Here is a 121,896-nt window from a genome sequence, read left to right on the forward strand (position 1 = left end):
ATTTTGAGACAGACCACAAAAACAAAAAATAATCACTGTTCCCCATACGCCTTCGTTCCACAGTTACCCAATGGGTCTATTCATGAAAATTGTGAAATTACACAGAACCATGAGAAGTTACCAAAAAACTTTGTTCGCGGCATATGTTGAGCATAAAATTTGCTATAAATACCAATAGACTAAACATTTATTCAATGAATGGTAACTCATAAAGATGGAATAATGTTTTTCATTGCAAATTTACTCTGGCTATCACAAAACAAACAAATATCCATTAAAAGAGATACAGTTATCAGATCTCTTCCAAAATATAGCAACACGTGTAAGGAATTAGAAATCGTGAAATATGAGAGTAAAGCCATGTCAAGTGATCCTCAAATTTTTCGCAAAATCACCGATTTTCATGAGATATGTTTTATTGTATAGGGATTATGGTAAATAGCTTTTGGTATAAATATTTCGTTAAAACTCCTTTTTTCCTTTGAGATATTAACCCTTAAACTTTATTGCATGATAAAATTGTAAATTTTATATCTCAATACCTACTGAAGATAATTGAATGAATTTTTGTACACTTATGGAATGATATTTACACTATCTCATAAAAATAATTTTACAATATAATTATGTGAATAACGGTACTTTTCATCTACTTAAAAATTTCAATTGTATTTTTTCTTGTGTTCTTCACGCTAAAAAAATTCAAAAGGTATGTCAAATTACGCGTCAATCTCTCACCTTCAATAATCTGTATTAATAATTTTTCATTTTTGTTTCTATCGAGAGTTATGGATGATTTTGTAACGGTGCGTACCTTCAACGCACGGCCCACTTTGATGCAGCCCGCGAGAACTTACATATTGGCAACGCCGCATGTAGCAACGTCCTACTGCGTATCGCTTTGGCAGAGCATACCTTATGCCCAAAATGGCCATCTTCGATATTAGAGCAAAAAGATAAGCTTTTCTGTGCGGATGTTTAAAGGTGAACATATTCCGAGTAATTTGCATGGTTTTTAGTGTTATATTTTTCAGGAATTATTTAATTTTCTGTCATTCAAACTCTCAAACCGGCGCGCTCGGATGTTGGCAGTTACTGTGCAAACTTGAGCAATGGGCATGTTTGAATCTGCATGTATATGACTTTTTTTTGCAAATTGACATATTTTACCACTTTTTATCGTCAGTTGGTTCTGTCTAGGTGTTAGCACAGTATATTTGCTCACAAAACATTCGTTTGTTTTTATGTTATATATATGGTTCGACCAACCGATAACTGTATTTCGTTAAAAAAGTAATGAAGATTTTGAATTATAAATCGTTGATGATTTACTGAAATTTGATGAAGTAAATAATATCTTACTAGAACTTGGAGAACCACTAATTAACAGAATTGACAGAAGCAATAGCGATAAAGAAAACACGCCAATGCGATTGAAAACAGATTCAAAGTAATTTTTTTTCGCAAGACACTTCGTTGTTTATAAGTAAGATCACTCAGTGGACTTAAACAAGCGAAGTAAAATGCTGTTTTCATAAAATGTTCCATTTTCCTGCATAATGTTGTAGACTAGTAATGAATTTGGATGAAACATCGACTAATAACGTTTTCGTTTTTAACCTGGTATACACCGGTATAGTGAAAAAAAGAGATAGACTGAAGTTTGAATGAGTATAGCCCCGACAATACTGGTGTACACTGTCAAAAACGAAAATGCCATAACAAAAGTGTCTTCGAAGATGGCAATAACATAAGCGTATTATATGAGTTATGTTTCGGTTCTTTGCGATACAGTTTAATTCCTAGTAACGTTAAATTATAATAAAAAAGTATTCATTAAACAAAATTGTTTTTGTTGTGCACCTCGGTCAAAAAAAATCTAAAAGTATCTCAAAATATCCAGAAAACCTTACCCTTTGATAATCCGTATATAAAAGTTTGGTCTTTTGCACCAATCTAGAGATGTGGTTTCATTTACTCATGCGATGCACGTTTCCTACGCGATGCGCAGTAGGACGTTGGGACATGCGGCGTTGCCAATGTGTAAGTTCCACCGGGCTGCATCAAAGTGGGCCGTGCGTTGATGGTACGCATCGTTACAAAATCATCCATAACTCTCGATAGAAACAAAAGTGAAAAATTATCAATACAGATTATTGAAGGTGAGAGATTGACGCGTAATTTGACATACCTTTTGAAATTTTTTAGCGTGAAGAACGCAAGAAAAAACACAAATAAAATTTTTAAGTAGATGCAAAGTACCGTTATTCACATAACTATATTATAAAATTATTTTTATGAGATAGTGTAAATAGCATTCCATAAGTGTACAAAAATTCATTCAATTATCTTCAGTAGGTTTTGAGATATAAATTTTACAATTTTATCATGCAATAAAGTTTAAGGGTTAATATCTCAAAGGAAAAAAGGAGTTTTAACGAAATATTTATACCAAAAGCTATTTACCATAATCCCTATACAATAAAACATATCTCATGAAAATCGGTGATTTTGCGAAAAAATCGAGGATCACTTGACATGGCTTTACTCATGAGAGAATGAGACGATTCTGATCATGCATTATGATTTTATTGCGAATGTTTCATAGTTCCTGCTGATCCACTGTTACCCTCTCTCCCCTACTTGTCAGTTGTGTGGTAAGTGTCAAGTGTGACTGTTTGATCACATGTGTTGGCATTGTTCTCTGTGGTGGGTCGTAAATTTGAATGCAGCGAATTACTGCTCTGAGCGAGTGTTTGTGTAGAGTTTTGTATGTACTGAATGGTCGTAAGAACTTTGTGGCTTTGATTGAGGTGGTAGTGTATGTGATGCGTTCGCATTATGAGGCCGTGGCTGCACACCTAGAAAAAATAGTGTAAATTTACGTCTCCTGACCTTGACATATACGAGCATCAAAAATGGCTTAGTTTTACGTTTGGTTTGAATTTTACATGACTTTTAATTTCGTAAATCATGTAATTTTACTCCACATACAGCGATTGTTCTGAATGGTGGGAAGTGTAATTTTATGTCATTGCGCATGTAAAGTATATGTTTCATGTAAAATTAAACGGAACACAGTAATGTTCCGTCATTTCGTAAATTACGGTTTGTTGAATTGTGTCATGTTTACAATTACGTCAACGATAAAATTCAGAATTTTTTGGTTTGTGTAGTTAGGAATCGGAGGGTAAATTAATACTGAACAATTCTCATGCGGTAGCGTGTGATATTTCCTTTTACAGATTGCACAAAATCCGCTTGCGCTTGCTGCAGCCATATGACCAGGTGTTAAACAGTTGAAACATTACATGTTTTTCTTCACGCACAGCTCATCTCACGAATGGCCATACACGGAGACACTTTATGTATGCCGATAGATTGAATAACAGCGCTGTGTCCTCTTAAGAAGTTTGTCATATCCGCGTTTCTTACGAACTCCCTTGAGTTGAAATGAGTCTCCCAACATCAAAGTGTAACTGGGTCGAGCTACGAACTCAATATATACTCCAGCAGAGTCGACCAATCGCGTGTTCTTACTCCGAGTTTTTCAATCATATGCAAATTTTTTTCGGTAGTGCTCAGCAGATGGTTCAAAGATTCAAAACATTTCTTCCTCACCGGCTCAACTGAAAATAGGGCATTTAAGTGTGTTTTCAAATCAACTTTTTGTTCTCGTATCGTTTTTCCAGGGAGCTACAGGCAACACCATAATTTGGTTCAATGAGTTCGACGGACTGAATTTCTTCCAGTGTTTCTCCAGTTACCGATGCACGAAGATAGGTAAACTTGTCGATGACTGAGAGGGTTTGGTTATCGTGAATCAGCGACAGAAAGCTGTTCCTGAACGTAATCCACTGCTTCATCTGTCCGCCAAATGTGGGTAATTTGATATCAGGAAGCTTTACTTTAGACACAATAGCTGAGACGGGAACGAAGGAGTCTGACACTGATATACTTGCTGCCTTCTTAGGTTGCAGCTGCAAGAACTTGGCCTTCACCCCACAGTAGAAATTTTCAAGCTTTACACGAACTTTGTGCTCAAAGAGGTGCTGCTCAAGCCTTGAATCCTTTGATGCTGCAATTGGATCACTCAAATCTGCGTTGTCGGATAGCACATCAATTTTTCTTCTTACCTCATACAACTTATGCAGTACGTCATCTACACCCAACCTCGGCTCTGATCGTATGAAGGTTAATTCGGTCGATTTCTATGATAGTATTAGTATCGAGTCATACCAACCGGATTGCTGCCCAAATTAGGGCTGAAATCAACCAATATAGACAACCAGCCAACATTTTTTTTGCTGGGTGGGTTGGATAGCAAAATAAAAAATTTAGGCGATTTCCAGATCCGGTCTAGATACCGGATCCGGGACGATACCCGATCCGGACCAGTTCCCAAATACGGACCAGTTCCCGGATCTGGATCAGCACCCGGATCCTGGCAAGTCCATGGATCTAGCCCATCCCCATACCAGGTCCGGACCTAAACCAGGCCCAGATTTGGTGCGTATATTTTTTCATCTGATCTTTAAGGAGGTTTGACAACATCGGTTTTTTATAAAAGAGATGTAACTGGAAAAATCAATTTCAAGTGATTAGCACTATTGAGCACTCGAATTATTGTGATATTTTTTGTTCGTGACATTTACGAAAGTTACATGCACTGTCGTAGAAATTTTGTTTGTTGATATTGTGGGTATTCTTTAACAAAAACCGTATCTAGCTCCAAACAAATTTATTGAGTTGATTACGAATCTAATTCGCCAATAGCAACAATTTGCTATGAATGTCTTCCGTAGCGATGAGCTTTTTGAAAAAAAAAACAATGTTTGTGCCAGATCGATCTCTTTATTATAAAAAAATTCAATAGTCGGTAAACGAAAATGAAATCGTGCAACTAACGAAACATTTGTGATTCATAGAAACATTTGGTAAAATAACGAAATATTTCGTTTCAATCACGAAAAACAGTTTCGTTTTCCATGATGAATTTCGTGCAATGTACACTAAATCTTTAAAAATCACGAAAATGTTTTTATTCTCGATATGAAAGCATTTGGTCCATTTTTAGCAGATTTACGAATAAATCGTTTTCAGGGGTATAAATTGTTTGTGCATAATTCACGGTGTCTCTGGTAGAATCTCACTAATCGAAAGCTTAGATACTCCTCTTTCATCTGAGCATAACTTTGAAATGTTCTATCGGGGGATCTAGAACATTTATTTTTTTTAAACGTTTGGACGATGATTTTTTGAGGTAATTTTTTAATTTGTAGCTCAAAACAGATATCTCCCATTTTAGGAGGTTTAATCAGTGAGCACACACTGTCAGAGGAAACGGATTTGCAAAGTTAATGAAAACCTTCGAAGACACCATTTAGCCAGTTTCGCGTTGATAATTAGATTTCTTGAAATTCGCTACACAAACCTTCAATTTATTTTTCTTCGAAATATATTTTTGTTCGGGGTTCCTATGTAACTGATGTTACAAAAAAATTCTCTCATTGTTCTATGGATTCTTCGTATAATTTTATCTCAATTAGATTTGTTTTCGTTTATAGTTTCGTTGAAAGTTACGAGTTTAATCACGATTGAAAGAATCTCCCTTTAGAAACACATCAAATCAGTGGACCACATATTAGTAAAAAATAATATTTTACGCAAAATCATTTCATGTTTTGTTTGGTAGTCAACGAGAAAATGTTTGGAAGTTGCAGGGTGTTACATGTTTTTAGTAATTGTATATTTGTTCAAAGTAGCAATTCTATTATAGCAAATATGAGAAAGTTTAAATTTTAAAGTTCACTTTATCAAGTACTTCGATATGATTGATCGACGAAACAACGGTTCTAAATACATCAAAGAATGGTCAAATGGTCTGAGAAATCCGAAAATGATATAATTTTGAATAAGAAAATGGTCGAATAAGGTTCCCAAGCAAAAAAACTCTAATAATATAAAATATAAACAAAATAGTATTGTTTCGCGGATTTGAAGAATTTCTAAAAAGTTATGATAACAGGTTTATGACCCTAAGTTACCCCAAAAACTCTTCTGTCTTTTCACAACTCGATAGATGTGAAAAATTGTAACGTTTTTATGTATGCAAAATTCAAGGCAAAATATGATAATATTTAGTGTATTGATCGCAAATCCAAAGGGAAAGTATTCAAAATTTTAATTCAATTTCGGAAGGTTAATTCACAAAGATAGATTTATCTCACTTACCATTGAAGTAGGAAGCATATAGACGAATTTCGCGCCAAATCGTATTCAGAGTTGGTAGTACCCTCTCAGATTCTAATGAAACTTTCTGTACATGATGATTTTGTCACAAAAAACCACTTTGCATATTTTGTTTTTCCAAAAATGATCTGGACTGTCTTTTGAAAAGGGGCAAACTTTTTTTACCAATTTTTTTCAATTGGCTATAGTTTAAAAATGACAAATCCTACAAAAAAATGTTGTAGGAGTGGTTTTTATAAAAAATGGGTCAAATTTTCTAATAAAAATATTAAAAAAATTCTTCATTGACTCCTACACTGAAAAAAATCGATTTTAAAAATTAAAAGTCGATTTACAAAAAAAAAACATTTTTGAATTGGATGAAATTTTGTTCCAAGATAGATAATTATGTACCCTACCTACCGTCAAAAATTCAAGTTGGGCACTTTTAAGGATAAAAAAGTTATTTAAAAAAACTTTTCCTTGTCCAAACTGAATTTATTTCATCCGTGTATTTTAATCGAAAACTAAACCAATGAAAGTCATAATCATCTCAGAATCCAATAAAACTCAGTTTGTGAAAAGATATTGTCTAATTTAGCAACTAAGCATATTTTAGGGGGTTAACTACTTTTTCATTTTTCATGAAATCGAACTTTTTTATTACTTTATCTGAAATTGCAACTCCTTGAGAATGGTTTCCCAAATTTTTATAAAGATCCAAGAAATAGATCGAAAGTCACAGCGCTTCCAAGCGCGCTTCGTCTACCAAGAGCAGTGGTAATTTGAAATTTTAAACTCGATTTTTTTGAAATGTCGTTTTACTAAAAATGGGTTTTCCGTGATCACGAGCCGAAAAACCACTCAATCAATTTTCTTAAGAATTTTTTAATACAATTTTTAGAGCTCAAAACAGCGATTTTTTTACTTAAAACGTTCTCGAATGCAGGAAAAAATTATTATTTATTCAACTAATCATTAAGGTACGAGGAATACTCATATACTAATACAAAAATTTGAGTTTTGGGTTTTTAGATGATCTATTGGTCTCCAATCGTGATCACCCCAAACCTCTTAAATAAAAAAGGGTTTCGAGGAAAAAGCCATAACTCCGCCAATTATCAATTTATTTTTATAAACTTATGCTTGTTTATTTTACTGAAAAATGCACTACCAAATTTTATAAGTTTGATGTAATGAAATCATTCCTTTATTTCTTTACGTAAATTCAAACTTTTTTGACATTTTTATCACTAAAAGGTATGTAACCCCTTAATCAAGAATCCCATTTAAAAGAGTTTATGTCGTTAAACAAATATTCCATTATTACTTTTTTATTTTCTTGTTTAGTGCTGAGGCAGAATAACCACCACAACATTATGTATTGAATTTTGCATAATTATTTTTTTTTTATATTTTATATTTGTCTTAAAACTATCTTCATGCATGCTATTTTGTATTATTTCTATACAAGGAAAATATTTTTGGTTCATCTTCGGAATTAGAATATCTTTTCGTCTCTACGTTGCCCCCATGAATAGGCACAAAACTGGAGAATTTTTGAGTTCCAGATATTGTTTTGGCGTTGTTATACAGCGCTTAGAGTTCTTCTGACATTTTGTTGTGCTGTTTAGTGAATATGTAGCAGAAAATTAATTTTGTGATATTTTTATCAGTTTGTTCAACTGTCCAGTTATATAACTCTTGGGGACTTGTTATGGTATTTCCATAGTCGCGATCAAGACTAGCTTTTTTGCCATTCGCTTGAGAGTGCCAGCATTAGCATCACAGGGTCCTTTTCCATGGGATGCTGCAACAAAATGCCATTCTGCGCTTAAGGTTGGAGAGAAAATCGGCAAAAATCAAAAATGAAAAAAGCAGTTTTTTTCAACACCGAGTGTTAGATCTTCATAAAAATCAATCAGCAGTACTGTAGCAACATTTTACATAAGCTGATTGATTTTTGAGAAGAACTGGTGTGGAAAAAACTGCTTTTTTCGTTTTAGATTTTGTCCCATTCTCTCTCCAACCTTAACTCATACTTTGACTGGAATCTACATAAGTTTGCAAAGTTTTTCTTATTTTTGTATTGTGCTGCTGCTCCAGACATGAATTTTTAACGGCAAGTAGGGAACATAATTTCCTATCCAGCAACAAAATTTCATCCAAATCAAAAATGGGTTTTTTGTAAATCGACTTTTAATTTTTAAAATCGATTTTTTTCAGTGCAGGAGGCAATGAAGAATTTTTTCAATATATTTATTAAATTTTTTTCTAATTTTGTGCAAATCACTCCTACAACATTTTTTGTAGGATTTGTCATTTTTAGACTATAGACATTTGAAAAAAAATTGTTAAAAAAAGTTTGACCCTTTTCAAAAGATAGTCTAGATCATTTTTGGGAAAACAAAGTATGCAAAGTGGCTTTTTGTGACAAAGTTCTCATGTACAGAAAGTTTCATTAAAATCTGAGAGGGTGCTGCCAACATTTGTTCGATTTGGCGCGAAATTCGCCTAAAGGGGGAATTCAAAAAGGGTTGGGCGGGCCCGTCAGCAGAGACACTTACGTGTACCTCGCGGGGAAAAAAGAATCCCTTCCACAATAATATCCCAGCCAAAAGGTACAAAATTTCGCTATACATGCTTTACCCACCTGATGGTTTGTTTGGAGAAGGGTGCGTCAAACTAATATTAGACCTTCTGAAGAAAACAAGTTTCCTTCAAATGACTTGGGCTGGATATCCACGTTCCCTCGTCCGGTCCTCAATTCGTATGATACCCTGGTGCTCCCAGCCCCTCCCAGTTCTCAGTTGCTTTAAAGAGTATTTAGTGCATGTGATTTAAAGTTCAATAAAGCATAATAAACAATCATAGATCTCAATATAGATAAATAAAGCAACACATTGAACTAATTTAATGTACTAAAAATTGAACAAAATATTTAATAAATACTATGAGTTCGATAAATGTAATTCAATTAATGAGAATAACAAATAAATATGCGCAATAATTATAATGAAGAAAACATAGTGGAAATGATGCATGCTGCGAAAATTATGAACACAGTGGTTGGAGCGAATAGAGCATATGTATTTCAAATAGTGGCATTCAATGAATAAACTGAAAATAACTGTAAATAATATGATAAATATAATGGATAATACAAAAGTAGTTGAAATATGAACATAAATAATTAAATCAGTATAATTGAAACATATATTGAATGAGAAAAAGGCATTCTAAAATCATATGTAAACGAATTTTGCAATCGTAATTGTATTTATTGGAAATGTCAAACATATAGCGGATTAAAACTTTTCATTCAATGAAATTACTAAGAAAACGTTGCAAATTCAATTATCCATGATACTCTGTTAATGATGAAAATTTTGGGTTCTGATCAAAAAATCTAAACACATTAACTGTTCGTCAGCAACTTTCATCGAGAAATAATTTATTCTTTCAATAAATATGGCGTTTGTTTTATGTTACAAACTGAAGTTGAGTAAAAGTTTTATCAGTGTATCCGGAATAAAGTTTGCTGACAAGTTGAATAATAATGTCATCTCCAGCTGTGCAGTAGAGTCACAAACACGTTGCAAAAAACATTCAGAATATGTGTCAAAGTTGATTGTTTCAGAAAACATTAGCAATACAAATAAATAACTAAGATGTAACGTGCAGCAGCTGTGTTTCACACATGCAACAGTCGATTTTTTTGCAATTCTGTTGTCATTGTAATGCAACAAATAACTTTTGTTGTTTTTCTAGAACATGTTGCAAGTGCTACTTGGGATCACACGCTAGTGAATTAGTAGTTGAGTCTCAAGAACTTTATTTTTTGGCGAAATAATGGTTCGGTTTGCAAGAATTTTAGTACATGATATGAGACATCTTTTAACTAGGAAATGTTAGTTCTATAGAGCGCCAAGACTAACTTTTCAACGGAAAGAGATTGAAAGAAAGTGTCTTTTACAAAGTTGTAGAACAAGCTTTTTCCAGTAAATCTTCGTTTAGACGTTAGTGTTGGCGTTCTCTATGTCGTGAAATATGGAACTGGGTTGTCTAGTGTGTACTGATATGGAAAATCTGAAATCCTACTTCGTACTTTAAAAAAAATGCCTAAAATCCCGTATTCAATCGCCTCAAGCATCGGTTGATATTGGATTAAAATGGCGAAAATCACATAGAAATACTTTATTTGGCAGGCAAGATGTACCTATGAATGCCGAAGTAAAACCATCACAATAGGCACCCTCAATGGTAAATACACACCACTGACTGAATACTTTAAATAGCCCATTCTAATACATACCACTGATTACTTCAAAAATCGTCATGCTGAAATTGTATGAAGCTAATTCGGTGCATATTCTTCTCGTAGACACAAATTTACTGAGCTGTCTAGAACCACGTTAAATCAAAACGTTTTCGGTCATGATAAAGCGGGAGCTCAGACTGAATAAGACGTAGGAGAAGAATGGGAATGGCATGCTTAGGAAGTGTTCAATAATTGAGCAAGAGCTCGGATACGGGTGTCCAAGTGCTTATGGATGCCATGAAGGGAACGTGTCGAGAATTGCACCAACCAACATATCTAACAATTAATCCAATATATTAAGTAAGCTCTGCATTTATCAAACTGTCCTAGAATTTCCGTGTTAGTACGATAAATATATGAAATTTAATTTTAATTTCACTGTGTTGCGACAATTTGGTGTTCACTCTATATGACGAAGACATCGGTTATTAATTATTCCAGCAGGCTCACTACAAAAAGCTGGAGAAAATGTGATGTTACTGGATGAATCGGATAATCCATTTCCCTTTGCTACTACACCTTATGCGCTGAATTAAGTTAATTAATTGCCTCGTGACATGCCTTGAAGCTAAGCGTGGCCGATCGATTGGCGAATGTGTATGTTAATTTTTTTATTATAAACGAAGTTACCCAGATAAACTTTGCACATTATGTAACCAGGCGCCGCACTGGGTCTGATCAGGAGCGGGTGTTCCAACCAGGCAAACCCGGACCTGGACATGGTCATAAAGAATCATGCGAACCTCTCGCGTAACTGTTGATCACGACAAAGCGGACTGTATGCATTTGGTTAAATATGCGTGATACGGTTATTGGCGGATTGCCCCACTGAAAATTAATGCTGTCATCAGCATCTTCCACTGTCCGGGGCGTCACGTCGCTGTCGGTTTGTGCGAACCTGACAGTGTCATTTCTGTCGATATTAAGTCCGCTGGCAGAGTAACGAGCACGTAATTTATGCGATTGCTGTCTGGTTGTTATGCTATTAAAACGGACCGTCCGAAACTTCGCACGACGAGATGCATAATTTTGCTGCCGAGAAGATCGTTTTCCGTTTCGCCACCTTCCAATGAAGATTGACTGATTGGTGCGAAAATTGGCACCCATTTTTCACCGGAGTGCAGGCGGTTAAACGGCAGTGTTATTTTTAATACTCTTTTGACTTGACTATGTTTGCAGTTCTTTGCGACATCGCGTGGCTATAGTTTAGAGCAAAATATAAACAAAGCAAACAAGTTTGCAGAAAGGTCAGCTACGTACTGATGGTCTGAATTAAGCTAGTACCATTCAAAGGTCAAAAATTGGTCTGTCATACAAAGTCCATAAACCGCTAATCAGCTTTGGAAAAACGCAGGTTCGCTGCATGGTGCTTTCATCGTTGCGTGTGTCACGTTTCACGATGGGCAATTCAAAATATGGACTTGCTCTGATTTGTTTGCATAAAGCTATCTAATTGAAACTGCCAAATGCAACACTAATCGTTTTACCAGGCTATCTACCAATTTCGGAGGTTCTTTGTACTGCACCGGAAACTATCACCCTAGACGTGACCATTTGAGTCCTGATTTGTTTCTTGTTTAAAGTACTTAAACTAAATATCAATGGTTGAAAGACGCTAGTAAGGGTTCAGTTGGCGTAGGATAATTGCGTGTTTTGAGAGCCCGCAATGTTCGAAGTTTTAGTTCGTTTTTTGCTGGTAGCAGCGGTAGTGGATGCGTTTGCGGTCTACAATGACAAAGATTATGTCCTTGAGAACGACTTGGAGAACAGTTCGTCGTATGAATCGGAGGAGAAAAAAGTTTATCTAAGCCAGGACCAGAATGGCCAGACAGTGATTTCAGAGAAATATTTCCAGCCACATCCGGGTAAAAATATGTACGTCGTCAAACGTTTAAATATCGAAAGGGATTCCTATGAGAAACGACCTGATTACGATGCTCCGTTGCCCAGGCTTTTGAGCAAATTGGAAGCGATTGGAACGGCGAAGCGCAGTGACGAAGTCAAAACATCTGCTTCGTCACGGATTAGCGTAATTGAGAATCCTGGAAGACGGCACGAAGTACAGAGAATAAACCCAAGATCCGCTCAAAATGACATCATTCGTGACGATAGGGAAATTGCTGAAAGATGGTTTCCAATTTTGCTACGAAAAGCGATAGACATCACTCTACAGAATACTACAATGCAAGATCTAGACAGTTTGGTTGAAACTTCTTCGATACGAAAAAGATCAGATGGAAATGTTGGCGGGAAACGATGTGAATCATGTAACTGCCAACCGCATATAGTAAATGTTTTTAACGATTCACATTTCGGTTGTCTACTATTGGGTAATTCAACTACTGATGATAGTAAATTCGGCAGGACATGTAATCCGAATGCACCTTGTACTTGTCACTCACCTGCTATAGATGTACCAGAAGTCCCACCAAAGCATAGTCCCCAGTGCCCACATACAACACCATACGGACAACCACCGGTAGGCTTCATATCCGAACTTCGGCCATTCTATAACGCACCAATAGCCGCCAATACGTTCAACCGTCCAGCACCGACGATACCTTACCCTGTGGGAGCAAACAGTGTCATACCTGAGCAGCCGCTATCTCCCCCATACTATCCACCACTTCATTTTGCTACAATTTCCAATCCTTTTCAAAGACCAACGTTCAGACCAACTGTATACGCTCAGAGCCAGTACCCGGATCCCATTTACATCAACAGGAAAACCTTTCCTGACATTCCAATTGAACAGACTAAACAGACTGTAAATGGTCATTATAAGTATCCCTACGAAATTCCAATCGGTGATTTGGTCGATTACAGTCAGCAGCCCAAGTTCCCCCAAAGTTATCCTATCAAACGAGAACAGCCGAGAGAATCCGTTAGATGGAGCAACCGGGTGCAAACTACAAAACCTACTCCCTCGGCTCGGCACCAATCGACGAAACATGCCGAAGAAACAGTGCGACTTATCATTGATCTTCCAAATGCGTACAAGTCGCAGGAAGTTCAGCCCGATAGCGATCTTCGGTCCTACGAAAAGATCGATCTCGCGTTGAACACGGAGCCTGTGCCGGCAACGAAATCGCAGTTATTCAATCGGTACGTGTTGTAAGACGTTCAATGTTATAAGCAACACATTTGATAGGCATATTTTCTTTCCAGCATCCAACCCAGTCGAACTCAACGACTCAAGTCCAAAGTGAAGGTGGTCGGAACAGTGAACAAACCGACCAAACGGAAGACCCTCGCAACTAAAACATTTTCGTTCTAGAACTAGTCAAAATTAAGTTAGGTCAATTGATTACAACCGTTCGTGCGTCTCATTATCCGAGGAAGCCGCACTATGGAGTTAATGCTGTTATAATTATCCAGAAGGAGTGTTTTTAAGTTATGTTTTAAAAATAAGAATTTAACCCGTTAATCCATACAGCCCTCACACAGCGTTTTCGCAACACACTTTGCGATCGTTTTTAGAGAACGTTTGGTTGAAGCTAGTGATTTACGACTTGAAAAGACAATGGACCATGGGAGAAAATCTAATCGATCTGTTTATGTCGGAATTTGTCTTATTGCTTGGGACCTAAGTTACTGTCATGTGAAAATCGATATCCCGTCACTTTTGAAGAAACATAATCAATACTACTTTTAAAATATAGTACATTTTATTTTTATAAATTTGGTTCTATTCTCAGTCAACGATCAACAAACATCATAATTTTGGACAGTAAGATTTGGGAAAACGCAATGCAGGGATTGAAGATAGCATTAAGTTTGCAATAAAAGACATTTTTCACAAAACATAGCACTATCTGGCATTTGTTACAAGTTCTGTTACCATTGCTTGTCACCATTTTACCATAGTTGTAATTCAACCATACATGAAATATGGTCAACATTGCTCGAGATAAGACACTATTTAATGTAGATGCACGATACATACAGAGTATTCAATCCGAGAATTTATTTCCTGGGATTTCCGGGATTATCGCTGTTATGGGTCCTGAAATGATGAGATCACAAGATGTTCACAGGTTTCCATTCGGTTTCTTTTGCGAAACCTCCGGCGAACAAGCGCCTTCAGTTTGCCTTCAACTTTACAACACACTGCACAGTGGTCCAGAACGCAAATTTAGCAGGATTTTTAAGTTCTTAGTACAACTTCATCCTAGTCTAATTATGTCTTTAGGAAATTGTAAAGTGGCCTTCGGAAAACTTTAAGACAGTTTCAGGGTGAATAATTTGTTTCATGGCACCTCGTATCTAACTATTATCGTTGAAAAGTTATGGATACTTTTTTGTCATAACTAGTTTTTTTGGAATACAAATTTAGCTGATTTGGACAAACGAAAGATAATACTTTTTGAAATATGGTTTAAGGTATTATTGACGAAAAAATGACGATAATATTTTTAATTCAATATAGAACAAATTTATCTCAAAAAAGAATTTTTTGTTATTATTAGCACTTCTTCATTACCTAGGATGGAGCAATGTTCGGGAACCAAAACTAAAATAATATTGTCCGATCTTACAAACGATGCGGAGCTCCCATATTTCCCCCAGAAAATATGGAGCGTGCTTTCTAGATTTTATCGAACGGAGAGCTTCTATTGAGCTGAGGATGTCCGAAACCCGAGGGTATACTGAATAGCAGCGAGTTCTGCGACGCTAACTGAAGCTGGATCATTGAGTTTGAATAAGGCGATGAGGTTTCAATTGAATACACCGAAGCCAGTGGAGCTGTCGAGGCTTGACATGTCAGTGTAAAACATCTTATTGCAGTCGACTTCTCGAAATTTACTATGAAGGATGCTTGGGATCACCCGAAATCCATTTTTCAGCGGAAGGACACCCGCCAGCACTTCTAGACACTTCGTATAGGTCGAGTGCAGGAACCCCAAAGCAATACGCAAACAACAATACTGGATTCGCTCCAGTTTGATGAAATGTTTGTTCGTAGCGGAGCGGAAACAGAAACTCCCGTACTCCATCGCCGACAGTACCGTTATTTGGTACAGCCTGACCAGCTGTAGTTGGGCTGGTTCGCGCTTCCTTGAAGATACGACAAGCTGTCATTGTCGCGCCAGAGATTCTGGCGGATGGAATTTACTACACGGCTGCAAGATCTGCGCACGCAACACTATTTATTTCGAGTCTGCGAAGGTTAGTCGGCCGAGATCGGAGAAAACTTCCGTACAACACCACGAGCTTCGTTGGAGTACAGCATAAATAGGAAGAACTCCGGAAGCTGTTTCGAATCCATAGTCACGAAGCTGCATCAGCAAACATATGCGCAAACGATGGAATACAGTTCGATTGCATTCCACCTCGCTTTCTTATATGCGAAGCGAATATTTTTGCCTTTCTCAATAGAAATGTATTGCAATTGCTCTGAAAACCGACTTTTTAACGACTTTTATGTCTAAATGACATATGTAAATGTCTGTGTGTATGTATGTATGTGTGTATGTATGTGTGTATGTGCGTCTGTGTGTGTATGTGACCAAAAATGTCACTCATTTTTCTCAGAGATATCTGTACCGATTTTGACAAACTTAGTCTCAAATGAAAGGTGCAACGTTCCCATAGGTTGCTAATGAATTTCTAATGGATGTTAGAAAATGTCGATTTTAATAAATTCTGCAATGAATGTATAAAGGTGAAAATTTTTCCAAAATATGACCACAACTGCTTTGATTTGTAGTATTAGGTCACTAACATCCATTCAAAGTCTATTTGGCCACATTGGCCACCATCATTGGTTCCGGAAGCCCCGGATGAAGTATCTAAATTCAGAATAACAGTCACATCGGTTTCTCGGAGATGGCTAGACCGATTCAACTAAACTTGGTCTCAAATGAAAGGTATTGCGTCCCCGTAAATGGCTATTCAATTTCATCCCGATCCGACTTCCGGTTCCGGAGTTACAGGTTGTGGCGTGCGATCATATAGCAAATTGTGATTCAAACCGATACTCCGATGAAAGCAAAAAAGGTAAAAATTTCGCTAAAATGTCTCTCAAACAACTTAAATTTGCAGTTCTAGGTCACCGACGGCCAACCAAACTTTCGTTGACTACATTGACCACCATAGATGGTTCCGGAAGAGCCCGGGAAAAGCGGCCATCTTTCAAAATTTACAAACTCACATCAGTTTCCCGGAAATGGTTGGGCCGATTTTCACAAACTTAGTCCCAAATGATAGCTATAATATATCCACAGATGTCTATAAAATTTCGTACGGATCGCTTATATGGGTCCAGAAATATAGACTAAATCGTCCGGTCACATATGAAATTCCCATATAAGCCGTAACTCAAATTTTTTTTCAAAAGGGGGGGACCCCATGAAATTCTAGAAATCGAATTCGTATTTTCGATGCCAAACATCTTTAAAATGCATGAAACGTCGAGATTTTGTGTTATCTCGAATTTTTTTTTTCTAAAAATCGACTTTTTGGGACTTTGCCGATTTCGCACCTTTTCTCAGTTCAATAATACCGTGGCTGTTTTTTCCTTTACAAAATTTTAGAACCCGAATAAATATTTCTTTTCTTGTTTATAGTTGTCATGTCATGTATAATAATAAAATGTAATATTTTCATTTGAAAGCTTTTAATGAATATAAACAACGCAAACATTCTCGTATTCATGATTGAGAAAGGCCCAATTGCACCGTTAGGTGGATTAAAACATTAAACATTAAATGAGAAAATCGGAGTTTTTCCCTTTAAAACGGTATATCTCAGGATGCGCTCATATTATATTGGGATGATAAGTGTTCTTTATGTAAAAATGTCTGAGGAACGCGATGGCATTAAAATTTTCAAAATTAAAATATATATATTGAGAGAAAAATTAACTTTTAATATTTAACTGAAAAAATCGCATAGTTGGCAGCACTGCCGCCAAAAAATAATATTTTTTCTAGAATCCTTGAACAATGTTCTTCAAAAGCCATCTTGTGGTTTGATTCTAGAATAAATAGAACCGGAGATATGATCAAAAGAAAATCAAGGGTTTTGGCAATTTGCCAAAACGGGGGGTGCTCCTATGACTCGAGGGGTAGTTCAATTGACACAAAAATTTGGGTTTTTATATATTGGCCCTAGATGAACAATTCCTCCAAATTTGGTTCAAATCCGTGAAGGTCGATTTCAAGTTTGTATCTTTTTTTGATCACTTCGCGTGGAATGACCCATATATAGAAAGTTGCCCAGAAGTCTAACCTTTAAATTGTTATATAAAACGATTTGATCCGATGTAAAATGAGCATTTTACAGCCAAAACCATTTACTTGGTCGGATTTGCCCCACCTTACCCTAATAAGAAAATCAATTTTTGCATATTTTGATAACTTTTTTTTCAAAAAAACTGACCTACGAAAAGTTCAGCAAAAAATGAATTATTTAGTTCTCTAGGACATTTAGTTCCGACACAGCCGAATTTTCTGTAAACAAAACGAGATTTTCGAGTTTTAATTGTTTGTAACTAATAAGTAATTAACAAATTCACATAATTTATTATGCTAGTTGTACTGCTTACATCCCTAAGAGTTGATTAAAAGCAAGAATTCGTATCCAGATGTCAACGTTAACAAATCCAATAAAAACTTAGGAGAAGTAGATGGGACGTGTACCTCCCACTGCGTAGCAAAGAGTTAAGGCAAGTCTGCGTAAAGACCGCGAAGGCCCTACTTTGCAAAATTCCTTCGAAATGTCCACTTAACTGCGAATCGAATTGGTTCCGGTTGAGTTGATTCTAAAATTTGACCAATTACGCCTGATCAGCCTAGCCCAGCAGCTCTCAACCTTTTTCGTACCACGGACCCCTTAGAAATCACCCTATGCTACCAATATGTTATTTTCAGTTTGTTAGGAAATAAGTCTTGAAAATTCAATATGCACTCGGAAAATATATTTATCTTCGTGGACCCCCAGCAACAACCTCACGGCCCCCTAGGGGTCCGCGGACCCCAGATTGAGAATCACTGACCTAGCCCATGTCTTTGGGTAAATTTTTGGAGTTTGGGAGCCCCGTCTTCTTGTTAAAACAACAGTTAGGGTAGTTCTAATATTACCACGATCAAAAAATTAACTTTTTTATCATTCTAGATAGAGCAGTACTTGTGTCAGTAAAGCTGTAGAATGACTAATTTTAGAAAAGTTTGCTGAAGACATGTAAGCTCTATCCGTCATACTTTTAATTTTACAAGAAATTTTAAATCAAGCTTTAGGATGTTTATTTGTTTTTCTTAAAAAAAAACTGTTTTATTCATATAACTTTTGCGGTATTGGTTCAAAACTAAAACAGTTTTCAGACATTAAATTGTAATTGTAATTGTTTATTGAGCGCTTTAACCAGATGGTCGTTCGCCCGTACAATTTTTAAATTGTTTTAGGGCAAATAATTTGTTTGGTGGCACCTCGTATTTAACTATTATTGTTGGAAAGCTATGAACACTTTTTTGGCAATTATAGTTTTTTTGAACAAACGAAAGATAATTCTTTTTCAAATACATATGAGGCCATTTTTCGAGGTATAACTGAGGAAAAATGACGACAACCATATTTTTTAAAATTTCAAAATATTGATTTCTAAAAATCAATTTTGATATTGTAAGTGCTTTTATCATTTTAATAATAGACGTTTGCGTTTTGATGTGGTAGAAGAAAATGTTCGTTTTGAAAATCTCTGAAAATCGTCTAACGAATTTGGGATGGTTGGCCGAAGTGCAGGTTGGGTGAGTGTCTTTTATGAAAAGACTTTTATGCGCTGTAGCGACATCTATGGTGATTTTGATGGGGTATTAGGTCGTCCATGTACCGATGTAATTTCAGAAGTTTTGGTGTTATCGTTAGTACAGGAGCCGGTTTGTTCTTTATTCGGTACTAGTGAGTAAATTTATGTGTTTTTAAAGTACCATTCCGCCGATTTTTTACTCCGCGTGTGATTGTTAATAACTTTTACCCTGACTTTTTTGAGTAAAGCCATGTCAAGTGATCCTCGAATTTTTCGCAAAATCACCGATCTTTAGGAGTATATTTTATTATAAATGGATTATGGTGAATAGCTTTTAGTATTCATATTTCGTTAAAACTCCTTCTTTTCTTTAAGATATTATCCCTTAAACTTTATTGCATGATAAAATTGTAAATTTTATATCTCTAAAACCAGGGCCGGCAGAATACCTTTTTCCCGAGTGGGTAGTAAGATTCGGAGTGAGTGATTTCTCACCGTACTGACGAAAGTTCAGCTATGGCGTGTGTAAGTGAAAATTAAAATTCCCTGATATTATCTGGTGGCTATTTACATTTACACGCTTCGTTAACGGGGCTATATGTCTGACGACTTAGCGAAAATGTGTTTGTTGAATACAGATACTACAAATGTTTCACAGCTAAGTACCAATTATTCCATTCTCTTAAATTTCGTTGCATTATTTTCCGTTCTCAGCTATAAAACCTTCCTTTCGCGGGTACTGAATCCCGCATGATAGTGTTGACTAATGGGAAGGCAAAGGAGGTCGTTTTGAATGTTTCTCTGATGGCAAAAATAATGCCGAAAAGTCTTATTTTCGATGCTAATTATATCGAATACAACCGGCTCCTGGATGGTCTACTTCTGGACCAAAGACAAGCCATTTAACATCATCGATACATCGCGTGATCCAACTAAACACTCGACCGTGTACGAAAAAGTATTTTGTCTACATACCCACCCGGGAAGTAGAGATTGATGGTGTAGTCTCCGAGAAGGGCCTTAATTGCGAAATAGGGAGTGCTCCTTCCAGATCCCTGTGCTTCAGTCAGTAAAAATTCAGGTATGCAAGCAATTGTGTTAAGCAAAAATCGAGGAGTAAAAGAAAACTTATTTTCCATCAGCCTCATTTCGAGCCTTTCGCCGGATTAGTTCTTCCAAAATTTGTTCTTTTGAACGGGGCTCGTCTATTTGTTTGCCTTTTTGTACTGCGGGGCATGGACTGCCGTCGTGGCAAACAACGGGCTCATTGTAGAAATAAAGCACGGTGTGGAAAATGTGGTGTGGAAAATGTCGCTTGTTAAATCCGAATCATAGACAAAGATTTATTGATATTGTTTCCATATACATCGCACCTCAGCTGGTTCTAGAAAACTTCAACTCCCACGCTATGTCATGGGGTTGTCTTCATTCTGATAACCGATCTATCTTACAGCGTGATATTCGCGATAATTTCAATATGACCATCTTGAATACAGTGGAAATGAAACGAAGCACGTTAGATTTATCGTTGTACTCTACCCCATTAGTGTGCTCATTGATCGAAAGAGCAACGCGTCCACTATATCTGAAACAATCGAATCAAAATAAGAAATTACTCTGGCGTAAGTGTCCAACGTTTTGACTGGCTGGTTTCTCTACACTGCGATTACAGGTCAGACGATACGAATATCCGGCGCTAACAATCGTTGACGGTTTCCCACTCCGTTATTGTCAGAGAGTGCTCAGAATTGTATGCGAAAAGGTTTTATGAGGACTTTTTGAACGTCGGATCGACCAAATTTTTTCGAATACTCGCAATGCTAGAAACGCAAATAAAAAACTTGATGAAAACTGAAAAACGTGGTTATTGGCACCGGTTCGTCAACGGATTAACAAGAGAAACAATATTTCGTCTGGCAGCTGGGCCCTACGCTCTGTACTCGATTCGGCCTTTGGTCGGAATACATGGAACTAAGAATCCTTCATCGGCGACAACAGCATTCCACGTAGATTAACATTCAAATGATAGACGTTTCGCGATCAAAAAATAATAATGTAAATAAGCGTAATATTTGTTCTTCAAATACACAAATTTATCTGACAGAAAAGATATTTGCGCTAAGCATTCTCCCCACAAAACTTATGGGTTTCCACGTCGTTTCAGTTCCAAGTAGGCGCTTCGATTGATGGAGCATGGAAAGCACTCCTTATTTTCCTGGAGAAAATATGGGCGTCCCTAGATTCTTTATGTTAAAATCGTTCTTGATTGCCTGATACAAATATTAGTTTGAGTTCTTTCGCATTGTTCTATTCCGGGTAATGAGAAAAGTGGCACTTAGATTTATTTGTTGTTAAAACATCAATAGGCCCCTTAGCCCCAATGGCCTAGTTACACTTAAGGATAGACAAAAATATTTTTTAATCATATTTCTAGTTCAATGAAATTTGAAACCTGTGGCAACTCTATTGAAGACTCGCTGAAGTTCGGTCACAGCACTGTGGCGACCGTAGTTGGTTCTCCTAAAAGGTAGTCTCAGAAAAGAGTTAGTACGCAGCGTTCGAATGCGGGCTTGAAGATTCAGACGTTCTAGAATTGTATTACAATCCACTCTGGCAGAGAGTAAGTCCGAGACGAACAGGGCTCGAGAGCAGTCCCTGCGAATGCTGAGTGTATCGAGGTGTATTAGCTAATAACGATTTTCATAGCTCGGCTGCTGAAATCTGTTTCGCCATGGGAGATTCCGAAGGGCGAAGCGTATGAACCGGCGTTGGCCAGCCTCGCTTCTGTCAATCCCCTTCTGGTAGTATGGATTCCAAACAGCAGATCAATATTCTAACGTTGAGCGGACCAACGCGCAGTAAAGCGATTTAAGACAGTATACATCCCTGAAGTTTTTCGCTATTCGGAAGATAAAGCTGTTATGATGCCTTATCCACGATGTATGAAGTATGTGGTTTGAACATTAGATTAGAATGGTAATGAGAAGGCGGACACTTAGGCATTAGAAGGTAATATTTGTGAAAGATCGCACAGCTTTATCGAATTTTTTAGTATTTATTGTCACAGGACGCTCACAAATTGGCAAATTCCGTGGGATAATGTAAGTTTGGGAATCCCAAAGGCATCAACCAACCTTGGTTAAAAAGGAAGGATGCAGGTCGTGACTTCCTTCGGGTGATAATCATTATACATTGAATGCGCTTCTCCGGCGTATTGGGGTGGTGGAGAGTGCTATCTGCGCTTGTGATGACAGCTATCGCGACATTAAACATGTTGTCGGGTCGTGCGCCTAGTGTTCTACACACCAAAAAAATCTGAGTTTTACCGTTGAGGTATTTCCAAACTTGCCACAGTGTAACAAACCGTAATTGACGAAATGACCAAATATAACCGTGTTCTGTTTAATTTTACATGAAAGATGTACTTTCCATGCGCAGTGCCATAAAATTACACTCCTCTACATTTTAAACAAACGTCATATGTGGAGTAAAATTACGTGACTCGCAAAATTCAACGACATGTAAAATTAAAATCAAACGTAAAGCTGTGTAATTTTTGATGTTCGTATATGTCATGATTAGGAGACGTAAATTTACAGCGGATCCAAGGAGGCCAGTCGGCGATCCGATTCATGATGACCTGATAGTGATCTTCCGTTTGCTACAAAGCTACAAGTTTATTTTCATTTTATCTCCGTTATTTTTGTCCGCCTTCTCCTCGCTTTTTCTGCTACTGATGTTGGAATCGACAATCTTTTGCTTTCCTTATAAAAAGTGTACTGATTGTCTAGTTATTGTTTCTCCTTGTTCCAATTTTTAATCAAATGATTGTTCATGTTAAAACATTACAAGTTGTATATATTGTCCTTAAAAATATTTCTAACTGCATCCCATAGTCTGAATAACAGTGCATTAATAGTATTTGTCTATCGATCTGAACTCCTTGTTTTAAGAGGTTGATGTGTCAAAACGTATTCCCATGAGTATAAATATAAAAAATAATTCCAAATTTCAAACAAATCCTAAATATTATCCCATTTTCTCAAAAAAAAAAAAAAAAATTTGAAGCAAAGAAATTTGTATCTGAATAAAAATATGCAATTGTTTTACATCGTGCATTTCCAACGCAAGACACATACGTGGTTAATCTTAGGTTTTGGTTTGTTCCAAACTTTCGAGTGGGTAATTCCCCCCTCGGTAATTTTCGAGTGGATCCATCCTACCCACGCATTCCGCCGGCCCTGTCTAAAACTAATAAAGATAATTGAATGAATTTTGGTACACTTATGGAACGATATTTACACTATCTCTTGAAAATATTTCTACTGTATAATTATGTTACTATGTTTTAATTGCCGCAAGGTTATACTGTATCGATTTTGTTGGCTATTTTCGGCAAATTTGAGACTAAGAGAAACGAAAGCAATGAAATTGAAAGACGGATAGGTATTCTAGAGCGAATCAGTTATAAACTTAGAACGGAAAACTAGAACTAGGCAGGCTCATATGTATAATTATGTGAATAACGGTAGTTTGCATTTATTAAAAAATTTCAATTAAAGCTTTCTAAAAGTATGTATTTACGCGGCAATCGTCCACCTTCAATGATCTGTATTGATAATTTTTCAATTTTGTTTCTATCGAGAGTTATGGATGATTTTGTAACGGTCCGTATACCGTGTCCCAAATTGCCATCTGTAAGATTAAAGCAAAAAGACAAGCTTTTCTTTACGGATTATTGAAGGTGAATGTTCTCCGAGTAATTTGCATACTTTTTAGCGTTATTATATTTTTCAGGAGTTATTTAATTTTCTGTCACTCGATGTGTCGGTGTGCGGACTTTGTTAACCGCTGTGCAAAGTTGAGCAGTGAGCATGTTTGAACCAGCATTCACATTATTTTTTGCAAATTGACAGACTTCACCACTTTTTATTGTCTGAGTGGTGGCACAATATATTTGCTCGAAAAAATATTTGATTGTTTTTATGTTATAAATATGGGTAGACCAAACGAATGCTCTATTCCGTTGAGAACAGTTTCATAAATGTGTTCGTCGCGATTTGGTGTGCCATCCATGCGGAGTGTGATAAATTAAAAAATTATATTGGTCAACATATGTATAGCTCGTATAGCTGTGTCGTATTTAAAAAATCATAGGAAATTTTTTCTTCTTATAGTGTTTGCCAATGTAATAAAACTGGAACATTCGATGACTCAACAGATTCTGCGGAAGACTGTAATAACGATTTTGAAATAAAGATCCTTGATGAATAACTGAAATTCGATAAAATATATAATAGCTTACTAGAACTTGGAGAACCACCAATTAACAGAACGATTGGAACAATAATGAAAAAATGTCAATACAGATTATTGAAGGTGAAAAATTGCCGCGTAATTTGACAAACCTTTTGAAAATTTTTAGCGTGAAGAGCACAAGAAAAAATACAATTGAAATTTATAAATAGATGCAAGGTACCGTTATTCGAGTGTACAAAATTCATTCCATTATGTTTAGTAGTTATAAAATTTACAATTTTATCATGCAAAAAGGTTTAAGGGATAATATCTGAAAGAAAAGAAGGATTTTTAACGGAATATTTATATCAAACGACATTCATCATAATCTCCATACCTACAATAAAATATACCTCATCAAAATCGGTGATTTTGCGAAAAATTCGAGGATCACTTGATATGGCTTTACTCTTTATGAAAGAAAAAAAAAAACACATATAGGCTCAAGGGTTGTTTCTTCGTGCTAGCGCAAAATGTTTATCAAAAAGTCTAACCAGAATGAGTACATAAATTCCGAAAGCAAAATTCGGCCAATCAGCCCCGATATCCCCTATATTAGTAGAAAATAACTAAAAAACGAAAACTTCATATAAAAACTTGGTAAACATGTTAAAAGAACTTTTACGATGGGCAATATAAAAACTATAGTTTCGTTTTCACGATAAAATTTTGCCACTAGTTTTTTCTATTATTTCAAATAGTGGGTAGGGTTGCTCTAAATTTGTTAAAATCTCCAAATTGCGATTCTGCTCTGCGTACAATCGGCACTACAACAGGGAGTTCGCGGTAAAAGAATCTATTTTTGCTCTGACAGTCAGGCTGCCCTGAAAGCATTTAGTTCGGCAGATTCGAGATCGAAATTAGTAATCGCATGTCGAACTCAAACAAAGACTTTTCTGCCGGATGTGAGTTAGAAAATGTCAACGAATTTGTTGCATTTTCCTAAACACAAATGCAGTATTCTAGTCAGGGCACTAACTGGACATTGAAAACTCAATTATCACTTGGCTACTATTCGTGTGATCTTTGTGAATCCGAATACGGAACTTCATATAATTTGATATGTAACTTCCCTACAGTAATGCAATTGTGTATCCGGATTTTTGGTTCTCTGGTAGTTTAAGCCGTATTCGAATGACAAAATCTCTTCGGGGGTGTATCTCAATATCCCCAAGCAACGAATACTTCCGTATTGTCTATATTATCTGTGTCGTTATTTTGATTATCCTAACCTTACCACTTCCTCAATCCTTCACATCACGGAAATGATGAAAAGACAAATCATGGCATAGCACAAATCTCTGATCAACATGGGGAACATGGTATTTGAGCCAGTCGCTACTGATTCCTGTTTCCACTACCGCGGTCACAGATCGGAGCAATGCCTTTTCACCATCTTTAGTTGTGGTGACAAGCATAAGAGAAACGGTTCTTTCGGTCTTGAAACAATGTGCACTAGATCGAGATATTATTAGTTGTCGTAGATTCGGGCAACAGTAGAAATTAGACTGTGTTCAACGGTTGTAATAGGTCATCGTCTTTAAATGTCGGACTACCTACAGGTGAAACCTCTGAGCTCTAGATAGTACGGTACGTACTCATGGATAGATCAAGAGTACTTATTCAAAAGGTCCTAAGTGACATTGAGCTCGAACTGAGAAAAACGAGTTTGAAGTTTCATGGACCTAAAACAAATCCCTATTAGAGAACAAATATGCGTTTTGATAGAACAATTATGCCAATATAGTCTAAGGACTATGCTCATTAGGTAAATAATACTAAAAACATGAAATGTTTAGCGTTAATGTAGTTTTTAAGCGCTTTAGAATGATGCGTCCTTTTGAAAATTATAGGACCTTTCACATAGGTCTTTTTTCGGGTCCAAGAACCATACGACGCTGCACATACGGCTTTTTTCAGCAAAGGTAGCTCTTACGACGAATATTGAATTTCTTCAAAGTTTTCGACAAAATGAGCACCGGAATACGAATGTTCTTCATTACTATGGTAAATAGTTGCACTGGATTTAACAGAAGTCTTGCAGAAAAAAAATGTGGGAAACTTTAGTTTATATTAACAAATCATTGGCTGGAAGTGGTTAAAACCAACAAATGACATGTTACTTTAGAATAACTAAGCTTTCCAATTATCATTTAATTTATTATACTTACTAAATTCAACTTCGAAAATAAGTCGCATGAACAGAAGAAAATAATTTCTTTTATTTTGCTGCTTAGGACGTTTTTACTAGGTACCTATGTGCAGTGGGAAAAACATAGAATGAAATGAATCTTGCGTCATTTTTGCATGGCGCCTATGAGCAGTTGCAGAGGTTTTGAAATATTTCGCGCATAGGTCCTTTCATTTTAAAAGGTCTCAAGTGCAAAATTTCAAAATATGATCATGAAAACTTTGCGACTTTTTATATAATGCTTGTTATTTTGATAAATACTGAGTATAATGAATCCTGGTTTTCGGTATTCGTTAGCTATGCTGTAATCACATGTTGTGCTGCAAATAACTCAGTTTGTTTACATTTGTCACTAAGGACCATTTGAATCAGCACTCTTGAGATAATCTTAAGTTGAATGAAGTATTGAGACTAATTAATAATCATTTGCTTGACATGATACTGAAAAAGTAGCTAGTCGCAAGGATAGACTTTTAGTGCAAAAACGAAAACCAAGAAAGGATTACAAATACTAATTTCCACTTCTAAATATGTCGATGATTTTTCGATATATTAAGTAACATATGTAAAATAGACAATTATATATTTTCTACGAATATTCATTTGTATTGATATTGTAGTATTTATATCCGTCTTACGAACCAAAAAAAGAAATTCACGGAAAGAAATCTTGTGTTACTAGTACTAAAACGAACTGGACAACCGGGTGCTTTACTGGTTTACCCAAGACAGGATTGTAAACTTTCTCGGTTGCAATTGAAGTCATAAGAAATTGAATAGGTCGCGTTCGACGCAGCCAACAGCCAGCCAGTGCAAGAGATATATAGGACGAGATACGCTGGTTGCATAATAGAACAGCGCTCATCTCCGTTAGCTCGCTACAGGTTGGCAGTTTATTTTTTCCAACTTTCATCGTCTTGCGACACCATGGATGGCGGTGATGGGATGGACGGTCGCGAAAAACATTTCACCATGTCACAAAAAAAAATAAAAAAGAAACGCGATGCAATGTAGACCAAAGGCTTCCATGGGCATTGGCGAGGTGACGACTAACACAAAACTTGATGGCCCAGAAAAGACGTAATAAGATGAAGAGGGCGAAAAACTAGCTTAATAATATCACACTTATTCACGCCACACAGTCGGCCCATTGTGGAAATCCCGAACGAAATTGTTGAATTCAGTTTTGTTTCGATAGACATTATAACAAAATAGCCGGTTTCAGCGCTGATTAGTGAATTTCCCGCCGATATTATCTATGGAAAAAGGAAACTTTGGAAACGGTGATAAACCAAATGTAGTATGTAGTAACTATCGAAAGTTACAAATGTAATAACTGAAAACATTATATCGAATAGTGTTTCTAATTAATATTACTGTTCAAACTTAAACGAACAGCCTTTATACTAAAACCATTTGCAGAATTTTAAATATTTGTTTTAATAAATAACGTAGTCACAGCGCACAAAACTACTATAGGGTAGTGATCATTTTTTCGCCTTGTTGCTATTTTCACGCCATCCATTTGAAATCGTTGGCTAGAGTAGCGTTTGCCATCTTTGTTCAGTGCATTGGTTCAAATGGCAAAGAAATTGCCGTCAATTTATAAGTGTTCCATTGATGTTAGGTGAAGCTATTATTGAATCAGTATGGCACCATCCCTACTAGAACCGAAATCGAATCAATACCCTAGGACAACTAAAATATGTTGGGTATAAAAAAATCGAATGTCGTCATTAAACGGTTTTTATTTTTATTTCAATTTCTCAACATTGAACACCATACAGCACAGACCGATAATTGATGTCTTCAATAAATACGGTTAGAAATGGTTTACCATAGGATATTAGGTATTAATTTTACTAAGATAAGACACGTTTCACAGCTCAGCTTCTCGTCTTGTGGGGGGTAGCTTTCAGTCGGCTCATCGTGGTGGCAAATCGCAAATGACCACACCATCGGACCGGGGTTCGTCGTGTGGTGATGAAGTAATACCGCGTACAGCGTACCGCTCGCGGGACCGGTTTCGAAAGGTGCATCTCATCAACTCCAGCTTAAGCCGGTAGATCTGATGAACCGAGATGCCATTTCGCTTTACGCGGTGCACTTTCCCACAATGGAAGAAGAAAACCGCCGACCGGTTGCAGTTCACCACAGTCCGCAGAGATGGTGGAACGATTAGCTGTATAAGCAATTTGGATGCACCCGACGCGCTTTTGAAGCGAAAAGCGCGCAAATTTCTACCGGCCTCTTTTCCACTAATGACGATGGATGACCAAGCGAAATTAAATTTGCTCTGGTCACACAGTTATTGATTACGAGTCGCTTGGAACAAGTTGATGTACATTTCGAAAGAATGTAATGGACTTACGAGAACATTTTTGTTATACTCTTTGCTCTTTGCTTTCAGCTCTTTGCTTTTTGCTCTTTGCTCTTTGCTCTTTGATCTTTCCTCTTTGCTCTTTGCTCTTTGCTCTTTGCTCTTTGCTCTTTGTTCTTTGCTCTTTGCTCTTTGCTCTTTGCTTTTTGCTCTTTGCTCTTTGCTCTTTGCTCTTTGCTCTTTGCTCTTTGCTCTTTGCTCTTTGCTCTTTGCTCTTTGCTCTTTGCTCTTTGCTCTTTGCTCTTTGCTCTTTGCTCTTTGCTCTTTGCTCTTTGCTCTTTGCTCTTTGCTCTTTGCTCTTTGCTCTTTGCTCTTTGCTCTTTGCTCTTTGCTCTTTGCTCTTTGCTCTTTGCTCTTTGCTCTTTGCTCTTTGCTCTTTGCTCTTTACTCTTTACTCTCTATTCTTCACAATTAACATTTTATTTGTTATCTTTACACTGAATTTATTTCTTATTCATTATTATCAATTATTTGATTGGGCCTTTTTTCATTATCACTCAACTTATCAGAAGCCGTTACACAATAGGACCAATCCAAAAAAGGAGGAAGAAAACCTTTTTGAGGCCTTAGGTATCATTTTAGAGCCAGCATTTCTTCGTAGGATATAATATTAGTCTGCAGATTTGTAAATAAAAAGCTTTTCGATGAAACTGAAGTAGAGTACCTCAGAAAAAAAATTTTTAGAGTGTGGATGTCTTCGACAAAAATGTTTTGAATAACTTCGCCGCGGTTGTTTTTTGTAAATATGACCTAAAAATCAGTTTTACGATTTTTCCGTGTTCAAAACTTAATTGATTATTTTAATATATTCTACAAACTTGCAGTTATCACTAAGGTATGACATTTTGTTGAAGGAACCAATATTGGAAAATCAATGTTTCGACTACTAAAACTATTTTCCAAATAAATTTACATTGTTTTTTATCAAAGATTTCTGTTTTCAGAGGCACTTTGTTACAACCAAACTTTAGCTATTCCGATACTTTATTATTCCAAGAATAAATTAAATATTACATAGGAACAGGATATAGTTGGACCCATTGTTTGGGTGGTTATTTATGTATGACGTTTTATAACATAAAATGTGTTGTTAATTTATATACACTATTAGCTATAAACAAAATGTTTTATTTTACTCGCACCGACAGGCACAGAGAACAGACGTCCATCTTCATCATTCAACTTGTGTAAAAATCCCTAACGGCTTCGAAGGTAGTTGGGGTAGCTTCACCAGGTGCGCTACTGTCATCATGTTTTTTAGTGGCTGAGTTCTATTGAATTGACAGCGGTTATACCCCTACCCAGTCAAATCATTCCGGAACCGGTTCGGACTTCTGAGTGGATTCAGTATGAATTCCAGCTCAAATGTCGGAATCGAGTTGTTTTCTTTGAGCAACATTCCATACAGAGAATCCTTTCAGGATTTCAAACCGGTTCCGGAATGGATTTGACGGATAGTTGGGATCAGTTGGTTTGGCGGCGCTAGTGTCTTATCATATATTAATTCAAATATTTACACACGTTTTATTAATAAATTTGTTCGATCATGGATGTCTGATCTCTGTGCTACAGATATATAGAACATATTGAGTTCTCCAATTATAGTGTTAATATGGAAAGGTTGAAAAATATTAATTTTGAGGATAAACTGCCAAAGAACGAAGATTTCGGCTCAGAAAATAAATCTACACTTTGTATATGGCATTTTAAACAAAATTGTTCCAAATAAAATGTTTGACAACTTCGCTAAAGATCTCAACCATTTAAGCGAAATTTGAATTTGAACCAAACCGGGGATTCTACTTGAGTTAAACCAACAAGGCTAGATTCACAAAGTCATGTAAGTGGGACAATAACAATTTGAGGCCTAGGTTAGCGTTATAGAATTTAGAAGTCATTGGAAAAATACTTACAATATAATTCCACAATTTCTATTTTTAGATGGCTGAGCTATTCAGCAAAGTTGTAGAATATTAAATATCGGAAATTTTTGTTGAAAAGGCCATATTCATACTGTAGTTTTATTTTTGAGCCGAAATCGTTATTATTTGGCAAGTTTAACTTCAAAATTTGTATTTTCTAACCTTTCCATATTGTGACCGTAACTCAATATGCTCAATACATACTTGCGTGTTGCGTCTATAACATTTTATTAATAGCTAATAATGCATGGAGTAACGGAATAGCAAAGTTTGGCTACACAAAGTGCCTCTGAAAACAGGAATCTTTGATGAAAATAGTTCACATTTATATGCAAAATAGGTTTTAAAAGTCAAAACATTGATTTGACAGTATTGGTTTCTTCAACAAAAAGTTGTATTTTAGTAATACCTGCAAGTTTGTAAAACATATGAAAATAATTAAGGTTTTAACATGGACAAGTCCAACAACTGATTTTTAGGCCATATTTAAAAAAACAACAATTTTGTCTCCAAAATTAGGTCTGATGTCTGTGGTATCTTCGATGAAGTTATTCAAATTATGTTTTGCCAGCCCTCTAATTTTTTGTATACATTTTTTTGCTCAGGTATTCTACTTTAGTCTAATCAAAACAGTTTTTATTTAGAATGTTGCAGAGTAATGCTGTTAATGTATCCTATGAAGGAATGCTTCCTCCAAAATGACATTTAAGACTTCAAATAGGTTTTGTCCCACTTTTGTGGATTGGTCTGACTTGGTTAGAGTAGCGTCTTGCCATTGCATCAAATGGTACGATAACAATAGGGGCATTCAGACACGAAAATTTCTCCGTTTTCAGGGCATTTCTTTTATTATCTTGGTTCTTAATACCGAAGCAAATCTGTTGATGCCAATTTGTACACATTCCGTCGATTGCAGGCCGAGTAATTAATGAATTAGTGAGCCACCGTCCCTAATAAGGTGAAAGGAGGCACTTTACCCTACATTTATTTCAAGTTGCAATTTGTCCCGATCACAAGAAGACAAATCTATCGAAATGGCTTCCAGTGATGTTCTGGTTCACTGAATCAGCATTTTTCATGTACTCGTACCACGCTGACCTTGGATTGGATGCCAGTACAATGTAGTACATGTTACTTACGAAAGATTGCCGTCCGCCGGTTAGTTCTTGCGTCCCTGCTTTACTTGTGCCATGTCACCTGCTGAATTCTGCATATTGACGTTCTCGCAATTCTCATTTTTTTATTTCTTCTGGCTTCGAGATATTTGTCGGTTCTTGCCGTTTGAACTGCACTCGACTCGGCTCGGCTAGAAGGTACGAATCTCTGCCATTATAACATACAGATCGACTTAATTTGCTGTATATGCTTAATTGCGGTCAACGGTAGAAGCATCAATTAATTCCGTTCGATGCGTGATCAGATCCGGTCGAAACACAGACCAGTTGATCTTGAGCATAAGCCATAGTTGCGCAACTGCGTATGATGTGAATGGTGAAGGGCATCCGGGGTGCACGGCCTAGGGGGAGAAAGGCAAAATCTGAGGGCGATCTTTGTTTACTTTCTGAAACGTGTTTATGTAAATCTAATGCAGTCAGCTGGGGTGATCATTATAAATGAATAATGGGTGACAAGATAGCATTATCCAGCGTGACGGAAAGCAAATTAAAATTTTATTCAGCAAGACGGAAAACAAATTGAAGCATAGCTAGTGATTCAGTTAAAAATTGGAACTGTCACTTGAGTTGTTCTGTTAATATGAAGGCTTTGCTCCAAATGAGTAGAAAGCGATTATTTAACAAAATGTAGGTATAATGCGCGATTTGCACTTAAATTTTGATGAGCCTTTTTGAAGTTTAATGTTCAGTATTCATTCAGTTGTGCTGTTGATGATGAACATTTCGACTCAGTTGTAAACATGCTGTGTCGTGAGGACCTGTTTTGTTATTCCTCATTGCATTGTGTTTGGAGAGGATTGCAAATAAACAATCGTTATTGGCTCCAACACGTTTAAACTAAACTAACACAACCGATCCATTATGTCACAAAAAATGTTTAGTTTGTGGGAATCGAGTACGCAACCATGCACTGTTAGGCCCCATGCAAAACTGACTCGGACATCACGTCGCTAAAAGTTTAATAACTTCTTTAAACAAAGCCGAATTGACTAGCAATCTTCGACAAAGTTGTAGACAAATAAATTTTCTTATTTTTGCTTACAGTGATAATACGATGGATACAGTGCCATCTAGCGGCGAAAATGCGAGCTAGTGGGTTTTCTCCATGCAAATTGTCGAAAAATTCCATACAAATTTCAAGCACGTCCAGTACTAGTCCGATTTGCTTAAAATTTGGTGCAAGTACTCCTGGTGGGACTAGGAATCGACTCAGGGGTGTGCTGATTAAGTATTGAAAAATTCATGATTTTTCTTGGCAGTCTACTGTACATGCTTAAACCTAGTTTGTGCGATCGACTTCGTCGTCCGTAGCAGGCACAATGATCAGTCCCAATAGACACATTCCAGCGTTAGGGGACAACGTTTGCACGCATCATGCAACTGTTAACAGCTCGTCGTTTGAAAAATCCTACGATGTACGCTCAAAAAACTTAATAGAATACTTTAAAAGTCCTAACACAACGGTTAATGTTATGGGTTTGATGTTTTTCAGGTTGTCCGTCCATTCTGAGAGGTGAAAATGTCGCGTTAGGGGACAACAGCGTAAAAAATTGATTTTCCAACCTACACTTGTATTTATCAAAAAACCTGCTCTGTCTCAAACTTTTGAGCATCTATTTGTTCTAGAAATTTAATCATCGATAGTCACAGAACAATACTGTATACTTAGATTTTCGAGTTTTTAGGAAATTTTTTTCACGACCGCTACGAACACTGCGTTAGGGGACAACACCAAAATGAACACAAACGGTCGCATATGAAGTGTTGTCCCCTAACGCGACTGAAGAATTTGTTGAAGCTCAAACAAAGCTATGTATATTACCTCTGAACCTGTAAATAACTCAAAATAAAGATTTGAAACGCCAAACCAGATGTATTTCTAGTTTCATCTTCATGTGTTTTATTAAGAAAACAAATTAATATGAAATGAGAACAGGACACACCGCATACCACAATATGGCGCGGTATAGAAGAGATTGTAGACCACAATCGCCACTTTCTAATGGATCGAAAGATTTGAAGTAGTTTTGGTAAGTTTAATATATTATTGACATCAGTGGCGGATCCAGGGGGAGGGTCTTGGGGGTCCGGACCCCCCCCCCCCCCCGAAAATTTTTAACATCTTGAGAATTTATAAAAAAAGTTTCTTTTTTAATTCATTCTAAGTTCAAAATCTTTGCAAACCAGATTCTGTTACCAAAACTGAGTTTAATTAAATGAGGGTATTACATATGGGATCATCCATAAATGACGTAGCGTTATATGGGGGAGGGGGGAGTTTTGCATTTTGTGATGACGTGTGACGACGAGGGGGGAGGTAGGGGGTCATGTCAGGCTACGTAGCTTTTTTAAAGGGGAATAGGGGGACAGGGGGGAGAGTTACCGTAAAGCTACGTAAGTACCAGGGGGTATTTAGAGGTTTGTTACGAAATGCTACGATGGGGGAGAGGGGTATTAAAAATTATTCAAAAAATGCTACGTCATTTATGGATGGTGCCTATTACGTATATTGTACAATGAACATTTTTAAGTCGAAATTTTGGACCCCCTCCGAAATTTTTTTCTGGATCCGCTCCTGATTGACATAGGAAAATATATGAAATAAAATTAACTGTTTCTAAGGGTGATTTTTTTTTTAATTTTGTTAACCAACTAAGTTTTTTTCATGCAAGTTTGGTGCACTGACTTTGTTTTTTGACCTCATAAAATCTTGAAAATAAAATTGACTGGTGATGGTGATATACAAATGTGACTCTGAAGCAATTCAACAAAGGAAAGACTGTCAAACGATTATACTCAGTCGAGCAGTTATTATATTTACATATTGTATATAATGTTGTCGCGAAATACGAGTAATACGGTTGAAAAAAATAAATTCGAAAGAGAATATCACCCTTCCAGTTCATCCTCTGGCGTTTGCACAACTGTTTCTACTCATAGATCTGCAAGACGATACTTATTAGTGATGATTGCGGAAATTAATCAAAATGTAGCCGTTTTACGCAATTTTTGGAAAAGAAGGGTAAGATCCAGCTTTTTGAAAATTTTGATATATTAGAGTACAAAAAAAATCGTTAAGAAATTTCACACAGTTGCGGTCTTATGGCTCAGATGGCTGGCTTGTTAATTTGAATTTAAAGTGCTATAAAACATAACAAACTGCATTAAACTACGATGTTTGGTTCATGTTGAAGAAAATCTATCCCGAAAAGACAAACCGGGTTCGTCCCAAGTGGTCAATAATTATCCCGCTACTTTGAAAGAATGTGACGACGAGTGAGTGTTATTCCCTATGACCAAATTCTTCCGCCCGATCTCATGCTTATTTGGTATTCTAATGCGTTCCATTCTATATCTTTGAAATCACTTCGAACTCTATTCTGAAATTGTTGATATATCCTTAGACAGTTTATTTACTGATATATGTAATAAAAAACTTGATAATTTTTCGATATTATAAGGCCTTCCCCTTAATGGAACCCCCCCTCTCCTCTCCCCGCCCCTGAGACCACCCATGACACTGCATGGCTGCGGTATTGCTGAAATAGGTTGGTTATATCTTTTATTCCAAAGCTTGTTGTATACAAATAGCATATTTTTAGAAAGGTACTGATGAGTACTAATAGCTTCTGAAAAGATTTCATAGATAGCGTGTTTTGTTTTCGTGAAAAATTGAAAAAACATGATATTTGCGTTAGGGGACAACGCAAAAATGTTAAATTTTTGCCCCCCTTTTATCCGACGATCAATTCACTCAATAAATCTGCGTCCAACGATGAAATCTTTGTACAATATGTGAACAATAAAATGCAATTTAAGCTTATTCCAAATAAATTTTATTACAAACCTGTCGGTGTGGTACGGAAAAATCAATTCAATTATTAAAAACGAGTCATAAATGTATTACTGGTTTTCATCGACGACCGTTATAAAATTCTTTTAAAAAATTTCTATATATCTATAATTTGGGAGCCTTGAACTTATACCAACATATTTCAGAACAACTTTTACTTATATTAGCAGATTTATTTTTATGAGGTAAGCGATACAAGTGCGTGTTCACTGGAAAACAGACAGAGAAAGAATGACCGGAACGGTAAGAATGAAGAAACGGTGAAAATTCACCTTTATTGGAAACACTGACAAAAGATATGTCCCCAAGCAGGAATCGGAACCTGCGATCTCCCAGTCTCTAGTTGGGTGCGTTAACCACTCTACCATCGAGGAACTGTGATGATGATATCACATAATCCCAACAGTTTCGTGATCACCGCCGCAGCCTCCAATACCTCCTAATTGACCCATCGACCCCCACTGTCTCCTATAAGTAGATCATCATCTCTCCCTCTCATCGATCGGTCTCTTCTCGTTATCTATTTTTAGGTCCAGTGAACTGCGCTCAAGGCTTGAGATATTTATTATCACTGCCCCCTTTCCTAACTCAGTCGCCGCCAGACTTTTTGCAGTGAAAGAGCTATGGAGGGGCATGTTGATGTCTGCCCTCAAAGCCTATCGGCAGATGCTAACGACAAATTGAACCGTTGATGGAATTTATATATTCCTTGTTTGGACATGAATCTTTGTTTTTTTCGTTTTTCAAGGATTTTTTATGAACGTGTCCACTGGAAAACAGACAGAGAAAGAATGACCGGAACAGTGAGAATGAAGAAACGGTGAAAATTCACCTTTATTGGAAACACTGAGAAAAGATATGTCCTCAAGCAGGAATCGAACCTGCGATCTCCCAGTCTCTAGTTGGGTGCGTTAACCACTCCGCCATCGAGGAACTGTGATGATGCCATCACATGTTCCCAACAGTTTCGTGATCACCGCCGCAGCCTCCAATACCTCCTAATTGACCCATCGACCCCCACCCTCTCCTATAAGCAGATTGTCCGGTTCATTCTTTCTCTGTCTGTTTTCCAGTGGTGGAGTGGTTAATGCACCCAACTAGAGACTGGGAGATCGCAGATTCGATTCCTGCTTGAGGACATATGTTTTCTCAGTGTTTCTAATAAAGGTGAATTTTCACCGTTTCTTCATTCTCACCGGTCCGGTCATTCTTTCTCGGTCTGTTTTCCAGTGGACACGTTCATAAAAAATCCTTGAAAAAGGAAAAAACAAAGACTCACGTCCAAACAAGGAATATATAGTATCGATGATCACGGGTCAATACGTATTGAAAATTCGCCACGTCTATTTTTATGAATGTAATTTCAAGTTCCGTTATTGCTAACAAGCACGTGCAATCAGGGCAACAATATTTTGTATTCCCCTTTAATGTTCGTTATCATCGTGCGTATACGTGTATTTCACAAACAATCCGATATGTTATATTATTATATCCACTTTCCTTGATTTATAACTTCACGCGCTACCATAACTCTTTGTCTATATAAAGTTCAATAGTTTTCAAACCTATAAATAGGGTTACCAACCTAATTTTGACCCCTACATATTTTGGACCCTGTTAATGTATTTGCCTGCTGCACTGCCAGTTTTCTCTGCATTTGTTTGGTTTGATGAAACAATTACAGCCCTTGAGTTGTCTATTAAGTTTCAATACCATTAGTTCATTCCTGATTGTTTAAAATTAAACAGAATCCACAGTTTAAAAAAAATATCTCCCAAGACGTTTCATATTTCAACGATAGCCAAGAGGAACCCGGTGGATATTTTCAAATTAGGACTAAACAGTCTCATATGGACATGATCGAAAGGAAATGTGAACAATCCTTTGCCTTCTGCTAAGTAGGAGTTGGGCTTTGCACCCAAGTTACCGCATGGTCATTGATAGAACATAAATCATCATTATGTTTTACCGCCGATGCCGGCAGAAGAAACTTCACAAATCCTCGCCTACACAGAAAAAAATATTTTGTGATTTTCAGGTTATTTTCATGCACATATTTGCAGCATGAATATAAATGTAAAATTAAGTTCCATCACAAATACACAAGACTTGTCGTGCTTTCTTCAACGAATTTAATTATAATTTTACACGTGGATTGAAAATTACAGTTTCTTTAAACGGAAATAAATGCACTTCAATGTATTTTTATTCGAATATTGCTGTAAAATGCATGACATTAATATTACACGAATGACAGTGTATAATTGTATGCTTTTTGATGCTCCAATTGAGTGCATTGATTTTAACGTAATTTTCAATTAAATTTTTATTCAATCTTTGTATGTTTACATTCGTATTGATTTACATAGCGTTTAAATTTCATTATTTGTTGGTATGTAGAACGACCATGCGATCATTCTTTTCCCCTTCGCCAAAAAATAATGAAATTTATATGACATGTAAATCAATACGAGTGTAAACACACAAAGATTAAATAAAAAATTTGATTGAAAATTACATTAAAATCAATGCACTCAATTGGAGCATTAAGAAGCATACAATTTTATACTTTCATTCGTGTAATATTACATATCATTCATTTTACAGCAATAGGTGAATAAAAATACATTGAAGTGCATTTTTCCGTTTAAAGAAACTGTAATTTTCAATCCACGTGTAAAATTATAATAAAATTCCTTGAAGAAAGCACGACAAGTCGTGTGGATTTAGACAGTCTACTTTCTACTTCTGCCGCAGTCAGACGTACAATCGAGCCAAGTGAACAACAGGCCTCTCGATCTAGTGTGCATTGTCTCGAGAACAAAGGAAATATCGGATTATTCTTGTCATCATGAGTAAAGTTGACGGAAAAGCTCTACTCCGACCCAACGCAGCGGTCGTTGACTTTAAATTTTGTTTAAAACGACCGAGTTTTAGTGAAGTAGAATACCTTCTGAAGGATGGGCCTAAGATGCAACTTAGGCTTACGGAAGTCTTGTACCTTCAGTATCATCATCTTCGCAATGTAGTGTTAATATCATTCAACACGTTAGCACAAACCGAGCGTTTCGTTTTGAAGAACAACTTAAAACACGTGGTTGAAAGTGACAACGTTGGAATTAAGATTCCCGTATACATTGAGAATGATTATATAGATGATTATATAGAGATATGACCTATCATCTCGTACCCCTCCTGAGCCAATTGCAAAATGCATGTCGCAATACGGAGAAGTAGAATCCGTTACACCTGATACTTGGAGAAACTTCTTCCCGGGTACTCCTAACGGCGTTTTTGTAGTGAGGTTGCGGGTTGAGAGGCCTATACCCTCCTACTTGGCAATAAAACTCAATACACACGGAACTACAATTATGCAAACTACGCTATGCACCAATGAGGGGCAGACTCCTACGTGCAAGTATTGTAATCAGACAGCTCATCATGGACAACCTTGCGCGGAAGATGCAGAGGAAAATGCATCTCAACCGATTGCCAACTCATCTGCGGCAAACCAACCTAAAACAGAGTTTTCAATACCAATACCTGAACCACAAACGGTGGCCAAATTTGTGGCAGCTGTTCAGACCATAATGACAACCGCAAAAGAATCATCCAGCACCCCAAAAGCAACTGTAAGCAACTTCGGCAACGAATGCAGTAACGATGACGACGGATTTACACTGATCAACAATAAGTGTAAGAAGCAAGGGAGAAATCTGATCCCGGACACCAAGCCAGCTTCGACCGGGACGTGAAAAACAAGAGAGAATTAAATGACCCCCCTGACGCTGTTTGCCAACAGACCTCGCGAAAAAAGGTCTCCGCTCTCAATAAAAAGTTGCGTGCACGAGATCCAATTAATTAATTCTTGTTTGTATTTTTATTTTTACGTGTATTGTCAACGTATAAAAGATCCACGGTTCCGTTAAGCTACCGCTATGAGTCGTGTCAAATAAACGAATTAAAAAAAAGGTCGTGTGGTGGAACTTAATTTTACATTTATATCCATGCTCCAAATATGTGCATAAAAATAAACTTAAAATTACAAAATGTTTTTCTCCGTGTAGCATCAAGCCGTGACGTGTGCATAAGTATTTTTTCGTACGCACACACGGATGGCTGATAGAAATTAATGACACAGCTCAGCTAGCAGAAATGGAATTTTTAGTTATTTTTTTACCAACTAGTTCATATATTAAAATGTTTTAATTGCCGCAAGGTTCTACTGTATCGATTTTGTTGGCTATTTTCAACAAATTTAAGACTAAGAGAAACGAAAGCAATAAAATTGAAAAACGGATAGGTATTCTAGAGTTTATAACTGATTCGCTGTAGAATACCTATCCGTCTTTCAATTTCATTGCTTTCGTTTCTCTTAGTCTTAAATTTGCCGAAAATAGGCAACAACATCGATACAGTAGAACCTTGCGGCAATTAAAACATTGCAACATATTGTCAAAATGGATTTAAATATTCAATTGTAATATTTTTTTATTGATTCAATTAGTTTGTCTGATTTGGTATTATGCATGTTACGTGTTTGAAAGAGTTTCTTTGTGATGTTTTATCTTAATTATTGTGGAAGGGTCCGAAATGTGAAAAATATATGCTGGAAATAAATGTCATTTTCGAGTTTAGGTCAATGTATAAAACATCCATTGGCAGTTTTCTTTCAAGAAGAGTAATTTTGGAGCAGACTCGACCATATTGTGCTTTAAACAACATAGGCAAGCAAATATTATTGACATTAACATTATTTCACTTCCGCTAGGGGTTCAAAATTGATTGGCTACCCTATTTCTTAGAGAAGGAATAGCGAAATTTGTCTAAATACTGTCGCAATAAATAATGCTCCGGCCCATTATGCAGATAAGATTAGCTTTTCTAGGCAATACTCTCACGGTCGGGTGTGTGGAGATCAAATTGCTTTTGTTTAGAAAACATAGAATATTCTCGGTAGCCGGCTACCCAGAGTTTAAAAAGAACCAAAAACCAAACAAGATATTTTCTTTTTCGAGTGATCGTGTACTCGAAGACTAACTAAACAACTATATAATAAACTATGCTGTGCATGTCGCATTGCTTGCTTGGGCGAATCATAGACCTTATATCCTTCCAAACTACCAACTTCGCGACACCTATGGAAGACCCTGATGAATCGTCTACCTTCCGTTTAGTAGGTAGAGCATCAACACTTCCCGTCTATCTTATCCTTTATACTTCCCCGTGAACGATGGAGATGGGGGCGGCCGGCAATGATGGCTATCATGCTGTTGAGGTTTTAATATGGGTCGGATTGGTATGAATTCCAACTAATCACTTCCCAAGCAACTCATATTAAAAATTCAAAAGCCAAACATGATGAAGTCAGTGTGCAATCCGCCAAAATCATCGTCACAACGCAACGCGATCTAGCAGGTACAATGATGCAGTACATGCCGTATATGCTTTTTTAATGCTCTAAATCCACCATTCTTTTCTTCTTTCGCCTATACAGGAGGCCGACAATCGTGTATGGCAGTACTAAACTTCTCGTAGCACCAATGGGAGTATTCCGGAAAACATCCAGATCGTGGTCGATGTGCCAAGAATGTAACCAAAAACAACAAAAAATATAAGTAAAAAAACAATCGTTTTCACCTTCTTATTCTGTAAGCCTCACCTTCCGGGTAACTTTTCAATTTCTTATTTAGTCAGATTGATTGATTTGGCAAAATACATAAACCGAAACGTCGGAACTCCTGTTTTACTGTATCAGCTGATTGCATGCCGCATAACATACATTTTTATTTCTTTTCAAAATGCAGTCACATATTTTCATGATACCTTGAGAAGAACTAAGACCACTTTTCGGCTATCTTATATTGATTACCCTACTTTGATAACGAAGTGCAACCATGGGAATATTACTCTTGAACCTTCATTATTAGATAAGGAACACTGTACACTGCTTCAGGACAAATAAAGTTGTCACATGATTATCTAAATCTAATTCCCCTTCATCGCTAATCGTTCGACTCAATCTGGAGCACACGTTCCATCTAGGACGATAAAGTTACAATCTTGTCATCAGTCGTTAAAACCCATTACACGACACATGGTAAGCAAAACACCCATTAACAATGCGAGCACATGGCAACGAAGTTGTTAACCCCGGTGGTAAATTCCAGAGATGATTACATACATTTTATTACTGAAACAGTTCCTGTGTGCTCAGATTGGCGCAACATTTTTTTATCCAACACAGTTTCGGCGAACAGGTGGTTTACGATACCCGGTGACCGAATTTCTGAACTTTATGGAGTTTGCTTTGGGTGTTTTCAAATGATTGGTTAAGAAACCGTGCTGTTTTGTTTACAATGGGCGTACCTCGCCGCTATGGTGAGAGCATTTTGGAGCAAGTTTCGAGTTTAGTTTTTTCAGTGGCTGATGCAGAGCACATCGCTTGTATATTGACTAGAAATAACAAAACGAGACATAATGACAACCTCTGCCAACGCGCCAGTGATCGGTGAATGGTACCTATGTTTGTATAATGGAATGAATTGATCACTGGCAAATATTGCCCATAGCGCTTGATTATTTCTTATGTAAGCTATTATTTGAAGAGAACCAATTAAAACTGATGTTAAAAAAACAAATTATTAGTACCTTGTCCTGATTTCACGAAGCATTTTTCTTTTAGTTTATTTTGTGGGCGACAAGTCAAAATATAATCAATGAAATATCAAATCGGGCTGACTTGAATGAAATTCCCGCCTAGCGGTCATTTGCCCGGCATAGAAATGGCGCTTAACTTATTATGAACGTGACTTCTCACTTGGTATGAAAATCACCTGCACGTGTTTTCAATTTTGTAATCCTGCTTCTTCGAGGTTAACATATGAAGAGATCGGACCATCAAACGTACGGTTACATCAGTAGAAGTCACCTCTGGTTTGAACCAATCCATCGCAATTCTTCCACACAACCGTGGTGCAAAACATACGGCGCCGCGTAGCATCTCCTTAAGCAGCCCGCCCGAAAGTGCAGTTATAACCAGCGGAGTTAATTACAGCGGAACGCCCGCCCCTCCCGTTGAATCTAGCATAGAAATACCTCCATCGTCGACCGCTGTGTAGCCGATAGCCGACGAACGAAGAAAAAAACTACTCTGTAAATACTGGTAATCGGTGATATCTAGTCCATCAGTTTATACCTTGAACCAAATTTGGAAGAACAATAGGATGCTTCATAGTTTGCATAACCAGCTCGCGACAACAAAATTGATATTAAATGATTTGAGGAATTTTGTGAACTGGATTGAATTTTTGGAAGAAATGGAAAGCCATCCGAAAACAAATCCACTCTTAACCCCTTTAGGCCTATGTTGTTATTCATTTGAACACTAGCAGTCATTAATATTAAGATTTCTGACAGCTCATTGTCAACCGCAAATGCAAAGTCAAGTCGCAGGAGTTTGAATAGTTTTCATCGCGAAATACCTAACCTCAACCGCTTTTGCAGTGCAACATCTTTTGTTTTTCGTCACGAAATAATTCTGCGTCTTTTCTTTTTTAACGGGAACAGAAAGGTCAATTATCCATAGAACTAAAGTCATTGCCATTAGTTTGATTGGATTCCACTAGAGCAGTGCTGCCAGGAACAATTTCAATTAACAATGAAAAATTAAAAAATTGTTTTATCTTCGTTGTTTTGAAAGAGGTTTAAAAGTTGATAAAACATGTCGATTTAGACTGTCTTCGACTACCGTTTCCGTGCAAGTAAGATGTTGAGATGCGCAATATCATCTATCGAATAACGCATTCGCAACCAAAATGCTTATGAACTGTTTTGCTTTTTGTTTGGTAAATTTAGTAGTGACCATTTCAGACGGTTTCAGATGTTTTAATGGAATAGGACAACATCCAAGTTCACAATCCATGTGACCACAAAGCGTACCCCTATGTGACCATGATGAGATCAGAGATTGACATAAATCATTTTTATTTTCGTACAGGTGTCAAATGTAGCAGGAATTACAGAATAAGGCCGCTTGTGAAGCTAATATATTTTTAGGCAAAGGTGTGGAACAATAAGACTGATTTTAATATCCTTGGTAACATTGGTGCGAAAACGCGTACGCTCTCATATCACATAGTAGTCACCCCTGGTGATTGCAAAATTTGAATGCATAAATGAAGGCGCGAAAAATTTACAAGTGTGATTTCACATCTTTAGAACCTTGAACGTTGTTTTCCATCATTCTATTTTATATTTTCGTGGCGACATGTTTCCTGTTGAACAAGGTTTAACTCGATAGGACGAGTAGTTTCATGAAAACCGTGCACACCAGTTTGTTAAACACTACTTTTAGGAAATCTCAATTATTTGCCAATTAATTCAATCTTTTTTCACACATTTAGGTTAAGTTTTCAAGAACATGCTATAAAAAATACGAAAAAATTGAATGACATTTATTTGGTAAATATCATTGAATTTAAAACGATAAGTTGTCGTAAGCTTGAAAAAGTTTCCTGCATTGAGTTCATTTTGTATTTGAGCTAAAAAGGGTGGTTTGAAAAGTCGCTGGCCAGAATATGAAGAAAGCATGTTACTCAGACAAATTTTAATTTAAATTTGGGAAAGTTATAGAAAACACACTGAGACCAAAAATTCCATAACCAATTCAACTTGTAATACATTTTCGTTGAGAGCCTATGGCGTTTCATGTTAGCAAGAATTGAGTACGTATACAGTAGTATAGGACAAAATGTTTAGGGGAAATTTTTTATTTAAAATTTTCAAAAATTTGATCATTTTTCTTTGCATTTTTTGAAGGGTATAAATGTTTACTACATTGTGTTAAACGGGGTTTTCGATTCGCGCATCAAAAAGATTCTACAGGTCCTGGCCGCCATGGAACGCTCTCAGCTCGAGACGCTCTCCTCAGGTAGAAATTTTTTCATGGCATTATGCACGTTCCCAGAATTATTCGCGTTGCATTATACATGGCTCGAGAACTTATTTCAAGGATTGATCTGTAGAAGCATCGCAGACTAATAATGAGTTATCAAACAGCCACAGGAAATGATGAAAAACGAAAAATGTTGATCAAATTTTTTTTAATCACATTTTAGTCCGCCATATTGGAATAGCCATTATGTTTTGTTTTGATACATATCAACTCAAATTCTTGTTTATAAATCACAAAACCTTTTTTCTCGATTTTGGATGAAATACCACTTATTTGTTTCGTGTGGGTCCACCATATTGAATCAGCAATTTTGAATTTTGAAAACTGAACTCAGTTACGTAATCAGCGATGTCTAAAACCCATAATTCTAGGTAATATTGACATTCTACCACGAATAATTCGTCGAAAGTGTTCTCAAAACTTTAAACGCGTTTAACTCAAAACATGATTTTCCAAAACTGTGCGCAATCTCATTTGTAAACGGTTCAATTTAAAGACTTTATCTTCTGACCTCTCGAAGGAAAACCTTTTTCATTGGAGGAATGACTGATTATAGAGGTTTTAACCATGGGATGCGCTATGCCCCCCCCCCCCCCCTCACTATTATCAATGAAGCCTTAAAGTGGAACAAAGCGCTAATAAATCGATCCCAAAGTTTGAGATCGCACTATTACGTTAAATTTTTACCCGTTCTTAGGTCGTTCCTCCAATAAGTTTAGTTTGCTATAGAGTTTTATTATCAATTATGTGTTTTAGATCGATTTTGAGGCTGCAGGCTGTCCGCAGTTTTGGAATTCCACGCGCACTTCGTCTTGGCGCCATTTTGCTTTTTCGTCTTGAATAAATTTGTAAATTAATACGGAAATATAAGCTTTTTGCATCCTTAACTCTTTCATGCCCAACTTTTTTCTTGAAAATGGTGGGGTCAAAAAACACGAAAAGCCTTTTTTTCATAAAGATAGGTGCTTCCTCGCAGTGTTAGAAGCTGCTCATTCTTTACCTTTCAATGCTCAATAATATTTACAATAGTCCAATTGTGTGAAAAACGTAGCCAAAGACTGTCTAAATTGATAACTTTTATCAGTTTTCAATAATATTGCAACATAACGCAGATATATAAAAAAAAAGATTTTCCGTCCTTAACGTAAACTGTTCCTGGCAGCACTGCTCCATCGGAATCCAATTCAGAATAATTACAATAACTTCAGTTCTAGAACTGATCCTTGTAACTGTTAATATTCAAATGAAAGTTAATAGTCACATTTATTAGCCTTACTTGTTTTTTTGTGAGCAAATCTTGCATCAATCAAAAGTTGTAGCTGTTTAAAAACGTTGTTGTCCACAAACAACATGGGCATGAATGGGTTAAACTGTTTCTTTCTATGTTTTTCATTAGTCCACACAAAATTTCAAATTTTGCTTACTTTTTGGTCAGTTGAATGAAACCATCCCTTAAAGTAAGCTACTTGGTTCAATCGTCTCTTTTGGTCGGATGCCGATTATATATAGGTTTATTAGTCACATCAATACACCCAAAACTCGGCCGTAATACCTTTACGGTAATAATAAAAAAATGCTCTAATAGCAAGACGTTTCATGCTAAAACGGTCCCAACAAAAAATTCCCCAAACGGCAATACCAACACATTCAAATCTCTACTGCATCGCACTCATGTTTCATCAATTCTTATTCAATAAATATTAACGCGTCGAATTGTCTGGAATTGTGTAGCACTTCGCTTGTCATTGTATTGCGCATCGAGCAAAGCGAACATAATGATGATAGAGACGAGTTTCGATTTTTTCTACGCGACACATTCCGTACACCGGCGTAAAATAACTATTGAAATCCATAAGAATCGCTTATGACTTTGCGCCACAAGTATCTCATATGAAAATCATAAGTTTGTCTTATGATTTGGCGAAGAAAATGGCCATCTAGCCACTTACGGATTTCATAAGATATGCTTATGAAATTCCTAGGACGTTCTTATGATCTTCATACAAGTATGCTTATATTAATCATATATGTTCAAATATAAATTATAAAAGAGATTTCTTGTGAAGTTCATGAATGTTATGCGCCTGACATAATGAAAAAGAAAACATTTTTTATTCATTTTTTCATATCTTTTTTAATTTTTAAAAATAACTATAATTACCCTTATATTCAAAAGTCTCCAATTGGAAAAAGATTACGTATTAGGAAGCTAGATGTTTCCAGGTGGGCTCAGAATTGACCAATAACCTACGGTAGAAACTTCAGTTATTGCACAACATTGAAGAGATACTGTAAAATATTAACAAAAAAATGAGGCAATAATCATTTAACAAAAAAATACTTACATTTTTTAAAGCAGAGCACCATATCAAAACTAAATCTAACAATGTTTTCTTGACTTATGGCATTTTCACAATAATATTTTTATAATAATCTTAGGACACATGTATGAATTTTATAAGGCGAACTTATGAAATTCATATACATGCTTATGTAATGCATAAGCATCTAATGGAATCAAAATTGTACATGGTCATAAGTCGAAACTTATGAAATTCTTAAGTTCTTTTTCCTTGGTGTATTTGAAGATCGGCTCACAATCGGCTAGCTTCAAAGCACAGTCAGAAAAAAACGACTCGGAATAGTGGTGGGGTACTTCGGCCGGTGTTAAATTGAAATTTCTTTTCTATCACGGACGTTAACAGCAAGGTAGTGACTGCACAAAACATGAATAGTCCTTCCCGTCATGTATGGGAAGCAAGACCTATGGTTTGGATCCACGTATCCGAACCGAGGGTCCAGATCCAGACACTTGTCTGGATCTAAGCACCAGGTCTGGGTCTGGTTCAGGTCCGGACTTGGTAAGGGGAAAAGGGGATGGGCTAGATCCGGGTACTGGGCCGGTTCCGGGTACTGGTCCAGATCCGAGCACTGGTTCGGAATTTCGGATCTGGGCACTGGTCTGGATCCGGGAGATCCGGATTTGGGCACTGGTCCGGATCTGGCAGCTAGGCCGGATCCGGAAACCGACTAAACTTTTTATTCCACTATCCAACCTACCCAGTAAAAAATCCGTAATTCTGGCTAGTTTCTGCCAATATTGGGCCAGATTCCAGCCTGAATTTGGTCAGAGATCCACCAGGATTCCGGTTGGTTTAGCTCGGTACTAATACTATCATAGTCTACGACTGAATTATCCTACATCCGAACAGAGCCGAGGTTGACACATACTGAAAAAGTGTTTGATTGTGTGATACGCATACATGAACAGCAACCGAAATTCGTCATTCCACCGTTTACTACCTTTGCGGGAATATGAGTTTAATACCGCAATGCGCAATTGCGTGGTCTGTTACCGAAAAGACAATAGAATCTTACCCAAAAGTAATAGAAACATGCCCGTCGGATTTTGGGTGTATGTATCAATTTTTGCTTTCGTCATTCGTCCGTAGATAATTTTGTCATAAGGAACTTAATTTTTATATCAGTAGCAATATTTTAGTCGCTTTACATGATTGTATATACATACACACAGGCGCAATGTATGATGAAACAACAGAGACTCCAAAACGTAACAAGTCCAAAATCAACAGAGCTCATATCCAGGACAATCGTATTAATCAAAAGCTGCGTCCGGTACCCCCAAAAAACAGCCAACAGGAAGCTAGTACCAAAGACGGCTTGTGACCCGTAAGTTGAAACAAGGAAAAACATTTGAACACGAGCACCAACACAGCATTAAAGATGATGATACCGGCATCGAGAGTGATTTAGATCACCTTCAACATACTGTAAGCGGAGAAGCTCTTGTTTCTCCCAAAGGAAAGAAGACCTCAACGCCACTGGCGGCTTCAGGGCGAGGCACGCAGGGGCAAGTTCCCCCTATTCGACAAGAAGCTGTTTTGGTAAAAAGATATTTGCATTTACCTACTTCAATATTTCAATATTCAAGAAGTGATCAACAAGATGATCAGTTTATTTTGTGTAATACTTTATTTTACTAAGTAAAAGATAATTAATAAAAATAATAAAAGCAATTTCGAATTTGTGCAAGCAATACGCAAATTATTGTTTCCGATCCGCTTTTGGTACGGAAATATTGATACGAAATAAAAATAAGTAGGTACCGGTAAATTCAGTACCATGCACAACTTTTGATAAAATTATTTCTATTTGATATATCTAACGTAGAGCTAAAACTTTGAAAAAACCTGTTTTAGTCCATCTAGTGGTGCAATTGTGCCTTTCTCATTTGTCCAAACTACGATTCCATGGCTCATTATGTTCAATACAATGGTGGAATTACATATTCAGTACGATTTTTACATAGTACATAAAATGGATCGGCAGCCACGATTTTGAGATACTGTGTGTCGACACTGAAACATTGTTTGAAACCAGCGGTGAATCAAGGAAGAAGATCCGTGAAAATTTTTTAAACTAGTTATAATTTTAAAGTAACAACCCCTTACTGCATACTCCTACCTAAGCCTATACAAGGCAAAAAAATTGGCCGGGAGTAGGTTGACGATTTTTAGAGCGTTTGCATAACCTTTCTATATGAGAAAGGCAAAAATGAGCCAAAGTCAGTCTTCCCATGAACATCGACAAGTTTGCACCTGTGTGCAAAATTTCGTGCACGCGTTCAAACTCAAACTTGCTTTGCCTTTGTGTACAGGTTTGCTTCGAACACCGAACCCAAGCGAACGATGTGCAAACTTAGATTTAAACACCGTGTACGTACACATGAAAGGCATGTACAAAACAGAATGCGTCAACGCTAGTGATGATGAGTGAGAGAAAGAGAAAACTAGTGACAAGATGCTGTGTGTACGAACACCGCGTACGTACACGTGCATGTGTTTTGGTACGCATTAGCGCGTTCTAATTTGCACACGAAATGTGGGTATAATTTGAGCACAGAACTAGAGTGAACATGGTGTTCGATGTTCATTTAGGAAGACTGGCCAAAGTAAAAAGTCAATTTTCGTCAAAAAATTGTTTTTTGAGATTACATCAAATCTCAACGTTCCATGCATTTTAAAGTCATTTGGCATCCAAAATACAAATTCGATTTTGATTTTTTCCCTTACTCCCCCTTTGAGAATTTTTCATTTCAGTTTATAGGGGAATTTGCTGTGTAGTCGCACTCTTCAACCCGTAACTCCGGAACCAGAAGTCCAATCAACAAAAAAATTAATAGCAGCCGATGGGAAGGTTGTACCTTTCATTTGAGACTAAGTTTGTGCAAATTGGTCCAGCCATCTCTGAGAAACAGAGGTGATGTTTTTTCAACATACACGCACAGACATTTTCCGATTTCGACGAACTCAGTCGAATTACATATGACATTCGGCCCTCCGGGCCGAGATTACTTTGACGATTTTTAGAGCGATTGCATAACTTTCTATATGAGAAAGGCAAAAAGGTGCAAAATTCAGCAGTCCCAAAAAGTCAACTTAAAAAAAAAATTCGAGATAACATGAAATCTCGACGTTTCATGCATTTTAAAAATGTTTGGCATCAAAAATACGAATTCTATTTCTGAAATTTCATGGAGTTCCCACATTGAAAAAAAATTGAGTTCCGGCTTATATGGGAATTTCATATGTTACCGGACGGTTTAGTCTATATTTTCGGAGCCATATAAGCGATCCGTACGAAATTCTATTGACATCTGTGGTGATATTATAGCTATTATTTGGGACTAAGTTTGTAAAAATCGGCCCAGCCATTTCCGGGAAACTGATGTGAGTTAGTTGATTTTGAAAGATGGCCGACTTTCCCGGGCATTACCGGAACCTTCTATGGTGGTCAATGTAGTCAATTAAAGTTTGGTTGGTCGTCGGTGACCTAGAACTGCAAATTTAAGTTGTTTGAGAGACACTTTAGCGAAATTTTTATCTTTTTTGCTTTCATCGGAGTATCGGTTTGAATCGGAATTTGCTATGTTCTCGCACGCCACAACCTGTAACTCCGGAACCGGAAGTCGGATCGTTTCATTTGAGACTAAGTTTGGTTGAATCGGTCTAGCCATCTCCGAGAAACCGATGTGACTGTTATTCTGAATTTGGATACTTCCGCCGAAGCTTCCAGAACCGATGATGGTGGCCAAAGAAACTTTGAATGGATGTTAGTGACCTAATTCTGCAAATCGAAGCAGTTGTTGTCATATTTTGGAAAAATTTGCACCTTTATACATTCATTGCAGAATTTATTAAAATTCACATTTTCAGCGTGATCGTACTCATCACCCTGTAATTCCGGAACCGGAAATCGGATCCATTAGAAATTCAATAGCAGTCTATCGGAACGTTGTACCTTTCATTTGAGATTAAGTATGTCAAAATCGGTTCAGCCATCTCTGAGAAAAATGAGTGACATTTTTGGTCACATACACACAGACGCACATACACACATTCATACACATACATACATACACACGCCGGCGTACTGGTGGAACGAAAGGCTAAGCATCCTCCGGGCTACTTGCCTAAAAGCCAGAAGACGCGTTCAGAGAGCAAGATCTGAGGCAGTCAGAGAAGAGTGTAAGGTAACATTCCGGGCGGCCAGGGCCACTTTTAAACGTGAGATAGTGCTAAACAAGTCCACCTGCTACAAGGAGCTGTGCAGACGCTAACCCCTGGGACAATGCTTACCGTGTCGTTATGGCCAGGATCAAGGGTCCAATGACGCCAGTCTAAATGTGCGGCGATAAGCTGAAAATTATCGTGGAGGGCCTTTTCCCGAAGCACGACCCAACCGCATGGCCGCCTACACCGTACGCTGATGCAGATGGTGGAAATGCAGGTGACAATCGGGTTTCCAACGACGAGCTCCTTATAGTGGCAAAAGAGCTGAAAGCGAAGAAAGCTCCCGGACCGGATGGTATCCCCAACGTGGCACTGAAGACTGCGATCCTGACGTTTCCGGACATGTTCAGGATAGTCCTACAGAAATGCCAGGACGATGGCTACTTCCCGGATAGATGGAAGAGCCAGAAGCTGGTGTTACTGCCAAAACCAGGGAAACCACCAGGAGATCCAGCATCGTATCGTCCTATATGCCTGCTGGATACTCTCGGTAAACTCCTGGAAAGTCATCCTCAACAAGCTGACGACCTACACTGAAAGTGAGAACGGACTATCGCAGAAACAGTTCGGGTTCCGGAAAGGAATATCGACGGTGGACGCCATACGCATCGTCATCGCGAACGCGGAGAAAGCATTGAAGCAAAAGAGAAGGGGTAATCGCTACTGCGCCGTGGTAACGTGAAGACGCGAAGACGTGAAGAACGCGTTCAACAGTGCTTGCTGGGGAGCCATCGCCGTAGCGCTGCATAGAATGCGGGTTCCGGACTATCTGTGCAAGGTTCTGAAAAGAACCGAGTGCTGGTCTACGAAAGGAACACGGGGCAGAGGTCGATTAGGATAACGGCGGGAGTACCTCATGGCTCCATACTCGGCCCAACGCTCTGGAATATTATGTACAACGAAGTGTTAACACTGGAACTGCCCAGGGGAATGGAGATTGTCGGCTTTGCAGATGATGTTGTCCTGACGATAACGGGCGAGACCCTTGAGGAGGTGGAGATGATGACGGCAGAGACAATAGGCATCGTGGAAACCTGGATGGTTATCGTCAGGTTGCAGCTGGCTCACCACAAGACTGAGGTAGTGCTGGTTAGCAATCGTAAGCAAATCCAGCGTCTCGAGATCAGCGTAGAGGGACAATCCATTCCATCGATGCGCGCGCCGATGCACCTGGGTGTGATGGTTGACGATCGGTTGAATTACAACTGCCATGTCGACTATGTATGTGAGAAGGCTGCGAGGACAACTAACGCATTGGCAAGGATCATGCCGAATCACGGAGGGGCAAGAGGCAGCACGAGACGTCTCCTGGTGGGTGTCTCATCCTCAATCCTGAGATATGGCGTACCGGCCTGGGCTGCTGCGCTGAACTCAAAGCGGAACCGGACGAAGCTGACAAGCACTTTTCGCCTAATGGCTGTTCGTGTCGCGAGTACGTACAGAACGATATCGTTGGAGGTGGTATGCGTAATTGCCGGGATGATTCCCATCTGCATCACTCTGGCTGAGGACGTAGAATGCTATCAGCGGAGAAATGAACGTAATGCAAGGAGACTGGTTCGAGCGGACTAGTTGGCTAAGTGGCAGCAAGAGTGGGATTACGCGGAGAAAGGAAGGTTGACCCACCGACTCATCCCAAATGTGTCTACTCGGGTACATAGGAAGCATGGAGAGGTGAACTTCCATCTGACGCAGTTTTTGTCCGGGCATGGATGCTTCCGGAAATAACTACATCGGTTTGGACACGCTTCGTCACCCCCTTGACCGGAGTGTGTGAACGTGCAAGAGACACCGGAACACGTGGTCTTCGAATGCCCCAGATTCGAAGAAGTCCGAAGGGGTATGCCTGATATAACAGTGGATAATATCGTCGAAGAGATGTGCCGCAACGAGCATATCTGGGACGCTGTCAACAGAGTTGTTACGAGTATACTCTCCGAGCTGTAAAGGAAGTGGCGAAGGGACCAACAAAGTAACGACATTGGTTAGAACGCCGCAGTGGAACCACAAATAGGGTTTCAGGAGAAATTCCGCCGCCGGGAAACTCACCGACGGTGTAGACTGGGTCCACCGCCGGGGACCAGTTGAGTACGCGATGTAGCACCGGGCTCGGGTCGTCAGGGCGCCAGCGAACCGGACGTCAGGCTTCATCGGAATCGCCGGACTGACCTCGACACTCTACCGGGTAGCTCGTGAGTAGGCTAGATCCACCGTCGGGGATTAGACCGAGTAGACCGCGTCGAATAGCCAAAAGTGGGTCGTTGGGGCGCCAGTGAACCGGAAGCTACGCTCTACCCGGAATCGCTGGATGGCCCTCAGCATCTGCTGGCTGGCCATTGAGTAGGCTAGGTCCACCGCCGGGGACTAGACCGAAGAGACGAGGCGGGGAGCTTAATGGCTCACAGAAACGTACATCGGTATCGGGAGCGGTCTGCCGCCGGGGAATTCACGATAGGGCTGATTCGGCGCCGTGGACTACCCTACAGAATCGTGACGAAAAGGGGAGCTAATTGGCTCACGAAACAAACACCGGCAATGAAAGAAACTCCGTTGTCGGGGAACTCTCAATCGGAGTAGGATAAGCGGTAAAGCTGGAAGATTTTAGTAGAGATAAATGGCTCAAGAAAGCGGGTATCGGTGTCGGGAGAAATTTCTCCGTCGGGGAACTATCCGTCGAAGTAGGATGAGTTCACCGTTGAGCACTATCCAAGCGGATCGTGATAAGGCCGGGAGCTGAATGACTCACGGAAACATGAGCTGAATGGCTCAGGGAATCAGCACCTAAACGGCTCACCACAGGGACTAGAAATAAACGGCGACGTAATGGATGGAGACAAGAAGCAGGAGAGGAATCGAGAGTTAAATCAAAGCCACTCCATGATCTGGATTAGCTGAAGTTGCACACTCCACTCCATGATCTGGATTAGCTGCCACTCCATGATCTGGATTAGCTGAAGTTGCACAGAGAATAAGTAGATAATTATGCTTGGGAGTAGCGAAACATCTTTCAATGTGCAACTCCTGGTAATCCTAAAGTGTTTTTTGATAAATACCGGCGCCGGCCACACCCGTCCGTAGATCGCGGAAGGAAAGGGAAGGAATGGTTAGTCCGATACTTGCTTTTGCTAGAGGCCGTATATACTACTGCGCACTCCACAAGTATCACGGGAGGAGGATATTCTTGTTAGTAAGAGTATAGAAAAGTTGGATGTACTTCTTCTTTACTGACGTCAGAGAGGTGATTCTACTACCTGCTGGACTAGATGTCGATCCACCAATTTCATGGACCGGGGACCAACGGCTTACTTCCCTTCCGAAGTAAGACGTGACCACAGATTTTTTCACCTCAGAAAAATCTCAACGATCTCGGCTGGAATTGAACCCAGGCCAACTGGAATAAGTGGTGGTCACGCTTACCACTCAACCACCGGCGCCGTCTGTCTATTTTTTTCATGGGCAGAGAGGATCCAAACCCATTTCTCTAAATCTTGTTGTATCGTTTGTGAGGAAAGTGTGCATAAACTAAGCATTGTTGCATTATACATACATCGGTATGTAGATGGTAACTGCCCGCACTGCTCTTAGGAAAACTACTCGTTTAAATTGCTTGGGGACTTTTATTTTCGCTTAAATATAATATTTATGTACAGTTAAAAATCCATTATAATCACATTTTAGGTTATTTCCTTATAACATATTGTTCATTCATCGCAGGAAAGGTGTATCTGATGGTATTAAGGTAACTCATCTCCTTCGGAAATCTCATGAATTTATGAATCTTAACCTTATGGATGAACAAAAATGAATTTTCTTCTCTTATCAACTAAAATTGCATTAACTAGTGACCGTAATAAGTACCGCATACAAATCAAGGTTTGTCCTATTCTTGCGAGAAAAATTAACCTAAACTAGTTTAGCAGCTGGTTGCAGCTTCGTCGTGGCATGACCCGTACCAGCACCGGCTGCAAGCGGCCGTGGGTTGGAGTACCTTACCCCGGCCATAGTTTCCAGCATCGGCGATCGTTTATATTGTGAGAGAGTTTTGGTATGCGTCAGTGGGACAGAGTAGGCGATGGTATTGTAGTTGAAGCTCGAAGCCGCAGGAGTGTGGCTTACAGCTGGCGGCGCAGCATGAGTTGGATAGATTGGGTAGGCTGAATGGGATACCGGGTAGGGTGGTTGGTAGAATAGGGTCTGGGGCTGATAGTGCTGATGGTGATGTTCTGGATAGTGGCGATGCGAGTGAAACGCCGGTAGGGGTCTGGTTTGATAGGCGAATGCTTTGATCGGCGACAGTTGAAGGGAACTTGGAACATAGGAATCGAGCAGACTGGTCGGTGTTTTGTGCTGTACTCCAAAATAGTTAAGGATGCCGTTGTTCGGGTGGGTCAACGACGGGTAGGTTGTTTGGGTTTCATGGTGAATAAGGTGAGCTGGTCTTGCCGGCGAGTGACTGTATTGGATACCGGATTGAAGGTGATTGTCCGGGGAAAGGTACACTTGAGGTTCGACACTTTTCACAATGGAATATTCAGCTGATGGGGATTGCAACCGGAAGGGAGCTGGTGTAGATGAAGGCGAAGCATAGACAACCCCATGAGACTTTGACGGGGGCTCTGGGGCAGATGGACCACTTGGTTGCAGCTGTGGGGCGCTGTTACCGGTCTCGCCGTGCGAATAGGTCTCCACGTTGTTGTCCGGGTCATTTGCAAAAGCCGCGTACTGCTGTGCCGAATGGGGCTGCTGGTAGTAGTTGTTCGGTATCATGATATAAGATCTGCGAGCGAGAGTAAAAGAAACAAAACAAAAAAAAATCAGATCAGATTAGCTCATCTTTGCATAACAAATGTTCGCAAAATAAATGCTGCCCAGTAATTCCAAGTGAGAGTGTATGAGAAAATAACAAAAACGACCACGAACATCAAATAAACGGTCAAATATGCAGTTGCCGCCCGATACTCACTGCATTGCGCTTCACCCTTCCTATGATTGCAAGCGCTAATAAATTGTTAAACACAATAATTGCAGTGGAGTGAATTAGAGTAGATTTTCTCATTTACGGCAGTTTGGACCAACTGATCGGCGAATATGCGAGGGGTCGGTCTGTGAAGCGGCCGTTCCTAAGCCAGAGAGATGTGCGCTTCAAAAATTCAACACGTGGTTTGTGAATAGATCCGAAATCCAATCATCAGTTAGCTCTGCTAATCGGAATGGTGTTGTTTTGGACAGCCATCATATAAAGGCACACAGGTTTAGCTGTTTGGTATGCTAATTCGCGCGGAATAAATTGGGGCGTAAAATTTGCCCACATTGATGATACACCTGTCCTATTGGGTAACGAAAGCCGAAGGGCACTTTAACGATGCACCAATCAATTGGCCGGGTAATTATTTACGGTTTCAACAGAGACCATGTGATTGATTGATTTTGTATCCATTAGTAGAATGAACGAATTGGCATGATATTCAAAAAAAATGCTTGCTTTTTTGACTTTTCAAGGACACTGTAAAATCATGCCAATAACCGACAGTGTTCAGAAACACCGCTAACCGATGCTGCTTATTGCAGAAGTGGTGGAAGGTCACCGAAATCTATTAGTACGGTATCCACGCAGCACAGCGGTGGTGGCAATTGCACGATACCGAGTTACCCTGATGAGCTTTTAGGTCCTACGCAGAAGATGCGGTGCTTAGCTCGACCGGCTGAAAGGTGCCCAATTTGCTGTCAGCTGTCAGACAGAAGTCCATTTCGGTATCGCAACAATCGCCAGCAAAAAGGTTGGCAATCATTTTGCTTCTTATGCAGTGGGAGCAAAGATGTATTGCTTCTTCGAATGCGAAATAGAGTGCAATTTGAATAAATGACTTTTTCGGTGGCTGTAATTACTGTTTAAGGCGTTGCACGGTGATTTCAGTTATTTGCCGTATTAACTGTAGCCGGTGGTAGATACCGGCTAGTGAAAAATCTGTGACTTACAACTTTTGGATTAGGAATTCTTCTTTTACTTGTTGAGGAATTTCAATATAGTTTCATGTTTATATTAGTTTCAAACTTTAAAACATACCAAATCAAATTTGACCAACAAAATCTATTTTCATTAAATAAGGTTATTACGTATTACGAATTGTAATACGTACCCTACCAGAAATTTTTTTCTGGATCCGCCTCTGTTGTCTGTTTCAAGCCGTAGTTTTAGACATATATTTTAGAGAAAATAACACAGATTAAACAATCGATCAATATCATATATTTATGCTAAGAAACTGATTAGAGAAGATTCAAATGGAACACTGCAAGTCAGGTTATTTTGCTGTCGAAATTGAACTGATTAAAACGAGCTTTGGAGTAGGACTTCCTACACATAGTAGGTCACTGTGCCTGCAACCCACATAATGCCACTTCGCTTTGAATTCACTACAGGCTTTCGCGTTCAATCCACTATTCGACATTCCTTTCTCACAAAAAAACCCTACAACGTCTTTTTACGTTGCACAACTTTCGATGCCATTCATTCATTTCCCCTATTATGTGCTGCAGCTCAGTTTCAATTTCGGATTTATATTCGAGTATGGAGATCATAAGCCATTAGGATTTGGATCAATTGTAGTTCGGCTGATGATGGGGTCGCATCTAAGTACATCATAACAGCTTCTTGAGCAGTAAAATTTCCATAGTTAAACGTTCCCAACATTACACCTATAACATCTATACCGAATGTTGTGTAACCCACTGCAGGCCAACAGGAAAGCAACAATAAGATTTAATCTAATTTACATAACAATAATCTATGAAGAGGATCTCAATAAAAATATCATTAAACTAATATCAAAGCGATTGTGTATCTCTCGCTATCGTTTGTGGTTGTGGAATTGGGGTAATGGGGTAGAGTTGAATGAATGGTAAAGAAGCAAGCTGAGTGCTGACATATTGAAAGTGCACTTTTGGCAGTACTGCGTTTATGCATAGGTTCACTGGGCCTGGACCAGGAGCGCCGGGATTTTGGGAGCCCTGCATGGAGGATGGATATAAATTCATACCTGTAACTCTAGTACGTTGCTAAAATGGCTGAAATTTGAATTGAAAATCGTTCAAGGTTTATATTGACGTTGTTTTATCAATATTCTTCTTCAAAGCCTCTTACCGACGAGTCGGTAGCAAAATAGTTCAGAATTGCACATTGATTCGTATTCCATGTGATCAAAACGTCCAAAGAGCATCATAGCGGAATAATACTAACGGCCGGAAACGCGTCACAGCATAGCCGGGATAGCATTGAACCAATTCAAGCGTCGCTCCAAAATTTCGATTCAAGTTTCAATTTATTTTGAACATAAACAACGATATGTTTTGGACTACACGTATATCAAATTCGGAAGGGACTGAACCTTAGCGACAAACAGAGCACGACGACTAACACATCTGTGTCTGGCAAGCGTTCTGTGGACGTGGTAAAAATATACAGCTCTTAATCACATTTGGTACCGTCAATGGACAAATCTACAAAAATCAAATCGCTCCAAATTCTGCTTTTTTGAGGTCCTGCAACTGTTATAGTCAGATTTAGTATTTTCCACCGTGCGCAGATCGCCTGATATGGAACCAATAATGTTGTTTTAAGAACTAAAAGAAGTCAACCTTTAAACATCATAGAACCTCACCCTATCGAGAAAATTTGAGACGTCTTGAAGCCATACATACATCGCATCCATAGGCGGCTCCAGCCGGCTGATAAAGGGGGGCGGCACACCTTACTAGTAAAATAGTGTCGAATTGTGAAACTTATTTTTTAACACGGTTTGTATTTAGAATTTTACGAATAGTTGGATAAATCAAACCATCCTTGAATGCAATCACTATTTTTTGTCAACTAATCTTCAGGGAGTCCATTTTATACCACCAACAGCTCATGGTGATTATTTTTGTGTAGTTCTTACTGATCCACCTGAAGGGTTTTGCTATAGCCGGTCTGTTAGCGATACGAACTCAAAATGCATTTTCAATAGTGTCAATGTACAGTCGCGTTATTTCTCGTCCAAAGTCCAACATCAAAATTACATTTTCTGGCGTAATACCACATATAAATTCTCCATCCTCGAGGAACACCGTGAAATGTACCCATATTGCTTCCTTGTGTGACTTTTGATTTATTTCTAAACTGAGAATAAACGCGAAAATCGAGGTACTTACTATTTTGCCAGAAAAATAAAATTTGAGTCCGTCAGTAGACGTCTATTCGACCCAAGTCCATCTTTATACAGCTATTCGTTGCCTTTAACTGATTTAGGCAAATTTTTTGTTAACTAAAAGCAGATTCCCGAAAATTAATACAATTTGAGCTCATCCTTTAAGGTCGTCCTAGCGTCCCTATTGGAGTCGGTATTTTCAGAAAAACCATAGAAAACAAAATAAGAGAACAACTAGGACAAGTCTAAGTACAAGTACTGATTCAACCACATGCTTTAATGGTCAGCCTGTTGATAAGCATTGTTTCTCAGTCGTTGGGCAGTTGATTGAAATCCAATATCTTACTGCAACTTTTGAAGTATTGGTGTAACAGGCGCAATCTTAGTTAAATTGCCTGTAGGTTTCACACAAGCAAGTCACTTAAGACAATTGATATTTGGTTTATTCGTCAAAGATCTATGTCATCATGGTGAAAAAACTGGACGCTGAATTGAGCGGTGAATCCGTCTTGGACAAGACTACATACACTGCTGGTCAATACAATAGGTGTGAGATAAAAATACATGAAATTTTGAGTTTTCTCTAAAAATATTTATATATTCAAATATTTTATAGTTAGGCACAGTCGTAAATATGAAAAAGAACACTTTTATTTGTAAATTAAATATTATGCTTTGTCGCAACTCTTTCTTGTCCATGAAATCCAAAAAAGTACCTGGTCAATGAAATAGGTGTATTGTAATCCATTGCATTAAAATTTTTCAAATCCAATGATTTTAAGACTTCAAGATTTTTAACAACTAGTAACCTATGTAAGCCCCCTTATTCAACCAAATTTTATCTGTTTCTCTTGGCATTGAGTCATTCAAACGCTGATAAATTTCCGTTGGTATAGGGTAGCATTCCTTTTAAGCTGCTTCCCACAAACGATCCTTATTTGTGAAATTTAGATCGTATAACTTCTTTTTAAGTACATTCCGTAAATTTTCTGCGGGATTGATGACAGGAGACTGGCATGGTCCGAAATTATAGTCACTTTATTATCCCGAAATCATTCCTTTACATACTTCGATGTGTGTTTTTGTTCAATATCTTGCTGAAACTGTCATGTAAAGGCACGATATCTTTGGCATAGGACTGCATGAGATCCTTTAGGATGTCCATCCTTTAGCCTTGCATTCGAATCTTGCCATTATAGTGGTGTTGCGAAAAATAGGACCTGCGCCATTTAACAAAAAGTAGTTCCAAACCTCATTGTTCTCGCCTCCGTGCTTTACCATATTTTGCGTGTGTCGCAGATCAAACTGTTTGCACTTTGGACGTTTAACGTTTCGTTGTGCATCGGAGGAAAACAGGTTTACCTTTGATTCGTCCCTCCGAAGGATATGTCGCCATTTTTTGATTCCTTCTGAACCAGGCCCATTAACGCTGTTGAAAAGCATATTGCATTTTTCTTCAAAGGCTTTGGCTTCGAAATAGTGTAACCTTCTTGGCAATTCTTTCTGGAAGATTGAAATTTTACGGCCTACAGCGAACTGTTCTCGGACCTACCACTTTTCCAATTTGTGCTGAATTGGTCTTGGATGACGCGAATGGATCTGATTTCGCTCAAATTGCAATACGATGGTCAGCTGATGTAGATGTCTTCTTGGTTTTTTTGGGGCCGTTAGCTGTACAGCCCAGTAGACTGGCTCGCGCTTGTATGGGAAAACCTTAAAATGATTTAAGGGGTTATATACAAAGTTGTGGCGAAAAAGTGAGCTAAGTCAGTGATTTTTTTTAAAGCGTTTCATGCATTTTTTTTTTTTGAAAAAGCATGAGACAGCTCGTTGGTAGTGCTATCGAAGTTCGAAAAAACAAGTTGAATTAAAAAATATATTGAAAGTTGGCGGAGTTATGGCCCATCCCCCGTAGTGAGTTTTTTGGCAGAGGTTTGCGGTGAATGCTCTTCAAGCCAAACCGCTCAATTGAAATAAAAAAAGTAAAAAGATCATTGAAGAAAAATGTGTTGTGGTGTACTTTTAATCCACCTAACAGTGTGATGAGACATTTCTTATAACTCTTATCACTCTCTTCGGATATTATATCGTTTGAGAACATTTAGAACTTGATGCTTCGCGATGTTTTTGATAACACATACTACATGGGATAGTGGCAGGACTCAGAGAATCGCTCAAATCAGTATAGGACAACATCAGTGCTAGAAATCTCAAACCAAATCAATGGGAAAGCGAGAAAATGGCCCATAAAATAGACATACAAACGAATTATTGCTAATGCTCTGTTAATAAAATATCTAAATTCCTCAATCAATGCATTGTGGTGGGAAAACTGAATTTTCCTAAAGGGGTTATGTATATTGTACTGAGCCAAAAAAATCGATTTTTTAATCGATTTTAAGTTTATACTTTACTCAAATTTACAACGCGACTGAGAACTAAGAAATCAACGCTTTTTCTTGAAAAAAGCGATACTAGCAGTGACACTATTCAAAGAAAATCAACAGTGAATATTTCCAGACTTGGTTTTATTTCCTATTTAAGAACTATTGTGTTTTTTACATCCTAGATTGCATGATTCAGTGATCGAAACCCAAAACTTCATGAAGTGTTTGAAATTATTAAATTAAAATTTGTGTTTGCTATTGAAATTGACAAAATGATAGTATATATAGTATATAGTCTCTTTGGCGATTGTTTACTTTTTCGGTCCCACCTATCAGCATTGAAGTATCGCCCTTACGTTTTTTTACAATACCAATTTAACAATTTGTGGGAGTTTGGTGAAAATCGATCTTACTGTCCAAACGGCATAATTCCGAAACCGTAATTTTTGAAGTTTTAAAATTATGCAGAATTATTTTTTCAGAAAATAGTAACAGAGTTCGTGTCCTTAGCGAATTTGTTGAGACTTTATTGTAGTCATGAATATTAACCTGAGAAAATTCACCATAAATACTCTTTGGCGATATACCGTCAAAATTACTTTATCAAATGATGCGCTGTTCGTTTGTAAAACTCATCGAAGATACTAAACCTCCGAAATTGGCGGTTTCAAAATGATGCTATCTTGACCTTAAATTACTGTTTTGGAATATTTGACCTATACATATAATTGGTCATACAACAAAAATCAAATTCTCATCAAAATCGACCAGGACCTGCTAGAGTCGAATGGAAATCGTCATTTTTCATAAATTTCTCTCTACATTCGGAAAGTGTTATCCTCGTTATTAATCATATTACGTTTTCGTCTCAACTCGACGCATTCCCAAAATAAAAACCTGTTTTGATCCTCCTAGTGGTGCAATTGTGCTTTTCTCATTTGTCCAGACTACGATTCCACGGCTGGTTATGTTCAATACGATGGTGGAAATGAATATTACATGTTCAGTACGATTTGCACATACATACAATGGATCGACAGCCACGATCTTGAGATACTATGTGATATACCAGCGGCGAATCATGGAGAAAGATCCGGGAGGTCCGGGTCCTGCCGAAAATTTTCAACTTGTTAAGAAATTTTAAACTAGTTTTAATTTTAAAGTAGCAACCCCTCACTGCATACTCGCTCCTGGCCGGTATGATTGACGATTTTTAGAGTGATTGCATAACCTTTCTATATGAGAAAGGCAAAAATGTACCAAAGTCCAAAAAAATCAATTTTTGTCAAATATTATTTTTTTCGAGTTTATATCAAATCTCAATGTTTCATGCATTATAAAGTCATTTGGCATCAAAAATGCAAATTTGATTTTGAAATTTTTTCATTTCAGCTTATATGGGAATTTGCTGTGTGATTGCACTCTTCAACTCGTAACTCCGGAACCGGAAGTCCAATCAATAAAAAAAATTCAATTGCAGCCAATGGGAAGGTTGTACCTTTCATTTGAGACTAACTTTGTGCAAATCGATCCAGCCATCTCTGATTAACAGAGGTCACATTTTTTCCACATACACACATACATACATACACACACAGACATTTTCCGATCTCGACGAACTGAGTCGATTAGCATATGACACTCGGCCCTCCGGGTCGGGATTAGATTGACGAATTTTAGAGTGAATGAGACAGGCAAAAACATTTTTAGCAAATGTTGAAAGTTATGCATTTTTTTTGGTGAGCAGTTCTATGTTTCATAGACATTAAATCAATTTTAACTTCGCTTTATATTAAATAAAGACCCTCATTACAGTACATCTCTACAAAAGCGAGCTCAATTTGAAAAGAAATCTGAGGATTATGATTGATTACAGAGCTCTGGAATTTTCTATTGGAATGTTTTCAGGCAGGAATTTGATATTGATGCTATTAGACAACTGTGAAATCAAGACCAATAGATCAATTACATATCAGGACCCCATTCCGACAATTTATCAAAAGTCCTCATGATGTTTACAACAACAGGTTATCAATGTACGGATCAGATAATTGTTACTGTAATATTGAATTAAATCAGTCTGCATCAATAAATTTTCAATTTCAATCCAATATTTTATTTAGGTGTGGTGGGGGAGGGGGGAAGTTGTTAAACCCCAAAACCTTCTCTTGGCTACGCCGTTGCTTGGAGTTATTTACTTCACTTTCATTTTCCGATATGTTTCCGATCGATCCGTTGGTTATAAGTTAGAAAAATTGCAGTCAGAAGGTTCGTACAAATGAACATTTTTGCACTGATAAGTTATCAAGTTCCTTCCATACAACTATGAAGTGTTGGGTGATTATTTCTAGCGGTTTTAGATAGAAAAATGAAATACAAAATTCTTTTTATCGTAATAATGTTTATTTCAATGGAATATTACTATATTGAACAATAAATAGGCGACAAAAGGTAATCCACAAACAACAAACCATAACTTTTTAAGTATTCAAAATAGATATTTGAAGTCTTCAGTAAAGTTATTCGCAAAAGTAAGAGCTACAAATTTGCTGAAGGCATCATTTCGATATAATCACTTCCAAGAAAATTTGTGAAAATATCTCACTCATAGGGGGATTAATCAGCAAAAGCACAATACCAAAAGAAAGGGCGTATTACCTCCATTATATTCTCCGAAGATACTATTGACCTAAAATAAGCCGTTTTGGCGTTAATAATAGATTACATGTTTTTGGTCATATTTCTGGCAATGGGAAATGATAAAAATCTTTCGTCCGCCTTTAATGTTAAATATCTCTTTTGATAATAGCCCGATTTCAACAATCTATAGCTTGTTCGAAAGGTATTCGTTAAAGCTGTCTAAAAACATATAAAGTGTTAATCTATGTTGTCAATTTCGGCAGATAATTTAAAAAAAACTGCAAAAAACGCGAGTTTTGTGGTGTTCAAAATTTTAAACAAAAATTCATGGACACGAGAATGTAAATACACACAATTAAAAAAAATTATGAAAATCGGATGAATAGTTTTTGCGATATCACGTTCACCGCAACGGTACTTTTCAAACAACTTAGTTCCGGGATAATTGCGTTTAAAGTTTTGTGTTAACTCCATACGTGGAAGAACCAGCGCGCTGCGAACGGCTGTAGTTTGAAATCTAGTGCACCGATCTGGATGAAATTTCGCACAGATATTTTCAAAAGTATGCACTTTCAGAATATTAAAAAAAAATTCGATTTTTTGAGTTCCAACTTTGTATATAACCCCTTAAACTAGCGGGAACAGTACATTTTGAATTCCTTTTCCCAAAAGCCTGTGCAAAATGTAAGAGCAGTTGGTTACTCTCCGGGTTTACGCATTGCGTTCAAAGTTTGAATGGGATTTTATATATAAAAATCAATTATATTACATTTACGTTAATAAAGATCGCTTTTTCACTCAATATGAAAAATCGGTTTCATAAAGCTATAGTTCAAATGTTGGTTAACAACTTTGTCAAAAAATTGTTATAAAGATTTTATAACTTATAATTCAAACCAATTGCATAAATTCATTATTTCGCACGCTGCCAGTGTACCATCGACATTTTAAACTTAAATAAATGAGAATATATTTATCGCAGAGACTTCGTACCGAATGAAATATTCAGAATGAATTGCTGTATAACATAGACGTAGTCAGAAAATGCGAAGAAGAAGAAGGGGGAGCCCCCTTCTGTACTCCCCAGTCCGATTTTTTAGATTGTTTTGAATAAGACTAAGAATCATTACGTCCTTGTAAATGTGAACGACTGAACTCTCTTAATATTTTGATAGAACCAATATGAATCATACTACAATCGTTGCTGTGAAAAATATCATTTAAAACATTTAGGATTTACACCAAACTTATGTGTTGCTTTTGCTCGAGGCTAAAACTAACTCAGTTCTTGAGTTCTACCCTGAAGTATATATCAGTTTTTCTAACATCACCACAACTCAATTTCATCAAGATGGTTTGTTTGAAGTATCTATCTTAATTTCGTTCCTAGATTCTCAAACGAGAACGTCAATAGATACAATTCCGGGACTACAAGAAATCTATGGATATGGATTCTTTAAATTCTGACTCTGAACGGCTAAGAAATAGGATTTTAAAAAATGTAAAACTTATAAAACGTTGTACTATTTTAAATGAGAGATTAGCAGAGCCCTTAAATAGCAGAACTCAAACACGTAACATTAATTTTTAATTCGGCGGCATAAACCTGCGTTGAAGATGTACTTCGTATGTTATAGGTACTAAACTATCTAAAAAGGGGGCTGGGGAGTACACGAGCTCCATTCTTCTTTTCATTTTCCGACTACGTCTATGTTGTTAAGCAATTCATTCTGAACATTTCATTCAAAGGTACTAAGTCTCAGCGATGACAATATTCTCATTTATTTAAGTTTAAAGTATCGGTGTCGGTGGTGCATTGACACTGTTGGAAGAAATAATGAATTTCTGTATTTGGTTTGAACCATAAGTTTTAAAATCGTTAAACTATTTTTTTTAAACTCGTAGCTAATTGCCGTCTTCGACAAGGTTAACAAACCAAGGTTTGAAGTATAGTTTTAGAAAGCCGGTTTTGCATATTGAGTTAAATAGCGATCTTTATTAATGTTCATGCAAAATAATTGATATCCCCATATAAAACCCCATACAAACTTTGAACGCAATGCGCAAACCCGGGAAGCAACTGAATCTGTGTTGAAAAATGTCACACGTCGAGCCACTCTAATGGACATCTGGTATATTGAAAAAAAAAAATACTCAGGTAGACAAGATATGCAATTTAGAGTGGCACGAGAATATATGAAACAAATTGAATACCGCAGAACCAAGTTTGAAAAATTCGTAATTCTTCAACGAACTCCTACGCTAAATCTGAATCAAATCTGTTGGAGCATGTTTTAGCACAAATGATTTTAAGTTTGTATGGAGTTTACCATGTGAAAATAATACATTTTCATTAAATCAATAAATGTGCCACCTGGTGCCCCTGAAAAATTTATTGTATGCTACATTTAGTATTAGCCAAATTATCCAATTAATTCAATTTTCACCAACGATGTAGGCACTTAAGCATTGTATAAAGAATAGCTTTTGAACTAGAGTCGTAGCCTATTGCACTCTTCGGGGAAGTTGTACACGGTACTCGTATTTACTGAAATTATGCTATCTTTTTAGAATACATAGGAATGTGTCTACGAAATATTAAATAATATGGATCGCTTGTCCATGTTAAATCACATACAAACTTTAAACCATTTGTGCTAAAATACAGTGCAACCTATCAAATCAACATTTTGCATGGTTGAATGAGGTCGTATAGCGAGTAGTTTTAGATCGGTTTCACTGAATTATAAAATTTGTGCCAGCCTAATATATACTCATGATGAGTACATATTATTATTATTTTATTTTTTTCGAGAGCGAAAAAAACAGATGCATTTACGCTCCCGATGATTCGTTTTGGGTGTAGATGCGTGAACATTGCGATATGTAACATCCTTTGCAATACGAGTACTTTGTTTGCGTTTTTTTTCAGAGGTCTGAAAACACAAAGGAGCCTGTTTGTTATTTCATTAAGATTGGCATACTACAACTGAGTTACAGCTATTCATAGACCGCTACTCATTGACCACTCGTAGGCGGTGCATAGTGTTTGATACGCCGGACCGTTGACTCGCTACACCGTCAGGAAAACTCGATTATCTCGGAGTAGTATTTTTTGAAAAGTTTATTTGCGGCGATCACGACATCTCAGGAAATAGTAAATCGATAAATTCACTAGTGATTCCTTATTATATCAGCTACTTTGTGTACAAAGATAATTTTACTGGAACGACCACATAATTTTTTCTAATCGGAAAACTCAATTTGTGATTCGCATAAAAAATAAGTTGGCCAATAATGGATTAATTTTACTCTCAGTTTGAATAAAATTATCTCAAAATTTTACGATAATCGGACGAAAAATGAGATTTTAGCACATCTCTGAAGCAAGTTAATTCGAAGATTTCTGTTCAATAGAATTAAGAAGAATTGTTCCTACCTTCGAACTTGAAATGGGATGTCTCAAGATCTTCACGGCCAATTGGAGTACTTTTGAGTTCTTTGGAAAGAAGAATGATTGTTTTAAACTATAGATTTAAGCTTTTTGTGCAGAAATCATTCTTGCTTGTTCTGCCTCTAGAAAAAGCAATTGAGAAATTGAATGCCATATCAGTAATTAATCTTTATGCGCCTTACAATTTTTGAGATGGTCTCCCATGGGTCAGTTATCATGGATCTAACTCAAAACTTGTGTAGTTTCAATACGGTTTTATAAGTATGATTTTTAAAAATAAACATAAACAACATCATCTTACTGAAAAATTAGTGATTTTTACTAGTTTTGTCAGGCATTTCTGGTATTCGATGTGATTGGTTACTATTATTGATGTGTATATTAACCCTTAAACGACTAACGCCATCAAATGGAATTACGTGAGAATAGTCGAAAAAAGAATTGTGGAATTTCAAAACATTTAGCTAAAATGGATTCAACGACCCAAAATTAGTCAAAACACAAAACAATTTTTATAATTTGTACGGAGAGGTGCCACTGTGTGGTTGTTTACCAAGTGTCGAACGACGGGCCCTTGCCATCGGTACAGTCTCATAAACACTGGTGTTAAGCTTTTGATAATATAGGGTATAGGGTTGCCACCCCTCCGGGTTTGACCCGGAGACTCCGGTTTTCGGGAGCGATCTCCGGGCCTTCAGTTTAATGGTGGGAAGAAGCATAATTTCATTTTTTTTAAATTTGATTCATTGATTCTTTGCAAAATATTTAAAAAGTAAGTTTACTATTACTCTGATTCAGATTTATTTTGCCCGACTAACCCTTCGTTTCAATGTTGCGAAGATGAGTTCACCAAATATTGCCGATGTGGTCCCCAAAACAATTAAAAACAAATCAAATTTACTACAAATTAAGGAAAATAATATTTTGCTATATGCTACAATTAAAATTTTGCATCCCACTACATCGCTCAAAATGGTGTAAAAAAGTTTTTTTGCTGTAATTTTACCAAATCACTTCACTGTTAATGGTGCTTATATGCAGCACTAGGGTATGGCGGATTTGGTTTAATCCAACTGGCTAGGTCAACATCAAGCGAATTCATTCCGTGCTGTTGCGACTCCTGCAGCGACCCTTAACGATTGGCTAGGGTAGTGAGCTTTGCTCCTTTGTTGGGACCTCTGGCGCTGAATAACCGACATCACATAGTGCTTCCCATGTGATGCCGTTGCCTTGACAAAACTACAAAACCATTCTCAAACGGGAAAAATTTACAGCTTTAGTTTAATGCCATGGAAGAGTGGTGCGCACTAAGCTTGGCAGAAACATAACGCTCTACGGATATTGTGAGATAATTTTGGTAATTTTCTAATTAATCAGTGCTAAAATTTATGACGAGAGTATATATTTGTCTCTTTTTCGCTCAATAGGTAATAAAAAGCGAGCAATCGCTTTGATTCCAATTTCCGTCTAGTTCTACTTAAAGTCCATCCCACCGGTCAGGTCAGTGAAAATCTCCGGGTCGAAGTTTCTCAAGAGGTGGCAACCCTAATCGGGTAGCTGTAATATTGGCAGAACAGTCGGAGAGAAGCTGTGGCGGTGAGGCAATATCGGCCTACTTACACCCAACGGAGCAACAAGTCAACTTACTTGGTTGCTAGAGGCGTGCCCATTGACGTTGTTGGAGGAGCTGTGGTTTTAGTTTCCGAAATCCCTGCTTGGTCACACCTTTATTCTCTAATTCCCGGAATCTGATACCGACAGGCTAAGTGTATGAAACGAATGTCATCGAGTGGAACCGAATCCTTTGGGAATCGGTTTTATAGCTAGATCATCCGATTCCAGTTTCGATTTTACCATTTCCGTCACCGCTTCATCAGGTACTGGTGGGTGAATCCCAAAATTATAAAGCCAAATCGTACTGCGACGAACATGCAGTCATAACTCCTTCTGAGTATTTAACCTTGGTACTAGGTGAAGCGTCCTCGTCACACTCGTCGCGCAGTCTTTGCATCCTGGTTGCTGGAGTCTTTTGTAACTATTATCCTAGAAGAGCTAATTACAGGTATAATTATGATATAAAGAATTAACGCTCCATGATTTGTGTAAAAACGCACGAAGGAAAGAAATGCGGCATCACCAAACCCATTAGCATAACAATACTTCCGGTCTGCTTAGCTTGGAAACTAGGCCAAGTTCATCCGTCCGTATCTTTGTTACGCAGAGCGTCACAAGTTTTGATAATAGCTCAAGACTGCATGAAACGAGGACGACCACACAGCCAGGGGCTCGAAAGGAACTACGTAACCGTGTACCTCTTTCATGCGGAATAGGAGTCCAATTTGGATTAGTAACGAGTTATTGGATACAAGTTTAGTAGACTACGGGGTGTTGTGTTGCACTTCTTCGGTGTGCGTTGAAAAGAAAGAAAAACTTAACTGAACAGTGTTTGGTCGATGATGCAAGAATCAAAACAAGTCTAATCGTTCATGAACGTCTATGGCAGCGGGAAAGGTGAAACCTTGCTAGACCAGTTGGTGGTTTATCTATCGGTTCATTGTGATTATAATCTTTGCATTTAGGAAGTGCTGCAGGTTGATTCTTCTCGACGAACTTTCACGCAATAAGAAGGAAGTTATAACGGTGCAATGAGGGGAGTGTTCATTGCAAAGTGATTGCCGATGATTCGCAATCGAATACGAAGATCGATACCAGAAGTGTATCGATTGTGGTTTCTGCTATGATCATCTAACTTGAAGCCAATGTGCCAAATTGAGCATTTTATTTTCAACGAAGATATTACTTTTCCTAAAAAAGAAAGGTGTTGAAAACGCTCAACCTTATAATCTTTCTTAAAGTACAACGTATTTTATACAGTGGGAAAACTTATAATCAATTGATTTATTTTGAAATGATTAATTATATATGGATTTACTATTGCTGTCTTTCAAAACTTACGACATCTACGAAAACAACACTCATTTGTTCCCAACAAAATGCTTTACGCACTAACCGAATCAATCATCTTACTAGCGGCGGACTGGCTGTAATAAGTCTAGATGTTGGTTTTGCTAATGGGTGACGTATTTATGATGGATTGTGCGTTTCCACCATAGTATAGTTTTGAAATTGAAGTAAAAAGCATTAAGATTATTCAGTTCAGTGGAAAACCCCCCCGGAGAGCCGACAAACTGTCACGATTGCAATCAGATCATCTCAACCGTTCAGTGTTCCGATGATAGACTTCACTTTGAACGAACCGACACGCTTTTCTGATGGAGTCAACCGCAATTCTAAAGAAAGGTTGCAAATTGAACATCATTACAGCAAATTAAGTCTTAAACGTCACATTAAGGTACACTTGGCTGGCATTACGAGGTAGGAAAGTGCCTGCTGACGCGATCTCGAGCATGAAGGAAAATGTCATTGCAATTGGCACTCCAGTGAAGATTGTTTTTCCGTCACTCCAGGTGGCATCATTATTCGGTGCAACTAGAGCGCATCACCGCGGACGGAAGGGCGTGTTGTGTTTGTTTCGATTATTGTGCAACAAAAGTGCTATGTTTGTCACAATATTTTTGAGCATCGAAGGGGAATTACAACAGCAAGGTAGTCGGAAACATACTTCAGCATGTTGCATAATACTGATGTATGAATTTGAAGTGTGGTAAGTGAATGCCATTAAAAATGCACGAAAATTGTTCAGTCAACAGTTTTACTATTTAAATAATAGCAATGAAGAAGACGCGAACTTAATGACGCTATTTATTTATTGCATGTGTTTTGTACGGTCAAAGTGTTCAATAGCCATCGTAAAACTAACTGCCTTTCGAGCGATACCGAACTCTGTGTTTGTCATCAATGCAATAGTAGGGTAACCAAAAAGGTTGATTAGGGACATATTGAATTTCGACCAGGAAATATACAGTATCATGATGAAGATGACCTGCTTTGATCTGACCTCATATTGAGCTACCAACAAAATGTACTCAGTTTTAAATTAAAGTGCTGCTGGTTGCTATGAGTCGCGAGGGTAAGCATGGTAGCCACTTCATTGATAAAAACCCATTTTAATCCACCTAGTGGTGCAATCGTGCCTTTCTCATTTATCCAAACTACGATTCCATGGCTGGTTATGTTTAATATAATGGTGGAACTGTCTATTAGATATTCAGTGCGATTTACACATACGTATAATGAATCGACAGCTACGAACTTGAGTTGCTATGGGTCGACGCATAAACACTTGAAACCAGCGGCGGATCCAGGAGGAGGGCTCGGGGGCCAAAAAATTTCAACTTGTTAAGAAATTTTAAATTAGTCTCTCAACTCAAAATCATTTCAAACCAATTTTTTCACAGGTTTTTCAGACCCACTAGGAAAGTTTATTATTGAGGAACTAGAAAATTTGATTCGCCTGGAGGGGTATTTGATGAGGGAAGGGCGGCTTAGGGAAGGGTGGTGAGTGATGTGGGGGGGGGGGGTGCCCCTCACCGAATCCCCCTAACTACGACCCTATTAAAATACAGAAAACCTATGTAAGTAAAAAAAATGGCCGGGATTAGGTTGACGATGTTCAGAGTGATTGCATAACCTTTCTATAGGAGAAAGGCAAAAATGTGAATTTGCTGTGTGTCAGCACTCTTAAACCCGTAACTCCGGAACCGGAACTCGGAATTTAATGAAATTCAATAGCAGCCTATGGGAATGATAGGAGAAAGGCAAAACTGAACTGGAAGGAAGTGAGCAACCCGAAATAACGAATAAAATGTTTCCTTCACTCTGAATAAACTAAATCTGCAAGATTTGAAATAAGTTTTAAGATTATGTTAAAGGACATAGGAAGTAAACTAAAGGACACTCCTAATGTTGAAATTCCTTTATAATAAGAACAGTTAGTAACGCTACACCAATAACTACCAACAATATATCTAATTCACATGAAAAATCTTATGAATTCGGTTTGTTCAATTTTATCGAGGAAATTACATGAAAAATGTCAGATGTACAATGAACAGTACTACCCAGAGGATGCCATTATATCTCTTTCATTTATTATTATTAATACCATTTTTATATTTATCCGATATGCCTTAAACAGATAAGATGGCTGTTTTAATATGGAACAAACTAGTTGCCGATTTGCTGTTTTTTTCCAACGACTAAACTTTTTAGCTAAGCACCCGAACCGGATGTTTCATTGTTTCAGTGTTGTTTTTTACACTGATAGAACGTCAGTGATTTCAATCTGCAAGTAGGTGATTAGGACATGGATTTTTTTTGAACTAGTAGTTTAGGAACATTGTTTACGATCTTACCATATGACGTTAACTGATTCATAAGGTTTTTACACATAGATCATCTAGTTTTCGTGGTTGTGAATTAGTTCACAAAATCAGAATATAATCTTAATATTTTTTCGTGAAATATTTAACGAAAGTCCGAATATTATTTGTGCCTTGTGAAGCGGTTCATGATTTCTAGTACATTAGTCACGATTCACCATTCCTTCCTTCACAAAATCATAAAATATGCTTCCATATCCATTTCACAGTTAATAGAATATGAAAATTTGTGCATGAATTAAATAGTTTACTGAGTCCACTTTCACAGAATTCAGAGTATTATTCATTTCAGTATTCGTGAAATTGTTTATGATTCTTAGTATACTAGCAACGACTCACCACTCGTGCCGGTAATCATAAAGCATTTCTTTATGGATTCGTGAACGGGTTCATGATTTCTAGGAAACTAGTCACGAACCACTATTTGCTCGAGAAGTAGTTAACAAATTTATATTATTCATCAATTAGTGAACTAGTTCACGAAAATCGTTGTTATGAAATCGTTCGCAATATCATAAAATATGCATGGATTCATGATTTGGTTCTTGCTATGTCTATGCCGCCGAGTATTGAACGCAGAATCCTTCTCTCAGCAAGCCCTTGATAGTCTGGTTCTTTCAACGCCTATGCCTCATGGTCGTACAGAGCGACAGGGAGTAGAATCGATTCGAAAAGAGCAACTTTGTGCGCGTCTGCAGATTACGAAATTTTGCTGACTACGTACACCATAGAAGGACATACATTGCAGCCGCAACACGCATACTTCGAGGCAAGCTTCATTATCACACGTGCACTAGTGATCCAAGATATATGAATTCGTTGACAACCTCGTACCAAACCTAGTAGATTTTCACCTCCAAACCAACACAGCTAGGACTGCCTCTATCAGCTACCACGTACTTCGTCTTGTCAGAGCTTCATGTCAGACCGATTTTCGCAGCCACTTTGAAAGAGCAAAAAAGCCTCTTCCTTTGTTCTGCGTTTAACGCTTTCTTGGGTGATTTATCATAGGAAACCGTGAAATGTAACTTTTACTTTTTGGAACAGCATTATTTTTGATAAATTGCTAAAAATGTCAAAGGTTATCTAACAAAAACCTAAATAACTCATATCCCATTAGCCATAGCTATACACTTTCTTCAGCAAAATTACGCTCCTGAATTCGGCTCAACTATATAAAGTGTTTTCTGTACTTTTAAATTTTTTTAGATACCCAGTTTTGAAGAAAAAATACTTAAAAGCACTAAAAATTTCAATTTTTACTAAGTTTTAATGGCCCTGCCGCTCTTATAATTCCAAATTTGTACAAACTAACTAACCAAACTTCTCCGTTTGGATCTCCAGAAAAATTAAAAAAGCTGAAAAAAATCTAAGACAGTTCAGGACCACATCAACAGGCCGATTTGAAATTTTATCCAAAATCGGCCCATTTTTCAAAAAATCAAAAGTCGCCACCAGTAGGAAGCGTTTTAGCAAACTCACTCCGAAGAAGAAAGTGGTCCCAATACCCTAACCTTTCATTTAAGAAGTGAGCCCGATGACTTTTTTAACATGATGTCATTTTGGGACACCCTACTCACCATCTGAACCGACGAAAATTGAAAATTTTTGGCATGGGAAGATTTTTGAATGCCTAACACTGATATGCATAGCAAGCCTCAATCCAACACAAGCGGAATTTTCTTGACGATTTATCATCAGAAACAATGCAATATGGGTAATTTTGGTATGGCTGATAGGGCATTACAAAAAATTAGCTAGGCTCAGATGCCAAATTCCACCTCATTTAGACAATTTTAGCTCACTTCACTTGAAGTTTTTGAAATTGGTACTAAGGGAAAATATGGAAGAAAAATATATTAATATTGATTTTTAAAGAACCACACAGAAAATTACAATTCATACCTCTTTTTAATTGAAATAACCTTAGTATTTGAATAGAGATTTTTCCGTTTCTCGGAAAATACGGGAAAGTGCGATACTTGGGCCTTTTGTCCCCAAAATCCCCTGCTTTTAAAATTTTTTCTGCTCTGCTGCAAATTTGCAGTTTGCCCAATGTGAAACAATCTTAATTAAACGGAGCTTTTGCGATTTTTATCCGAATACGAGAAGTAGGGGTTATAGGGCCTTTTGTCACTCATATTAAATTTTATCATTTTCTCGTGCATACATTAATCAATTTTCCTAAAATGTCTTACATTGTTGAACGTGGAAAATTCACACGAACCAAATAACAATAGGTGCGTTACCGGAAAAATTCAAAAACATCAAATTTTTTGACATTATCTCTACAAACCACATTTTTTAATTAAATGTCCCAATACCCAGACTTTCCGTATTTTCTTAGAAATGAAACTTTTTTCATGTAGCGTATTTTACACTAGAAGTAGTAAATTAAATATTAATTTATTGTTAAATGGAGTTGACATATGCAATTTAATGGTAAAAATATGTGGAATCGAGACTAAATATCAAAACAAAATTATTTTGTTCCTAAGGATTTTCCACGTTCAACAAAGTAAATAAAAATTGATTGAAAAATAATAGAGATATATGCACGAGAAAATGATGCTATTTAATATGAATGGCCCTATAACCCCAACTGCCAATTTGTGCGTATTTGAACGATTTTGGGCTGCGTATATAATAGAATAGTGCGGCACCCTCCCCAATGGGGCAAGCTCTGCACCCTACGTTGAAAATTTACATCCACCGTCGTGCAAAAATCGAAGATGGGATAATTAGAGTTAGGATAGCAGACTTATTACCAGTTTTCATCAGAAATGCTCTAATAAATTCCAAACGGAGCGGCGATCGATTATAACAGCGATTCTCATCCTGGGGTCCGCAACAACCGAGAGTGGTTTCGCAGGGGTCCGTGGTACTAGAAAGGTTGAGAGCCGCTGTATTATAACAAACAACGAATAATGGGCATTATTTATATAAACAGCTAGTGGTCAAAGTCGATGTTCTCTGCCATTTTATAATCCAAGATGGTGAACCTGAATTTAATCAGGTGCTTTTTTCTTTTTTTATTTCAACAAATATGTAGTCACATTTTCTTTTTTTACTTTTGAACGACATTCTATTAGCTAGAGATTACTGAGTAGGGAAAGTTATGAAAATTTAGAACCATAGTACTTAAGTAAGAGCAAGGATGTGAAATATACAGATCGGAAAACTAGAAATGGCAGGGTCATTAGAAACAGACCTAAAATCTTACGGGTTAATCTTTTGTCTTCTGTTGGCAGGAGTCGAGCTTAGGTAGCATAATTACGTATCACTAAAGTCTACCAACATATCTCCTGGCAAAGACAGACTTGTCTCTCTTTGCCGTGAGAAACCGATTGTATATTTCACATCCTTGCTCTCACTTGAGTACTATGGCTCTAAATTTTCATAACTTTGCCTACTCGGTAATCTCTAGTTAATTGAATGTCGTTAAACAGTATAAAAAATAATCAGGTAATTTAACCATTTCATAACGATACAAACTCTGTAACCACACAATAATCATGCTCTTTATTATGAGAAATCCTCTATGTAGATATTTGTCTCCGTTTTAAAATCCATGGTATCGGAACGATTTTTATAGGTCTAGAAATGATTTACACCAAAATGGCGAATCAATATTCACTATGACGGACTTTTTATTCGAAAGTATGCATTTTTCAGATTGAAATTAAATGAATGAAAATTATTGATATCAATTATTGCTGTTTGTTTGTTTTGGTATACGTTACCACAGAATTTAACCCTAAAAAAGCAAGCAATTTCAGAGACCCGGCTGATTACAATTGTCGCGTTTTAATGAACTTGTATGTAGAAATGGAAACAATTGAGCAGTTCGGGTATTCAATTCTCTCATTGTTAAAACGACAAAGAAGAGGGTTTTAATTTTACTGATTCTTAAGGTCGATGCTTTTTGAAGCTACGATTTTAGCTTGCCTTTTGTAGGGTTATTGTTCAGAAATAATTTTTAGCAACTGTCTACCGCGTCTATGACGTTTTAAATATCCCCAACAACCACAGAAATTTCGTGAATAACGCATTCAATGTTGTTCTCTAGCTCATCAGTTGCTTGCGATTTGTCGCTGTAGACGAGAGGCATCACCATAAAAATCCAAGGATGTCAAACAAACCGCATCATATAGTCACATTTTTAGGATGCAATGGAGTCTCTGGTTCTGCCAGGCTGCTTATCACACTTGTTTGTTTGCAAACAAAAATGAGCTTCTAAAACGGTGATTTTTCGGCAACAAACTGCGAAAAGTTGGCTTGGCCGAGGCGTCATTGTTGTTTAATGATTTCAAAATTTGAATACTCTTGAGTCTATTTCTGGAATAAAGAAACTGGAGAACTTAAAAAATGGTTTCATATGTTAAATAAATCATCAAAAAAAACAAATTCAAAACAAAACTGCCAAAACAGATAGTTCATCAAGAAGGTTCATAAAAAGCTGGTTTGGATCCCTGATCGATTATTTCACTTTTGGTTCCAAATGAAAAAGAAACTCCATTCTTTTATATCCTGAAGTTACGATGCTTATTAAGACACCTTGTGATTAAACAATCTTGAAACAGCCACATTGCGGTACCATTCCAATAATTTTTGTTACCAATTTTGACATTATCTCAATAATGCCACAATTTGCAGTAACATACAAATGACGAAAAATCACAACTTAATAAATATGGGTAATAAACAAAATAAGATTAAACTATATAGTTTCATCCGACCCTATGGTTGAATAATGTTTTGATTGTTTCCGTGTAGCTTTCAAACGGTTTACAATATCGCCTTGATATCAAAGGGAAAATCACAGGAAATTTTATGAGACTTTTGAAAAACTTTGGTTTTGGATGGAGAAATGCGAATAACTTATGCAAAGGTCGTAATAATTGTGTTGTTAAAACAACATTTGAAATATCTCGAGAACTACTACATTTCAGAAAATTTTTGTTATGAGCATTTTGATTTGAAATGACGTTTAGAAACGTATTCAAAAAGAAAACTGAATTTAGTCAAACTTTTTTTTCAATTCAATTAGCTAGAAATTAGAGCCATAGTACTCAAGTGAGAGCAAGGATATTAGATATAAAGATCGGAATACTAGAAGTCGATCTACTTTTACACTACACTGAGATTGCAACAAGGCCAGGCTCATTTGGACTCCATCTGGTCATGATTTTGCATTCCCAGACCCGACAGCTTCGGCCACCACTTCTGCGAGTCGTCTCATAATAGACAGAATAGCGTTGCATGGACTGAACCAGGTTAGTCTAATTTCCAATCATCAGTCCCGCTCTTTCCCAGCCGAATATGAACCGGAATTCTGGCTGGTTCCAGTTCGTGCTCCGGTTCCAACCGATTCTAGTTACAATCGGTTGTGTCATTGGAGCCGGAATGCGAACTGGAATCAGCCAGAATTGCAATTCATTTCCGCCTGAACTTTACTGGGTTGGACCAAGTTTCGAAATTCCCGATATACCATGATCCCGCAAGCGTGTGTATTGCGAGTTTGAGACAAATCCCTACTCTGAGCAATTTGGCAATTTTCGATTCGTACTTACTGCTGATTCTGTGGAAGAATATGCATCAGTGATTGCGGTAAGTTATGGTTCGCGTACTGTTGGATCTGCTGTGGTTGAGCTTGCACGTACACATACTGAGGTTGCGGAGTTAAATAACTGCCGGCAGGGGCACTTCCTCCAATAACCGGTTGAATCAACGATTGTCGAGAAGGCACCGTGTAAGTGGAATGTTCCTCATGAACCTGTGGTACCTTTTGCTGGTACTGGGCGGGATATTCTAAAACAGTTCAGTTGATTAGCGCATTTAGACCTATAATGCAGATGTATTCCAAAACTTTACCTTTAGCGTACACTACTCCCGTCCCGGACGGAACCGGTGTTACATAGTTGATGCCGGCGTGGCTAGTTCCACCGCCGGGATGGTGTTCTATCTGAACCGTATAGTGGTTGTTGCTTTGAACTGACGACGGTCGGTATTGCTGCGCGGGAATAGCTTCCTTTTTGAACGCCAAGTGTCGTTCACTTTTCAGATTGTCTCGTTCAATATCTTCCAAGTTAATAGGCCTGCTCGGAGGGTGCGTTTCGGGTTCTGCTGGTACTAGCGGGAGCACACAGGACCATATCACGAAGCCAAGAAGGAACTGTAATGGTAATGGAGATGCGATTATTTAATGTTTTAATTCGAATACTGCGAATAGACAAACATAGAACGATCAAATGGCCTGTGTTAAGCCAAAGAGGACCAAGCGCCATTTTAAGATACATGCTCTAAAAACGCTATCGCTTGCAACATAGAGCTAGCAACACCCACATATATTTATTTTTGGGAACACAAATAGTAAACGAAAACAAATAAGTGTTCCTTAATTTGCTATGTTAATGGTAAGTTATCTAAAAAAGCATTTTAACATAAAAAATACCAGAAAAAAATTAAGGCGCTCAGTTCGGTTTGGCTTAACGCAGGCCAAATATGAAGTAAAAATAACGTTACAACCATTCAAGTGCTTTTAGGAACAACCAAAATAACAGTAATGGTTCGATGAATGAAGATCAATTTTTACGCCGCAAGTTAGGTTTGAATGTGTCGAAAAAGATTATTCTACCCAAATTTAATTGAAATGGTAACGAAAAGTGTATCGGAATGAAAATTTGAACCTTTTTCTGAATCGGTTTAGTTTCACTCTATTGCATACAGAAAGGCGTTTGCAGTCTTACGCGTTACGCAGAGCTTGAGACCGTCTCAATCACTATACGATAGCCTGAAATCAGTGGTTTTCAACTTTTTCCTTTCCACTTTTTTCACGAACAAAGTTGTTTCTACATACAGAAGAATGTATGCACAAGAAATTTGATTACTCTCTGCTGCCCAAATTTTTGTTTTGCTTAAAAAGCTATTGTAGCTTTTATGTAATGAGAAAATTAAAAAAAATTGTTTCCAGCTCACGAAAGCTACGGATTTTTCATTAAACCCTCAAAAATGCACAACACTGCCATTAGACGAGTTTATTGCTAATAACTCTTATTTTCACATCGTTCACAGCAAAATTTCACAGCAACAGAGGAGTACTAGAAGTTAACACCCTGAAAATATTTTTTTTTATTTTCTCCAAAAATTTAAAAAAAAACATGAACATTTTTACCTAAATTACACTACCTTACACAAAATAGCTTTTTCCTCACTTTCCACAAATTTTCAACTTTTAAAGTTGAATGCATTTTTTTTTATTTTGATTATAGAAGTGTTGACCTTAGGACCATTCACCTCTTTTCGGGTTAGAGAAACCTTTTGGAAAAATCTCTAACCCTATATGCGGGGTTGGGAATCGAACCCAGGTGAGCTTGAATGCATTCAACATAGTGATTTCAAAATGCAAATATTTGTAAGACCGGTCGGAATGCCTTGAAGATATTTTCATAGTGGTGACAACATACAATCGTGTTTCGAATATTTTATAGCGATTTTCCCGTAACCCACCAAAAGACGGAGTTGGACATGCTACATAAAACATATTGAACTCTTGCTTGGAGACGATGTGATTGCATATATTTGTGAATATTGTTATTTTGTAGTAATATAATGAAACTGTCTAGAATAACGAGGCAGCTCTCGCAGAAAAAAAACTAGGAAATTCTCATATGATCCGGAACAATCGTATACTTAGAGGTTCAAAATCTATTGAAATGAACATCACATTACTTCGATTCACAGGTATAGATCACTGATGGCCAATCAAAGATTTTTGGAATATACCTGTATTGTCCACCGCCTATTTCTTAAAATTTACTCTAATTTGTGTTTTTGTCCCATTATTTACCTTTCTCGATATTTTTGTTGTGTTCCAGGTTTTCAATTTTTTTTTCGTTTTTCTCTTTTTTATAGTTTTTTCAGTTATTAGATTTATTCTATTACATTTAATTTAACCGTATTTTTTAAATTTTCCTTCTGTTCATTATTTTTGTTTCTTAATTTTTTCATTTGACGCATTTTGGCATTTCTCTTTATTTCTTCATTGAATGCATTTTGTAGTTTTCATGAAAATTTAATTTATTTTATTTTACCGTTATGTTTATACGTAGATCTACACTGTGAAAATAATGTTATGCATGCATGTCAATTTAAGGAATTATCATAGGGTAAGTGAGTAAAAATGGCACAATTGTGACATTGGGTGGTTTTCAATATTCTATGGTTTGTTGCAACTCACATTGATCCCTGTTTCAACTTACCTCGCTAGGAGGAGATTTGATTTTCAGAAGATTCAACGTCGTTGGTTAAAACAAAGAGAACACTGTTACAAAAATCGAAATATTGATGCTTTGTTATTGATTTGTACTATTAATTCTGATGTAATTTGATACATAGTAAACAGAAGAAAAAAATAAAATTAAACAAATAAACAATCATCGAATGATAGTTGTTGTTACAGCATTTAATTAGCAAATGGTCTGGAAGGTGAAGTAGGGGAAAGTGGTCGGTTGCCGGCACTGGTCGGTTGTTAGCACCCCTATGTCACTTTTCACAGAAAACAGACATGGACATTCTGAAAAATATCATTTGCATGTTATATTAGAACGATCTTTTTGTGCCGATTGCTGCTGATTCTCAATAACCTAATCAATATGGGTATATTTGGAACGGTCTTTACGAATAAATACCAGAGATCTATCTTTGGCACCATTCTGAAAACCAAGAAGGCGACTTCCAGTTTAGCGTTTTGCATTTACATAAAGAAAGCCCACCTGTTCGTGTTTTCACCGCTAGCACTGTATATACCAGATTGTCACGACCAGAAAATTTTGTGGGATAGCGGGGTTACCCTGTAGCACCCATCCCTTTTTGGCTACGTGCTAGCGTTGACTTCTATCTGATTTGTGTGAAGCTTTGGTAAAAAATGGACTGCCTGAAACTCACTCAATTGCAGTGACTAATTTTGTTCAGTCACACAATTTAATTTATTCTATTAATTCTATTACTTTTTAATATTGCTTGATTTTTTTTATTTAGTAATTTGATTTATATTAATCCTTCTATCCATTTTATAAATATTTTTTTTTTGGTTCATCGTTATTTAAAATTTTTATTTGTTTTATTAACCGTGCTTATCTCACATTTAGTTCCTTGCCAACTTTGTGCGTGCTCGACAAACTAATGAATAATGAGTAAAGCCATGTCAAGTGATCCTCGAATTTTTCGCAAAATCACCGATCTTCATGAGGTATATTTTATTGTATAGGGATTATGGTGAATAGCTTTTGGTATAAATATTTCGTTAAAATTCCTTTTTTTCTTTAAGATATTAACCCTTAAACTTTATTGCATGATAAAATTGAAAATTTTATATCTCAAAAACTACTGAAGATAATTCAATGAATTTTTGCACACTTGTAGTATGATATTTGCACTATCTTATAAAAATATTTTTATTTTATAATTGCGTGAATAACGGTACTTTGCATCTATTTAAAATTTTCAATTGTATTTTTTCTTATGTTCTTCACGCTAATTTTTTTCAAAACGTATGTTAAGTTATGCGGCAATCTTTCACCTTCAATAATCTGTATTGATAATTTTTCATTTTTGTTCCTATCGAGAGTTATGGAGGATTTTGTAACAGTGCGCTGTTTCAACGCACGGCCCACTTTGATGCAGCCCGCGAGAACGTTCATATTGGCAACGTCGCACGTAGCTACATCAGAAAGCGCATCGTGTGGGAAGTGCGCATCGCATGACTAAAAGAAACCATATCTCTCGATTAGCGCAAAAGGGCAAACTTTTCAATACGAATTATCGAAGGTGATTTTTTTCCGGATATTTTGAGATGCGTTAAATTTTTTTGACTGAAGAGCACAACAAAATTTATAGTTGTTTCATATATTTTTTATTATTATAATTTGACGCTACTAACAATTAACATCTTTAAAAACACTTTTGTTAGTCAAAATACATCTACGTTATATCCAAATTCTTTTTTAGTCTACAACATACTAGGTATATGAAAGTGGAAAATCTTATGCCAACAGCATTTTATTTCACGTTTTTATTTTCACCGAGTGATATTACCTTTAAACAACGATGTGTCTTTTGGAAAAATTTACATAAAATCTGTTGTTCGATCGCATCGTTGTTGGGGTTGTTTATCAATATTGCTTCTGTTAATTCTGTTGATTGGTGGTTCTCCAAGTTCTGGTACGATATTATTTATTTTTGTCGAATTTCAATTAATCATCAACGATCTTTATTTCAAAATCATCGTTACAGTTTTCCGCATGTACCTGTTGAGTCATCGAATATTCCAGTTCCATTACTTTGGCAAACAATATAAGAAGAAAAATAAAACGTGTACATTTTCCTATATTTTAAACGCGTTATAGAGGAACCTATTACTATAAACACGGGATGTAAATTTGAAAATTTAAGGAAAATTATGTTTTGTTCATGTCCATATTTATTTTCGTTGTATTTTTTGCGCCCATTACGACATATGCTACACATGTGTTTATCACTCCACATGGATGCAATAAAAACAAGATACGACGAACATATTTATGATTTTTTTTAACGGAATACATCATTCGTGTGATCGACCCATATTTAAAACATAAATCAATCGAATGTTTTTTTGAGCAAATATTGTATATCTTGAGATAATATAGCATTTCGTCGAGTTCTCTCTATATGGGGGACTTGGGTGTTGTGCGATCGAAACAAAAACAAACGTCAAAACGTTTTCTCACTCGCACTGATGCAAATTAAATGAGCGCGTAATTTAACGCACGACCAGATGACGCGTGGCTGAAAAGTCGCTATGTGGATTTAAGAAAAGATTCACAATATACCGTGCTACCTCTTAGACAGAACCAACTGAAAATAAAACGTGGTGAAGTATGTCAATTTGCGAAAAATATGCCAACGCAGATTAAAACATGCCCACTGCTCAACTGTGCTCATCGACTGGCAACAACCGAGCGCACTTGTCCGAGGTATTGAGTGACAGTAAATTAAATAACTCTTGAACAATATAATAACGCTAAAGAGCATGCAAAGTTACTCAGAAAACATCACTTTCAATTATCCATAAAGAAAAGCTTGTCTTTTTGCTTTAATCGCAGAGATGCCAATTTTGAACATGAGATACGCTCCTTCAAAGCGATGCGCATTAGGACGTTGCGACGTGCAGCGTTGCCAATATGTACGTTCTCGAGGGTTGCATCGAAGTGGGCCGTGCGTTGAAACAGCGCACTGTTACAAAATCCTCTATAACTCTCGATAGGAACAAAAATGAAAAATTATCAATACAGATTATTGAAGGTGAAAGATTTTCGCATAATTTGATATAAGTTTTGAAAATTTTTAGCGTGAAGAACATAAGAAAAAATACAATTGAAAATTTTAAATAGATGCAAAGTACCGTTATTCACGCAATTATAAAGTAAAGATATTTTTATAAGATAGTGCAAATATCATTCCATAAGTGTGCAAAAATTCATTGAATTATCTTAAGTAGTTTTTGAGATATAAAATTTTCAATTTTATCATGCAATAAAGTTTAAGGGTTAATATCTTAAAGAAAAAAAGGAATTTTAACGAAATATTTATACCACAAGCTAATCACCATAATCCCTATACAATAAATTATACCTCATGAAGATCGGTGATTTTGCGAAAAAATCGAGGATCACTTGACATGGCTTTACTCTAATACAACAGTGATATGTGTAAAAAATGTTTCATCTCACTGATAGGTGGATTGAATCGGTTTTTAATTTATAAAAAACTAACGCTATTAAAATATTCTCCCCTTTCCTTGATGTAGTATGATAACTCTTTCTAATTATTTAATATAAAATTCTCTTAAAGGGGTCTTCTAGTACGAAATTTAAAAATTAATTGATTTCTTTGCGTATTTGCATCATTAGGATAAGAAAAACATGCTCAAGAAAGTATTTACTCAAATTTAGTCTTGTTCGTCTGCTAGAGCCCATCAAACATATGTTCATATGATGCTGACAAAATCGGGGGCAGACTAAATCTGGGGCTGATCAAATCGGGTCTTCACTTTAGATAGACTATAATAATCACCTTTGAAGTTTTATCATTATGGAGAGTTGCTTTTTTAAAAAAATAGTAACAGATTTCGTGTCTTTAGCGAATTTGTTGAGATTCATTTAAAATAACTTTATTGCAGGCATGAATACTACGTGTAGGCAGTATGTCGAGTTACAAAATGATATTTACAAAATGTTCCTTAATCTATTTTTTCTAAAATAACTTTCTATTGTTAGCTTCACAAACTCAAGCTATGGATAAAATGCAAAATTTATTGTTTATAAACAGTAGAAAAGATTTATCATAAACAATAAAATCATAATAATTTATTTTAAAGTTAAATACAAATAGCCTAAAATATTTTGATACCCTTAAGACATGGAGCCTTCATAACTTCAACAAAGTGGATTGTAATAGGACTCTCCAAAATTTTGCTGAAGACATTAAGTATCAAACTAAATTTGTTTGAAGAGTTAATTCTCCATAAATACTTCATGGAGCCGACCGCCGAAATTGGCGGTTTCAAAATTATGTGATCTTGACCTTAAATTACAGTTTTTGAACATTTATTTTACTTGTTCATATAAGTGGTAATACAACAAAAATCAAATGCTAACTAAAATCGGTCAGGACCTGCTTGAGTCCAACGGAAAGCGCCATTTTTCATAAATTTTTTTTATATATTATTTTCTATTTGATTATATTGTTTGTTTGCATTACATTTCTAATTTAGTATATTGGGTGTTCAGCCACAAGTGGTGACTTTTCATCCCTATTGTTTACAGGATTCAGTTAATTATTATTAAGATATAATATGCTTTCTCAGTTAAGTATTTTTTTTCAATAGGAATTTTTAAACTTACTTGTCTTGTGAATAAAGAGCTAAACAAATCTTATAAACTAACTTATAAACTATAAAGAGAGCTAATCGTTGCAATTGAAGATTGCAACGATTTTTGTCGGAAGTTGCTTATAATACTGTTCGTCATGATTTCTAATCTTTCTATGTTTGCGAGTCTGTGCAACTCATTTCTGCTAAACCAGGGAGGACTCTTCAAAATCATTTTCAGAATTTTATTCTGAATCCTTTGAAGCGTTTTCTTCCTAGTAGCACAACAACTTGCCCAGATTGGCACGGCATATAGCATTGCCGGTCTAAATATTTGTTTATAAATTAATAGATTGTTCTTTATGCAGAGGCTAGAATTCCTATTTATAAGAGGTTATAATCGTTTTATATATTTGTTGCATTTTTTTGGGTTCCTTCAATGTGTTCTTAAAAGTGAGTTTTTATCGTAAATCAAACCCAAATGTTTAACTTGATCTGGCAACGTTAAATTCAAACCATTAAATTATTCAATTATAACCAAATATGGTTATAATTTGGTTTAAGAGAAGAAGCTCTTGGCATATGCGGAAACACAATCAATTGTGTTTTTGCCGCATTAGTGGAAATTTTCCATTTTTTCAGGTAATCATTGAAAATATTCAAGCTTCGTTGCAGTCGACTGCAGATAATACGAAGACTCCTCCCAGTGGCTGAGATGCTAGTATCATCACAGAAAAGTGACGTTTTACAGCCTGTAGGTAGATTTGGAAGATCAGAGGTAAAAATATTGTAAAGTATTGGTGCGACGCTTGATCCTTGAGGGACGTCTGCTTTAACGGGTATTAGCTATTAGATTTACAATTCTGATAAGAAACCTGTAGGGTACGGTTAGTAAGATAATTTTTAATTATCTTTATTATGTAAATTGGAAAATTGAAATCCCACATTTTGGCAATTAATCCTTTGTAACAAGCACTGTCGAAAGCTTTTTCGATGTCTAGAAGAGCAACTCCAGTGGAATAGCCCTCTGAGATATTTGCCTTTATCATGTTAGTTACTCTCACAAGTTGATGAGTAGTTGAATGTCCAATACGAAATCCAAACTGCTCAGGAAGAAAAATAGAATTCTCATTGATATTGTGACATCATTCTAGTTAGGATGATTTTTTCAAATAATTTACTAATAGAAGAGAGTAAACTAATTGGTCGATAGCTAGATGCTTCTGCAGGGTTTTTATCTGGCTTCAAAATAGGAATAACCTTGACATTTTTCCATCTTTCAGGGAAGAATGCTAATTCAAAACATTTGTTGAATATTTTGACCAAGTATCTCATGCTGATTTCGGGAAGGTTTTTGAAGAAGAATGTAGAAAATTCCATCATAACTTGGAGCTTTCATATTTTTTAACTTTTTCATGATGGATCTCATCATAGTTTGTTTCGACAATATCGTCTAGAGACAATACTTGATTTGAAATGTTTTCATATTTTTGTAAGACTTCGGTTTCAAAAGGACTCACAACGTTGAGATTCAAATTATGGACGCTTTCAAACTGCTGAGCAAGTTTTTGAACTTTTTCTTCGTTGGTAAGAAGTATGTGGTCACCTTCCTTCAAAGCTGGAATTAGTTTCTGAGGTTTTTTTAAGAACCTTAGAAAGTTTCCAGAAAGGTTTAGAATTTGGCTTGATTTGTTCAACCTCTTTCGCGAAGTTTTCATTTCTTAAGAGTGTGAATCTATGCTTAATTTCTTTTTGTAGATCCTGATAGATACATTTCATAGCAGGATCACGAGAACGTTGATATTGACGTCATCGAACATTCTTCAAGCGAATCAGAAGTTAAAGATCGTAGTCAATAATAGGAGTATTAAAATTTTTCTGTGTTGTTGGTACTGATAAATTTCTAGCATCAACTATAGAATTACTTAAATTTTGTAATGCCGTATCAATGTCAGCTTTATTTTGTAAATCATGGTCATGATTAAAATTATTCTTAATATAAATTTTGTACCTTTCCCAATTCGCTTTGTGATAATTGAACACTGAGCTAATGGGATTGGAAACAGCTTCTTGAGAAAGTGAAAAAGTTACTGGAAGATAATCAGAATCAAAGTCAGCATGTGTAATCAGTTCGCTACAAAGGTGACTTTGATCTGTCAAAATCAAATCAATTGTTGATGGATTCCTTACAGACGAATGGCATGTAGGACCATTTGGGAACAAAATTGAATAATAACCAGCAGAGCAACCATTAAAAAGTAGTTTACCGTTGGAATTGCTTTGAGCATTATTTCAGGCTCGGTATTTGGCGTTAAAATCACCGATTATGAAGAATTTCGACCGATTTCTTGTAAGTTTTTCTAAGTCTCCTTTCAAGAAATTAATTTGCTCGCCAGTGCACTGAAAAGGCAAATAGGCGGCAGCAATAAAAATGATACCAAGATCAGTTTCAACTTCGATACCCAAACTCTCGATCACCTTGGTGTCAAGAGACGGCGTAACGGAATGTTTGATCCTGCGATTAACCGCTATTGCGATTCCTCCGCCGAATCCAACAATTCGATCAAATCGATGAATAACAAAATTAGAGTTACTCTTCAATTTAATATTTGGCTTTAAAAAAGTTTCGGTCACAACGGCTATAGGCACATTGTATATCCTCAAGAAGTTGAAAAATTCATCTTCGCACGTTTTTAATGAACGATCATTCCAATTTAATAAATTTAAATGATTATTTAAAGTCATTGTTAAACTTTTATTTCATTACTATTTTGTTAGCAAATTCCCACCCGCTTGAAAAGCTGCAAACATGAAGGTAAAATTTAACATGGCAATCGTCATAGGTAACATAGAGTCTTGCAGGTATTTTAATTTTTCTTCCGTTACGCTACCTAGATATATTGGACTAAAGGAAGCGTTGGGTGCAAACGAGTTTGTAGGCGTGGTACCGGTAGCCGTTATTTTGGCCTCCTAACCTGCCACTGAAGCATAAGATGACACACCATTGTAGGAAGGTGTGACGGAGGTAGAAGAAGTTGTTAATTTATTTTGAATCGTATTAACACGTTTGAACGTGTTTTCTTGAAGTGTACCTGAAGAAGTAGGTACATTTTTTATTTGTTGTTTTTGTTGTTTAGAACGAGAATTTATAATTTTTTGTCGAACAGGACAACCCCAGAAACTCGATTTATGATTTTCGCTACAATTAGCGCATTTGAAACTTTTTGTGGCTTTTTTCACCGGACAAGTATCATTCGTGTGCGATTTATCACCACAGATCATACATTTGGAATCCAAATGACAATTTTTGTGCCGTGCCCAAAGCCTTGGCATCTACGACACTGGGTCAGATTTTGAATTCTGTCCCATGTCGTCTATAATGTTCCCACACACCTAGAAAAAATAGTGTAAATTTACGTCTCCTGACCCTGACATATACGAGCATCAAAAATGACTTAGTTCTACGTTTGATTTTAATTTTACATGACGTTTAATTTCGTAAATCATGTAATTTTACTCCACATACAGCGTTTTTTTTGAATGGTAGGAAATGTAATTTTATGTTATTGCGCATATAAAGTATATGTTTCATGTAAAATTAAACGTAACACGGTAATATTCCGTCATTTCATAAATTACGGCTTGTTGAATTGTGTCATGTTTGCAATTACGTCAACGATAAAATTCAGATTTTTTTGGTGTGCACTTTACTCGCACGTGGAACGTACTGGCGTGTTAACGCCGCTAGCCTTTTTCTTAATAACAATAACTTGTGAAGGAGAAAAGCCAAGTAAATTTTCAATTCGTTGAATATTGCATCCAAACTTTGGCCTTGTGGTAGCCCTTTCAAGACAGCCTTGAATGGTCTAGCTGTCTTGAAATCATATGAATAATATTTATATAACTTCTCCGTAAGACACTGGAGTAGTCGTTTGTGGCCAATAAATTCCTCCGCTGTAACTCGAAATTCTCCACTTCGGCCAATCTGAAAAGAGAATTTCACGTCCGGAAGGAACGTCGTAAGCTCAGTTCGAAAGGCTTTGAAGTCGGAGATCATCACTGTTATAGGTGGAGGTGATTGCGTTTTCTTCTCATTGGCAGTATGCGCAATGCGAGGAAATTTAGAAATTTCATCAGCTTCACATTCGGATAAAACATCGAATGAGTTGCTGCAGTCAATTGAATTTTCGGGTGGAGAAGACCCCCTTTTCCGTTTAGCTTTAATTTTTGGCACACGGCTTTTCTGGGAGGACCCAGGCATGTTGGAAGAATTAAATATTTCTTTAGGCTGAATTGTTCTTGAAAAATATTTTAGTATGAAAAAGACTAATTGGGTAGAAAAAGTAGGTAGTCTTGAAAAAGACTGATTGTCGAAAATAAGAAAGACTGATCGAGCGAAAATATAGGTAGTCTTGAGAAAGACTGTTGCTGTTGAAAAACTCTAGGTAAACCAGGAGCTATCAAGATTTCAACGACCGGTTCGAACGAAGGTTCAAGCCGGTATGAGGCGACAAATGGTAATCCACGAACAACAAGCCATAACTTTTAAAATATTTAAAATAAATAGTTGATATCTTCAGTAAAGTTATTCGCAAAAGTAAGAGCTACAAATTTACTGAAGGCATGATTTCAATACAATCACTTCTAAGAAAATTTATGAGAATATCTCATTCGTAGGGGGATTGATCAGCAAAAACACAATACCAAATAAAGGGCATATTACATCCATTTAATTCTTCGTTAATAATAGATAACATCTTTTTGTCTTATTTCTGACTATAGGAAATTATAAAAATCTTTCGCCCGTACTTAATGTTAAACGTCTCTTTTGATAATAGTCCGATATCAACAATCTAAGTTCGTTTGAAAGGTATTCGTATAAGATGTTTAAAGATATATAAAGTGTTTATTTATGTCGTCAATTTCGGCAGATAATTAAACTGCAAAAACGCCATTTTTACACATTCAAATATTTATATCTTCAATAGCATTCTGTCTGGGTGCTAGGCTTCAAAATTGGTTTGGATAAAATCGGTTCAGCCATTGCTGAGAAACACGAATGGGAATTTCTTCAGTACATACATACACAGACACACACACAGACTTTGTACCAAATCGTCGAGCTGAGTCGATTGGTATGTAAGACTCGGCCCTCCGGGCCTCGAAAAATGTCTTGAAAGTTTGAGCGAATTCTATATATTTCTTTTATAAGATATGAAAAAATATGCCAGCTTTGAGTAAAATTTTACCATATTAATACGTGTTGTATCTTTCGAATGCCGGGTGCCAACCTGATGAATATATTTTTTGTTAACGAAAACCAAACTATAGCTATCGGTGTATGCTGGAAGCCTCATCAACAGATCGTGAACATCAACATGAAATCGTTATACTTTTGATTTCCCAATGTGGTACCGAGTGTGAATTGATGGTCATTTTTTGTTGTTAATGGTTTTGGGCACAATGTGAAAACACTTGCCAACCCTACCCAATCCACATCTACCCAGATTAAATAAACAAATCAAAGCTTCACATTGTTGGTTCATATGATTATTCGTTGTATACAAATAAACCACTTCAATCTCGGTTTAGTGCCGAACAGGTCTAGATATTGATAGATCCAGTGCGTTGCATGTAGCCACGCGCCCTGAACCGCAGTCACAAGATTTGCGTGGACTGCACCTAAACTGCCTACGCAGCCAGCCTAAGAAATACAACATAGAAATTACGTTGCCCTGTCCAAGGCCTGATGGTTGATGCCCTTTAGTGTCAGTGTGGAACAGTTTAGCATCGATTAATGGTCCGATCAGAGCGGTTTGCATGTTTGTACGACAGCTCTGCGGCGGAAAAAGAAAGTGTTTTGAAAAGAAAATTAAAACACGCACTAATATGAGATAATGTCGCCTGGGTACCTACCTAGTTGAATGAGGTAACTTCACTTCATCTTAAAGCACTATTAGTGCGTAGAAAACCAAAACTGGAACTTGGAATGGAGTGTGAGACCAGAAAATGTGACGGTTTTTACTTCTCGTACGGCGGCAGTCGGCGATCGAGAAGGAAATGGAGCTGTCGATTCCGATTGCACAAGTGGAACTTGTCGTGTGTAAGATCTTGTGAATGGTTCGATGGGTGAGGTTTGCGATTATGCGGAAATTGATAACTAAACTGGGGCAAACAGTCTCGGGTTGCGTAGAAAAGTGTTGGAATTAATGTCGACTGACTTTGATTGATTTAACTATTTATTAGTCAGATGGAGAATTTTCAGTGTGTGCATACGGAATGCAGGGATGCCGCATTGAAATCTGTGTTTCGTTAAAAAAAATCTTTTTATAAAAAAAAAATTGTAAAAAAACAGAATATTTCCAAAGATATGTGTAAATCAGTGAAAAAGAATCTGTGATCAAAAATTGTGAAAACAAATCTGTGATACTACAGAAAAATCTGTGAATATGGTAACCCTGACGAGATATTTCCTCAATTGTTTGGCCATTTTCTGTTCAGTTGTTAAAGTCAGTTGTCAAGAGTCGTACCAAGATCAAAATTCCATTCGCGCAAAAAAAAAATTAAAAATACTCCAACGCGTGTTTGGCAAAATCACTTAAAGTTATCACATCGACTGTGACAAACGTCATTACGTTAATCCGGCGTTTACTTAGTCATGTTACTAAGTTAGTGTCGGATACCGATGAGACGAAGTCGTAATGTAAATTTCATAATCAGTTTGGTTAGTACAGTGTTCAAGGAATGTAACTAAACTCAGAACTCCGCAGTAACCTAACAATTCCCTTTATGATTTTAGGTATACATTGAGGACTGTCAACGTACAAAGTAACAATGACACCCAATCAGAATTTACACTGTTAATGGGAATGGAAGGATTCAAGACAAGTTTAAATTGTCTAAGTTCCAGAAAATCTTAGTTTAGCAGGCAATTTGAATATGTGGACTGATCATTACAGGAAAAGGGCTTAAAAACGGTATACCTGCAACGTATCCAAAGGGATTTCCTCACCAGTGTTGAGCCCAATACAAAAATATATTACACCCTTTAGTTCTATGTAGCGATATAGTGATCGGTTTCTCTGCCCCCTGTACTTAATAGTAACAGTAATAGTCTGGCGCGGGTTTTGCATAATTCTTAGAATGCCGTTTCGGGACGGTTTCGCATGTGCATTATATCTGAATTTTTTTAGTCTGAGCTGGGTTAGGTTTGAAAATTACTCGCCCATGTATATTTCAATAGTAACGCTGGTTGTCGGGTAGATGCTTGAGTTGGACTTTCAGAGTGTGCAGTTCGTTTAGAGAATGGGCATGTTGCGATCTGATTTTCCTACGTACACAACGTGTTTTGACCCATTGATATGCTTAGAACCCGGCTACTGGAAGGAGATTTCACGTGTGGATTTTCGACTTTTAGGGTTTAGAAGTAAGAACGGTTGTTGTAAACTGGCCGACTTTTCGACCACTGGTAATGGTATTTCTCAAGGGAATTAAATTATCGTTCTTCGTCAGAGTATCGTGTGCCAACGATGTGTGGATCCATATAATTTTCACCACAAGTTACGGCTTGTTGAGCAGAGTTTAGTTTAAACATTAAACTTTTGAGCCACTCTGCACTACACGACTCAACGTCGTCGTAGACCGTAAAATCCACTAAAAATCGCATCCGGTTGTTTTCCAAATTCCAAACCAATAACGGAAGAAATAACTGTAAAAGACGAAAAGACATTAAAAGACGAAAAGTCGTAAAAAGACGGAAGTTTGTAAAAAGACGGAAGGACGTAAAAAGACGGAAAGACGCAAAAAGACGGAAGAACGTAGAAAGATGGAAGGACGTTAAAGGACGTAAAAAGACGGACGAACTAAAAAGAAGAAGGATGTAAAAGGACGGAAAGGCGTGAAAAGGCGAAAGAACGTAAAAAGACGGAAGGACGGAAAAAGACGGAAGGACGTAAAAAACGGAAGGACGTAAAAAGATGGAAGCACGTAAACGGACGGAAAGACGCAAAACGACGGACGGAAGTAAAAAGAGGGAAGGACGTAAAGAGACGGAAGGACGTAAAAAGACGGAAGGATGTAAAAAGACGGAAGGATGTAAAAAGACGGAAGGACGTAAAAAACGGAAGGACGTAAAAAACGGAAGGACGTAAAAAGACGGAAAGACGGAATGACGGAAAGACGAAAAGACGGAAAGGCGGAAAGACGTAAAAAAGACAAAAAGACGTAAAAAGACGGAAGGACGTAAAAATACGGAAGGACGTAAAAAGATGGAAGGACGTAAAAGGACGGAAAGACGTGAAAAGACGGAAGGACGTAAAAAGACGGACGGAAGTAAAAAGAGGGAAGGACGTAAAATGGCGGAAAGACGTAAAAGACGGAAGGGCGTAAAAGACGTAAAAAGGCGGAAAGACGTAAAAAGACGGAAGAACGTAAAAAGACGGAAAGACGTAAAAAGAGGAAGAGACGTAAAAAGAGGAAGAGACGTAAAAAGACGGAAGGACGTAAAAAGAAGAAACGATGTAAAAAGACGGAAGAATGTAAAAAGATGGGAGGACGTAAAAGGACGGAAAGGACGTAATGAGACGGAAGGACGGAAAAAGACGGAAGGACGAAAAAAGACAGAAGGACGTAAAAAGACGGAAAGACTAAAAAGATGGAAGGACGTAAAAGGACGAAAATACGTGAAAAGACGAAAGGACGTAAAAACGAAAGGACGTAAAGAGACGGAAAGACGTAAAAAGACGGACAGACGTAAAAAGGAAAGACGTAAAAAGACGGAAAGACGTAAATAGACGAAAGGACTAAAAAGATGGAAGGACGTAAAAGAACGGAAATACGTAAAAAGACGGAAGGACGTTAAAAGACGGACGGAAAAAAAAGAGGGAAGGGCGTAAAAAGACGGAAGGACGTAAAAGCCGGAAGTACGTAAAAAACGGAAGGACGTAAAAAGATGGAAGCACGTAAAAGGACGGAAAGACGTAAAAAGACGAAAGGACGTTAAAAGACGGACAGAAGTAAAAAGAGGGAAGGATGTAAAGAGACGGAAGGACGTAAAAAGACGGAAGGATGTAAAAAGAGGGAAGGATGTAAAAAGACGGAAGGACGTAAAAAACGGAAGGACGTAAAAACGGAAGGACGTAAAAAACGGAAGGGCGTAAAAAGACGGAAAGACGGAATGACGGAAAGACGAAAAGACGAAAAGACGAAAAGACGGAAAGACGGCAAGACGGAAAGACGGAAAGTTGGAAAGACGGAAAGACGTAAAAAGACGGAAGGACGCAAAAACACGGAAGGACGTAAAAAGATGGAAGGACGTAAAAGGACGGAAAGACGTGAAAAAACGGAAGGACGTAAAAAGACGGACGGAAGTAAAAAGAGGGAAGGACGTAAAAAGACGGAATGGCGTAAAATGGCGGAAAGACGTAAAAAGAAGGAAGGACGTAAAAAGAAGGAAAGACGTAAAAAGGCGGAAAGACGTAAAAAGACGGAAGAACGTAAAAAGACGGAGAGACGTGAAAAGAGGAAGAGACGTAAAAAGACGGAAGGACGTAAAAAGAAGGAAGGACGTAAAAAGTCGGAAGAATGTAAAAAGATGGAAGGACGTAAAAGGACGGAAAGGACGTAAAAAGACGGAAGGGCGGAAAAAGACGGAAGGACGAAAAAAGACGGAAGGACGTAAAAAGATGGAAAGACTAAAAAAGATGGAAGGACGTAAAAGGACGGAAAGACGTGAAAAGACGGTAGGACGTAAAAAACGGAAGGACGTAAAAAGACGAAAAGACGGAAAAACGGAAAAACGGAATGACGGAAAGGCGTACAAAGACGAAAAGACGTAAAAAGACGGAAGGACGTAAAAAGACGGAAAGACGTACAAAGACGGAAAGACGTAAAAAGGCGGAAAGACGTAAAAAGATAGAAAGACGTACAAAGACGGAAGTTTGTAAAAAGACGGAAGGACGTAAAAAGACGAAAGCACGTAAAAAGACGGAAAGACGTAAAAAGAGGAAGAGACGTAAAAAGAGGAAGAGACGTAAAAAGACGGAAGGACGTAAAAAGAAGAAAGGATGTAAAAAGACGGAAGAATGTAAAAAGATGGAAGGACGTAAAAGGACGGAAAGGACGTAATGAGACGGAAGGACGGAAAAAGACGGAAGGACGAAAAAAGACAGAAGGACGTAAAAAGACGGAAAGACTAAAAAGATGGAAGGACGTAAAAGGACGAAAATACGTGAAAAGACGAAAGGACGTAAAAACGAAAGGACGTAAAGAAACGGAAAGACGTAAAAAGACGGACAGACGTAAAAAGGAAAGACGTAAAAAGACGGAAAGACGTAAATAGACGGAAGGACTAAAAAGATGGAAGGACGTAAAAGAACGGAAATACGTAAAAAGACGGAAGGACGTTAAAAGACGGACGGAAAAAAGAGGGAAGGGCGTAAAAAGACGGAAGGACGCAAAAGCCGGAAGTACGTAAAAAACGGAAGGACGTAAAAAGATGGAAGCACGTAAAAGGACGGAAAGACGTAAAAAGACGAAAGGACGTTAAAAGACGGACAGAAGTAAAAAGAGGGAAGGATGTAAAGAGACGGAAGGACGTAAAAAGACGGAAGGATGTAAAAAGAGGGAAGGATGTAAAAAGACGGAAGGACGTAAAAAACGGAAGGACGTAAAAACGGAAGGACGTAAAAAACGGAAGGGCGTAAAAAGACGGAAAGACGGAATGACGGAAAGACGAAAAGACGAAAAGACGAAAAGACGGAAAGACGGCAAGACGGAAAGACGGAAAGTTGGAAAGACGGAAAGACGTAAAAAGACGGAAGGACGCAAAAACACGGAAGGACGTAAAAAGATGGAAGGACGTAAAAGGACGGAAAGACGTGAAAAAACGGAACGACGTAAAAAGACGGACGGAAGTAAAAAGAGGGAAGGACGTAAAAAGACGGAATGGCGTAAAATGGCGGAAAGACGTAAAAAGAAGGAAGGACGTAAAAAGAAGGAAAGACGTAAAAAGGCGGAAAGACGTAAAAAGACGGAAGAACGTAAAAAGACGGAGAGACGTGAAAAGAGGAAGAGACGTAAAAAGACGGAAGGACGTAAAAAGAAGGAAGGACGTAAAAAGTCGGAAGAATGTAAAAAGATGGAAGGACGTAAAAGGACGGAAAGGACGTAAAAAGACGGAAGGGCGGAAAAAGACGGAAGGACGAAAAAAGACGGAAGGACGTAAAAAGATGGAAAGACTAAAAAAGATGGAAGGACGTAAAAGGACGGAAAGACGTGAAAAGACGGTAGGACGTAAAAAACGGAAGGACGTAAAAAGACGAAAAGACGGAAAAACGGAAAAACGGAATGACGGAAAGGCGTACAAAGACGAAAAGACGTAAAAAGACGGAAGGACGTAAAAAGACGGAAAGACGTACAAAGACGGAAAGACGTAAAAAGGCGGAAAGACGTAAAAAGATAGAAAGACGTACAAAGACGGAAGTTTGTAAAAAGACGGAAGGACGTAAAAAGACGAAAGCACGTAAAAAGACGAAAAGACGCAAAAAGACCGAAGGACGTAAAAAGACGGAGGGATGTAAAAGAGGGAAGGACGTAAAAAGACGGACAGACGTAAAAAGGAAAGACGTAAAAAGACGGAAAGACGTAAATAGACGGAAGGACAAAAAAGATGGAAGGACGTAGAAGAACGGAAATACGTAAAAAGACGGAAGGACGTTAAAAGACGGACGGAAAAAAGGGAAGGGCGAAAAAAGACGGAAGAACGTAAAAAACGGAAGGACGTAAAAAGATGGAAGCACGTAAAAGGACGGAAAGATGTAAAAAGACGGAAGGACGTTAAAAGACGGACAGAAGTAAAAAGAGGGAAGGATGTAAAGAGACGGAAGGACGTAAAAAGACGGAAGGATGTAAAAAGAGGGAAGGATGTAAAAAGACGGAAGGACGTAAAAAACGGAAGGACGTAAAAACGGAAGGACGTAAAAAACGGAAGGGCGTAAAAAGACGGAAAGACGGAATGACGGAAAGACGAAAAGACGAAAAGACGAAAAGACGGAAAGACGGCAAGACGGAAAGACGGAAAGTTGGAAAGACGGAAAGACGTAAAAAGACGGAAGGACGCAAAAACACGGAAGGACGTAAAAAGATGGAAGCACGTAAAAGGACGGAAAGACGTAAAAAGACGAAAGGACGTTAAAAGACGGACAGAAGTAAAAAGAGGGAAGGATGTAAAGAGACGGAAGGACGTAAAAAGACGGAAGGATGTAAAAAGAGGGAAGGATGTAAAAAGACGGAAGGACGTAAAAAACGGAAGGACGTAAAAACGGAAGGACGTAAAAAACGGAAGGGCGTAAAAAGACGGAAAGACGGAATGACGGATAGACGAAAAGACGAAAAGACGGAAAGACGGCAAGACGGAAAGACGGAAAGTTGGAAAGACGGAAAGACGTAAAAAGACGGAAGGACGCAAAAACACGGAAGGACGTAAAAAGATGGAAGGACGTAAAAGGACGGAAAGACGTGAAAAAACGGAAGGACGTAAAAAGACGGACGGAAGTAAAAAGAGGGAAGGACGTAAAAAGACGGAATGGCGTAAAATGGCGGAAAGACGTAAAAAGAAGGAAGGACGTAAAAAGAAGGAAAGACGTAAAAAGGCGGAAAGACGTAAAAAGACGGAAGAACGTAAAAAGACGGAGAGACGTGAAAAGAGGAAGAGACGTAAAAAGACGGAAGGACGTAAAAAGAAGGAAGGACGTAAAAAGTCGGAAGAATGTAAAAAGATGGAAGGACGTAAAAGGACGGAAAGGACGTAAAAAGACGGAAGGGCGGAAAAAGACGGAAGGACGAAAAAAGACGGAAGGACGTAAAAATATGGAAAGACTAAAAAAGATGGAAGGACGTAAAAGGACGGAAAGACGTGAAAAGACGGTAGGACGTAAAAAACGGAAGGACGTAAAAAGACGAAAAGACGGAAAAACGGAAAAACGGAATGACGGAAAGGCGTACAAAGACGAAAAGACGTAAAAAGACGGAAGGACGTAAAAAGACGGAAAGACGTACAAAGACGGAAAGACGTAAAAAGGCGGAAAGACGTAAAAAGATAGAAAGACGTACAAAGACGGAAGTTTGTAAAAAGACGGAAGGACGTAAAAAGACGAAAGCACGTAAAAAGACGCAAAAAGACCGAAGGACGTAAAAAGACGGAGGGATGTAAAAGAGGGAAGGACGTAAAAAGACGGACAGACGTAAAAAGGAAAGACGTAAAAAGACGGAAAGACGTAAATAGACGGAAGGACAAAAAAGATGGAAGGACGTAGAAGAACGGAAATACGTAAAAAGACGGAAGGACGTTAAAAGACGGACGGAAAAAAGGGAAGGGCGAAAAAAGACGGAAGAACGTAAAAAACGGAAGGACGTAAAAAGATGGAAGCACGTAAAAGGACGGAAAGATGTAAAAAGACGGAAGGACGTTAAAAGACGGACGTAAGTAAAAAGATGGAAGGACGTAAAAAGACGGAAGGACGTAAAAAGACGGAAGGATGTAAAAAGACGGAAGAATGTGAAAAGACGGAAGGACGTAAAAAACGGAAGGACGCAAAAAAAACGGAAAGACGGAAAAACGGAATGACGGAAAGACGGAAAGGCGTAAAACCGTAAAAAGACGAAAAGACGTAAAAAGACGGAAAGACGTACAAAGACGGAAGTTTGTAAAACGACGGAAGTTTGTAAAATGACGGAAGTTTGTAAAAAGACGGAAGGACGTAAAAAGACGGAAAGGCGTAAAAAGACGGAAAGACGTAAAAAGAAGGAAAGACGTAAAAAGACGGAAGGACGTAAAAAGACGGAAGGAGGTAAAAAGACGGAGGGATGTAAAAGACGGAAGGACGAGAAAAGACGGAAGGATGTAAAAAGACGGAAGAACGTAAAAGGACGGAAATACGCAAAAAGGCGGAAAGACGTAAAAAGGCGGAAAGACGTAAAAAGGCGGAAAGAAGTAAAAAGACGGAAGAACGTAAAATGACGGAAAGACGTAAAAAGACGGAAGTTTGTAAAAAGACGGAAGGACGTAAAAAGACGAAAGGACGTAAAAATGCGGAAGGACGGAAAAAGACGGAAGGACGTAAAACGACGGAACGACGTAAAAAGACGGAAGGACGTGAAAAGATGGAAGGACGTAAAAGACGTAAAAAGGCGAACGGAAGTAAAAAGAGGGAAGGACGTAAAAAGAAGGAAGGACGTAAAAAGACGGAAGGACGTAAAAGGACGGAGGGACGTAAAAAGACGGAAGGACGTGAAAAGACGGAAGGATGTAAAAAACGGAAAGACGTAAAAATGCGGAAAGACGTAAAAAGACGGAAGAACGAAAAAAGACGTATAAGACGGAGAGACGTAAAAGACGGAAAGACGTAAAAAGAGGGAAGTTTGTAAAAAGACGGAAGGATGTAAAAAGACGGAAGGATGTGAAAAGACGGAAGGACGTAAAAACAGAAGGACGTAAAAACGGAAGGACGTAAAAATACGGAAAGATGGAAAGACGGAAAAACGGAAAGATAGAAAGACGGAAAACAGAATGACGGAAAGACGGAAAGACAGAAAGACGGAAAGACGGAAAGACGGAGAGGCGGAAAGACGGAAAGACGGAAAGACGGAAAGATGGAGAGACGGAGAGACGGAGAGACGGAGAGACGGAGAGACGGAAAGACGGAAAGACGAAAAGACGGAAAGACGAAAAGACGAAAAATGAAAAATAAAAAACGAGAGATGAAATTTCAAAATTTTGAAACTGTAAAATCGTTACCAATTTGTCGACAGCTTTCTCGATCTCGTTTCTGTCTGGAAAACACGTGCATCAACGACAGTTATTGCATCAATAAATCAAGTAAACCGTCAACTACTGAGGAAGCTCCACCTGTCCGATCACTAATGCTATGCAACGAACCAGATACAATTAAACAAGCGCGATTACGTTCGGGATCATGGCTGTAGCACGATACGAAAAAAAATGTATACTCAAACTATGGTCAAACAACACCTCTACCGATGTCGAACAGGTTCCCGCAGCTGGGCCCGTCGTCTTAGCCGGGGCAATCCTACGCTCGAATGGAGAGAGCCGGAATGGTCACATCGGCTCATAAAACAAGGAGAAGCAAAATAAAAACAAGTGACCGACAAGTTGAACCAAACATAAAAAATGACCAAGCGCAGACCCAGTCTCCTTTGGTTCGATCGAACGATGCTTAAAGGGCTCCTAGGGAGTATGGCGAAGCAAAAAAAAGATAATAAAAGTACTTTTCAGTTCCGTATAAGTGAAAGTGGTTCGAGTCTGATCTTGAATTCTTCCGTCGCTCGGCCAAATGAGAGCATGTGGTGGAGTAATCGTTGATATCGTATCGACCAGATCAGGATCGAGCATCTCGCGCTGATGCAATGCATAGTTGGTGGCCAAGGCGCACAAACGATCGGTCGGCGGTGAGCCCGGTCCGTAATGGGCGGTCAGTTATCCGCATTTCAGCTACTCTCTATAATTTTGCTAAACGACTGACGTTTCGAGACAGTTCCGACTGTTCGGACTTGGACTTGAGTAGTGGGACTTACGACGGGTATGTCATAATTGCCTTGTTGGTTGGTCATCAGTTGGCTGAGTGAGTAAAATTCTTCTCCGGCTTTAGTTGAAACTGTTATGCAACTGCGATTACACGACCTTGTCTCAGTTTTGATTGGTCTAAATTGGAGTTTCGGAGAAATAATTTAAGCTGCTTTCGATAATGGATTTGTGATGTTCAACGAATAGCATGGCAAAACAGCTGAAATTTGTAAAATTAGGCTGACGAAATAAATTTCTCAACTTAAAAATATGCTGGAAACTTTTTGGAAATGATTAAAATATTCTCGCTGGGACATGTTTACTTAATTACCCTCAACGATAGGATAATTTGCACGGATAGTAATCGAACAAAGTTCCGTGCACTAGCAACACACTCCCATCATGATCTATGACAGTGATATGTACTTAACAATGATGTATGTTGCTTTGAACAGCTCTCAGCGGTCGGTAAGGTTAGGCAGCGAGATGGGGCGTGGACGTTTGGCTGTAGAATTGTGTCCCAGCAGCGCAGCCATACAACAGACCGCTCTACAACAGACCCATAGAAAGGGAGTAACAACAGGTAAAATGACTTTCTCAAACAAAGCGCCAACAGATACTCCCCGGCCAGGTATTATTGAGTGTGACCTCGTAAAGCTGCCGAGCGTTGCGAAAAAAATGCGCCTTTCGCCGGGTCTCTGTCGGTGCCGGTGGCAAAGATATACAGCAACAAAAAATAAAAGGAAATTTGGGTTTGGGTTTAGGGGAAACAATTGACGGTTGTGACACTTGCTAGGCGGCTGCTGTGCGCTGATCGAATTCTTTCGCTGTATTTGGGCATGGATCCGGGTTACGTAACGGCAATGTGTTTGACACTGGTGTTGAGTCAGCATGAAATTGAAAGTAGAGAAATAACAAGCAAGCGTTCGGCCTTGGGCAGGGTATAGTAGATAATAGGTATCATGGCCCGTCCAGTAGCGAAAGCAGACACTTGGATGGGAGTCTGAATAATCGTCAATTATTTGGAAAATGCTCAAATTTAAAGTATTTTTTAATACTCCTAGCACCAAATTCAAAAAAGTTATGCGGACCCCTTCGTCGCAAAATCAGCCCGGCTGCTAACTTTAAATTGTTTGGCTACACTGTCCTCTAACAGATCCTATAAATTTTAACACCCATGGATAACCCCAAGCTAGTAGATGTGTTTAGATGCCATAAGATTGAGAATCGGGTAATGATAAGTTTTAAGACATAAAAAAATCAGCACTTTCTCTTTGCTTGTATGCGGGGCATGGTGAACTATCCTGTCAAATGTTAACTGATATGAGTTTGAAAGGGCACATGATATTGTTCCGTGCAGTGCGATTGCCATTCAAACTATTTGCTCGTCGGTGCAAGGGGTCATTGATATAACCAACCCCGTTCTTCAGTTCCACCCATGTCAAACTCAACTCGGTGTCTACACCGTCGATCTCAACTTTGTGAGAGGGCATGTACACATGGTAGTTCTTAATAAATGACTTGTCGCTAGTAACGTTTGGTTTAGACAGAAAATCACAATTCTGAGCATATCTAAACGAACTTTCGAGATATCTGTCACGGCTGAATATTTTTGTGTCAATTATTTGGCGGATTATCTTTGACCCTCCCCAAGGTTTTTTTTTACAATGGAGAAGACCTTTACGTCCTAGCCCAGTACACGTGCTATTGGTAGGGTCCAATCTACCACACGGGGTGCACTGGGGGCGTGTCGGGCTCGAATGGTGACCAGCCATTAATACCGACTAAACTCCATTGGGCTCCGCCATCATTCCTCCCAGGAACTACCTCTCGGTATTACTTCTGGGGGGATGGCTGTACTAAATGTACTCATTCACTCTCACTCACGCGTTCATACGTCCTGTATGAGGCTTACTTGGGTGCTCTCTCAATCGCACTTTGATTCACTCTCAAACACTCCCACATGAGGCTGACTTTTGTGCTCACCTTTTTCGTTCCTTGCGAGGCTGACTTGTGTGCTCACCTTACTCATTCCTTGCTAGGCTTACTTTTGTGCTCGCCCCACCCATACCATGTGAGGCTGACTTGGGTGCTCACCCTATCACCTGATTCACTCTCAATCGTGCCACTCTATTGTACCTTTGTCACTCCCCCTGGCATCCCATGTGGGACATTTTTCTTAGGCCCCACTTCTGACATACCATGCGAGGCTGACTTGTGTGCTCACCTTTTTCATTCCTTGCTAGGCTGACTTTTGTGCTAGCCTCTACCATACCATGTGAGGCTGACTTTTGTGCTCACTCTTAACATGCCGTGTGAGACTGACTTGGATGCTCACCCTTACACTCCTCTGCCACGCCATGAGGTATCGATAGCTAAGTCCCAACATACTACGTTACGACCCTCCCGTCTTGGCATGAGGCAGTCCACTTATACGCCTATACACTCACTCTTCTGTTTTGCTTCGGGGTGGCTGGGTTTACCCCTTACGCGGTTGCCATTCGCTGCGCTAAACCTGCCTCGGCATGAACAGACCATTCACTCCCTTTTTTTGCGCTTTGCCTTTTTCGCTCCAGCTAACCAATCACTAGTTAGCCGTGCCTGTCGTCTGTTGCTCGGTTCGCCAGATTACCTGTAGCCTACTGGCAATCTGGATGGTAGCAGCCGAGACTGTGTTCCACTTCTCCACCGATTGACACATCCGCTGAATAAGGGTATCAGGGGTTGTGTCCCAGCAACAGACGTCAAGCATTGCTCTTCTTTCGACGTCGAACCGATGACATACGAACAGTATGTGTTCGGCAGTTTCGTCTACACCTGGGCAGTCTGGGCAGACTGGGACCTCCGCGTGCCCGAACCTGTGGAGGTAGTGTCGGAAACAGCCATGGCCTGACAGGAATTGTGTCAGGTGGAAGTGAACTTCCCCATGGGGTCTTCCCACCCAGCTCGATATGCTAGGTATCAGCCGGTGGGTCCACCTACCTTTCGAGGAGTTGTCCCACTCACGCTGCCATCTGGCGACCGAGGTCACCCTGGTGCGCTCGCGGGCTCCCCTATTTCCACGTAGCTCAAAGCACTCCTCATCTTCCCGAATGACCAGCCCGACTGGCATCATGCTCGCTATCACGCAGGATGCATCGTGTGATACCGTGCGGTAGGCAGATATCACTCTGAGGCACATCACGCGGTAGGTGCTCTCCAGTTTCTGTAGGTAACTGGTAACCCTCAGTGCTCTTGACCATGACGGGCCGCCGTACTTGAGGATAGATACGGCAACGCCTGCCAGTAACCTACGTCTACTGGCGCACACCTTTGAGCTGTTGGACATCATTCTCGATAGAGCCGCAACAGCAGTCGACGCTCTCTTGCATGTATAGTCGACATGGCTGTCGAAGGTCAGCTTGTCGTCTATAATGACTCCGAGAGACTTCAGACTTCGCTGTGAAGTGATCGCGACTTCTCTCACATGGATAACTGCATGTTGTGCCGACTTGCGGTTGTTGACGATAACTACCTCCGTCTTATGATGAGCGAGCTCCAGGCCTCTCGCGCTCATCCATTCCTCCACCGTGCTGATCGCGTGTTCTGCGGTTAGTTCTACCTCAGGAATTGACTCCCCGTAGACCTCCAAGGTTACGTCGTCAGCAAAGCTGACGATCTTGACTCCAGGAGGGAACTTCAGTCTCAGAACCCTGTCATACATGAGGTTCCATAGCACCGGGCCTAGAATCGAGCCCTGCGGGACTCCGGCGGTAATCGGAACCCTTTTCTGACCGGCATCGGTCTCGTATAGCAGTACGCGGTTCTGGAAGTAACTTTCCAAGATCCGGTACAGACCCACCGGTAGGCTAAGCCGGTGTAACGAGAGCGCGATGGCATCACAGCTTGCGCTGTTGAATGCGTTCTTCACGTCGAGTGTCACTAACGCACAGTATCGAATACCTCGCCTTTTTCGTTGGATGGCTATCTCGGCAGTATTTATCACTGAGTTGAGAGCGTCCACTGTGGACTTACCCTTCCGAAAGCCAAACTGGTTGCTTGACAGACCGTCCGTACCTTCCGCGTACGGGGTTAGCCTGTTGAGGATGATCCTCTCAAGCAGTTTGCCAGTCGTGTCGATCAGACAGATTGGTCTGTACGCCGATGGGTCGCCTGGCGGCTTCCCGGGCTTCGGCAACAGCACCAATTTCTGCCTTTTCCATCTATCGGGGAAACGGCACTCGTCAAGGCATCTCTGCATAGCTAGCCTGAACATGTTCGGATTTGCTATGATCGCTGCCTTGAGAGCGTTGTTTGAAACTCCATCCGGCCCTGGAGCTTTGTTCATTGCTAGGGATTTAGCCACTGCGAGTAGTTCTTCATTCGTCACTGGAGCCACCATTTCGACCGTGCCCGCACTGTCTCGTAGTGCAGGTGGCCAGGGGCTTGTGGCTCGAGACGGGAAGAGTACTTCGATAATCGTTGCCAACCGGTCCGGAGACCGTTCTGGGGATGAGGAGCCCCCTTTGGTCTTGGCCATCACAATCCGGTAGGCGTCACCCCACGGATTCGCGTTGGCACTCTCACACAGGTTGTCGAAACACGCTCTCTTGCTGCTTTTAATAGCCTTGTTAAGGGCCAATTTTGCAGCTCGAAACACTTCACGGTGGTTCTCTCTTGCATCATCGATGCGAGCTCTTTGTATCCTACGTCTAGCTCTGAGGCAGGCTGACCGTAGAGCTGCAATCTCGGCACTCCACCAATATACCGGGCATCTACCGTTTCTTGGCAGTGTTTTTCTAGGCATAGTGGCGTCGCACGCGCGTGATAGAACAGCTACCAGCGCATCCCCGCTTAGACTGTCGGTGTTGGCCTCCAGTCCCAGGGCCGCGGTGAAAGCTTCGCTGTCGAAGTGATTGGACTTCCACCCGCGTACCTGACAGGGATCTCCCGCCCTCGGATGCTGCACACCATAGTTGATCTTAAAGCGGATTGCTAAATGATCGCTATGGGTGTAGCCTTCGTCTACCCTCCATTCCATGCCTGGAGCCAGACTCGGGCTGGCAAATGTTAGGTCCATCCACGCCTCCACTCCGTTTCTACGGAATGTACTAGCGGAGCCATTATTAGCTAGCACAGTATCGAGTTTCGCAAGCGCCTCCATTAGCGCTTGACCCCTACTATTTGTACAGCGGCTGCCCAAGCGTTAAAGTCTACCGCTATGACTACCGGTTTCCGGCCCACTAGGTCCGACGAGAGCCTGTCGATCATCTGGTTGAACTGTTCTATTGGCCACCTTGGTGGGGCGTAGCAGCTGCAATAGAACACACCATTGATCTTGGCAATCGCCACACCCTCGGCGGAGGGGTGTGTTACCTCTTGAACCGGGAACCGTCCCGTTGTACTGATTGCCACCATTCCAGACCCGTCCGACACCCAATTGCCGTTGCCGGCAGGGATGCGGTACGGGTCTGATAAGAGGGCGACATCTGTCCTCGACTCCGAGACCGACTGCCACAGCAGCTGTTGGGCTGCTGCACAATGGTTAAGATTTAGCTGTGTGACGTTCACGGATTCTTCTTATTTAACTCACCGAAGGGACACGAAGGTCCGCCCATAGCATGTTTATGGGCTTGCTTCTTAGCGGTGCAGATAAGGCACTTGTGTGCCTTAGTGCACCCCCGCTCTTTATGTCCCTCCTCGCCGCAGCGACGACATAGTTTGCTCCTATTTATGCCTTTGCACTCGTATGCTTTGTGGCCGGACTCAAGGCACCGATAGCACCTATCCACTGAAGGCGGCTGGGGTATACTAATAGGACATACCGACCAGCCGATCTTCAGCTTCCCTTTCTCGGTTACCTTTTTGGCATCCGCCTTCAGTAGCCTGAGGTAGGCTACTTGGGTGCCAGAGGGTCCATCTCTAAATCGCACAGAGGCCCGCTCGATTGTGACGCCGCAGTGTTCCTTAACGGCTGCGACGACATCTTCTGCGGTCGTGAACTCGTCCAGATGCTTGCACTGGAGAGTCATTTCCGCCCCTAGCGACCTGACTTGGGCGCCCTCACCAAGGACCTCTTGAGCCAAGGCCTTGTATACCGCACTAGATTGTGCGCCTCGCTTCAGCACCAGAAGCATTTCTCCCGTGTTGGTGCGTCTCACGCTACGCACATCTTGCCCAAGGGCTGAAAGGCTTTCGGCCGCCTTCATCGACTTTAGGACATCGGCATATTTGTCCTTGTCGGTTTTCAACCACAAGGCCTCGCCTCTGTCCTTGGCCTTCTTCGCGGGCCGCGGTACCTCCGGTGTCGGTGCCGGCTTCTTCCTGGTGACCAGCGTCCAGGGGTTTGGGCCCCCCCTGCCCCGGTCGCGCCGGGTTGCTGGTACCAACGCTCTGCTCAGCGAGGTCACTCTCGCCCTCGCTTACCTCGCCCAAACGGCGTTTGACCTTAACGGTTGCACGCCGTGTGGTGTCGCTTTTTGCACCCTCGCCTGGCGACTTCCTAGGGCGCTTCGCGTTCGACGCCGTCTTGCGATTGCCCTTGCCCTTGCCTTTTCCCTTCGAGGGGAACTCGGCCGCCGCTTCAAGCGACGTGGCTGCTCCATAGAAGGTGAAGGGCACTGTCTGAGTGCCCGTATCGACCTTCTCTTTTCCCTCCTTCTTGGAGGCCACTGTCTGGGTTTCTCTGTCGGACTTCTCCCGACATTCCACCCTCTTGGCATAAGCCTGCTGTTTCTGTCTTGCGACACGAACAGTTTTTCGCAGTTCCAGGAGACTCTGTTTTAACTCCTTGCTTATATTTTGCTTTACGCTAGTGTACGGGCCACTTTGCGCATAGCAGATAGTGGCCCATCCGGTGCGTTGGTAGGGCTATTTCCTACCGCTGCTGGGGGGTCACTGGTGCTTTCAGATGCAGCACTCATCGCTCCACTACTCTCCCCACGGGGGGGGGGGGGAGACCTCGCCAAACCACCTCTAGCGAAGGGGTTTGGCACCTCCGACTGTTTATTTTTATTTTTTGTTGACTCCATATTTAATCCCACGAGTAGCGCGAGAATAAATGTCCGCCACGCCAGAGCTCCGCATTAACGTGGTAAGGGACGCTTACTGTGGGGGTTGCCCAGGTACCCCACAGGCTCCGTTAACGATCGAGCATCTTTTTCACCCCCTCGATCACTCATCCCTCGGCACGGGTCGCTTCACGCCTTGGAATTGGGGTTATGACCAACCTTGCTTTACGTGGTGACCTCGGCCCAGATCATCACAACCATCCTCCTTTACCAGGGCTTTGGACCTGTAGCTCTGGTTCTCAATAGTTCCATGTACGTATATTATTACAGACATGCCGCTATTGAGATCCGTCATTCGCTAGTGGAGTTGTCCCCAAGGTTTAGGCCCTCCCCAAGGTTTAGGGGTTTGACGGTATTGCAAACATCAAGCATATTGCGTGCATCAGTCCTACAGAACCTCTGACAGACAATTGCTTTAAGATGGGTATTGCATTACGCCTCGATAGTGGTGCATCGAGGAGACCGAGAGGGCTTATGCGCCTTGTTTATGTTATATGTTTCTTCATACTCTACACCTGACTTTTGCTGTGTGCCGTGTTTGCAAATATTGTTCTATTGGTGGTATTCGTGGACGGGGCTCACAGAAGTAGTCATAATGTGTCCATTTATCGGTCAACTTCGTCATTGTGGATATACTAATTAAATTAATTTAATAATTAAATTAATTCAATAAAGTAGAATAAGTAGAAACCTATTAGTTGTAGCTTTGTGATAATCGTAGTTTTTCGTACTAGTGTACAACTGTTATGTGCTAGTCATATGTCTATCTATGTATGTATTCGTCTGAGTATTTGTGACAGTTGGGTCAGGGAATGGATGCAGAACTGATGTATATGATAGAATAGTGGCTAATACTTCTGGTGATCAATCTGAGCATTTGGTTCTACTCATTCGGGAAAGTCGGGTTGGATAATTTAGGATAAAATAAATTTACCGACGCACGTGAGTCATCCATTCCCGGCCAGCATAGCATGATGGAAGTCTAACAGCATGCAATTGTCGTTAATGATAAATATACAACATTTGCTGCATTTAGACGAGTTGGATTGCATGGTACATGTGTTTTTCTATTCTACTTCATTAATCTGTTTCTTTTGTACATCTATTAATTTGCTTTTTCATTATTTATGTATACCAAAATAGTATTGTTCAATTTATACACTTCTAGTCAAGCTCTTTGCATCTTTTTTTTCTTTATTCGGCATGTTATGATTCCTTTTATTAGTATATCTCCACTATATGCTATCTATACTCATATAGGTACAAACGCTCGTGGCCTTCGCGATAACACAAACCTGGCCACAAACGCGACCATGCTATAGCAATAATCCACATATACTTACGCCCGCGATTTCACCTACATGAAAACACCCCGGTAGCTAAGTAAACGTGGCATCTTTAAACTTCCAAACGCGGTCTCAAACACTAACCCACCACTCGCGCGATCATGAAACGGTCACGTCCGAAAGTTTTACCAGTCTGGACTAATGTCATCAGTTAAACCGATCAAAAAAGTGACGCTCATATTCACTAAACAACACGTTCCATAGTAGCATGACCTGGAACTTAAGTGATATGGGGAAACGGACTACCATCTGTACCATACACTTAAAATTAAGCATCAGATTCACGGTCCGCGCGCGACCGAACAAGAATACACGCTACATCATTATAAAATCAAAATTATACACGCGAAGTCACATACACGTAACAAACACATTAATATACAAATGCTTGAGCCCTTCGCGACCATCAGCGGCACCTACATCCGCGATCTCGTAAACATGATAACATCCCGGTGATAAAGTGAATGTCTCAGCTCCTATAAATTTTCAAACGCGGTCTCAAGCGTTGACCTAAAAACTCCTGCACTCGCACGATCATGGATCGGTATCTTCCGGATGTTTCTATGCTTGATATCAGCAGACTAGGTCCATGCCTTCAATTGGATCAATTAAAAAAGAAAGCTCTCATATCTACTGGACACCACGTTACATGGCGACATGACCGAGTACGCCAGTGATATGGGGTAACTTACTCCCTGTCAGAATGTGAATTGTACACCAAAAACTATCAGAATAAAGGTCCGCGTGAGCATCCAAGAACGCACGCGTGTATAGGAAATTCCACACGGTTACAAAATCCAGTCTTGTACACGCGAAGTCACATGAACGCGAGCACACGTGACAAACACGTTAACGTACGAACGCTTAAGGCCTTCGCGATTAACAACGCACACCTACGTTCGCGATAGCGCAAACTTAATAACACCCCGGTAGTAAGGAGAACGTTTTAGCACTCACGAAGTTTCAAACGCTGTCTAAAACACGAACCTACAAACGTCCGTTTTCGCCCGCTCATGAATCGATCACGTCCGGAAACCATTACTCTCTGTCCAAATAACTTAGGTCCATACATTCAGTAGGACCAATAAAAAAATAAAGCACATATCCACTAGACAACACGTTCCATGGCGACATCACCGGGCACTCTAGTGATATGGGTGATCTCACACTCTTTTAGTATGTTAGCAGTACACCAAAAAATAAAGTACTAGATTCACGGTCCGCGCACGATTATCCAAGAACACACGCGAATATGCGAAAGGCACACGGTTATAAAATAGAATTCATACACGCGAAGTTACATACACGTTAGCACACGCGACATACAAACGCACACGCGATCGAACACGTTAACGTACAAATTCTCGAGCTCTTCGCGATGATACATGCGATCGCGAGTCCCTACGCCCGCACATACCTGAACCGTACAATGAATATTACATTCAGAATCACGGCCCGCTACATTTGGCCTACCCTAGTAACAATTGAGGTTATATGGTAGTTTTATAGCCACTGATAAAACTTAGATTGCACTTGTAGCGTACTATAAAACTTCAATTGTTACTTGGGTAATGCAGTGTTTTAGTGGGCGACATTGCCTGTCTCGTCTGCAAATTGTAGTATGTGATTCTGACGGGGAGCCCTTCCGAGAACCTAGCTCTACAGCTCAAGTAGGACAACTCTCGAAAAAAAATTATTCGGCGGATTATCTTTGATCCGAAGAAGGTCAGATATAGTCCGAACGAGTTCAATGTGTATGATTTTAAACGGGAAGTCAGAGTCTCTGATGGTGAATCTTGTTCGACACCTATTTTACCTTTGACATACTGTATACACTTCTGCTTGTACCGAAGGTTTGAATTGACCTCAATGCAATATGATACAATTGATCTCCGTAATATAAACCATCAAGCATAGGGCCTACAATATGAACATAATACGTGCAACTCGGTGTGTTGCCGATCCGCATCAGAACACTATTATGAGATTGGCTGGATATCTAAAAAAACAAAGCAACAATCTGATACTAAGCAAGCTGAAAGTCCTGTATTCCTAGGTTTAGACCCCATAGTTGTAGTATGAAAATTCAAATTGTAATCCCCTTGTTCGTAGACATTTGAAATGTGATGGTTTTTCCGTTTTTGATGGTACACTACACCGGTGTAGTCTATTCTATACTTATTCAATGTTAGAAAACTAAAAAATTGGTACCGTTAAGCTAACGCAAACGTGCCTAGTCAAATAAACGAATTGCATACAAAATGAAGGTGTACGAAGGATTCGTTGATAATAGATGAAATTTCTATTTATATAATCTTTTTATACATTTGTTGCGATTAGATATGAAAGATCCATGACTTGGTTACACACACGTATCGAGCCGTTTCAAATAAACGAATCATAAAAATACACCAATTACTCTTCGGCAAGATCTTCTTCCGGCATACACTGCAACTAGGATCAATAATAATATAATTTCTGATTGAGTTTAGGTGAACATAAAAGCCAAAACGATGAAAGCAGATATATAAATTATTCATTGCCATAAAGAGTCTATCTTGTACAAACATTAATTTCATCGCCACTGTATATGTACAACCGGCTGGTTACAGAGTGGCAATTTAGTTTAGCAAGGAACAAAAAAATCAAAACACTTGCTTCAATGACCGGCTCCGCCAAACCACCTCTCCTGCTAGCCAATGACTACACAACACTTGTACGTTGTAGTCACGATTCCGCGGACAACATACATGATGATAAAAAGTATGAACCGTAATAAGGTGGACTATTTCGGTACACCCACCCCCGATGGGCGTTGATCATAATGGCACCGGCAACCATCACACGTTCAACAATCACTTTTCCACTCACTTAGCACGTGTAATTTCACTAAAGATACCATCATCTCAAGGTAACTCGTTTACGTGACCACCACTGCAGTAGATTGTGATGGAGAACAGCTCGAGATTTTAGTTTGTTTTTTGTTGTACCAAAGCGATATGACAGGTACCTTTTGTGCTGTTGGGTTAGGTTTCTTTAAACGGTTTCGCCCTCTGGTCGAACGACGGTCAAAGTCTGCTGTTGCTTTGGGCATACATGTGCAAGTTCCAAGCAGCGCGAATATGCTGGTACCAGAAAGTGAGATAATTACGAATTTAAATAAACATAGCTTTGACCGGATACTGAGACCTGCAGTTTCTGCATGGATCGAATTGTTTGCGTGATTCAAATTATTTTGCTGGTGTGAGCAAGTTTCTAGTGTCAACTTTGGAATAGCGTACTTTAATTTCCGCTTTGAACATAAATTTCACAGGATGTTACAATTTACGAATCCGTCCCAGTTTCTTTTAATCGAAAACATGTTTAAGCGATTTTATAATGCTTAATGTGATTGTTAGGGAGCTGTGGTCGACACGATTTTTTGTCAAATAGATTATTAGTACTACACACCTGGAAAAATTGAAAATTACATTTGACGTAAATAACATTGCTCTACGAATTTCGCGCCAACTCGAACAAATGTTGGCCCTCTCAGATTTTAATTAAACTTTCTGTCCATGAGAACTTTGTCACAAAAAGCCACTTTGTTTACTTTGTTTTTCCAAAAATGATCTAGACTGTCTTTTGAAAAGGGTCAAACTTTTTTAAACAATTTTTATCAAATGGCTGTAGTCTAAAAATGACAAATACTACAAAAAGGTTGTTGGAGTGATTTTCACAATATTAGTCAAATTTTTTAATGCAAATATTGAAAAAATTCTTCATCGACTCCTACATTTTTCCTTGAATTGATACAAAGTTTATGTAACTGACAGGTTTTCGTTATGCTAATAAATTACAAATAACATTGGAAAAAATTGATTTTAAAAATTTACAAAAAAACCATCTTTGATTCGGATGAAATTTTGTTCGAAGATAGGTAATTATGTAGGTAGGTACCGTGAAAAATTCAAGTTGGGCACTTTCGAGGAAAAAAAGTTATTTGAAAAAAACTTTTCCTTGTCCAAACTGAATTTCTTTTTCGGTGTATTTTCAGCTTGACCTTGAGCTTGTGCGATCACCCCTGGCTGCTACTCCGTTATCGATATGGACTAGCTGAAAGTGCACAGGGAATCAGTAGACAAGTATGCTTGGGAGTAGCGAAACATCTTTCAATGTGCAACCCCTGGTAATCCTAAAGTGTTTATTAATCAATACCGGCGCCAGCCAAGCCCGAACGTAGATCGCGGAAGGAAAGGGAAGAAATTCTCCAATAGCAAAAATAATTCCGATAAGTCTACTTTCCATCTAATACAACCGGCGCCTGGAATGTCTTCTTCTGGACCAAATATAAGCCATTTAACATTATCGTTATATGAGGGATCTAACTAAACACTCGGCCATGTACGAAGAAGTTTTGTCTATGTGCCCGCCTCGGAAGTAGAGATCGACGATGTAATCTCCTACAGGCGAAGTGTGGGGTTGGATTCTTTAAGAACTCTTTGCTTTAGTCAGTTAAAATTCTGGTTTGCAAGTAATTGCGTTCGGTAAAAATCGAGTGTAAGAAAACACCTAATTTTTCATCAGTCTCATTTCGAGCCTTTCGCAGGATCTGCTCTTCTACACTTTGTTCTTTTGAACGGGACTCGTTTACCTGTTCGCCTTTTTGTGCAGTGAGGCTTGAACTGCCTTCGTTTCAAACCAATGGGCCTACAGCTACCTATTGTAGAAACCAGGCGTGGAAAATGCGGGGAGAACTATGAAAAGTTTTCCTACTGTGGAAACACTTCGCAAGATCTCTCAACATATTTCGCATATAAAGTATTTGGGGAAAAATGGAAACACTTTTTTAAAGAACGCTCCGAGAAGAAATACTAAATAGGACTACGCTGACAAATCATGCCAGATTACCAAATATTAGTTTGAGTTCCTTTGCACTGCTCTATTCCTGGTAATGAGAAGGCGGAAACTTAAGCATTAAAAGGCCATTTTTATGGAAGATTGCGTAATTTCAATGAGTTTTTCAGTATTTCTTGTCAGAGGACGCTCGAAAAATGGCAAATTTCATGGAACCATGGAAGTTTAAAGATCCCAAAGGTATGAACAAACCGTGGTTAAAGGGGATTGACGAGGGTCGTGACTTTCTTCGAGTGATATCTCGGATCATGTCCAATAGTTATACGTTGAATGCGCATCTCCGGCATATTGGGGTCGTGGAGAGAGGTTATCGCGACATTAAACATGTTGTTTGGTCGTGCGCCTAGTGTTCTAGCGCCAGATCTCATCTAACGGAATACATTCGGCCTCATTCCACTGCAAGATGGGCTGGCTATCCTCAATATCCTCTATATGTCTTCCAAATACATATTTTTAGTCACCATATATACCCAAATTTAGATATCTCTTCTCTTTTGGTTGATATGTTAACATCCACCTTACAATCAGGTCACAAAGGGGTTCCCAGCGGATCCAAGGAGGCCAGTTGGCAATCCGGTTTATTATGTCCTGACAGTGATCGTCCGTTCGCCAAAAAGCTGCAAGTTAAATTTCTTCTTTTCCCTGTCATTGTTGTCTACCCTGTCTCCACTTTCCGTGATATAATCTCTGCTACTCTGATGTTGAAATCAATTTCCCTTGTGTATGTTTTTTACCTTCCTTATAAAAGTGTTTTTTCTTGTTTAAATTTTTATTCAAATAATAGTTTTTAAAAGTTTCGGGCGCATTCATTTTGTGCGCGAGACACATCCATGGTTAATCTCAGTTTTGGGTTTGTTCCAAACTTTCGAGTGGGTAAATTCCTCCTCGGTTATTTTCGAGTGGGTAGTACTACCTATACTACCCACGTTTTCCGTCGGCCCTGTGCATGGGGAACAAAGGAATTTCGTGGACTAATTTCGTGAGTATCCTGTCGGACACACAACTGGTAAAAATGCTCAACAACAATAACTGTACCAAATAATTATAACCAACATGTCACGAAGATACAAACAACTGTAATTCACAAGGCGAAAGAACATATACATGGAACAGCCAACCATAGGCTATACAACATACTAACCGTGACGGTCGCATTGATGAGAACTTTGACAATGATGAAAACGCTTCAACGCCGAGAAAAAGATGCTGTGCGCACTGGAAAACTGCGTACGCAGTATTCAATAGTCGTTTTTATTTGTTCACAAATTCACGGTTTCATCAAACGTCATCTTGTGTCGTGTTCAATATTCGAATGAGAAAATATGACGCAGCATTTCAAAGTTCCTTCAAAGAACTATTAATGGTGATATAGGGGAAGATGGAGTAAAACGCACTCCTAAGGAAACATGATCATAACTCAGCTATAGAACATCAATCGGGAGAATTTAAAGGGCATAACTTTTTTACCATTGGGTAAAAATCAACCAAATTTTGCACACTTTCTCATTGATGTGTATTGTTTACATGCTGTCAAGCTCGAAGTCGTGTTTTTCGAGTCAACGAAAATGGAGGTGAACCAACGCGAGTCGAGAGAACAAATTCTTTCCAAACACCTGGAATTTCCTGACCTGTCACACCGGCAGTTGGGAAAAATGTTGAACATTCACCATTCAACCGTCTCCAGAGTGTTGAAGCGGTTCCAGGAGCGGTTGACGTTGGACCACGGCAAAGGAGCTGGAAGAAAACCGGGACCGGAGAACAAAAAGACGGAGGGAAAGGTGAAGCGGATGACTAAAGCAAATCCCAACGTCTCAAGCCGTGATTTGGCTAAAAAGATCGGCATGTCGCAGAGCTACGTCCAGAATGCAAAGAAGAGAGCTGGACTACATACATACAAGGTACAGAACTTCCCAAACCGCGATGAGCGGCAACAATCGACGGCTAAAACTCCGGCACGGAAGCTCTATGAGAAGATGCTGACAAAATATGGCTGCTGTGTGATGGACGACGAAACGTATATAAAAGCCGATTTTAAGCAAATTCCGGGGTTGGAGTTTTTCACCGGCAAGAGCAAGTTCTATGTGGACGATAAATTTAAGAAGAAGAAAATGTCGAAGTTCGCTTCCAAATATCTCATTTGGCAGGCCATCTGCTCTTGCGGACTGAGGAGTGAGCCTTTCGTGACAAAGGGCACAGTAAATGGCGAGATCTACAAATCTGAGTGCCTCGAGAAGCACATTTTGCCGTTCTTGCAGCAGCACGACGAAGCTCCGCTATTTTGGCCAGATTTGGCATCATGCCACTATTCTAAAAGTATCCTGGAGTGGTATCAGGCCAATTTTGTCCATTTTGTTCTAAAGGACATGAATCCGCGCCGGGTGGAGCACTACTGGGCAATGATGAAACGGGAACTTCGGAAGAGGAAGAAGACAGTCAATGACGAGAAGGACATGTTACATGTTAAGAAAATGGAAAAAAAACTGAGAAACTGGTACCGGATGACACTGTAAAGACTTTGATGGAGGGCATCAAGCGAAAATGCGTTCAATTTTACACTCAAGGCTCCATAGATTAACTTTTCTTTTGATTTTTGAAGTAAATATATGTATAAAACTACCCTAAAATTTTGGTTTGATTTTAAACATTATAAGAATATTGGCATGACATTTTCGGAGTCGCAATAATTTCGTGTTCGCCCTTTAACCCATTCATGCCCATGTTGTTTGTGGACAACAACGTTTTTAAACAGCTTTAACTTTTGATTGAGGCGAGATTTGCTCACAAAAATAAGTTAGGCTCATTAATGTGATTATAGCCTTAATTTGAGTATTAACAGTTACAAGGATCAGCTCTAGAACTAAAGTTTTTGCAATTAGTCTAATTGGATTCCGATGGAGCAGTGCTGCCAGGGACAGTTTACGTTGACGACGGAAAATGATTTTTTCATATATCTTCGTTATGGTGCAATATTATTGAAAACTGATAAAACTTATCCATTTAGACTGTCGTTGGCTACGTTTTCCACGTAATTGGACTATTGTAATTATTCTAGGAGAATTGTATTGAGCATTAGAAGGTAAAAATTGACCAGCTTCTAGCACTGCCATGGAAGCACCTATCTTTATGAAAATAGGCTTTTCGTGTTTCTTGACCCCACCGTTATCAAGGAAAAATAGTTTTGAAACCCTATGCACTAGAAAAAAGATGGGCATGAAAGGGTTAATTAAAGATATCGTTTGGCCAACAGTTTCCTCTGAAATAACAATTATAACGCTTTGCAAAATAATCAAAAACATGAAAAATATTCGATTCTTCAAAATCAAAACGCACATGCAGGGATAAAATGCAACACAACAACGGGGCAGAATGCTCGGTGAACAAGCAAGTAGTTTTGTTTTCTGACGAGATTTTACAAAAGTGTGCCATTAAATAGCCTAAGGTTATGCAATTAGTAGGATTTCAGAACAATTTTTCTGTTTTTGATGAAATAATCAGAAAAATCAAAGAAGAGGGCGTTTTGTCCCCTTTGGAGCAGAGATATAAATATAACAAAAAGAGAATTATTTAGTAGATTTTTCATATGTAGTGCAACAGAATAATGAACAACGGTATAAACAGAACTGGAGTGCACTGATATAATAGTACAAATTGCATTTATAAGAGCTGGAAATCGAGCCACGATAATTACATGAGAAGAGTACGTTATTGTCTTTTGTTTATTTCTCGAGCTGCAATTGATGTATGGTTATCAAACTTTGATAAAGTATGTTTACTATGGCGGGCTTCCGACTAGTGTTACCCTTTTCTAGAAATTTCCATCAGTTTTCGATATAAGCAATGGGTGCATTTTGCCCCGGGGGTTCGTTTTACCCCATCTTCCCCTATTAGTTTGACAAGGAAATCTTCTTCACGGTAGTAAAATATTTTCTTTTAATACCTCAATTTATCAACCGAGAATATTTTTTCACGCGTTTTTAATATATTCACGAATATTTGGTGGACTAAACTTATGAAGGTTTTTCCGACCTTAACGAAGAATTACACAACACTACAAATAATCAAGGTTACTGTAAGAACTGAGTAATTATATTATCAGTCCATTTTTAATCCACATTCACTGCAACTCACCATTTTCATCAATACAGGTAACCAATCGATTGGATATATTCAAACAATTTCCGTCACTACGTGTCCCGTAGAACTGTCTCCTAAGAGTTTTTGCTTTAACTAAATTGGTTGCATATGTATGTCAAACGTTCCACAACACTAATACGTTTGAATCATACACCTAGAACAACTCGAATCGATAAATCAAGATCGATAATCCACTGCAAGAACGATAATCCACTTTCACTGATTTTTGTTTGTTTTGACTCTACCCTAACAGGGACCCCGTTGATCCTGTTACATGTGAGAAAACTCGATCGTCGAGTATACGCGCGCCTTTATCACGTCAACCGCCGGCACCGGACTGAAACGGTCCGATAGGGTGTTTTAGCAATTTATATCCGTTCAATTTTGTCTTCTTGTCTGCCAACCGACTGAAGCTGGAAATTGTTGCAGCTCAAAGACAGGGGTACCTACAGGTACGTACACTCTCCGTCTGCACCGGCTTTGATCGCATTTTTACCCTCATCTTAATTTGGTTTGTTTGTTGGTACACCTCTCACTGCCAGAGTCGCGGTGGTGGTGCCGCAAAACGTTACGGTGCAGCAGCCACGAAAATTCGCTGAGAAATTGATCAAAACATAAGCGAAGGCGCGCGAGCGAGCGGGCGAGAGTTGTCCAGTAGTGTGTCAACCGAAGCAAGTGTGTGTCTGAATCGAAGTGTTTGTCAAATCGCAAACTGCGGCTGCGATTTTCATATGAAGCAGTTCCAATGTCGAGCATGAACCCGTCGTGATTATACGTCTGGGGTTAACGGAAAAATATGTTGGAACTTACTGGTTGCCTAGGCCTTGCATATTGCTGTTTGTTTCTTGCTCCTTGCATATAAACTATCACACTTAAATTATACTATGATGATATCATTTATAAAAAGTGATATGCTGGCGACAATCACAATATTATGTGCGTTATTTATGTGAGCAATAATCTTCCACCCACACTGAACACCTAAAATCTATTTCTGTTGAATCGTATATCATATTTTAATTTACAGCCCCTAAAATAGGGCATTTTGCGTTGGCGCAATAATCAAAACACTGTGTCACCTATCTTGGTACCGTCATGAAACATGCGTCCATTATCCTCAGCAGTGAAGTATGTATTACGTAAGATTCGCACACGCAAAAAATACCGAGCTGTGATTTGCCCCGCTCGGGAAAGTTGCCCTATCGCAACTGTCGCGACGATTTATATTCGTATAATATGGAACCCCTTTGCCAGAGTGTGTGCAAATTAACTCGATGTTGCAATGAATTGATCTCCTTTTTTTCAACTGATCAATATCAACCATTACAAACTGATCTTAGCGTTTAATTGATTCATCTGGTTGGTTACCCTCGAGAGAGGTAACCTAGCTTTCCGATGTCAATGATGTAAAAATAGCATAAAGGGTGTCCCATATCAAATTGCATCACGGAAAAAATCGCGTTAGAAAATCATCTAGTGGACCGATCCTTTTCAAACTTTCAGACAATACAATATAACCCATTAGTAAGCTTTTAGCATAATTATTTCATTCTACTTCAATGCCAGAGCCGTACGCTCACACCTTACGCTTAACTCCACTCATTAGGTTCTGTACAAGAGTACTTTTCGAAGAGCCTTAGTTCCGGTGCGGAGGGATTCATGTCCTTGGGTACGAAAGTGACCCCGGCTACCACTACCACTCCAGGATAACATTTTAATACATAGTGGCACGAAGCTAGACCCGGCCAGAAGATCGTAGGGCCTTCGTGTTGCTCCAACAAAGGAAGCAGACGCTTCTGTAGACACTCCTTGAGGTAGATCTCTCCGTTTACAGTCCAGGTAGTCACGAACGGCGCACCTCGTTTGCCACATGAGCATATCGCTTGCCAAATCATGTATTTATCACAAAAAATTGAAAGTTTCTGCTTACTTAATTTCTTCAGAACATCAAACTTGTGCTGGGCAGTGAAGAACAGTAGCCCCGGAAGGCTTGGCGTAAGTTTCATCATCCATGATGAAACGATGGGGCTTCGTCAGCATGTTGGTATGCTGTATAGTTTCTGGGTCCGTAACTTTCCCACCATATTTTGCCGTTCTTCACGATTTGGAACCGTCTGCACTTTGTACGTATGTAGTCTCTCCCGGTCTTTGTCTCTCTGAACGAAAGGCTTAGACAGATTGGAATTTTTTGGCTGCATCCCTGACCAAATCATTGGGATTCCGCTTAAACGCTTTCATTACACCCTTCTGATTCTGATCACTAATAGAACATCCATTCTGGACGCATATCTCTTCTGTTCGATATTCAG

The 121,896-nt window shown here is 38.7% G+C and overlaps 1 protein-coding gene across 1 annotated transcript; it reads right to left on the bottom strand.

Annotated features, from left to right (window-relative positions):
• Positions 1-55,278: 55,278 nt before the first annotated feature.
• Positions 55,279-120,003, bottom strand: LOC131684621 (uncharacterized). The gene is made up of 4 exons (XM_058967640.1): positions 119,582-120,003; positions 79,547-79,847; positions 79,246-79,483; positions 55,279-56,443 (listed from the first exon to the last, which is right to left on the bottom strand). Exons 1-4 carry the CDS (start codon positions 119,588-119,590, stop codon positions 55,570-55,572), a joined length of 1,422 nt encoding a protein of 473 aa, XP_058823623.1. The 5' UTR covers positions 119,591-120,003; the 3' UTR covers positions 55,279-55,569.
• Between the last annotated feature and the right edge of the window lie 1,893 nt (positions 120,004-121,896).

Source organism: Topomyia yanbarensis, chromosome 2, assembly GCF_030247195.1.
Source record: "Topomyia yanbarensis strain Yona2022 chromosome 2, ASM3024719v1, whole genome shotgun sequence".
Lineage (NCBI taxonomy): Eukaryota > Metazoa > Arthropoda > Insecta > Diptera > Culicidae > Topomyia > Topomyia yanbarensis.

Excerpts from the sequence above, each read along its gene's own strand:
- LOC131684621 (XM_058967640.1), bottom strand. Across the intron at positions 79,484-79,546 it reads GGGAGTAGTGTACGCTAAAG|AATATCCCGCCCAGTACCAG; the intron begins GTAAAGTTTTGG and ends GAACTGTTTTAG. Across the intron at positions 56,444-79,245 it reads ATTCTTCCACAGAATCAGCA|ATCTTATATCATGATACCGA; the intron begins GTAAGTACGAAT and ends TCTCGCTCGCAG.